General features: G+C 33.8%; 15 protein-coding genes, 1 long non-coding RNA gene, 1 other non-coding gene and 1 pseudogene across 29 annotated transcripts in view; 11 read left to right on the forward strand and 7 right to left on the reverse strand.

Annotated features, from left to right (window-relative positions):
• The first annotated feature begins 1,669 nt into the window (after positions 1 to 1,669).
• LOC118062627 (transcription factor HEC2) lies at positions 1,670 to 3,054 on the forward strand. The gene has a single exon (XM_035076461.2). The coding sequence runs from the start codon at positions 2,063 to 2,065 to the stop codon at positions 2,849 to 2,851; it is 789 nt and encodes a 262-aa protein (XP_034932352.1). The 5' UTR covers positions 1,670 to 2,062; the 3' UTR covers positions 2,852 to 3,054.
• A 6,287-nt stretch (positions 3,055 to 9,341) lies between these two features.
• On the reverse strand, positions 9,342 to 13,574 carry LOC118062628 (uncharacterized). Of its 3 annotated transcripts, none has more exons than XM_073407340.1 (8): positions 13,205 to 13,574; positions 12,962 to 13,097; positions 12,746 to 12,814; positions 11,983 to 12,684; positions 11,153 to 11,516; positions 10,963 to 11,044; positions 10,081 to 10,335; positions 9,342 to 9,611 (listed from the first exon to the last, which is right to left on the reverse strand). In XM_073407340.1, the coding sequence occupies exons 1-7, from the start codon at positions 13,400 to 13,402 to the stop codon at positions 10,129 to 10,131; spliced, it is 1,758 nt and encodes a 585-aa protein (XP_073263441.1). In that variant the 5' UTR covers positions 13,403 to 13,574; the 3' UTR covers positions 9,342 to 9,611; positions 10,081 to 10,128. The 3 variants fall into 3 exon arrangements, with proteins under 3 accessions (XP_073263441.1, XP_073263440.1, XP_034932355.1); XM_073407339.1 differs by having other exon boundaries at positions 9,342 to 9,590; positions 12,962 to 13,109; XM_035076464.2 differs by having other exon boundaries at positions 12,962 to 13,109.
• On the forward strand, positions 13,531 to 18,638 carry LOC118062630 (THO complex subunit 5B-like; annotated as a pseudogene).
• Positions 18,639 to 18,759: 121 nt separating this feature from the next.
• Positions 18,760 to 23,301, reverse strand: LOC118062629 (ABSCISIC ACID-INSENSITIVE 5-like protein 5). Of its 2 annotated transcripts, XR_004689806.2 has the most exons (6): positions 23,085 to 23,301; positions 21,523 to 22,718; positions 20,700 to 20,805; positions 20,417 to 20,488; positions 20,255 to 20,284; positions 19,037 to 19,073 (listed from the first exon to the last, which is right to left on the reverse strand). XR_004689806.2 is itself a non-coding variant. In XM_035076466.2 (5 exons), the coding sequence occupies exons 2-5, from the start codon at positions 22,705 to 22,707 to the stop codon at positions 18,999 to 19,001; spliced, it is 1,362 nt and encodes a 453-aa protein (XP_034932357.1). In that variant the 5' UTR covers positions 22,708 to 22,718; positions 23,085 to 23,296; the 3' UTR covers positions 18,760 to 18,998. The 2 variants fall into 2 exon arrangements, 1 of the variants encoding a protein (XP_034932357.1); XM_035076466.2 differs by lacking the exon at positions 20,700 to 20,805 and having other exon boundaries at positions 18,760 to 19,073; positions 23,085 to 23,296.
• Positions 23,302 to 32,200: 8,899 nt separating this feature from the next.
• LOC118062632 (protein DCL, chloroplastic) lies at positions 32,201 to 34,537 on the reverse strand. The gene is made up of 3 exons (XM_035076467.2): positions 34,041 to 34,537; positions 33,828 to 33,942; positions 32,201 to 32,602 (listed from the first exon to the last, which is right to left on the reverse strand). Exons 1-3 carry the CDS (start codon positions 34,403 to 34,405, stop codon positions 32,441 to 32,443), a joined length of 642 nt encoding a protein of 213 aa, XP_034932358.1. The 5' UTR covers positions 34,406 to 34,537; the 3' UTR covers positions 32,201 to 32,440.
• Positions 34,538 to 39,588: 5,051 nt separating this feature from the next.
• LOC118062633 (uncharacterized) lies at positions 39,589 to 45,773 on the forward strand. 2 transcript variants are annotated; one of them, XM_073407724.1, is made up of 12 exons: positions 39,589 to 40,105; positions 40,386 to 40,572; positions 40,889 to 40,972; positions 41,250 to 41,491; positions 42,001 to 42,229; positions 42,447 to 42,611; positions 42,694 to 42,825; positions 43,141 to 43,254; positions 43,822 to 43,869; positions 44,220 to 44,298; positions 44,819 to 44,875; positions 45,221 to 45,773. In XM_073407724.1, exons 1-12 carry the CDS (start codon positions 39,918 to 39,920, stop codon positions 45,277 to 45,279), a joined length of 1,584 nt encoding a protein of 527 aa, XP_073263825.1. In that variant the 5' UTR covers positions 39,589 to 39,917; the 3' UTR covers positions 45,280 to 45,773. The 2 variants fall into 2 exon arrangements, with proteins under 2 accessions (XP_073263825.1, XP_034932360.1); XM_035076469.2 differs by having other exon boundaries at positions 40,398 to 40,572.
• A 2,722-nt stretch (positions 45,774 to 48,495) lies between these two features.
• Positions 48,496 to 51,477, forward strand: LOC118062634 (cold-regulated protein 27). Its single transcript, XM_035076471.2, has 5 exons — positions 48,496 to 48,691; positions 49,378 to 49,575; positions 49,711 to 50,008; positions 50,761 to 50,873; positions 50,983 to 51,477. The coding sequence occupies exons 1-5, from the start codon at positions 48,596 to 48,598 to the stop codon at positions 51,046 to 51,048; spliced, it is 771 nt and encodes a 256-aa protein (XP_034932362.1). The 5' UTR covers positions 48,496 to 48,595; the 3' UTR covers positions 51,049 to 51,477.
• A 5,445-nt stretch (positions 51,478 to 56,922) lies between these two features.
• Positions 56,923 to 60,828, forward strand: LOC118062635 (uncharacterized). The gene is made up of 5 exons (XM_035076472.2): positions 56,923 to 57,020; positions 57,112 to 57,452; positions 57,561 to 57,756; positions 58,326 to 58,457; positions 60,461 to 60,828. Exons 2-5 carry the CDS (start codon positions 57,154 to 57,156, stop codon positions 60,581 to 60,583), a joined length of 750 nt encoding a protein of 249 aa, XP_034932363.1. The 5' UTR covers positions 56,923 to 57,020; positions 57,112 to 57,153; the 3' UTR covers positions 60,584 to 60,828.
• A 16,919-nt stretch (positions 60,829 to 77,747) lies between these two features.
• Positions 77,748 to 81,775, forward strand: LOC118062636 (abscisic acid 8'-hydroxylase CYP707A1). The gene is made up of 9 exons (XM_035076473.2): positions 77,748 to 78,645; positions 78,784 to 79,105; positions 79,376 to 79,525; positions 79,649 to 79,897; positions 80,046 to 80,135; positions 80,280 to 80,358; positions 80,745 to 80,851; positions 80,976 to 81,094; positions 81,446 to 81,775. Exons 1-9 carry the CDS (start codon positions 78,452 to 78,454, stop codon positions 81,543 to 81,545), a joined length of 1,410 nt encoding a protein of 469 aa, XP_034932364.1. The 5' UTR covers positions 77,748 to 78,451; the 3' UTR covers positions 81,546 to 81,775.
• Positions 81,776 to 84,824: 3,049 nt separating this feature from the next.
• On the forward strand, positions 84,825 to 86,309 carry LOC118062637 (sterol carrier protein 2). The gene is made up of 4 exons (XM_035076474.2): positions 84,825 to 85,181; positions 85,275 to 85,335; positions 85,858 to 85,960; positions 86,048 to 86,309. The coding sequence occupies exons 1-4, from the start codon at positions 85,056 to 85,058 to the stop codon at positions 86,127 to 86,129; spliced, it is 372 nt and encodes a 123-aa protein (XP_034932365.1). The 5' UTR covers positions 84,825 to 85,055; the 3' UTR covers positions 86,130 to 86,309.
• A 4,074-nt stretch (positions 86,310 to 90,383) lies between these two features.
• Positions 90,384 to 92,607, forward strand: LOC118062639 (alpha-amylase). The gene is made up of 4 exons (XM_035076476.2): positions 90,384 to 90,745; positions 90,842 to 90,974; positions 91,292 to 92,097; positions 92,272 to 92,607. Exons 1-4 carry the CDS (start codon positions 90,665 to 90,667, stop codon positions 92,521 to 92,523), a joined length of 1,272 nt encoding a protein of 423 aa, XP_034932367.1. The 5' UTR covers positions 90,384 to 90,664; the 3' UTR covers positions 92,524 to 92,607.
• A 141-nt stretch (positions 92,608 to 92,748) lies between these two features.
• LOC118062638 (protein CYPRO4) lies at positions 92,749 to 98,499 on the forward strand. Of its 5 annotated transcripts, none has more exons than XR_004689807.2 (4): positions 92,749 to 95,839; positions 97,283 to 97,659; positions 97,797 to 98,257; positions 98,353 to 98,499. XR_004689807.2 is itself a non-coding variant. In XM_035076475.2 (2 exons), exons 1-2 carry the CDS (start codon positions 94,175 to 94,177, stop codon positions 97,562 to 97,564), a joined length of 1,947 nt encoding a protein of 648 aa, XP_034932366.1. In that variant the 5' UTR covers positions 92,749 to 94,174; the 3' UTR covers positions 97,565 to 97,790. The 5 variants fall into 5 exon arrangements, 1 of the variants encoding a protein (XP_034932366.1); XR_004689809.2 differs by having other exon boundaries at positions 98,359 to 98,497; XR_012169234.1 differs by having other exon boundaries at positions 97,797 to 98,498.
• A 912-nt stretch (positions 98,500 to 99,411) lies between these two features.
• LOC118062618 (protein WEAK CHLOROPLAST MOVEMENT UNDER BLUE LIGHT 1) lies at positions 99,412 to 103,998 on the reverse strand. 2 transcript variants are annotated; one of them, XM_035076452.2, is made up of 3 exons: positions 103,864 to 103,998; positions 102,482 to 103,231; positions 99,412 to 101,529 (listed from the first exon to the last, which is right to left on the reverse strand). In XM_035076452.2, the coding sequence occupies exons 2-3, from the start codon at positions 103,193 to 103,195 to the stop codon at positions 99,661 to 99,663; spliced, it is 2,583 nt and encodes an 860-aa protein (XP_034932343.1). In that variant the 5' UTR covers positions 103,196 to 103,231; positions 103,864 to 103,998; the 3' UTR covers positions 99,412 to 99,660. The 2 variants fall into 2 exon arrangements, with proteins under 2 accessions (XP_034932343.1, XP_034932344.1); XM_035076453.2 differs by lacking the exon at positions 103,864 to 103,998 and adding an exon at positions 103,698 to 103,824.
• A 1,081-nt stretch (positions 103,999 to 105,079) lies between these two features.
• On the forward strand, positions 105,080 to 105,152 carry TRNAR-CCU (transfer RNA arginine (anticodon CCU)). The gene has a single exon. It is a non-coding gene; the product is annotated as a tRNA-Arg (tRNA).
• Positions 105,153 to 106,394: 1,242 nt separating this feature from the next.
• On the reverse strand, positions 106,395 to 115,554 carry LOC118062620 (protein TIC 22, chloroplastic). 2 transcript variants are annotated; one of them, XM_073407311.1, is made up of 8 exons: positions 115,101 to 115,554; positions 114,935 to 114,997; positions 114,630 to 114,704; positions 108,545 to 108,612; positions 107,338 to 107,393; positions 107,149 to 107,220; positions 106,977 to 107,012; positions 106,395 to 106,900 (listed from the first exon to the last, which is right to left on the reverse strand). In XM_073407311.1, the coding sequence occupies exons 1-7, from the start codon at positions 115,470 to 115,472 to the stop codon at positions 106,987 to 106,989; spliced, it is 732 nt and encodes a 243-aa protein (XP_073263412.1). In that variant the 5' UTR covers positions 115,473 to 115,554; the 3' UTR covers positions 106,395 to 106,900; positions 106,977 to 106,986. The 2 variants fall into 2 exon arrangements, with proteins under 2 accessions (XP_073263412.1, XP_034932347.1); XM_035076456.2 differs by having other exon boundaries at positions 107,338 to 107,397; positions 108,545 to 108,595; positions 115,101 to 115,553.
• A 10,817-nt stretch (positions 115,555 to 126,371) lies between these two features.
• Positions 126,372 to 139,765, forward strand: part of LOC118062619 (uncharacterized) — a 74,418-nt gene continuing 61,024 nt past the window's right edge. The window contains exons 1-2 of the long non-coding RNA XR_012169087.1: positions 126,372 to 126,824; positions 126,905 to 127,230. This is a non-coding gene — a long non-coding RNA (uncharacterized lncRNA). The remainder of the gene's footprint in view (positions 126,825 to 126,904; positions 127,231 to 139,765) is intronic.
• LOC118062617 (BRI1 kinase inhibitor 1) lies at positions 131,887 to 133,352 on the reverse strand. The gene has a single exon (XM_035076450.2). The coding sequence runs from the start codon at positions 133,033 to 133,035 to the stop codon at positions 132,091 to 132,093; it is 945 nt and encodes a 314-aa protein (XP_034932341.1). The 5' UTR covers positions 133,036 to 133,352; the 3' UTR covers positions 131,887 to 132,090.
• LOC118062616 (probable protein phosphatase 2C 12) overlaps positions 137,102 to 139,765 on the reverse strand; it is a 4,703-nt gene continuing 2,039 nt past the window's right edge. For all 3 annotated transcript variants that reach the window (XM_035076449.2, XM_035076447.2, XM_035076448.2), the window contains exons 5-10: positions 139,694 to 139,757; positions 139,246 to 139,353; positions 138,596 to 138,721; positions 138,225 to 138,460; positions 137,793 to 137,995; positions 137,102 to 137,685 (exon numbers count right to left, since the gene is read on the reverse strand). In XM_035076449.2, the coding sequence (XP_034932340.1) occupies positions 137,660 to 137,685; positions 137,793 to 137,995; positions 138,225 to 138,460; positions 138,596 to 138,721; positions 139,246 to 139,353; positions 139,694 to 139,757 (763 nt within the window). In that variant the 3' untranslated portion in view covers positions 137,102 to 137,659. The remainder of the gene's footprint in view (positions 137,686 to 137,792; positions 137,996 to 138,224; positions 138,461 to 138,595; positions 138,722 to 139,245; positions 139,354 to 139,693; positions 139,758 to 139,765) is intronic.

The following is a 139,765-nucleotide window of genomic DNA, read 5'->3' on the forward strand; positions in this document are numbered from 1 at the left end:
CTAGACAAGGACAAGTAAGGGTCCATAAAAGTTAGCCACGATTTGGGATCGAAATTTTGAGAAATTCTTTTCCTTAAAAATATAATATTATAATTTTAAAAAATAGGACGTTAAATATTTGAAAGGAAATTGTCCTGAACAGCAAATTTGTTGTCTCCGTTTTATTATTGTCGATTGTTAGAAACCGTAAAAGTGAAAAAGGAGAGGTTTCATCTACTTCGATCTCCAGGCTTGTCTACATGAATTGACATTTCATCTATAATTTGCTTTTTCGAAGGAAAATATTTTTCATGTGATAAAATTTGTTTAATTGGGAATATGATTGAAATTGTGTATTTTTAAAAAATATTATTAAAAATTATTTTTTATATTTTTAAATTATTTTAATATATTGATTTCAAAAATATTTTTTTAAAATAAAAAATATTATTTTGATATATTTTTAAATAAAAAAAACTTTTAATTATAACTACTGCTATAATTTTAAATACGTCATAATAAAAAAAATATAATTAAACCTTGAAAATTGAATGTATGTGTCGGCATGGTGCTGCCTCTCTATAGTTAATTTCACAGGCTGTTTTCCTAAATCACCGAGACCTTAGCTATCTTTCAACAACAAGACGAGGGATGACAAAAATAAATGTTTGCTTTTTTTTTTTTTTTTCTATCTCTATGCAGTAATTCTCGCTAATTATTTAGGAATTGATATTTTTTTTAGGGTTGAGAAAAAAACTGATAAATTAATTAAATTAAAAAAATAAAAAAAATAACTGAAACTAAATCATAAAAAAACTGATTAAAACAATTAGATTATTGAAAAAATATATTCAGTTTAGTTCGGTTTCATAAACCTAAAACCAAAAAATCTCAACCAAACCCAACCATTTTAGTTAAAAATAAAATGAACCGAATTAAAAAAATCAAACCAAAATAAAAAAACATAACCAAACTGAAACTAAAACCCATTAGAAAGCCCAAAAAACAATATAATTTTTTTTTTTAATATAAAATAACCAAACCAAATCAAAATAATCGAACCGAATCAAATTCGATCGTTTGTATTTTGATTTTTAATATAAAATAATCGAATTGAACTGAATTGGTCGGTTGAAATCAGTTTTGATTCGGTTTTGATTTATTTTTTATACTTAATAAAATTTTAATGTAATTATTTTTATAAATAAAAACCTGATCAAACAAAAAATAATTACATAAATTTTTTTTTAATCAATAACTGTTGATTACAAAAAAATATAACCAGCCCATATTCTATTTTTGACGTTATATTTTACATAGCAGATTCTACATCACAGTACTGTGATTCATTTATTTCATAACATGATCAATTCACCAAAGAGAAAAGGAAACATATTTAACTAAGCATCCTTTTTCCATCTATCTAAAGCAGCTAAGGTAGTGATGAAAGGGCGGCCATTAAAGTCGCACTTCTCTCTTTGGAAAGCTGTTTAGGCAATGCCAGCACATGTTCAGCAGAACCTGATCCGTCTCGAAGAGCGTTCCGTTTCTATGAGAGGAGGAGGTTAATTTAGGGGGTAGATGCTGTCATGATCAGGATTATGCAACACGTTGAATAATAATACAGGAGGTCTCTCCCGGCGCTTACGTTTGCATTACCAATACATCCAGCGGCACCGGATTCTCACCGCCATCCAGGAAGAGTATCTCATTTAAAGGAGACTGGTGATACTTCTGACACCTGTCATGTGAGTGGGGTTTAGGGTTTCTGCAGAGAAGGTGAATTTTGAGGCAAAGTTTTAACAATTGAGAACGGAGACCCCAACAGTTCTTCTCTGTCGGGGATATTATTATTTATTCATTTTTCACTTTCATTTCCTCTCCATGCTCTTTTACTTTTCTTCTTTCTTCGCTGCAAATTCTGATACAACTCTTAGTCTGTCTACACGCTCTTCTCCTCTATCTTTCCCATCCCTCTGTCTCTCTCAGTTACGTTTCTCACTTATCTTCTCACCCTTCTTTTCTCTCTCCCTCAAACACTCTTTCTTTTGTAAGAAAGAGGGTGCTGAAAAATATATAAGCCATGGAAATTGACCAGTTAAGGTCTGCAACAGAAGATCAGATGGAAATGATGATGCTGATGGACAAGCTTCCCGAGTTCTACGATTCCTATAACGATGTTGCTGATCATTTATCCCCAACAGAGTTTCTTGCTGCAAGTGCAGGTAATATCTCCATCTCGCATTTCAACACTGATAACCCACACAATGCTAGCTCACCTGCATTTACGAACCTACAACAATCCACTCTATCTTCTAATAGTAACGGCACCCCGACTCAAGACCAATCCCCGCAAGATTTCTTTCCCAGTCCATCTTCGTCAAGATGGAGAGGTCTAGGTGAATTACCGGAGGCAAATGATGATGCTACACCATCACAAAAGAAGAATTCAATGGCAACAATGAGGGAGATGATATTTCGAATTGCAGCCATGCAGCCAATTCAAATAGACCCAGAATCAGTGAAGCCACCAAAACGTAGGAACGTGAAGATATCAAAAGATCCGCAAAGTGTTGCTGCACGCCATAGAAGAGAACGGATAAGTGAGAGAATAAGGATACTTCAAAGACTAGTCCCTGGGGGGACTAAAATGGACACTGCCTCTATGTTAGATGAGGCAATTCATTATGTTAAGTTCTTGAAGACTCAAGTGCAGTCACTTGAGAGAGCTCAGGCTAATAGGCCAACAACAACAACTGGGATTGGATTTCCCGTGGCAATGACTAGTGGGAGTTACCTTCCAATGGGAAAAGGATATCACCAACCGCCTGCTCGTCGTCGTCAAAATGTTCAGAATTATGGTGATGCTTAGCTCTTGAAGGGAGTGGTGAGCTGGATGCTTAAATGCATTTTTCTAGTGAGTAGTGATGTTATTAGCTAGTGGGGCTGTAAAGAGCTGTCTTTTATGCATGGCTATTTGTTCGATCTTCAAATCTTGAGGCCCTGTGATCCTTGTTGTATTGACATCAATAATTACAATCTCTGAATACAATGTACAAATGCTCAAAATCTTAGGTGAACATGTCAATTATTGCCTTAGTTAATTTCCTCTCTTTTTTTCCATTTAAAAATCTCCCCTTACATATGTCTAGTTGTGATGATTTCATCGCACTCAAAACCGCGTAATTCAAACCAAAGAAAATGAAGAATCTTGTCTTTGGTATTAATACTGACACAAGTGCAATGATAGTATTATTGCATCTGGCAAACGAAGAGAGTATCTCGCCGCTATACATGCTGCTCTCTGCGGGAAATCAGCCAGGAAAAGAAAATAATAAATGCTAGTGGGTTGATCATAGACTATGCACAAAAAATCTTAATATCTCTGCCGAGAAAAATCTAGAATGGCTTCTTTACAGATAGACCAGTTGTTCACCCACTTCGTCGTGCCAAGGAATTACCAGCTTTTACCGTCATGTTGGGACACTTGGCCGCTGAAAGTCTTTGTAATCCACGTTCTACGGCAGTACAAGCCACAAGGAGACAATCCTGAAAAACTAATGATCGAGCATATATAATAAATAAATTCAAATCTTGTACAAATCTAGTATATCATTAAGGGAAGGGATGGGTTTGTGAATTTTGAGTTGTAATGCTGGGGATTGGGAAATAGATATATACTCCAACTAGTCAAAATAACAAGATAATCTTAATAACTAATAAAATATTACTGATTATTTTATAAGCATCGATCATATCATATAATTTATCGTTTCTCATGTGTTTGCTTATTAATTTCCTCGTCTAATTTTAATACGAAAGGTTTACTCTGTACTTAGTTGATAAGGGGTTCAAAAGTTCTGTTAATCCAGCCATAATACTTATAGATCTGTAATAGCACATCAAGGATCTATTTGATAATGGTTTATGAAGTAGATTAAAATTCAACTATTTTTGTTTCGTCGATAATTGTTCCTGGCCGGATGAACGAGAGCATAGTTTTGGGATAAGAAAGCACCCTGGTTTTCCTCGGAAATGATTGCGCGAAGATTTGATGAGATGGGAGGTGATGGCATCGCCATTGTCGAGGGAGCATGAGAAATCCACGTGAAAATCTGACAAAGAGGTGGGCTTTATGATGTCGTCGTTGGCCGCCTTGACACGTGAAACTCAATCTACATGGTCAACGTATTTGGACTTTTTCTCCAACTTCGATCTCCTAGTCTGCGTTCCGCACGTGATTTGGTAATAGCTATCTGGAAAATAGTTCAAAGTTTCCACTTGATAAAAGATTTTAAAAAATAAAAAATATATTTATTAATTATATTTTATAAAATAAAAATTACCTCTATTTAATAATCTTAACCAAGTAATCGGCATATTGATTGCCTTTCAAAATACAAGATGTCCTTTGTATAGAGATTAGAAAGGATGTAAACGTACCTTAAAATAACATCCAGAAGCTCACAATAAAAAAAAAAAATTGAAAGGAAATTAGGATTTAAAGAGTTCTTATTGAATATTTGCGTGTTTATGTACTTTTTAAACACTAAAATTTGTGTTTGCTTAGCTTTTGTTGTGAATGTCTACCGAAAAAGGAAATTAAGATCATTTACCGAATTTGTTTTGTTGCAATCTTTTGGTGAATATTTTTTCAAGGCTGTTGAAGGCCAGGAAATAAATGATAGAAATAGATGTGAACAGATGCAAGATATAGTTTTTTTTGGGTTTTGTCCTTTGATTTCTAAGGAAATTTAGGTTGAAGATGAAAACCTTGTAAAGTAATTTGTATATAGTTCGAAGCAGTATTTAGACTAGTTATCTAGCTTTGAATCCACAAAGAAGTGTCCATGTAAATATTGAGTGGTAAATATGCTTGATATCTATAATTTTAGATTATTTAAGGATAAAGGCCAAATAATTACAATAGATCACTGCAAAAGTTATTTTCATTTTGAGTTATATGATTTGCATATAATATATATAAGAATGTCAATGAATACTTATAAATTGAGTTTTGATATTATCCATACCCGAACTCAAACTTAAAACTACTACTCATACTTGACTTATTATTTGGTAGATATGTAATTGAATATTCAAAACCAATTTGATTGAGTTTAATGTATGTATTTAGATACCTATTACCAAAACATAGATAATTAATTATGACATTAACTATATAATAAGCAAGAAATACATAGATGAAATGCATAGAGAAGTATGTATTAACCATATTGGAGCCTAGCCTATTCTATAATGGAGAAATCCTAGTTCCATAAAACGGTTATGTTAGTTGTCTGTTGTGACCCTCCGCACAATCTTTCATAACTATCTAAACCATTTTTAATAATATGAAAAATCAACCAAATAAAAATATAATTGAGATTTTATTCCATAGATTCACACCCACTAAAATAATATTAAAAAAAACTAGAAAATTAAAAGAAAAAATAAAGAGGTTGGGCTCTCTTCTATTTAGGATCTTTCTATAAAACTACAATTCCTAAGCTATTTGATATTCCTAAACTCTATCTAATACCAAAATTTAAAGAGAAATAAACAACAACATTTTAACATTATATTGCAACCAAACTTTAAACAAACCAAGACTCATCATTGAAAAATACATATCTCAATTGAACTAAAAATAGATTTAAGAGAAATGAGATAAACATAAATCATTAATACCTTTAAAGATTTGAAAAGAAGGCATGAAGTAGAGGCCATGATGAATAACACTTTAAAACTAAGAGTGAAAAAAATGATTTATGCATGATTAGATGTTGAATATATCAACAATGATAGCTCAAACTAGGTGGAAGTGGTAATCAAGAAAGGAGGTTGTTATTGCTACTGATTTCAACTGCTAATGATCCCAGCTTTGGTTCATTTTCCATTACTCACCTACACCCAAAAATTATTGTTATTATTTACACTTCAACCTAAATCAGACCCGAAATATTTATAAAACATCATACTTATTCAGGTAAATTTAGATTGGTATCCATTGATGATGAAATTGCCATCTTTAAATAGATGAAGAGAGTTGGACCAATCTTTAGAGTGACACAGGTCTAATGGTGATGTTTATATTTAATACATGCATATTTTATTCCCTTGGTTGGTGGTGAATAAACCAGATTTAACCAAAGAGTTGTGTGTTTAGATGCACCCGGACACTTTCGAGGAATATATAGATTAGGGATGAATTTTAGGCAATATCTCATCTAGTTTGGAGATTGATATTGTCTTGGATGAATTAGACCACCAATAATGCTCTAAGCTCAAAATATTGGTGCATGCCTTAACAGGTATTCAGCCACCAAGGCACCTCAAGCTTAAATTAGGGTTAGTTGTCATATAGGTCTAGTTTAGGCTGTTTGCATCGAGGTAAGCTTAGGAAACCATATCGGTATTAGGCTTGCGTCCATAACAGATCCAAACATGTAAAAGTATTCATAAGCCTGGTCTAAGATGCATAAAACCCTAGGCCCATCAATTGCCCCCAATTAGTCTTTATGATGTGAATTGCATAAAGATTGATATTTTTTCATGTATTGAACAATCCATTATGATACACCATGTAACCAGGGTGGTACACATATCCTTCAAATGCACTCTCTAGTCCCATAATATGTCTTGTCATTTCCATTTCCTATAAGTGTTGTTATGGTGGATGGTTCAGGGAATCGTGATTAGCTAACTAAGAGCCTGTTTATTTCTGTTTATTTTTATGGTGGAAAAATATTTATGAAAAAAATTAAATTTGTTTTTATTTTAAATTAATTTTTTGTGTTTTTAATCATTAAAATGTGTAGATGTCAAAAATAAATTTTAAAAAATAAAATAAAAATTATTTTGATGCATTTCCAAGCAATTTTTTTTTTAAAAAAAAAAAAAACAATTGATACCACAATACCAAGTCACCAAACCAACTCTAAATATATAAGGGAAACTAATGTTTTGGTGAGAAGATACATGAGAGAACACTAATAGCATGTGCCATTTAAAATTCTAATTGTCTACCATTATGGATACTACGCCATTAGGTTTGAGACTTGTTAAAATCTTGTTTTTTAGGCTGGTTTGGGGAGTGTTTAGGATAATGGTAAAAAAATTTTCTTAAAAGTACTTTCTATTTAAAAATTTATCAAAATAATATTTTTTTAACTTATTTTTTACATTACCACATTAAAATGATATAAAGATATAAAAAAATAATTTAAAGTAAAAAAAATATTTTTTTTTTTAAACTAGTTCAAATACAGGGCCAAACACCCCTTTCATCAACGAGACATTATTAAAAAAGGCTAGCAATGTTGGACAACCTATATAAGGTCAAGAGTTAGCCTTTTTATTTATATTTTACCATTTGATTTGCCTTATCAGTTTATTTCTCTGAGGTTAATTTCTAGTAAAGTTAAACCACTAACAACCACTACTAAAACCATAAAAAAAAAAAAAAAATTATCTCATATACAATTTCTCTTACCTACACATTTAATAAACCTAAATATCATAAAATTTGAACCAATTTTCCCTTCTCCCCAATATTTCTCTTATGGATGGCCTTCGATGATACTAGTTACCTATTGATTTATTTCAATTTCTTTCATGATTTCATCCTGCATATATCAATTAACCGTCCTTAACTCAAATAACACAAGTTTTTTCGCATAACAATATAAGTTTCTCTAAATCTCCTAATTTTAATAATTATTATTTTCCAACACATACATCATCACAACATGCCAAATATCTATTCCATCAAACATTCTACTTCATTTACAAATTCTAAGACTTCCACATTAAACCATAAGCATTTCAATATCTTATAATCACATAAAATTTCACATTTACCACTTCCCCTAAAAATATTAATTTCCTACACACAATTACTCACACCAAGAAATCTAATAAACATATAATACCATGGAATAAAAACAAATTTTTATTTCCCTAATTTTCCCCCCTGGCTAGCCACAAGAGCACAATTATTTATGATTTTTGTCCAAGTTTTTCCTTCAATTGTGGTTGTTATTCTCATCATTAACATCCTCATCAACTAACAATTCAACAAAACAACATTTTCACTGAAAAATCACATAAACCCTATAATTGAAAATTTGAAAATCTCTCCCTTCTCACATCAAAACTGCTACCCCTTTTTTTAGACGGAGGGTTTACATTGAATATCCAAAGGGTTGATTCTTTGATTAAAAAAATGAAAATAATCCTATAGGTTGTGGTGGTCTGGTAGCTTTTAGAGGGACCGAACCATCATTGGATGGGCCACAGATGTGTATATCTCGTGGTACATGCTTAAAGGAATTGGTCAGGTCCACCGTAGCTTTATGAGAGCCCTGGGCCTGCAAAACATTAACTGGCCCAAGGAAATTATTGAAACAAGATCATGACCAATTGTATGCGTTCTATGAAATTAGACAAATGCCGAGGGACAATGAGAGAACAAAATGTATAGAGACAGGGCACAGTTCGGGTGGGGCATTGGCCATATAGTTAACTATACACGAGGAGACTAGGTTGTTGGAGAGATTGGAATGGGTCTACACGTTTGGGCAACCTAAGGTTGGGGACGATCAATTTGGGGAATATATGATAGATATTGAGCTGAAAAGGTATAAAATAAAGTGAGAGATACGTACGTCTATTGCAATGACACGGTTCCTAGATCGCCTTTCGATGACAAAGTTTTCTCTTACAAGTGTTCTTGGGAATGCAGGTACAGAAGAGCCGGACAAGAACTACTTCTCTTTGCTTTTCGCCATACCCAAATTCTTGAATGCTGTCTGGGAGCTGATTAGAAGTTTTATGATCCCCTGCATAAAGGGTCCAGATTATAGAGAAGGCTGGTTTACACTCTGCTAAGGGTGGTAGGGCTGGTAATTCCAGGATTGTCAGTAAATATCGCTCCCTTGCAAGTGCAGCCTCTGAAACAGTATGGCTGTCATCGTTATTTAATGAACTTATTTAGACTTTTTATCAATGCTTCACCAGCACTCTTGTGTGATAATTTGGGCGCCACAAATCTTGGCTTTAATCCCATTCAGCACTCAAGAATGAAACACATTCAGATTGATCTCCATGAAGATCCTCAATGTGCACCGTGTTAACACTGCATATCAAACCTCTCAATGGCTCCTCCATCTTACGGGGGCATGTAAGGTAAGTAATCTAAAGTGATCAGCGATCAAACATCAAACTCCAAGAATCAAGCGCATGATTAAAGACTATTATTCTCACGCTGAAGTCTTGGCCAAAATAGCAACGTAATCATGGTCTTAACAGGAGAATCATGCCTCCTTGAATGTGTTGTAAATGCCATGCTTAATTTAAGCTTTCCTTCCTAGAAAAGTTTATGCTCTTGTATATATCTTGTATCTACAACAATTATAGGGTGTGTGCTGAAATCTGAAACAAATACGTCTTTCAGAAAAACTGTGTATTCTCTGAAAATTCATCATTATAAGTCAAATTTCATGGAAATTCTGATACCAGGACTGTCACATCCAGGGTCTTGCGTCCCATCTGAAAACTTAATCCTAGTAATTGTTCTTCATGCGCCAACAGTTTTCCTCCACTTTGACCTGGACAGGGATATAAGAAACCTTCAACAAATTACAAGATAGTTGTTAGGATCACATACAGACTTAGTATTCTATAAATACAGATTCACCTTTTAGGAACGGCAAAACGTTTTATGCCAGCCCTAACTTTTCCGCCAGGTAGTTTTAAGGAAAAACATATACCTTAAAAGCTACAACGAAAACAAATCATGGGATGTCCAAATGCGTTCTGTATGAGACTAGAAGCATTTTAAACTCAAGAGCACCCTACCTCCCTGGCTCTATTTACGTGTACAATTTATATGGACAAATTAAATAATGGAAACAAACTAATTGTCAACAGATTTTTTCAATATTTGACCAAAAGTAGCAAAGCTCTTCAGACTCTAGACAGAGCCAGCAGGTATGCCAGGGGTTTTCGGTAAAACCTTTCACAAGAAACCAAATCTTGCACAAGTGAGAATTTTAAAAAAAAAAAAACTGAAACAAAAGGCAGTTTCCAAGTAATTACCAGGTATTATGTCGATCAAAGCGTAGGAACATATAGCTGGATGAGATATTAGAAAGCATGGCACGTGAAACAACCACTCAGGGAACCCTTTTGACAGGTTCTACGGAACGATATAGCTTTACGAGAGTTTGTGGAAACTTGATGTGCTTGGTTTGCTAGTACCGAGCTCCGCATTTCTTGGGCTCTCTTTTGAGCTGATCTCAGTTTATTCATAATCCTATCCATAGACGATGATCTCTTTTTCTCAAGTTTCATCTGAAATTGAGTCAGTTAAGGCCACAAAATGCACAAGCCTCTAAATTTACAAAACATAGAAACAAATATGAGTGGTTAAAGCTGGAACCTATTAATCTTGAATCTCAGTGACCAAACAATATAGATTTCTTTTTGTATTTTTCATGATACAATATTATATTAACTGAATAGTTTTGAGGAAGAAAAAGTTAGAATCCAGGTAAAAAGTTCATTGCTCAGTTAATCAAATACTCAGGCACGGCTAAAAGGCTATCAATTCTACATGGAAGTTTTGTTCATCAAAACCCCAAAACTTAGAAAACATATGTTTCATATCATGTGATGTATCCCCTTCCTAGTTATCAAACTGCAAGGATGTACAATTAATGTAGCCAAGTTTATCATTTTAGACATCTGAGCGCAATATTCTCAGTGCTGATATATGTCCTGCAACTAATAAAGGTTGTGACTTTCTGATATTCTATCTAACACCAATATCTTATTACGTAGAGACAAAGCTTTCAAAAGATCATAAAGGAAATAGTAGAAAAAATATCTTCTCTCCTGCACCCAGGCTGATCATTAAGTGAATTAATCCTTTAACTTTAATCAAAATTAGAGGACAAAACACGTGGGGAAGAAAAGAACCTCAAGTTTCCTTATTTCTGCCTCAGCTTTTGCCTTCTGCAGGTTCTCCCATGCTGTGATTTTGGCTTCCTCTCTTTTGACCCTAAAAAAAATATAAAAGCTCTATTTATCCATCAATCATGGTTTCTGTTCAAAGCCCTAATATCCTAGTAAGTCTAAAGGATTGCGAAAATTCAATAGAAAGACTTACTTTGAAATGCTCTCTCCAGCCTCCGAAACATCCAAACCTGATGACAGAGCATCAGCAGCTTCCTTTCTCCAGTCATCAACAATTTCTGAACTTTTTCCATGGTTGCGGGCTCTGTGTTTCTTAGACCACCTTGTGATCGTAACCCTTTCATCCACCTGTACATCCCTGACCTCAGATTTAGAGGAATTGAAACCCTGCAGTTCCACAATAGGTAGGGAAGAGGGAGTGGAGACGGAGAATGATGGCTGCCTGGTGGGAGATGAATGATTGCTACCTTCAGGGCTCATTTGGGTGGCCATGTCCCTTCTTGAAACAGCGCAAGATATATCAGTTGCTGCATCCTTGAGACCATCAAGCTTTTCATCTGATTTTTAGTTAACGGTGACATGGAAAGTTAGATACTGCAAGATAAGAATGGATCAACAGTTGGAGGGAAAAAAATTATATATATATATATATATATATAGAGCATTGTTCCCATAATTATATAATATTGTCATATTGAGTTATTCATCGAAACCATTTCAGCTACCTTTCAAGCAACAAGAACAAAATAATTAAATCGCATGCCAAAGGATGCTTGCCATTAAAATTGGATTCTTTGAAGAGATTCAGAAAACGATTTTAGTGAGATGAACATATCAGGCATTTTGAATCAAACCACCCATGCGATTTGCACTGTCTAATTCTTTGTTTAAAGTGTTATAGTTTCAACAACCTGACTAACTTCTATAGATACAGCATAATTCAGCCCTCCAAAACAGAAATTAAAAATTGAAAAAAAAAATAAGCAGATCCAAGAAACCAGGCTGAAGTTTACAAACTCGTACCTTGGGATGGCAAAGAAGACTGAGCTAGCATCTCAGAGCAACCATGCACGCTAACCGAACGAGCCATGCAAGGCTCTGTCCGCAAAGGAAATGCAACACCATGGCTCCCGTTTGATTTAACAGCCAACCCATCGGCAGCTATAACACTGGCGGAAAACGGAGAACCAGCAATGAAATTCCCCATATTCCTGCCATCAAACACCTGAATCGCAGGCGAATACAAGGAATAATACGCAACCCCCGGTGGTCCAAGTGGTCCGCTCTTTGACTTAGGCTTCCTCTGAGCAGGCTGAATCGAACTCCTAACAAACCCATCTCCCGAAACAGGACTAAATATCCACCTCTCAGCATCCTCCCATTTGGACGGCAATGTTCTCCCGTTGTTATTATTATTAGTATTGTTATTAAAAGGGGAAACAGCAGCCGCAGTAGCATTCATGACTTGGCGCCTATTACTATTATTTGGCAATGGTACTCGCTCTGAGCTCCAACCTTTCTGCATCCCAGCACTAGAATGATAATTTGGAGTTCCAGGACTAGGAAATGTTCCGGATTTTCGAGATGAATAAACTATACTCTTTTTCATGTTACCCAATCGCGGCGAAGGAGATGTAACGACATAATTAAGATCTAGTGATGCAGGTCTCCGCCTATCCGGTTTTTTTGTAATTGCATCAGATCTGGATCTGCTCTCCTGACACTCTACATTAAATTAATTGAGAAAAATGAAAAGGTTGGACTTATAATTTGATTTGGTTGTTACCTTTGAGAGCGAGAGAGAAGGAGCTTCTTGCTGAATCAAGGAGATTATTATCGTCTTCTTCTTTTTGAACTGCTTTTTAATTGAATGAAACAAAGGAAACAGTTAATTTTAAATTTTAAATTTTAAATTTTGTATTTCTGTTTTTACTTGTTAGCTTTTGCACTGGAAAATTATAATAACAACAACAATAATAATGGTTGGCTTAGCTGGACGTACCTTTCGCTTTTTCTGCTTTTCTGGAGGGACGAGTGTGAGTGTGAGTGTGCTGGTTGTTGTTATTCCCTACTGTACTCGGTTTGTTTGGATCTGGACCCCTCCAGTAGCTCTCATGTTGATCATGTGCAGCCAAATGCTGCATTGCACACTCCAAAAAACAAAAAAAGAACAAACCTCATTATATCGCCGCTAAATCTCAAAAACCGCCGCTCTAGTGAGAAAAACAGCATGCTAGGAGTTTACCAGAGAGATTTCAGAGGCGAGATATTCATGATCATAAGCATCGGAAGCAAAAGAGCAGCGATCGCCGCTAGCAGAAGTAGAAGTGAAGAGACTGAAGTTGGATTCTAAAGTGAAAATTACAGAGTCAGGACTTGCATCCCGAGCTCTGAATCCTGATCTCGACGAAATCTGGTCGCGGTGGCACAACAGCTCCGGCATTCTGGAAGTTTCGCAATGTATTGCTTGTGGCAACTCTCTGCCTCTCCACGTTATAGTGAGTCGAGAGAGAGAGAGATTCGCGCTTTTCAATGGCAATGGCAGTGGCGTGTGTGTTGTGTGCTCGCTCAATGGCGGGTATTAAAAAAGGAGGAGTTTTTCTAATTTTAATGTCATGATCAGTTTGTTTGTTTCTGGGGGAGAAGGCCTATGGGTATTCTTTTTAACTAACAAAAACCTAAGCTGTGCGGTAAAATTATAGTATCAACTGCGTGATTCGATGTCGATTAGAATAATAAATTTATGTCTTTGTTGTTTATAAAAAAACAAATATTGGATGAACGATGTCTTGGACGGTAAAATAAACTTTTTACTACTTCATTTTTCATTCTATAGTTATTAAAGGGTATTTTTCAACCATAAAAAAAATTAAAAAGTAAAATTACTTAAATACTCTTTAAAAAATATTTCATTATGGTTGAGGGGGTTTTTTATTTTTAACTTTTTTAAACACGGTATAATGACTTAATTACTCATAAAATTAAAATTCTCAAAGCAATACTTGAAAGGCTTTTATATAATTTCATAAATATCTTTTTGTAGTAATTATTTGATCATAAAGGTAATGTAATAATTTGACAAGTAGATAAAAAGTTGGTGACATATGAGTTATATGCGTCAATTGCTCTGTCATCTTTAAGCGGTGCATATAACTGACTTTAGCAATAAAAAACTTTCTTTATTTGTATCATTGAATTCCTCGCGGCATCCTTTTTTTTTAGTTGAGGTGCATGTTGGTTGATTCTCGACGGATTATCATCGGCAATGTTTTTTCTTTTCTTTTTCTATCCTTAGAATTTGTGCTCAACATTTAAAATTTTAAGGTAGTCCTCTTAGTTGCATATATTTTAGTATTCATACTTATTCTTTTGATTTGTAATTTGTATCCCTAACCCTTTTGTAGGTTTTTAATTTTTTAGTTGAAAATTATCCTTTAATATATTAATTAGTGGAAAATTGAGATTTGAGGTTTTTTTTAAAAAAATTTAGTGCTTCAGGTCAAATGACTCGAGTCACGAGCATAATAGGTTAAAAAAAGGTTGACATTGTTTTTTATAGTTTTTTTTTTTTATTTCATTATCCGATATTATTTTTTCTTATTTGACATTGATTTTTTTTTCTTTTTTAAAATGTATTTATGTCTAATAAACTTTTTTTATTTAAAATAATTATTCGACAAACAACGAAATGAAGCATGAGTCAATCAACTAAGATTTTTCTAGGAGGCAATAAAAAAAAAAGTAAGAAAGAGACAATAATTTGAGCTAATTTTAGGTTTGGAGTTTTTTTTATTGTGATTTTTGTTTTTGTTAATGTAGTTATAAGGGTTAGATTGTGTTTATTTTTTAGGTCTAGCCACGTTTTTAAATTCTTTTAGCTTTAAATCATATTTTATATATATATTTGGATTATTTTAATATTATAATATAAAAAATAAAAAATATATTATTTTAATATATTTTAAAATAAAAAATAATTTTCACCGCGCATTCGTGAGCAAGCTATTAATGCGGTTTCTTCTTTTTCTCGATGTTGTGGTTGAAGGGTCTTCGTCGTATCCTTCATTGCCTTTTACTGGAAATTTGAAATTTGACTAGGAGTGAAATGACAGTGGGGGCCATCTCATTGTCTTATTCGATACGATCTGGGCAACGATGACTTTCGATCACATGTTTGTTTTTTCTTCATGACAGCATGTATCGACCGTATATCTTCGAGCTGAGGACAAAATGCAAGGGATAAGATTCTCTGCTTGAGAAATGATTCGCTGCGATGCAAAATTTTTACCGTCAAGAGATGCAAGATCTGGAAAGCAGGAGAGAGTGAAAAGTATTGTAAGGAAAAAAAAACGGTTTAGAGAAGAAGAAGAATACATCTACCATTCATATAAGACCAAAAAAAACATAGCAGTCAGTTTTGCGGTTATAGATTATAATTTAAAAAAAAATTTTGAAAAAGTATTTTTAATTATTGCTAGTTGAATTAAAATATATATTTAATTAAAACTATTATTCAAATTGACATTAAAATCTATGAGTTTTGTGTACTTGTTTTTCTTTCTTTTTGGTCAATAGGTCGATTCAAATTATTTTTTCTACTATTTTTTAATTTTTTTAAAATAGTTAAAAATAAAAAAAGTTATAAAAATATTGTTTTAATATATTTTAAAATAAAAGATTTTACCAAACTGTTTACAAAGCTGTAAATGGAAGCAGTAGTTATAAAGGCGGTTTAAACTGTTTTTTTTTTTAAATAAATATTTTTTATATATTTTTAAACTGTTTTAATATATTAATATAAAAAAAAAAATAGACAGAAAAGGCAAAAGCTCCAGTGTATTTTACGACAGCTGTATAATTTGATGTACGAGAGGAGTTGAGTTTTTGCATGCTTCGCAGCACATTAAAAGGTCCGAATTTGTCTACTCATGCTTCCCATAATTTGATGCTTCATTATTAGCTTCACCGGGTAACTTGATATTTTGAAAAATAATTTGTGTTGGTGTTTACTCTTTTTTTTTTTTTTTAATGTTTTTGGAATTTAGAGAAAAGAGCTGTGTAAGTTGTGTGACAAACTGGACAAGCAAAAGTCCAGCTCTGTTTGGAGAGTACTATTGCGAACAGGAAGTTCTTGCCTGAGTTTGCCGTCACATCTTAAATCGCTTAAGAATTTTATTGTGGCTGTAAAATAATATAAATTTTATTTTAAAATTTTATTTATTAATTTAAATTATTGAGTTAAAATAATTTTTTGATACAGTATTAAAATTTTAGTAACCAAATGGTTATAAGTTTGAAATTTACTATTTTTATTTATTTGATAAAATTTAAGTATAAGATAAAATAGATTTGTATAAATTTTAAATTTAAAGGGTTTTCTTTGAAAAAATATATTAAAAAATAATATAAATTATATTCTAAAATTTTATTTAATAATTTTAATTAGAGATAGTTTTTTTTTAATAAATGTATAAAATCAATTAGGTGTTCTGGATACGAAGAAATTAAAGGAGCACAACTCAGCGGAGCTGCTTCCGCCTCCACTTTATGTGATTTACTCGCAGTTGTTGGCGCAAAAGGAAGCTTTTGGAGAATGCATTGATTTGGAGCTGGTGGGAAATGTTAAAGGAGCTCAAGCTTCAACTCGCCAGCAAGGAAATAAGGACAGCGGTATGTGCTTTGCAAAACCTGCGTTTGTGATTTAACATGGTCGGAGAGTACTAAAGTGATGTTTGTTGAAGAGACCAGGTATATCCACCAATGAAGAGACTTCCGGGTTGGTGGATGATGCACCTGACGAGGAAGATGATGGTCAAAGGAAGAGAAAGAGGGTTCAAAGCAAAGAGGGCGTTGATCAAGCAGGATTGTATCAAGCTCATCCACTCAAGATTATTCTCCATATATTTGACGATGAGGTTTCTAATCACAAAATCTGCAAAGCTCCTCACTTTGAAGTTTGAATACTTGCTAAAGTTGAATGTTGTATGTGCTAGGGTTGAAGGATCGCTTGAAGGACCAGAAAATAACATCTTGTGCAACTTGTTTCCCAGTGACACTGGCACTGAGCTGCCTCACCAGGTATGGACGTTTGTTCTCCCTTGCATTTGATGAAAGGAGAACTTCACGTCCGTATAAGTGGGCCCAGCATTTGGCAGGGATTGGTCTCTCACTAGAGACAGCCCCATTACTCAGTGACCTTGAACCTGCAAGCAGTGAAACAGCTATAAATGAGATTGTTTTATCTGGATTGTCTCTGTATGCTTTGGGTTGCAAAGTCGGAATTCTTTGATTGGCTTACAGGGAACAGCTTGAATCACTCACAAAGCTTGAATGGCCTGCTCTGAATTGTGAAAGTTTTCTGTGGGTTTACACCTTTATGCGATTTACATGGCCGGTCACCTACAGGCCCCCCACCTAATCAGGCTTCAACTTTGCCTGTCATTGATACAAATCAACTTCAGGAACCAATACATTTCAATATGGACGGAAGATCAGAGAGTGTTGGGGAAGATGGGGTCTCTAATCGCAGCTGCGTCTGCTGTGAATGATGTTAAGCTTAGTCCTTCAAAATAAATAGTTAGCTTTTTTATCTTGGAGACAGATCGAGACAAAATAAACTAAGACATCAGAATTATAATACAGAATATTACCTCTGGTAGATTATTGTTGCAGACAGTGGTTGTCCAGCATTGTTTAAAGAGCACCTTCATATGGTGCATCTACCTTACGAGCTGTTAGGGTATTTGAATGCTAATCTACTTGGAAAGTCAACTGCAACCAATTCACTATTAATGTAAGAAAGAGTTGCCTCCTGGTGATTTATCATGTTCATGTTAAGCCTCCCAATTGTCTTTATTTACAGTGTTCTTATTGTGTTGTTTGTCTCAAATGTGGTGTTAGTTTCCTTGCTGAAGGACTACAAATTCATGTTTCCCGTTGGTGTTCTGCAGGTCAATCTTTATATATTAAAGCTGCTACCTTTGGATCAAGAAAATCATGTCTTAGCTCATCAAGTGCACTGTCTTGCAGTGCTGTTCGAGTATTTCATCGATGAGGCATCTCCAAGTGCAAAGTGTTCTTCTGCTGTTGATGTTGGTTTGTGTAAACCTGTTAGTGGTAATCTTCTTGCTAGATCATTTAGAGGGAGGGATCGCAGGAAGATGATATCCTGGAAGGGCATGGCATGCACCTCTGGCGACCCATACTAGCAATAGAATCTCAGGGCATACAGACGAAATGATTACCAGAAACTATTGCTGCTACCTCTCTGCTCGGGGTAGGATTAGGTATTTGAGGGAGGTGTCTTTGAGTGGCATGGCGAGGCTTGAGGATTATTGGTTTACTCATGCATCTCGTGAAACACGAGATCAGCCGAACTTCCATGGGACTGGGATTATGATAATTGTCACCAAGGCCATCTGAGGCATGCTTCCCAGATCGATTACTTCCCAGTTGGCTTTGCATTTCCAGTTCTAACCCTAGAATCAGGGCTCAGATGGTACAGAGCTTTGCCTAGAACGCAAAAGGCAATCAGACTGACAGGCCCCATCATGCTACTCTAATTTTCATTTGTTTGCCATGTACAATTCTGCTCGCTGACTTGACCTTGATGATGTAAATACTTGCTAATATCTCAGAAGTCCATTGCTATCCACATCGATGACGAAAACAAGTGACTGAGTGAGGCTTTATATATACTTCTCCTCCTCAATGATTCAAAATCAATACAAAGAAAAATAAGAAGGGATCATTATGAGAGGAGAAAACAAAGTTACAACACTGCGGGAGACATAGATAAAATGGTCACCAACACAAAATGCATTTGCCAATCTAATTACTTATCAAAGAAGTTCAGAAGAGATGCAAACACAGTTAGTACATATTGGAAGGTTTGATTTACATCACAGTAAACCTCCGGATCTAATCACTGTAATATTCGTATCTTCTCCATTTACAGAAGAAAACACAATTCCATTAAATATGTACAGTCACCTACCATACATGATTTTCAACGGGGATAATCACAAAACACTTTCAATTCACCATGGACCTGTCTGAGTTCGTCTCAAGCACCGTTTCTTACCCCCCTGCTGCATATTCATCATCTCCGCGACCTGTAACACCACCAAATGGAGAAAAATCAAGAAGACCTCAGTGTCTGTGTGGTTACTGTCAAAAAGTACATTAAGCCACAATTATAAATGTCAATTGGAGAGACACACTGCTGAACAGAAACACAAGAAGCGCTAAATGCTATCGCAATAGGAAGCAATGATTTCCACAACTGAAATGCCCAGCAATGTACATTGTCCAGCTTATGTAGGAAACGTATAAGGCAAATCAGATGGTGCATGCTTGATCATAGTTATTTCATTGATAAGCTGCAGCGCTGGTTTGTCATATTCATATGAATATAGCATTATAAACACTAGAGATTTCTTAAAACCACAACGTTCTATATCAGTATTGCATCAAGATTTGTGGCACACAGAAAGAAGTTGACAATTGACGTAGTTACAGAAAATTAGCAAGTAGAAAGCACAGTCAAAAGTGATACTCCTGATCATCGCTCCTATTTGGAAAAAAGAAGGTAAGAAGCACTTGCATCAATGATCCTTATTTAACGCATTCCACTTCTCCCATTTTTTTCAAGCAAGGAGAAAATATCTCAGGAGACCATCATTTACGAATATGCTTGCTATTGTTATCTAAAGGAACTTTAATTATAGTCTTAAAATTTACGAAGTACTAAGATAAGATTTACAATACATTAAATACAAGTACTCATTAATTTATAATCACTTGAAAATAACCTTTTAGGAAATAAATAGTATTATTTTCTTCTCTAAGAACAAGGATACTCTTTTTGTCAAGATTATAATTGATCATTTGTAATCATCACAATCACGGTGAAATTAGTTAAATTACAAAATGATAAAACAAATTATTACGATATAATAAGTAAATATATTTAACAGTTTGTAATATAATAAATTAAATAATATTTATTGAATTGCCATGGAACTATAATTAGTCAACTTACAAAGTCAATATTTGCAATGCTTTCAAGTAACCATAGAACAAGCAAATATAGAGTTTGTACACAGACGCACACAAGATGTACCTCCTTTTATTGACATTAAGCATGGACATTTTTTGTAATAAAGAAAAAGGTGGGAAAATACATGCAGACTTTATAGGAGCATTGAATAGTCATTAGACATGCTATGAGCAAACAGGCAAGATTATTCATTATTTTCCGCTCAATGGAAAGAGCACTAGATAGATTTAGCACCTGATTTTTCTGTATTTCCATCATTTCCGCCTGCAGTAACCAACCCACAATCAATGAGTGGTAAATACAAAGATTTTGAATTTGTAACAGACACTGATACCTTGAGTGGGTGGGTGTGATATGGCAGGAACAAATAATTGTGAGTGACAAAAGCTAAAATACCTGTTTCTTCCGCAATTCTTCGTTTTCCTCTTTTAACTTTGCCACTTCTGCTTCCAATTCCATGGTATAAGCCTGATAAAAACCAAAATGAGAAATATATTGAGCAAATGCTAAAAAGTAATAATCCAACACACTCTGTTTTAAAAATATCTACTTATGTTCCTGTATAATATTTTGATTCAAAATAAGTCAAAAGTGTTCAGCTCTTAATTAACGTTTGTTGAATTTGGCCCAATATAAGTTCAAATTCATGTTGTGATCCTTAAAACAAATGTTCCATTACCTTGTAACAAACTGGATCTTTATAACTTCTCATGACCTTGACTTCTCAAAAACTTTCATCTCTTGTCATGTCAGATCGCTATCACATTACCATTCTGCCCCATAATCTTTCATGGTGTTTTGGCAAGCGCAGAGGCCATAGATGATAAAAGTAGAAGGTTAATGGCCAGCAAAATTCATGAACCACAAGAAGAAGAAACTTGTGATTGTTTTTTCTTTCTTAATTTTTGTTGGCATACAACAAGTGTCAAGATGGAATATTTCAAAACAACTTACTGATATGAAAACCTAAATATCACAGTCATTCTTCTTTTTTCTCTTTCGCACAGAAAGCTTGTCTATATCGATACTTATCAAGTGTCTAGGAACTTCAGTCAATAAAACATGGCCACTAACCTATTACTGGCTTTCCTCTAGTTTGGTTCATTGTAAATGAACCGTTGTTCTTTCTCCTCTTTTGCACAGCAAGTTTGTCTATATGGGCACTTATCAAGTGTCTAAGAACTCCAGTCAATAAAAACATGGCTAATAACCTATTATCGGCTTTCCTCTAGTTTGGTGCAGTGTAAAAGAACCATTGTGCAATTGTACGGAAAATAGCAAATAAACCATGGGATTGGTTACATCTAATGCACGGATAGCACATGCTTCCACACATTCTTTTTATCTTAAAGATATCAAACTTGCTTCTAAATTAATGCAAAGTTTCAATTCAAGAACAGATTTCAAACCAGTATGAATTTGCAGCAAACTGACCTAATTAAATCAAGAACTAAATGTTTAAATCAATAGATGATATATAAAATATCAAACAAGATAATCACCTGCTTGCGAGCACGAGACCTTGCAGCTGACTCTCTGTTCTTAATCATTCTCCTTTGCCTCCTCTCAACCACCTTCTCAACAGCACCACCCGCTCTCCTTCCCCTTACACTTTCTCTGAAAACATAAGGCACTGGAGATACAGAAGATGTATCCCCATTACTCTTTCCAATCCCATCTGATGACAGCTGGTTCGCAGGTGACCCCGTTGCAATACCTCCCAATCCAACCACTCCCATCCCTCCACCCTGCATCAAACCACTATCGATTCCTTGATCTCCAATCCCCAACATTCCACCTCTAATTCCAGGACCACTTTGTAAAGGCATCTGCGTCACATATCCCATTTTAGGCTGCTTGGGAAATATTTGCTGCTGCTGCTGCACCTGTGCCTGATTTGATCTAACCCCATTAGCATTCAAAGGCAAATTAGACGATTGCAAAGAGATCTGATTAGTACTATCGTTATTAGGCTGCGTCACATATCCCATATTAGGCTGATTGGCAAATATTTGCTGCTGCTGTGCCTGTGCCTGATTTGATCTAACCCCGTTAACATTCAAAGGCAAATTAGACGATTGCAAAGAGATCTGATTAGTATTATCGTTATTCAATCCTACACCCCTATTCTGCTGAAAACTAATCGCTAAACTATTATTGGCCGACCGGGATAAATCACCAAAAAATCCACCATTAGTATTAACTTTTGGAGCCACTTGAATATCCTCTCTCGCCACCCCAGCTCTCAACAAAAACTCCTCCAAAGTCATCTCTCCTAAAGTGGGCTGCCTCTGGGGCACATTATTAGCAGCTCCAGCACTAGTCCCATTAATAACATATTCCTTTGACATGTCTTTCCAGACCTCATCCACCGTCCTCTGACTCAGCGTCCGCGGCAGCGTCAGCGAGCCCTGACGCTGGAGACCACCACCCTCTTGGACCCCAGTAGAGGTGGCTGTTGCTATGGTCTGTGTCTCCTCTGCACTCCATATATTCTTCAACAGCTCATCCATGTTCATTGACCCAAAGTCCTTACCTAATGATCCTCCCATTGTGTTTTGAAGTTCGTCAAAAGTTAACGAATAGATCGATGACTGTCTGGTCAGCGGAGAATTCCCCGGTGGCCTGCCACCAACGGCATCTGACGGGTCATTTGAGAAGTTCTTGAAGTTGAAATTCGTCCCCATTCTCTAAATTTCTGGATAAAACAGTGTCAAAATAGCTAAAGAATTTGATAACTAAATCCGAAAAAAAAAAATTCAGAACCCTAACTTCATTGCATTTCCAATCCCATGATGACATTTATGAACCAAAAAAAAAACTTCAAGAATTTTTTATTTTTCTAAAAATAATGATACAAAAGTAGCAAAAAGAAAACAAAAAAACTCTAACCCATGCAAAATGAAAGCTGCTTCATAAAAATAAAATAACAAATGTTAAAGCAGAAGAAATTGATACTGCCTTGCCTTGTTAATTATATCTGTAATTAACACAAAATAAATACAACTGAAGTATTAAGAGAGAGAGGAGGGGGAGGAGAGCAAATGAATAATAAATAATATACCTCTGTTTTGCGCTTGTATTTCTATCTGTTATGCTCTGTTTTTTTTTGGAATTCACCCTCTACTCTTGTTTTGGTGTCTCGCGTTTCCAATTTTTTCTGTTCTTTCCTTCTTCTTCGCTTTTTTAGGGCTTCATGGATGCGCCAAGTGTCGACAGTCTTTTCTCACTGTTTTTTTCTTTTTCTCGCTCTTAAGAGTTAAGACTCGGATGAGTTTAATATATTTTCTTAAAGGGTACTCCCCACATAGAAACTAATTAACAAAAATGTAAGTAAACTATTTATAGACCAGTGCATTTATTAAAAAGATAAAAAAAAAACAATTATCTAAATTTGGAGGTGATTCATCTCTATTTTAAAATCATTTTTTCTCCTTACATCAAACTAATTTCTTCTATATTTAAAATTGAGCTTATTATTTATAATCAATTTTATAATTTTGAATTTTTCAAACATATAACAATAATGGAATCAACACCATTGTCAAAATCTCTAGTTTATTGATAAAATTATATAATTTTACAAATAAATTATATCTAATATGTAAAATCAAATTAAAAAAAAATTAAAAATTAGATTTGATTCTTGCAAAATCATTAAAATTAATAAAATTAGATGAAATTTATAAAAATTATAAAATAAATATTATTTTTTAATTTTATATAAATAATTGGTTGACTGATTACCTTATTATTTTTAGTTTTGAATATATTTTAAGGTGTTTAAAATTTTGTATTATTTATCTTATTTTTTTTAATTCTATTATATTATTATTTACTATTTAATTAAAAATTTTAATATATAATTAATAAAAAAAATTTCCTTATAATTTTATAATATTTTAGCTTATATTTTATTTTTGGTGATATGTTAAAAAAAAATATTTTTAACGAGCTTTGTACCTGTAGCCAATTTACTGTTATTTTCGATCTATCCGAATATAAACTAAAATAAAAGGAGCTGAAGAGCTGGACAAAACCAGGATTTAATAATCGGGTTCGAAAAAATATTTGGGTAAAGAAAACGTAATAATTGTTAAGTGGGCCAGCTGTCTACGGATACGTGGACCAACATGATTGGGTAGGAGTCTGTGATGTGATGTGCATCCAATCGGAGAAAGTAATATGGGTTCTCGAGAGCCGTCCACGTAGAGACACTGATGCAGTAAGAGGGTGCGGGTAAAAGTGATTTTTATAATGCGCTATGCACATGGGGGCATAGGGGTATTTTCGTCAAGCAATTTCACGTTTATCCTTTTCGTGCACGTGAAACCAAGGAGTACGTCCTTTCTTTTTCTCAGTTTCAGAGAGAGCCACAGCCACTCCTTACGGTGACTTTTATTTGGTTGACGTTGCCTTCTTGTTAGTTCAGGGTAGTCCTTTATTTTTCTCAGCTTCAGAGAGAGCCACAGCCACTCCTTACGGTGACTTTTATTTGGTTGACGTTGCCTTCTTGTTAGTTCATGGTAGTGTTTGAAACTGGAGTTTTTTAAAAAAAAAATCAAAGAAAGTATTTTTTGTTTTAAATAAAAAAAATATTTTTTAAAAAAATCAAGCTAGATTTTTATTTGATTGAAAAATATTTTTTATTAATTAATTTTTGTAATGGTAAATAAACACAAAAAAAAAAAAAAAAAAAATAATTTCCAAAAAATCACCTTCCATAAAACAAACATTGTCTAAATCTAACACAGTTTCAAAAAAATTAAGAGGAAATGGCATATTTTTAAAATTTTTGAGAAATAGTATAATTTCTTTATATAACTGCTATTTTGAATCCCAATTGTTATTTTAAAAAACAATTTAAATAAAAACTGTCATTTTGAATTGCAGTTATTAAATAACCTCTATTTACAAAAATGGTTCTTTAACAACCACAATTCAAAATAATAGTTTCATAAGATAACAACGATTCAGAATCATGATTACAATGTATATATAAGCACAACTTTGTTTCTCAATGATCATTGCTCTCTCTCAAGAAAAAAAAAAACCCTAGAATCTAGAAAGAAAAAAAAACCAAGACAAAACAGCCTTTAAATCACTCAAAACATTATTAAATCCTCCATCAAAACACCATAATCATCTTCCACTTGTGTCTACAAGTGATTCTACCATTCTTTAGTTGCAAACCGCTGCTACCAACACCACAACTACACTACTAGCCACCCATGCATCATAAAAGTAAGGTAAGACATTTGTATTGTTTGTTAGTTTGATGGGTTTAATTATTGAATTAATAAATTCTATGTTTTGATTTAATTTTATATTTATGTTGTATTTGATAATTAAGAATTTATGTTGTGTTTGATAATTATATTATTTTAGATTTTAAATGTTGCAATTATATGTTATTAATACAATTGATGTTATTCATGGTATCAATTAGACTTGAATTAGAGAAATTAGAGTTTAAATTGATTATTGGGTTAGTTGTCATAATTAATTATATTATTTTAATTGATATAATTGATGCAATTAGATAGACTTTTAATTAGCTGATTTTATTAATAAAGTTATGGTCGAGATCGTAGAAACTAGAGCTTGCTTTGAATTTTTATATAAATTATTATAATTGTAAATTGTGTTCAATTGAGATCATTTGCTTTTTAATTAATATTCATTTTTTAATTGCAAAAATTGTTCAATTGATAAGTTGTAAAAAATCTTGTAATTGAATTTTTGCAATTAATTATGATTTTATTGTTGTTATCATGGTCCATGTAATAACAATTTATCTTATATCAAATTGTGAGATAATTTGCTTTTGATGAAATGAGTATTTTTATTTTACAAAATATCTTTAAACTTCTTTATGTTGTATCACTATGATGGTATTATTGTTCATAATACAGATAATAATATCATTTATATTGGTGAAAGTATTGTATTCATGAATGGTACTAGAGGTATGTCATTTGAAGATACTAAAAAAGTCATATGTGATTGACTTGAGTTGAATTATAATAATGTTGAAATATATATTACTTTGAGGTGTCTTGTTGGGGAACATCAATATTTTTCAATACCGATTACTTGTGATGTTGATTTTAGAAACGTGATGTAAATGTTTGTCCAAATTGGTACAAACATGACAGAATTGTATGTAAGTAGTCAACCTAAACTTAGTAGCTCATATAATGTGAAGCATGGATATACTAATATATTTATGCTCACATATGTTCGACCATTTAGACAATTATCACATTCAACTGGTGGTGGTACATCTAGGACATAAGAAGATAGAATTATGAGATTTTTTGATGAAAATAGAATTAAAATTGCATATTATGATCAGCGTAAGTATGCCTCCTCCAATCTTAGTAATAATGAAAATGAGCGTGTAAGGAGTTTAGTTGAAACATCAAATGGTGATGGTGATATGATGAGGCCTCCGATTTCAAAATTTGGTTGTGATACTGGAGTTAATGACATGATTTGTAATAATTGGTTTGTTTATCGTAAAAAATCATTATATTTTATTTATGGATTAATAATTTCTATTTACTTCATATTAAGTTAGACAATTGCCATATGATGGTTAATATTTTGCGACTAATCTTCATGATCTTTATGATGATGATGATGGACTTAATCGTTATTATTCATCTTATTGGTTCGAGACATGCCATACTACTTGACCTATTAGGAGAGACATTGAGCTTAGATGATGTTGTCTTAGAGGATGAAACCACAAAAATAGGTGGAAGTCATGCTATTGATAAAGCTGGTCCATCCACTCGTTGTTGTATAAGATATAGATAACCTCGAATGTATTATTATATTTGTATAATTATGTTGTGTTATTTTTCTAATCAAGAGTTATTTTTATTATTACTATTTTTGTAATATTATTATTTTTTAATTATCATGTTGATTTTAAAATTGTCTTACATGTTATGCATTTCCATACTGGATTTGTATAAGCATGATTTAATATCATCAAAAAAACAAATAAACATGTGAATACGTTGTTTAAAGTTTCAACATATTCATTAACAACTTAAAAAATGCACAAATAAAAACAATGTTTAAAAACTACACATATTAATGTGGGATCATAATTAACAAATAAAAATAATGTTAAAATATCACACTTTGAATTATAGGTTTGAAGTTTGATAATTTATGGTCTTGTTTGGCTTTTGATTGTAGTGATTTAAACTTAATTTTATGTGGAAATTGAGTTTGAGACACGACCGCAATTCTCATTAGTTTTTATTTAGCAATCCTAAACGAAAAACCACTATTACTATTAGTAATTATCAATAAAATCATGTTTTTTAAGTTGAGTCAAAACTATGTTATTTCTCAAATATTTGTTTCTCTTATAATATTTTCCAAAAACTTTTATCAAACTATGCTAGTTTGATAAAAGACCCTTGAAACTGTGTTAGTTGTTGGTTTTTAGACTATTTTTTATTTAAAATATATATTTTAAAATTTATTTTTAATATCAGTATATCAAAATAACTAATAAAATAAACAATTATTTTAAAAAATATCTATTTAAAAAAAATCATGTCCTTGTAAACAAACACAACCTAGATTTTGTTTGGAATGACCATTTTACCATCTTAGTTTGGAATTGGTTAATGTTTATTGATGTACGCATGTGTAGTAAAATGTTTTTTTATTTTTATGAAAGTCCATGGATGAAGATAAAAATAAATTTATTTTTGAGAACATTTTATAATGGATTTTTATATTTTTAAAATAATAAAGTACATTAGAAAACATTTCTCCTCTATTATAACTATCTATTTTTTGTGGCATTATATCAACCTAAGTAAATTGTTTTTAGTTATCTAATTAAGTTTGAATCAAGTTCAGTCAAATCAATAGAGTTATTAAAATTTTAAGTAAGTCAATTAAAAACTTGACTTAAATTAGTGCTTAGATTCCATATTTTATAGGTCAGTCAGTGGAACCAAGTCAAATTTAACAATGATGATAATAAGTTTTTGGTTAACCAGCCAATCAGCACCCTGGCTCTTTCTTCTTCTTCTTCTTATATATATGTGTGTGTGTGTGTGTGTGTGTGTGTGTGTGTGTGTGTGTGTGGCATGCATGATGCCATTCTCAACACACTACTTGGTTAGCTTTAGCATATTAATAAAAACACATTAAAATATTTGGGGTTTTGAACACTATTCAATTTAATTGCCAACCAATTTTATTTTTTTTCATTTGTTTTTTTACTTGATTTTTTTTATATTAGATTGATTTAGGGTTAGGCTTGATAATTCATTTTGGTTGGCTTCGTATGGAGTTCTTGCAATGTCAAAAAACAAATTTGATGCTCGGTTTGACAAAATCAAAATTAATTTTATTGTTTTTTTGTTGAATCTTTTAGGGGTTTTTTTGTCATATGATTTTTTTTTTCAATCTTATTATTTTATATTTGGTCGATTTATATTTGAGCTTGGTGATTTGTTCCGGTAAATTTAGTATGGGGTCCTTGTGGTGTTGGCAAACAAATATGATGCTTGATTTGAGAAAATTAAATTCAATTTTGTTGATTTTGTTTTTCCAATTGAATCATTTTGTGGCCAATTTAATGAGTTATTGGTGAAACTTGTAAAATAAAAATAAAATTCAAAGAAAGAGGATCAAAATAAAAAACAAAAAATAAAAAATCACGTGGCCAATTTTCTATTCTTGGTGTTGATGATTTATAAAATACACGCAAAAGGTCATTTTAGTCAAAAAAATATTTTGCTTATTTTCTATTCTTGGACTGAAAGAGAGAAAAAATATCACCAGAAAAATTATGAAGAAAAAAAAAAGTTGTTGGTTAGTCACATTTCGACAAACCAAAACAAATAATCTTGGTGTTGACGATTTATATTTATTCTAATTCTTTTTGTTTTTTTTTTTATTAAATTAAGAGCCCGTGACAATATAAGATATGTTTCTTTTTAAAATATATATTAATAAGAAAATAAGGAATTATGGTAAAAAAAATTTAATGGATTTTAAATTATTTATTTTTCTAACAAAAAAAATAATTTTATTTTTGTATAATTAAAAAAAAATTGAAAATCTCCTCAACATAAAATTAGATAGCTTAATTAATATGTATCTTTATCTTAATATCTCGACTCAATCTTTGGTTAAGCTTAATATATTTTTTTTATCAATTATTGATTTATATAATTATTAATTTATTTTATTGAACGGAAATATAACTTTTTAGATTACATATAATATTTTTTTAATATAAAAAAAATTTAAAAATACCCGCACCTTTTTTATATTGAAAAAAAAAAAAAAAACTCAATTCTGCAATGCGGGGGAATCAGCTAGTTACTTGAATATTGAGTTAGGGAATTCTTTAATTAAATAGTGATGCATTAAAAAGAATTCTTTATTTATAGAACACATCATTTTTTTTTTCAAAAACTCAGAATAAATAAATGACGATACAATTGCATAGAAAAAAACTAATTGTTTTGCTGATGGAATAGTTTTTGTCTTTAGCGTTAGTCTTGAATTGGTTGGCTTTATAACCGAGCAAAAAAATATCACTCTAATTAAAAAAAAATTATAGCCACTTTTCTTGTTATAATTGCTTGTCTTTAATGGAAGGCCATGATTGTTTGTTTAAAGGTATAAAGTCATGTTTAATGTAGGATATTTCTCGTCCTAAATAGTTTTTTTTTTTTTAAATTAGTGCAGTATAAGTACAAATTAGATAGAATAATGTTTAATTTTTTTTTAGAAAAATAAAATATTTTAACCATGTCATATTTTAGAAGTGTAACATTTATTAAATGTCATTATTTCTAAGCGCAATAAGATAGTTATCGTGCTTCTGAAATGCTACATAGTCAAATTGGGCTATTTTTTTTTCTGAATTGGTCAACCGATTGCATCCAATTGTATTAATCAGTCAATTAATTTACATAAAATTTATAATTTTATTAAGTTTTTCTTTCAAATATGATTTATGCGTCTATACACACACACACTTGTTGAGTAGAAATAAATTCCAATTAAAATTTTAAAAAGTTATTGTTCACACAATAATAAATAATTTAAAGTAATCAAGTGTGAGTTTATCGTAACTAAATAAAAATATGTTTTAATTAAATTATACAAATAACCTATTAAATACATTTATATACTACTAGATGAGGAAAGTCAAATCATGCCATTTCATGCCAAAATAACAATTTAAAAAAAGAAAAAGTTCACACACTCACGTACCCTTATATCTTCCATTCTCTATCTCGTGTGGGACTGACTTTTCAAAATTGAGGATATGAATGATGTGAAGTCTTGCCTAGTAGAGTGGGGATTGTTTATTTTCGTTATTGAATCTATTATTAAAAGTTTTTTTAAAATTATTTTTATTAAAAAAATATTTTTTAAGTGTTTTTTTTTTTTAACATGCTAATATAAAAAATAAAAAAATATTTTAATATATTTTTAATTAAAAATTACTTTTAAAAAATACTACACCAGCGATCATTACCGAATAAACAAAAGCCATTTTGCAAAAGAGAAATGTCATCATCTCTATTTCCGCGTGATAAAACCACTACAAATTATTTTGGAACGTATCATAACGATCAACGCTCACAAAGAGAGAGACCCAAAATGGAAGAAAAGCAAGCCTGCCATCTGTTCTCTATCTTGCTGTACGATTCAGCATAGACCATGATGGCACTTTTGGCACCCTGTTCTGAGAAATGAGCCCGAGGAGATTTATCTTATCAAGCCAAAAAAAATAAAATTAAAACCTTAATTTTTAACTAATTAAATTTTAAATTTATTTTTAATAATTAATTTTATAAATCTTATAACCACTAAAATTTTATATAATTATTAACTTTAAATCCAATAAAATTAATTAAAATATACACAAATTGGCTCAAATATCTCCATTAAAAATAATAAAAAAACCTTTTCAAGAATTTGGATAAAAAAAAACCTTGCATAGCTACAAACTTGCATTTCGCATGCAATTGTCATGCTGTACATCATGGTTGTATTTACTTTCAGAGCTTATTTATTTATTTATTTATTTTAATTTTAAATTAATTTTTTGATATTTATAAATATTTTAATATATTTTTAAATAAAAAAAAATATTTTTAAAAGAAACAAGCATCCAAGCAAGCAATGACAGAATCCCAGATAAATGGCAACAGTGAGCACGACCAACCAAAACAATCTAGACACCTGTTGAGAGGTCGATAAACGTGGCAAGAGATTGTTTTTCGAAGATATTAACGTCACGATCGTGTTTGATTTGTTTCGTTTTTTTAAAAAGAAGAGGATATGCTGATGGTGATTGAGAAAACTGAAATGGAAGATTTGGTGGACAACTCAATAGAGTCAGGTCCAGCCTCTGATAAAGATCCTTAATGTCCATTTGACATTTTCGAAGGGGCGGAATATATTTTACCCGAGGGGAGTCTATATAGGATGAAAAGTCTTCAGAATCCCACATTGCAATTCTTCATTAAGAATCGAAAAATGATACAGGCTACAGCCAAAATGACTGTCTTATGATGGAAAATAATGCAAATTGAACCAGAAAGAATCTCTATCCAAGGTCCTGGAAAGTTTAAAGCTACGAAATTTGGAGATTAGGGAATCGTAGAGGAGCTTCCTAAATCACATATAAAAAGACACCAGTCTTCAATTTCCAAAACGCGCAATATCAAATTTTTAAAAGGAGCGAAAAATATTTCATGAAAATCCCGATAAGTGCCACATTCAAGGCCAACTTTTGTTGAAAAATGAAATATGAACACAAGGAAGGTCTCCGGCAACTCCGTCTGCATGGCATTTTTCTGATGAAAATCCCGATAGGGGACAAATTCAAGTCCAACTTTTTTTGAAAAATGAAATATGAACACAAGGGCATTGAACAAGACTCAACCATAGTTAAGGCGACATATCATATGGCCAAGTGCTTGTGAACATGACATTAACTTTAAGGCATGTACTACCAGGTCAGATTCAAACATCATTTGGGAGGAGCGAAAAAGACCGAGTTAGCTCTTGTCTCTTCCGACTGAGGATCCTGCGAGGAAGCTGTGGCCAGAGTGTAACTTACCCAAAATCACAATACATCGACAGTTTAAAAAATGGACGAAGTAGGTGTAAACAAAAAATAGAGCAGATTGAAGTTGAAGAGTGCTCCAAACTTTCAGATTTATCCTTCTGGAAACTTTACCAAACATTTCATTTTAAACTTGAGGATTTCAATCATTGCTTCTACTTGCTACATATGTTGCTTCAAGACGTACAAAGACTTTTTAGACAACAAAAGGAAGGGAGGAAAAACCCTCAGCTTTAATTATACAGGTGGTTCAGAGGTTGAGGAGGCTACCTTCAACTCCTCTACCGTCGGAAATGTCTGAGAATGAAACTGTCTGCATATAGTGGATAGTTCTTCTTGATCAAGCCCTTTAGGCATTTCCAATAAGAAAAGTCAACCGATTGCCCATCTTTTCGAACTATGAACAAACACCGCGAGTCCGCAAAATCAGGATGATACCCGACCTGGCAGAACAAAGACAAAACCCACAGAATTAGCAATCAAATGTGGCTGGAAAACATGTATCAGAATTAGCCCCAATGAAGACAGCCAACTCACTTCTGAAGTTTGAAAGGTTAACAACGCAAACAATCACGTTTTATATTAAGAAAAAAATCTGAACCTGTCTTAAATGGTATTAGATAATGCCAACCAAGTCTAACCATGACCTTTTTCAACACCAAAACTTTAGAGTGCCACTCTATCAGCAGCATTCTTCAGCTGCATGTGTGAATTTTGCTTTACCGTCGAAAAGATGAAAAGAGATCACCCCCAGCTATTTGAAGAAACAGCTATTCATGTTTTTCACAACTTAACCAATGAATTTTACAAGAATCACGCTTTGCAGATAGTTTGGTTATTAGCAGACCATAGACAACATAAGTCCCGTTGTCCATGTCTCCAAGATGCAAAAACATGCAATACAAACTATTAAATATTTCCCCCTTCATTCTAGAAAATGCCCTTATGTAATTAGCACTAAATTACCTGGGAGCTACATATGCATAAACACCTACGAAATAACAGCACTATGTATGATTCTCAAGTACCCGCCTCGTTTGATGAGAAACGAGAATCCAGGACAAAATATAGAGGTATTAAAGCATCGATTCAATTGACGAAACAATGGTGTCTGACTGAAGTAACTTCTTGTACGCATATATATATATATATATATATATATATATATATATATATCGATTTGATCCAGATCATTTTCATATAATACAATTGTATTGTTCATATGTCTAGAAATTCTCACATTCCTTAGTTGAAATTTAAAACATCTTCTTCGAGAACAATCTAAGATATTACAAGTGTTAGATTGTAATTTTGATGCATCTTTGCCACTTTTATTCTGGTGGGCCAAGGAAACAGAGAGAAAAGGATCCGATTTTTGTTTTCATATAATACAATTGTATTGTTCATATGTCTAGAAATTCTCACATTCCTGAGTTGAAATTTAAAACATCTTCTTCGAGAACAATGTAAGATATTACAAGTGTTAGAATGTAATTTTGATGCATCTTTGCCACTTTTATTCTGGTGGGCCAAGGAAACAGAGAGAAAAGGATCCGATTTTTGTTTTCCCTCAATCAAGAATGTGTTGCTGCAAATATATATATATATATATATATATATATATATATATATATATAGAGAGAGAGAGAGAGAGAGAGCAGGCATTACTGTAATATAATCAATTCCACATCCAATCTTGTTATCAAAATCTGGATGATGAGCAAGCAATCTATCCACAATAGTTCTCTCATGCTCTTGACTCAATCTGTCTCCACTTTCATATCTGCCACAGCAAAACTCAATAAAAAACTACATTAAAAAATCATATAAAAATTTAATTACTGTCAGATTATTATTCAAAAAAAAAAAAAAAAAACTTACTTGTCAGAATGAAGAATCATTCTAACAAACCCAACAAGTGGGACGGTATCCTCCAAAATCCTATCCTCCCAATCCACAAATCCTTCCTCTTCTTCTTCCTCCCTTTCCCCTTCACTGTCCTCCTCCTCTTCTTCTTCAGAAATTCCAAACAAGTCCTTCTCTGACGGTGCAATCGGTTTCCTCAACAAATCTGAACTGTCCGATCCTGTCTTAATTGCGCGCGCACTTGGACTCGCGAACGCTGCCCGATTAAACGGAAAAGATAACACCACCGCCGGCGAAGAAAATAGAGAGATAGGGTTTGACAAAGCGTGAAGGGATAGTGGTGGCCGTGGTTTAGTTAACGAAGCCATGGCCAAGGCCATGCCCTGTTTTTTTTTTTTTTTCTTGCTGCTAGTTACTTGCTAGTGCTGCAATTTGCTGTTAGGAAAGCAGATATTGGAGCATTGTAACGATCAAGTTATCAGTGCTCACTCATTCAGTGAAGTTGTAAGGGGAAACCTACCTATCTGCCTTACTCGACAACACGTGAAGGTCACAGGCCCAGCCAAATGTTCTGTGTTGGGTTAGGAACTGGGCCTTCTCAGTTATGGGCTTAGCAATAACTTGCTGCTAAACTATATTCCAGCCCTTTAGATTCTCAGAAATTCCAATTCGGTTCTTAAAAAAAGTGTTTTGTACTGTGGTTTTTTTCTTTATTATGGTTTGAAAAAAATAATTTTATAAAAAACATTTTTATTGAGATTTGTTTTAAAAAAATAAAGTGTTTAATTAAAATTAAGATTGAACAAAAAATAATTTCAATTGTTTGGTTAACCTGTCTTTATATATTAGGTTTGATTATGAAATTACTTAAAAAACATATATATATATATATATATATATATGTATGTATGTATGTATGTATGTATGTATGTGTGTGTGTACACGCAATGTTTTCTAAATATGATTATATAACAAAATAAATAATCCTTGTACACTAAGTTTTCTTTTCATTGTCCCATCAAGGAGTTGTTTTGGAAAAATTTTAGAATAATTTTCTTCTTTGTATAATTGGCGGTGAAGATAAGAGAAGAACACGCTCAAAAATTAAATGAAAACTGCTTTTCAAAAACTGAGGTTCAGCTTCAATTTCGAGTGGGACTCACAATAATAAAAATATAATTGATATCTAACCAAATATTTATGAAACCGTATTTTCATGTAACCCCAGTCATAGAACCAAACACAAACTAAACTTACCCTGATGGCCGTGATCTTACTTCTACGTAATCTAAGAGCCCGTTTGGCTTTGTGGCTGCGGCTGCGTTTTATTGAAAACGCAGTAAGCAGCCGTTTGGTAACAAAAAAGCGTGATTTACTGTGTATGGGGTCCACATAAATTTTGCGTCAAAAACGCAAGAAATGAAAAGCTAAAATTTCATGCTTTTCATGCACTGTGCAGCTAATTGCACTGTTCATTGAACAGTGCAATTAGCGTGAACAGTGTACATGGTACACTGTTCACATTAAAATATAATGCAGAACAGTGCAATTCACTTGCACTGTTCGTCCAGTTTTTTTTTTTTTTTTTTTTTTGCAGTGTGTTAATTTTATTAAATTTTTTTTTAAAAAAAAAAACTAGTTTAGAGTGAATTAAATTCATTCGCACTGTGATGTGAACAATATTTTTTTTCTCGAAAAAGTAGTATAGAGTGAATTAAATTCACTCGCACTATAATATCAATTTTATATCTGATAATATTTTATCTAATTTTATTACACGCTCAAAAAATTATGAAAACTGTAGTTTTTATCGGATGAATTTTGTACGTAATGAAATTATATATAGTTTAATGGAATAATAAAAAATATTTTATATAAAATATTATTTATTCCATGATGTAATAGGAGTAATTAAATTTACAATATTTAAATTTAAAACCATCAATATTAATATATATTTCTTAAAATTATTTTATAACCTCAATTTTAACCACAGTTTTAACCAAACACCTATTTTTTCAAACCAACCTCAATTAAAAGTACTTTTTATAAAACAACTTTTTTCAAAACACAACCACAACAACTACCGCAATGCCAAATACACTCTAAATATTAACATGCAAGAATTACAAATGCAAGGTGTGATTGGTTTTAAAACCGGGTTTGTACGCATTAGCAAGCCTCTTAAACGGATTAGATCTAGATTTCGCAGCAAGTATCTATCGGAGTATACCCAGAAGAAGAAGAAGAATATTGCGATCCAAGTATCCATGCTCTTCGTGCTTATGATGCAACTTGGGCTATTGCTGAAGCTATAAAGAAATCAGCAGGAGAAATGAGCCCAGCAGAATTATTCAAAGGATTCTTATCCAGAAGATTTAAAGGTTTGAGTGGGGCAATAAGGTTTAAGAGCAATGTGGTGTGGCAATCACCTTCATTCCACGTCATTGACGTTGCAGGTAACAGCTATAGAGAGATGGCAGTGTGGTCAACACTCACCAGAATTCGGTTTCTTAAAGATCCACGAGAAAGATGATGGGGGTAACTGACAACCGTTCTTTGGACGAATGGTGACCGGTTTATTAGCCCGGTGGAAAGGGCAGTGTTTCTCACCTTTCAGCTAGGCGGTTTTGGCTTTGTTAAGTTCTCTCCTTTTCGTTTGCTTCCTCGTTTCATTGCCCCGTTAATTTGCACCAAGGAAATTCTTATACTTCATGTTACTGGCATGACTTTCATTTCCAGGTTTTTCCAAAGGGTTCTCCTCTGGTTTCTGACATGTCGGTGGCAATCCTGAAAGTTACAGAGTGGAGAAACTCGGCAATTGGAAGAGACGCTCTCTTCTTCCTCTGATGTATTAAGGACCACTCAAGTTTAGATCTCAAACCTCTCGCTGGGCTTTTCATATTATCCGGTAGTGTTTCAGCCTTTGGATTCCTAGTTGCCGTTTGGTGTATCAGAAGGAATCTGCAGCTCTTGAGCAGCTACATTCAAACAGTATTGGCGAAAAGGAGAATTTGGAGATGGGCAATCATTATAGTTTTGAAACCCGACCCAATCATCGACCAGGTCAAGTGATCGGGTCACAGGTTAGATAGATTGACCCGGAACAACCAAAAAAAAAAACTTCACATAACATGTATTGAATTTTTTTGAGGTTTTCTTTTATATAAAAATAGCTAAAAATAGCTAGTAATATACTAAATCATGTGAGCTAAAAACCGTGGACAAAAACTAATCTATAAAGATCAAGATTCAAGCTTTAACCACGCAATTAATTGCTTTTGATCAAATGAGCAAAATCCAAATTGTGTTTTCAATTTAACAATCCTTATGTCCATGAAATACAGCACATGCCTTTGACTAGATATGGGTTAGTTCATAGCATAGATATTAAACCCGACTCGGGTGTTGACCCGGTTAAGGAGCCGGATCTCGGGTTTTATAGGTCAACCCGAGTCAACTCGGGTCAACCCGGAAAATTTTAAAAAAATATATTTAAAATTTTAATATTTTATAAAAAAATATTAAAATAGGAAAGAGATTTTCTTAATGATATTTAACTAGAAAATATATTTCTTCCTAATAGTAAATTTAAGAAGAATAAAAGGAACATGGTTTTTTTTATATATTTAAGAGCGAGAGAAAAATATATGGAACGAAATAATATCAGTTAAGGTCAGTAGAGTAATAGTTCAAGATTTATATTTAATAAAAAAATCTTAAAAATAAATAAAATATACTTATTAATTAATTTTTATAAAATAAAATTTATCTCCGCTTGACAAAAACTCTAAGTGCCAAATAAAGTTTTAAAAATATTTTACTATGTTTATTTAAAAAAAAAAAAATTAAGTTAAAAGTATAATATTTTCAGTTAACTCGTTTTCAACAATGAAGGGTTGAAAATATTTGATGCTGAGAAGAGAGCGTAAAGTATTTTCCAAATCACTGTTAACGTAAAACAAAAAATATATACATTGATGTCTGCACCCTTCTTCTTCACTACCTCTCCTCTTTTACGCCTTGGGCTCAAATTCTAACAGTGAAGAGAGATCAACAAGTTTTCAATCTCCAGGTAAATCTTTCCCCTCTCTTCCTCATTCTCTTTCTTTTGATTTTTTGTTGTTTGAGATTTTTCCCCTTTTTTGATTCATGATAGATCTGCGCTCCAAAACCCTCTCTTTCTTCTCGAAGATACGGATCTGAAGCTTAAGACATCGCTCACAACCAAACCATTGTTAATTTTTCAACCTCCACGGATCTAGACAGAGATAAAATCTTAAATGTACCATGGAGAGTTACCCGGGTCTCGCCCGGGTCTGCCCGGGTCACCCGGGTCATGGTTTGACCTGCCGGGTCGACTGGGTTTTTACCGGGTTGTTGCTCCGGCCGGTCTTTTGATAAACTCAAACCGGTCCAGCCACCGGGTCAACCGAGTTCCAGATCAACCTGTCGGGCCGGGCCGGGTTTAATAACTATGGTTCATAGTCCTTGCACTCACACACACTCTTTTATGCTTCAAAATTCCCAAGTCTAACAGTGATATGAGACAAAAAAAAATGAAAGAAAGAGTAGTTGCAATACTAATCAGAAGAGGCAGTAGGTGCAATAGGCCGGCACGCAGAGGTCGAAGGAAGAGAAGCGGTAGGAAGCGGCAGGAAGCGGCAAGAAGTCCTCTGCTCCTCTGTCAAGACGTCCTCCGCGATCAGCTGGGTTTCAATTAAGTTTGCAAATTGTAACTGATATTGCTTTGTTCTTCTTCAATCTTTAGTTTTTAGCGTTTTGGCCTTTTAAAAGACTAAAATGACGTCGTTTAATGACTGACAATATAAAAAGAAAATTGACCAGGTCTTGCTCGGGTTGGACCGGGTCCCGGATCGACCTGTCAGGCCAATCCAGGTTTAAAACACTGGTAAGCATTCAACTTTCTAGAAAATTCTCACCATCAAAAAAATTAATGTACAAGTTCTGGCTTCTACATGTGTTCACATAGCAAATTTCACCCTCTAGAAAAATTACATTACAGTGTTAAGGCTAGCTATAAAACTAAAAAAGGCCCCTCGACTCAACATAAATGTTTTTTTTTTTTAATATGTATCTGTGTATTTAAAGGTGAATCAGATCACAAAGAGAATAATCAGGGATTTTTTTTTTTTGTCGAATTTGATTTTGAACGGGAAAAAAAACCCGAACGGGACCCAAAGGCCTGGACCAAATTAAATGGACCCTAAAAATCCAGATCTTAAACCTCCCGTTTGATTATGTGATGTCACCCAAGGGCCCACGTAAATTCTCTGACACCACCCGTCATTAAAGACAATGGAATGAAATCTGACCCAGCACGCACCACCATGCGACTCACATCATGCAACCGTTGAAATCACAAAACCCCACTCTCGTCAACAGCACGTAACCAACACTTGCCAATCATAATCAAGTGAAAGGCCAGCACAACAACCAACCATGTGAACACACGTGATCCCACACGCCAATCAGAATAATTAGTGTTTCTATCTATATATATATCTCCGCCGACATTTTGGAGTCTCCAAAAAGGCAAGAACGAAGCTGGCCTGCTGTAATGCTTCTTCTATATATTCTCTCTCTACACATTTTATTCGTGCTCTCTCTCTAAGAGCTGGAAATAAGTAATTAAAATAAATAAAGAAATAAAAGGATGTGCTTCACAGATTCCAGTTGGTGCGAATGCGAGCTAAACAAAACCTGATGATGATGGCGTTGATCACACTCCATTCCCCAACCAATACTTCTTACTTGTTGCTATAATAATTTTCATTTTCTCAAACACCCCCTACATCTCTTCCCCATACTGTTACTCTCAATCAGTTCGATTATGAGTCTCTGACTCATTCTTCAATATCGTTCCATAGAATGGACGGTGGTGATGGGACGGTGAGGTTGGGGGCTTTGAACTTGAAGCCGGATCACAGCGGCTTCGATTCAGGTCCTGATGTGTCCGTTTCATCGCCGGTTACGAGACAAAAAGCTGCGGCTGCAAAACAGTTCATAGAGAATCATTATAAGAACCATCTGCAAGGACTGCAAGATCGTAAAGAGAGGTATGCGGTGTGGATTTGATACTTTTTTTATATAAATTTCTTTTCTGCTTGAATTTCTGGTATTTTATTGTTGCTTCGATTGAAGTCAAAAGTGGTCAAATTTAATGCATTTATAGTTGCATTTATTTATGAGTATTTTAGGTTAAAAGTTGAGCAATATTTGGTTCACAATTCGTATAATTATCTTATAGCTATGCTTACCCGTTTGATTAATTGCCAAGTAAATGTACGCATAATTTTGTTCTTTCTTTTTGAAGATGTGTAATGAGTCACATTTAAGTCTGTTTATTAGGCGACGAGCGCTTCAAATGAGAGCACAAGAAGCTCAGGTTTCAAATGAAGAACAAGAGGAGATGCTTAGGAATTTGGAGCGCAGAGAAACAGAGTATATGAGGCTGCAAAGGCGTAAAATTGGAATTGATGATTTTGAACAGTTAACTGTGATTGGAAAAGGTGCATTTGGGGAGGTAATTATTGATTTCAAGCTCTGCATACTTAAATTCCTCTGGAATTGCTGTTGTGTTCCAATTTTTTTAATACTGATGAATAGATATCAATCCAGAGAGATCGTTGAAATCTCAGCTACTAATGTATGGTATATTAATAAAAAGGTTTGCCTGATAGGGGAAAATCCGATTGTTGCCATGTAAAGTACGTTGTTGTTGAGCTAATATGACCTTGACTTCTCCGTAGATTTTTATTTGTGTGCTGGATGAGAAGTAATTTAATTTGCAATTGCAGACTGTAAGAAGCTTTTCTATTATTTATTTTATAAAAATCCAGGTTAGGTTATGCAGATGCAAGGACACCGGAGAGATTTTTGCTATGAAGAAATTGAAGAAGTCAGAGATGCTTAGCCGTGGACAGGTGAGACCAAATTAATTGAGATAGTTTTGATACTTAAGATAAATCTCTCTTGGCTGCTGACAAACGTACATTTCAGCTTAACCAGACATCAATCCATTCTAATAGGGTTATAGGTATTCGATAAAGATAATTTTAAGTACAAGGTACTGTGTAGTAATTAATAACGCATGCTTGACTTGTCTTAATTCGGAGATCAATCATACACAGTCCGTACTCAACTAAACTCAGTGTGCGTATGTGACTTGTATTGATCTTTTCCTTTTCCCTCTGTTTTAAGGTTGAGCACGTCCGATCAGAGAGGAACTTACTGGCGGAGGTTGATAGTCGGTGCATAGTAAAACTTTTCTACTCTTTTCAAGATTCTGATTTCTTGTATCTGATTATGGAGTATTTACCTGGTGGAGACATAATGACATTATTGATGAGAGAAGATATTCTTTCTGAAGATGTTGCACGTTTTTACATAGCGGAGAGCATTCTAGCCATACAATCAATTCACCAACACAATTATGTTCACAGGTATGTCAATATTGTGATTATAGAGCTTAGAAGCTTACATAATTTACCTGTGGGATCGGTGTGTCTCTAGTTATTAATGGCATGGACCGAGTTTTAGGATATTAAATGTGTGGATCCTTGTATATGTCCAGATTGGAATGCCAATTTTTGCCCCAGTCTCCGTGACCTGTCAAATTGGCACATCTGAGCTCAATCTTCGACTTCATGGGTTTTTATGGGCCTAATTTCTTAATTCATCTTTTGGGGAGCCAAACGGTTCAGTCCTGCAAAGAGCATGGCATTTATACTCATAGATTTGTCCATGCTTATCGTAAGCTTCATTTGAAGCCAGGACACTGGTTGAGGAGTCACAGCGGGCCATAAGTCTGTCATAAATTGTTTTTGTGCCAGGCCAGGACCACCTTAGAAGATTTTTAGATTGATAGCAGACTACCACTAGAATTTTCTCAGAGAATTAACATACTGTTCAGTTTTCCTTTTTCTTTACTCAGAGAATGCTCTCCATGCAGGGACATAAAACCAGATAACCTGATACTGGACAAAAATGGCCATTTAAAGCTTTCAGATTTTGGCTTGTGCAAACCTTTGAATGATAAGTATTCAAATTTACTGGAAAATGAAAGTTTTTCTACCCAGGAAGGAAGAAATGAATCTGAAGGGCATTCTACCAGTGACAGACCCCCCTGGTTGATGCCGAAAGAAAAATTGCAACAATGGAAACGCAATCGACGTGCATTGGTATGATCTTTATCCATTTTTTCTGAAGCCACATTTTGGCATATTCTGATTTTTTAGCATTGCTAGGTATGTGTAATTTATGCAAGGTGTGTTTTGGCAGCAAGTCGGGTTTTGACTTTTTATGAAAATCAAATGCTGTTCAAGATTTTTCTATCCGCCTTCTTCTGGAACAGTAATTTTTGCATGTGGCCAATTATCATTTGACATTTATCTTCAGGCTTATTCAACAGTTGGAACTCTTGATTATATGGCTCCTGAAGTGCTACTAAAGAAGGGATATGGAGTGGAGTGTGATTGGTGGTCCCTTGGTGCTATCATGTATGAGATGCTTATAGGCTATCCTCCCTTCTGCTCTGATGAACCAAGGATCACATGCCGCAAGGTTGTGCCTAAGTTGTGGTTCTCCATTATTTTCTCAGAATTCTTCATGGTTGCTAAATCGTCAATGTATCTGTTTCTATCAGATAATCAATTGGAAAACATGCCTTAAATTCCCTGAGGAACCAAAGATATCAAGCGAGGCCAAAGATCTTATTTGCCACTTGCTCTGTGATGTTGAAACAAGGCTGGGGACCAGAGGAGTTGAAGAATTGAAGGTAATTGTTTTCCTAATAATAACAACATTCATCATACACATCAGACAAAGCTGCAGATATTTCTGCTCTTGTTAAACTCTTTCAATTTCCAGGATAGGTTAAGCATTGATACATTATCAAATAGGTGAATCTGCCACCTTGAAGTTATCAAGATGTAAAATATGCATACCTCAATTTTATTCTCAATTTTGCAAATTGTTATGTGTTATTGCTGGCTGCTTTTGGAGCATTGTGAAATTGCCATCAATACCTTTATACTGCAACGGAGGGGTTTGAGATTGTTAGTAATCTGTTCTGAATTCTCCATTGTTTCAGGTGCATCCATGGTTCAGGAGCACTCAGTGGGATTTTCTGTATGAATTGGAAGCTGCATATAAGCCTACAGTCAATGGAGACTTGGATACTCAGAACTTTGAGAAGTTTCCTGATGTGAGTGCATTGTAAAAGATTGCAACATGTAATTCATGGTCTCACTTAGGATAAAATTTGACTCTGATAAGATGTATGATTTCCTCACAATTTTCAAGCTCATTCAACTTACCTAGGAACTCCTGCAACTATCAGTTCTACAAACAGAGATCCCATATCAACTGTTTCTCCATTCAAAGCAATGCCTTTTTTTTAGGTTAAACAGTCACCATTTCAGCCAGCTTCTACATGTCTTCTTTGGTCTCGTCTTACTGCTTCTTGCACCTCCAGTTTTGACTGATGGTGTGGCTTCCATTGAACAGAGCTTGACCGTGTAACCATTTTCTCCTTACCCCTGACCATTTATCTTGTGTCTGTTCAATTCTGGAGGCTATTTAATAATTATTTAAATGCTTCCTAGAATTTGATGGATGTTTAAGCTCTTTAAAAATAAGTAATTTTCGCACTATGCCTCGTCTGAAGTTTGACAGGTTGGCTTGTGACACACATTTATTCTCGCGTTCTTGTTTATATGTGGATGTGTTTTCCTCTTAAAATAACTTTTGCTAAGCTTTTTCTTTTTGGCAGTTGGAAGGCCCACCATCCACAATAGCAAGTGTAGGGCCTTGGAGGAAGGTAACAACATTATCTGAAGTTTAACTTTTTATTTACGCGGAGAAGTCCTTAAAAATCCAAGTTTCTATCCATGAGCTTTAGAGAAATGGTCCAAAGGATTCTTTTCAGTCACGATAACATGGCTATATTGTTGTAAAAATTGTAAGAGAAATTGTTTCATTATTTCCCTGGGTTTGTCTTGGCAGCTCAGTTATATAATTACCCTGATAGATTATGGTTCTATGATTTTTCCATACATGTGCACAATTTTCTTCTTAAAACATGCATCCCTATATCCCATTTTCCCCCCTAAGGTTTATGTTAGCTGTGATGCTAATTTTTCAGTTTGTTTTTCTTGGTCCATGGTGCAGATGTTGACATCAAAAGATACCAATTTTATTGGATTTACTTATAAGAAATCAGACGTCCTTAAATCAATGCAAAGTTCAGGTAAGCTGCTTTAGAGTTTGGCAGCTTTCCTTTGGTATCTTCATTTTCTTGTCCTCTCTTTTGCTTAACCATTTTAGCACATTATCTAAAATTTTGAGTCAGCGACAAGGGACTCTGGCCCAGCTGAAATCTGAACACTTGGAATTTAATCTGCATTACCTTACAAAACTGCGGAAGAAAAACTGAAGACAGTGGTCATTCTGCAACACCCTTAGGAGTCAATAAGTACATATACATGATGAGTTTCTTATGTGACTTCGCCTGGTCAGAAATTTATGTTATATAAACGCAAACGAAATGTAGAGAGCTTTTCTTTATTTTCTATTTTCATTGTCATAGTTTTCACAATACTTCACTTCAGCCTATGCCTTGTTTTTCTAAATGGTGCTCATTATATTTGACTATGCTCAAACTGCAAATTAGCAATGCTGTAAGCATACATATATATATTAAACCGAATTGGCCATAAATCGCATGAATAGCTGGCTAGTGTCATATTGACTCTGGATGCTGATTTCAGGTACAGACATGAAAATAAATGACTCTTCGAAGGCTCCATCTCTAATTTCCTTGTTAGGTATGATTACTTTTCCTTCAATTAAATTTCAATATGGTAATCGTGTGGAGTTGTTGCGCCACTGGTGGTGGCGGTAAAATACTGGAGGTGCTGCTATTTCGATGACGGATTCAGTAATTGCTTGTTTCCTCATGACAACTGCCTAGCCTGGCATCAACAATGCATCATATCATCGAGCCATGTTTGCATGATTATATTGTAACATCACAAGACTACTTTAACCTGTTTTGTTCTTGGATGAGCCAGCGTGGGTGAAAAAATTAAGGATTAAGCTAGTACCTGATTTTACAAGTGCTTGTAATCGTTGGCTTAATTTAATGTTTATTTCTCTTTCGGCCAATTCAGGTCAGATTGACCTGCAAGAGACTGCAACATCAGAAGGTGAGCAGAAGCCGGAAACATGAGATCCAAGTGTCATGCTTTGCTGCAAGTGCTGTCGATATTCCTAGTTTTGCAATCTACAAAAGGAGAATTATTCGAGGCTGAAATCTGAATCGGAAGACATGAACAAGGATACCATGATTTTACAAGTGCTTGTAAGCTGAATTTCTGGACCACAATGATTTTTGCTGAATTTTGCATACACGAATCTGTCTTGGTACTTCATAGCAACTAAATAGTTCAGTTCAATTCGAAAACAATTTGTTAGGAGCTTGTTTTCCTCTCACACGTGTCAGAGCCAGGTACGAAAAAGCAACTTTTGAGTACTTCACGTGTTTGTGCGCGCGCGTCAATGTTTACGGGGGATTGGCTGATCTACTTGTGTATATTTTTCGTGTAGCTCGATACAATTTTTTTTTAAAATATAATTTTTTGAGGCTACGATTGTTTTCAATACTGTAATCTTAAAGAAAAGAAATAAAAAATTTGTGAATGCGTATTGTTGAGAATAACACAATTTTTATATATTTTTTATATATTTACAAAATAATGTTAAGATTGAGCTTAATGACTGGAGATCCAATCTAAATTAAATCAGTCAAGATTGTTTTTATTGTTATGATTTTCTTTCATTTCAGTTTTTTAGGAATCAAGTAGAGGTTTTAAAAAAAATAAAGATAAAAAAAGAAAAGAGTACAACCATCACCAATGAAGAGAAATGCATAACCAATGTTGTCTCCATTTTGAAACTTGAGCTTCATAGTATTGTTTGAAGAAGATAAGTTAAACAAATGAGCTAATTTAGAGATTTTTATGAGAGATGAGAAAGATAAAGATTACAAGTTGGGTCAACAAGCGAGTGAAAAACAAAAAGAGATCATGATACTTTGATAATAAAAGAATAGTTTGGTACATAATTTTGAAGTAGAACAATAGGCCAGAATATAGTGGACTAAAATGACAGTGATCTTGATTATATATATATAAACAGTTGACTTAGTTTGAGCTAAGTTAATTAGATCAACTAAGTTTTAGTTAAATCTAATTAAGTCAATTATTTGATTTGTTTAATCTCAAATCCAATCTAAATTGGATCTCAGGTCGTCATCAGTCATCAGGTATACTTTAAAATATTGTTTGTGCTGTGTTTTTTTTTCTATTGGGAACAACGCAACCTCAGGAAATTAAAGAAAAAACATTTTGTGTTATGTGACCGGGAATAGCACAATCTAACGGGCCGGTGCAATTTTTTTTTTTAAAAAAAAAAAAAAACTATGAACTCAAACATAGGGTTTTCACTATTTGATAATTTGTTGACCTTTTCATGTTCCTCTATTCACGTGATTTTGTTTATAGTCCAAAAAAATTTTTGATCTGTGAAATTTTTATTTTTGTTATTTTAATCATTAAATTTTTATTTTTTTCAATTTCATCATCCCAAATTATATCAATATTGTTTCATGATCTAGAATTTATTGATTTGCATGTTATAACATGTCAAAGAATATTTTAACATTAAATTAAAGATTGATATTATGAAATAATTTTTTAGATATAGTTAAAAAAATTAAAACAATAATGACCAAAACTAGCATGAAAAACAAGACTATTTTCATTTACTGTTTAAATGGCATGAAAAAAAATGCAGCTTGGTCCCTGAAAGTTTTATGTTTCAGTCCCTATTGTTTTAGCTTTTTGTATTATAGTTCTAAACTTAATTATTATTTTTAATTTTTAATTTTTTAGATGTTGAGAGAGAAAAAAAAAGTGTATAATTGATCACAATATTTTAATTATAGAAAAAGCTGATATTAGTATGAATAGATTAATTTTAAAAATAAGAGGTTCAATTGAGATAGTTTTCTCTTTAACCAGATTTAAGAAAAGTATATCAATATTGCATATAAAAATACTTTTATTTGATTTAATTTTTATTTTTTTAATGATTTTCTCGGGTGTTTTAGGACTTAGACATGGAATTATTAATGTTACTAGGAATCTTCCTTTGCAAGTTTCAGCCAAAAAAACAAAAATCATCCGAGACGTTTTGCTAGTTTGGATTTCTTTAATCTGCCCTTGCTGTCAGAGGAGAAAAATGAAATCATGGCCATTCTCACTTCCATTATATATATATAGACATAGGATTGAATAACCATAACAGAGAGAAAAACAAAATAAGTTAGTTGAATTCTAAGCGGTATAATTTAACTTATTAGATTTTAGATTTATTTTGTAAAGATTATTAGTTTGAGTTTTATGAATTTTTTTAGGGTCACTGAAAATTTATAAGATTATTAATTTTAAGGCTCGTAAAATTAGTTAAGATATGCGCAAACTGACTCGGACACCTACATTAATATATATATATATATATAAAATAAGTTTAGTTATGGTAGATATTGTGATTGCTAGCACATAAAATGGAATAAATTAAAAATAACATAATTATGAAGTAATTAAATCAAGGTGAGAGTAAATTGAAACCTTTTACTTAAAAAAAAAAAAGAATTGAAATCATATATGTTATCATAATTTTATAATATAATGATGATTAACTAATATCATTGTAATATAACGAGGATGACTAGGCTAAAATATATTCACATTGTATTAGAGATATAATAACTTAATCATTTTTTATTTTAGTTTTATGAACATGCATTGCTCATAGAAAAAGGAGAAACTTTCATACAGCAACTTACTTCAACCATATATCACATATATAATATATCAGGAAAAAAAAAAACCTGAAATCTCATGCAGGTAAATAGAAAAACGAGCATAAAAACATCAACGTGTGCATTGAATATGCAAAAATCCCGATAAGAGAGGCAAAACGATACCGTAAAGTAAGAACATGCGCGGGAAGCGGGAGTTAAGGATTAGAGAGAGAAAGAGAGAGAGAGAGAGAGAGAGAGAGAGAGAGAGAGAGACATCGCTGATAAAAAACTGCAACCGCCAGAGTTTAAAAATAATAAATAAAAAAAACGATGGCTGATAATATCATAGGTCACAATCGCGAGCGCCACGTAATAATCTTAACGCATCTGAAAGGTCAAGACAGACAGACAGATTCGAGAGAAGAAGATATTTTCGACACCGGAACAAAAAAATAAATATCTGCCTCTGCCTTCGCGCTAACTAGTCTGCATTACTGACGTGGCAAGTTATGGCTCCATGACACGTGTAAAAGCGGTGACAACTGTAACGTTCTTTTGTCCCAACTCCCACTTCTCATTCTTCACGTTTCCCTTTCTCTCTCCCTCCCTCAATTTTTTTCCCCTTAAGTTTCTCTGAATCTGAAAATCTAATCCTTTAATATTGTGAAGTTATTATTTTATGCTGTATATGGATGGTTATAGAGAAAGTGAAAGTCGAACGAGATCAGAAACGTCTGGGTTAACTGGTCACGAGTCAGTCGAGTTGGCTCAACAGGTACTGTCTTCTTGGATTTGCTGTTGCAGATTTATTTGTTTTTGCCTGCTTTTTTTGTTGATTCTAATCGCAGTTTTGATACCTTTTTTATTTACTTTTTTCTTCTTTGGAAGAGCCAATATAGTAGTGTGTGTATGATTTCTTTTTCTTTTTCTAGCTTATAAACTGTAAAGCAACATTAATTTTTTTTCTTTCAATACTTAAAATAGCAAGAATATATATATATATATATATACATGTTTGTTTGTTTTTTAACACTCTTTTCATTATGTTTGTGATTCACCGATATATGGTTCTGATGTCCTTAATTCTTATAATCATGAATGTTGAGTTAAAAAATCATTTGATTATTACGACGTAAGATCTCTGCTTTTTATCCTTGAAAAAATAAAATATAAAAGTTGTGATTGTTTTTAAGGAAATTGTGCTAAGAAAGTAGGTTTCATGATCTGTTGATTTGTGTGAAAGTTATTATTACTTGTTTTGCTCCTTCAACCTAAGAAGGAAGATGGTTCAATTGTTTAAATAATAATCTGTTGGCAGCTCGTGAGGATATTTTCTTACCACAAGATTAAATGAAGAACATCATACATGGGAATTAAACGATCCTGTCTTTTCTTTTTCTTTTTCTTTTTTTACTTTTCAAGGATTCTAATTCTAATTATAATGTTAACTATACATGTCAGGATTCACCGATGATAGAATCCATGTCTTCAGAATGGACAGATGAGAAGCACAGTCTTTATCTTAAATCCATGGAGGCTTCATTTGTTAATCAATTATACAATTCGATAGATCTTCTTGGTTGGCGTTCCCAGAAGGGGAGGTCAGTTCCAAACTTGTCTGGGGAAGTCAATTGTAGCACCTGTAGACCTTCTGGCCAGGTTCGAAACTAATCTCTTCTGTTAGCTTTGGTGCTCTTCCCTTTTGCTATTGTTTCTGTGTGTTTGCGATTACCTATGTTATGTCTTGGTAAGTGTTTCTTCTTCTGTTTTGTCCTCATTTCAAATTTATTCCAGTTTAAGGTTCTTCGACGTGGCGGCTGGAAGAAAATCAATTTTCGAAGACCTGAATCTCAACTAAGCTCAGCGAAGGACTCCCGTGGGTTTTTAACAAACCCGTGGATTCAACAATTTACGCCTGCAAGAAAACCAGAAGGTGCAACATCTCCTGCTCTTCAAGAATGTGCTATCCAAAGTCGAGGAATCAATTTAAATTGGAAGAAAGCAGTGCTCTGCTGTCCAGCAACTAATTCAAAACTCTCTCATTTTGGCAACTCTTTTTCATGTCATCGTGATTTCGTTGAAAGCAACACAGGTGCTCTTAATTATGTTTGCTGTGTTTCCTTAAAGATTCTCCTTTTCTGCTCTGTATTGCAATGCTTCTCCTTCTTTCCTCCATATCTACAACTACTGCAACAATAAAAGATTAGGGAAGGCTGAGAATTCATACATGTTTTCTATGAATTCTGTTAGTTGATTCCTTGATCATTTACTGTTGGATATTTAAATTAAATCGGCAGGATCATCACGCTCCTTCTTCCAAGTCACTCTTTCAAGTACGGTGATATATGATTTGTAGGGCTGGGATAATTTATTGTTCTATCTGTAGACTTGAAGGATACTCTCACGCATGCCGATATGTAGAGATGAAGGCTGGCAGAACAAATTTTTTCCTGGAATCCAAGTGTTTCCGAAAATACTACTACAGTAGTGTATTACAAAGAATTTGAACAAAAGAACTTTGTATGGGTAAAAATAGGGGAGTCTGGGGTTTGAAAGTCGAGAAAGTAGTTTCTATTGTGCATTAAATTAGTGAATTAAAAGAAGAAGAACTAAAATGTGGAGAGTAATTTCCGTACTGCATTTGTTCTAACTATGGAAAAAGTGAACGGATTTGTTTAGTTATATAAACATGGTAGTCCTAGTTCCTTGTGGCTATCCATGCTTAGGCGTCCTGAAAAATGTTTCAAGTGCTAATGCTTCAGGAGAAAGAATACAAAACGATTGGATGCTTTAAAACATCTTCTTCTGCTATCAAACTTAGCGGCATCTTCATTATTCTTGTAGAGATGTCAGGCCAGAACTTTGTCGACGAAGACATCGAAGGTGAAAGGGCAAGCAGTTCTTTCAGCTCAAAAGGGTTGAAAACTCTGAAAACTGATCCTTCGAGTAGTGACCAGGTAATCTCTAAATTTGGTTGAGCAGCACCCTTTCATTCGGACTCTAGGTCACAGCATAATTTCAGCATTGTAGTCTCAGTTTAGCCCCTCTCATTAACTGCTTTTACAGGTTGTTCCCCACAGCAAGACTCCTGTGGAAGAAGACGTTACTGAGTGTATTTCTGCAGCTAAATAAAGGACTTGCAATACTGATCTGAAAGTCGCTGGCTTGTGTGACTAATTTTCTAACCCTTGAAATGACTGGATAAGCATTATTTTTTTTTCCTTTTCTTTTGAATGGAGGAGGGGGGAGGAGATGCGGCGTGGCATTTCTTAACATGGTTACAGCAACGAATAGCTGGCATTATTTGATGCTACAAGGACAGGGAGGAGGTGGGGGGATGCTCTGTTACGGAGGGCTACTAATCCTTTATCTGCTTATAACCTTTTACATGGTTGTGGCAACTGTATATGTTGCATGTCGGTTGCTTCATATGCTGACATAAGTCCACAGATTTTGTAGTACGATTAAGGTTTGTGTGTAAGCTATGATGATAATTATTGAAGCACTGCTATTCAGTTGGTATTGAGTTTGGGTAACTAAGAACGTTATCTCATTAGAAAAGATTTCTCTCCATGCAACCGATGCCTGAGCTGATTTAAGACAGTTCTTTTCTTTTCTTTTTTATATATGGCGGATTGATGCTGTGCACACCTCGAAAGTTTTATACAGCTACATTGAACATTAACAAAATGAAGTCTTTTATGCCTCATTTGTTTTTAGGAAAACCAATTTTTGGAATTCATTTTCCCTAGTTTTCCATGTTTGGCACCAATATAGAAAATTAGTCAACGAAAACTTAATTTCGGTCAAAACTGAAAACATTACTTTAGCGGAGGAAAATATTTTCCTTTTGATAAACAAAGAAAAACACTTTCTTTTCTTTCTCATTACACATATTTTTCTTGATAACTATGATAACTGTTATATTTTTCCAGTAACATAACACAGTTTTCTTCTTCAAAACAACCGAAATTCATAAATCAAGCCAAGTACATTTTTTTCCATTCTTTTTTCAACACAGCCTGCAGAATCGTAACTAAACAATCCACAAATCAAAGCAAAATCAAAGAGAATGCCCAAACAATCCCTACCTTGAAGATTACTGTGAATCAATCAAAGAAAATGACCAAACTTCCCCATCAAAAAGCAGTCCCTACTCCCCAGATCCAGCCACTATATCCTGGGTGGAAGCATAAAGAGAGAGGCAGTGTGTATAACTGCAATTAGCCACCATATCAAGGAATTATTGAACATCTTTTTTTTTTTCAATTCCCAGTAGAAATAGTCGGGGGAGAGAGGGAGGAGATCTGGGAATTAAAAGCGGGTCTTTGAGTTATAGCCGAGAATTTGAGAGGGAACAGGGGAAGGGAAAGGGGCAGGGGAATGAGAGAAACTGATACAAACCGAGAGAAACCGAGAGCAACCGTATAGGGGAAAGGGATGACAGAAACCGAACAGGAGAAGGGGAAGGGGATGAGAGAGACTGAAACTTGAATGAAACTGAACAGGGGACTGAAACCGGTGTTTTGCTATATGTATAAACAAGGGGAAGTTTAACAAGGAACCCACCGAGATTCTGTTAATAAGGGGAATTAATATAAAAACATTAATAAGTGATAACACTTAAAACACATGATTTTGCTGCCGCTTTACTTTGCTATATGTCTTGTTTTATTTTACCTCCGGTAACTTAAAGACCTTAATATATATTCACAAGCCCAATAAACATTTTCATGATCAGGGGGGCTCGCTATGAACGAGGACTTCTCTTTTTTTCCTTCCATTTAGCTGGTTTTGAAGTCCAGATCTTTGGTCCGTATATAATCGCTGCTGCGAGTTGGTTAAAAAACAATTATTGTAAAGAAAAAGAATGTGTGCATGTTATAAATAGTCTCTCACATTATGAAAAAATTTTAGTTTGTTACTAGATAGGTGATAATTTAACTGGGTTTAATAAATTTAGTTAATTTAATAATATAGTTTTAAAAAGTATCGACAATAAATAACATAATAAAAAAACTAGCTATAATTAATTATAAAAAAAATGAACTTTTAATATCATACTTGAAATTTGAAGTGAGGAGACATTAAAAAGAGTTAATAAATAAGATTTTAACGTCACTGTTATAATGACACTGAAAGAGATTACATATGCCATCAAAGCCACGACTAGGAAAGAAAACAAAGGAAGATATCATGGAGTGAGTGAGAAATTTTATGGTGTTCGTGGAGCAACTAATGACCCTCTATATTACTTACTCCTTAGGCTCATTATAAAGAAAAAAATAAATACAAATAGAAGATAAAAATCCTAGTTTGATATATTTTATCACTTTCGAACGGGTATGAGTTTTATTTTCTCTTTTCTATTTTTATTTGTCTCTTTCTTTGAAGTAGTCTCACAAAGTACTACTAAGATGTTACTAGCTATCCCTTAACATTATAAATTTTCCATGAAGTGAGCATTTCATATTTATATTTAATCAATTAATTTGATTTAATTCAAAAAAAATATTTCTTATAAAAAAACTAAATTTAACAAAGAATAACAAATAAAAAGACTCGAGAGAACTCAAATCATTTTTAAAATAGTAAAAAATTATATAGAAAGCAAATAAAAATAATAACGGAGCCAATCTCCAACTACATAAACATCGAAATGATAAAACTAAAAAAATATAAGCTTAAAAAAAAAATAAAGAAAAACATGCAAATCCGAGTGAATCTTCTAAATACGGGTTAATCTTTCATACTCACAACATGTAAAATTCTAGACTCAGGCTAAATCAAGTTTAATCTTTGACCAATTTAATATTGATGGAATAAAATTGAAAAAAAAATATCAATTAAAATTTTTTTTCCAATGTAAAAAAATAGCAATTAAAAAAAATTAAAATTATAAAATTATATAAAAAAATAATTTTTAAAAATTATATATCAAATAAAACAAATAAAAACAAAAAAATATGTACTGGATTTGACAGATAAAAAAAAATTTGAAAGAATGATGAACTTGAAAAAAAAATCTAGCTTCAAAGATTTTTTTAAAAAAAACAAATTGCAATAAAAAAAAGATAGACTAAACATGACGAAAAAACAAATTAAAGAACTTGCTTTAAAGAAATTATCACACACACACAAATTATTTTTGAAGCTTCTTTTTTTTTTATTTTTTAAAAATAATTAATAATTCAGTTCCTCTTTCTTTTTATTTTCCTTCATTTTTTAATTTAAATTTCTTTTTTTTTTCTCAATCACATTTTTAGAATTTTTTTGAAATAGTTATTTGGTTGTTTTTAGACCAGTTAAATCGACTATGGTCATGTTATGATTATTCTTATATAATTTAATTTTAAATCCGAGCAACGTAATGAGTCAAGCTAAGGGGTTTTTTTTTATTAATTTTGTTCTTAGTTTTTTCTTATCAATCGACTAGGTTGTCTTTGTACCAACCACATCGATCGGTCAAGTCAAAACGACTTCAACACATTTTAATTTTAAACCCATGCTATATAATAAGTTTAATCATAAAGGTTTTTTATGTTAATTTTATTATTTCATCTAAAATTCATTTTTATTTTTTTTGCCAGTCGATTGAAATATCATTAGATCAAGCAAGTTGACGAATAATTCAAGTTGGGACAACCTATATATGATTTAATTTTAAATTTAGTTTAAATAAAAAAACAAATAAAAAAATTTTAAAATTGATCTACTAAGTTAGGTTAAAAAAAAAAACCCAAATAATTCTCAACAAACCATTTTTTTTTTTGTTAAGGTCAATTTTTTTTATTACTTGATCCACCATTTTACTGACAAATGACAACTTAAATTGATTAAAAAAAAAAAAAATAAAGCATCCAGCCGTGAAAAAAAGAGAGTCTAGATTTGTCACATTTTTATCTCGTAAATTTATAATCCCCCCCCCCACACACACCACACGCGCACGCGCGCCTGTTATCAAAAGAAACTAAAAGGGTTACTTATTTTAATTATGATTGTGAACATAAACTCGTTATTATTGTAGGTTATAATAGTTAAATAATGATTTTATCCCTATAAACATGTTATAGCGGGGGGTATAATAATTTTTTTGTTGTTACCTGCATAATAAAATTACTGACATACCATTGGAGGCAAAAACTTAAACGATGACAAGTAAATTATAATAGTTAAATGATGATTTTATCCCTGTAAACATACCATGTGATCTTGAAAGCAGGGGCATAATAACTTCCTTGCTGTTATCTGCATAGTGAAATTACTGACATGCCATTGGAGGCAAAAACTTAAGCGCTGGCGGGGAGGGGTACTTTCAACTTGTTTTAGTTGCACAGTAAAATTATTAAAATACTCTTGGATTATAATTGTCTTTACTTTCGGTCAACCGGTGTTCTTGTCTTTTTTTTTTTTTTTATATATATAATTATCAAGTTTCAACGAGAACAAATTAGTATTTGACTTATATAAAATATTATTTTATGTTAAAAAAGCGGTTGTGTTTAGATGCTATGATATTTGTAGAACTCTAGTGGCTAAACCCTAGCTTTCATGATAATATTTTAAGAGTATTTAGTATTGTAATAGTTGTTGTGAATTTTATGATTATGGTTTGAAAAAAATTATTTTATAAAAAATATTTTTAGTTAAGATTGATTTGAAAAAATAGGTGTTTGATTAAAATTGTTGGTTGAAATCGAGATTGAAGAAAAAAATAGTTTTAATGTGTTTGGTTAAGAATACTTTTTGAAATCGAGGTTATAAAATAATAATTTTAAAAAATATATATTAATATTGATGGTTTTTAATTTAAATATTGTGGATTTAACTATTGTTATTACATCATGAAATAAATCACACTTCATATAAAAAAAATTACTTTAACAAAAAACTATCTACAATTCCATTACGTACAAAATTATCTGACAATAACTACAAAATTAGATAAAATATTATCAAGAGGAAAATTAAGATTGCAGTACGGGTAAATTTAATTAACCTTAAACTAATTTTTTTTTTTAAAAAAAAATTTATTGTTCACGTTCATGTGAACAGTGCAATGAAATCAATTAACTGCACTGTTTTTTTTTTTAAAAAAATTTGTTTGGCCACCGTTTTTTTTTTTTATAAAAAAAAATTATTTAGTGAACAATGGAAGGTATGCTCCACTGTTCACTAAACAGTAGCATGAAATCGCAGGAAACGTGGATATAACCACGTTGCCAAACGGTAGTTTATAAATTCTCACGGCAACACCTCTATTACTGGGTGATACATGTGGTAAAAATACATTAAGTTTTGTGTGAGTGGTCATTTTTTTTCCTCTTCATTCTTTCATCTTCTTCTTGGTTTTAGAGCCTTTCCCTATTCATTTTTAAAGCAGCTATTTGATTTTTTTTTTTTAGAAATGATCTTTATGTGTTTTTATTGTTATTTTTTTTATTTTAAATAACCCATGGAATTAATTTTTTTTCTTTAATTTAACCCTCATTTGTTCTATTCAAATTTTAGATTTGGTTCAATTGATAGATTTTTAAATAATTTTTTTAATTAAATTATTTTTTCAATTGCATCTCTCAATATCTTATATAATTTTTTTAATTAATTTTTTTTTAATTGCACCCCTCTATATTTTAGTTCATTTTATTCTATGTCAAATTTAATTTTTAGTTTTTTTTATTTTTTTTATTTCATCTCTCAATATTTAATTAATCAGGATTTTATTAACCTTTCAAATCATATGCTACAAATATCGGACCTGGTTGATTTAATTTTTTCTTGATATCTTTTTTTACAATTGATTTTCATGATTTCATTTTTTTAGATGGGGCTATTTTTAATTTTATTTTTCAGATAATAAAATTTGTATGTTAATCCAATTTTATATGGGAAAATATTCTTTTAATTTATCTTTATTATTATTGCTTTAATTTTTATTATATTATCAAATTAATCACGTTTAACATGAATATACAAATATAGTGTGATTATAAAAACCAACTTATACGCACATCCAATCCTCCATCCGTCCATCGGTCTCGCGTTGCTGTCCAAATTGGCGCCCTTCGCTGTGGAAATAAATTATTTTGTGGTCTTTTAATAATGTACGCTCCCTGTCCTTTCTTCTTCTTCACCCCAAAATTCTAGGGTTTCAAATCTTCCCTACCTCATTCAATTTTCTCCAATTTTTTGCAGTGATTTTCATTCATCCAAAATCAACATTCACCTATATTTACAATGTCAACCTCGAAAGCAATCCGTTCCTTAATAACCCGTGAAAATGTATGGAAACATCTCTTCAGGTCCGCAATAAATCATAATAGCCACAAATTCGATCAAACTCGATGTTTGAGTAGTCTTGCCGGTATCCTGAATCCATCAATTAGTAGAGTAACTTACAATAACCGGAAAGATTTTGATCTCGCTTCTGGAAATTTGTACAATAACACTACTATAAAACGAGGGTTTCTTGGCTGCGGTGACGGTGAAGAAGGCGGTGTTTTATCGAAGGTTTACGAAGAGAGGCGCGTGTTAGGGTAATTTAGTTATTTCATTTTACTAACTCCTATTTTATTACCTTGAGGATTTTAATACTGCAATGCAAATTCAGAGCTGTTTTGTTGTGTTATTTTTGTGGAATTTAGGTATTCTCCGGAGCAGTTATTTGATGTGGTTGCTGCCGTTGATCTGTATCATGGGTTTGTACCGTGGTGTCAGCGGTCGGAGATACTGAAACGGTACCCAGATGGATCATTTGATGCGGAGTTGGAGATTGGTTTTAAGTTTCTCGTCGAGAGTTATGTTTCTCATGTAGAATTAAATAGACCGAAGTTTCTCAAGGTAAACACATCTGCTTCTTGGTGTGAGATTTGCATCTATTAAATGTCTCCGAATGAGAATGCTAATTGTGGATTCCATCAAGGAGTGTGGCTGAAATTTTAGTGGCTCTTTTTGGCATTGAAGTTCAGACTTGCAGGTAAAAGGAGGTATAAAAAATAAAAATAAAAACAGAAATTTGCCCCTATGAAGGAGAAAAAGCAAGTTGAAAATCAGTGTTCAAAATTAGGCAGCAATGTTATCATCAAATAAATATGATTGAACAAATGTCTCTAATACATGTATTGATTATAAGCAAACTTGCTGTAGTTTTTACGCTGCTTGCTTTTTGAGACACTTGAATTAAAATCTCGAGGGCAATTCTCATGCCACTCACTTATTTAGTAAGAAGTTGCTGCCAGTTCAGGAAGTCTTTAGTGCGGAAAAGTTTCTGTACTAAATAGCTGAGTTACTTGCAATTGAATATTTTGTTTTTTTTTTTTCTTATTCTCAGACTAAAGTTGCAGCTATCATTTGTTTTCAAGTCTTTTTTTTTGTTGATAATGTTACTTTTGACTGTCCTTTACTTCCAGACAACTTCATCAGAGAGTAACCTCTTTGACCATTTGATAAATATTTGGGAATTCAATCCGGGGCCAGTTCCAGGATCTTGTGAGCTTTATTTTTTAGTGGACTTCAAATTCCAGTCACCACTTTACAGACAGGTAAAGATCTTATTTTCTTGAATTTCTTAGTTTTAATTTGAAATTATGAAGTTGAATACATGCTTCTATTGCATGTTTCATTCACCACTCATTGTGCAAATGATTATATACATACTTTTTATGACGTATTTGTTTTTTGCTAGCAGAAAATTACTAAATAAATGAAAAATGCAGAATTGCTCTATTTGAAATTTAGAAGAGGCACACGACATCTTGCAGTTTGGCTTTACACTTTTACTAGACATTTTATCAAGGCATAAACTTGTTTGGCACTTTTGAAAGATATTGAAAATGGATTAGAAACTAATTACTGATAGAAAAGTTACAATTTGAAGTGGGATAAGGTGGCATGCTATCAAAAAACAATCAAACTACACATGCATGCTGAATGCAAAAATAACTCCATGCCCCTTGTCAACACCAATATTCTCACTTGTAATTTGACTGATATCTAACTTCATGATGCATGTTTTATGCTTATAAGTGATGTTTAAATTAAAATCTCAAAAAGAATAATGTAGAATAACATTTTGAATATCTTTTGAGGGCATTATTCTGAAGTGAAACTCGAAAGTGGACACAAAATTGGATGAAAACAGTGTCCACTTTCCTGCAAGAGCTTTACTCTGTGATTTTGTAGCTGTCAGTTGCGTGAATGAGTTATCAATCTTTTCAGAAGCATATATTTCTTTGCACAAAGTTAAATGCCCCAATTAAAAATAAAGTAATTTAGTTCACATGAAGCTCCAATCTGTTGTGCTTCTATGATGTGTATATATAGAAATTCCAAAAGCATTAGCATACCTGCTCTTCAAAGAGGGGCCAAACATTTCAGAAGTCCCAATGAGCCTATTGTTTTAGTTTGCAATGATGATAATATTTTAGTTTGTAAACTGTAGTTGCTGATTAGACTTGCAATTTGATAAATGAAGACACAGTTTGATATGAAAAAGTATTTATTGCATCATTCTGTCTTTAGTAATTTCTCATACGGGTCTCAAACAGTTGAATAGGAAATTTAGTCTCCCTGGTTAATATACCTGGTACAGTTAGTCACAGTCACTTAAGAAGCCTAATTTTTCCAATTGAAAATATTAAATTGGTTGGCATGAAAAATATGAGAAGGGGGGCGATTTGTTGTGCTAGTTTTGAGGAAAAAATTGTAAATTTGTAGATTGACAATAGCACTTTCATAATGGTTTGAAGAACATTTCTAACCTGAAATTGAAAAGTGGAAATGTAGCTGGATGAGAAAAAAAAACTGTTCACTCTCCTATGAACGTTACACTTGGCTCTTGTCCATGTTTGTAGTTTGGACACAATTGATTACAATGATCAAAGGATGAATGTAGCCTGCAAAATTGACTCTCTCTGTTTTTTATACGGCCTTTTTTTCAAAAAAAAAGAGAAAAGGTCTTTTCTTTTATGAAATAAAGCACAAACTACATATATAGCTCAACACAAACAAAGCAGATGGAGGGAAGGAGCTGCTTTTATCATCGTCGTTCTCTAGCCTCCTCCTAGTTCTAGTTACACTACATCAGAATGGGATGATGGAGTTGTTATATGAATGGATTTATGGTATGATGGGCTGGGTGTGATTCTCACCAGGATTGTGTTGCCTTGAAAAAGACAGGTGAAAAGATTGGAGGAAAATTCTGGACTGCCAAAACCTTCTGTTTTGGAATGACTATTCAAAGTCTCAGCCTATAAGTTGTAGATTGGGATCTCTGTGGTAGTAGTGATGGGCCATTTCAGATTTACAAGTTTTAAATGTCATTGAAAAAGGCCAACCTAAATTGGGATAGGTGGGTTAAGTAGTGACTTGCTGCAACTCTGGTCTAGTCATCTTCCCATAGCTCAAAATTCAGTCACCAGCATACTTTTACCATGTCAGCACTCATATATTTCTCATGGAAAGAATATCTGTAGTGTGCTTGAGGCTTCAAGATTGTTTTACAAAATCTGGTATATCTTCATTTAGTGAGGGCTTTGTTTGACAGGTGGCATCCATGTTTTTCAAGGAGGTAGTCTCCCGACTGGTTGGTTCGTTCAATGAGCGCTGCCGATTGATCTATGGACCAGGGGTCTCAGTCCTTGAGAAATCCTACGGAGAGAAGGCATAAAAGTTTCTTATAAAGCAATGGTCTAATGCTGGACGTGGAGCTCATATGAAAATACTCTCGAGGATCAAATTAGCATTCCCGTCATGCGCTCTGCCCTCTACGGAACACTGATCTCTTTATTGATCGTCATTCAAAGCTTTTTGTCAACCTGAGCCCCATTAGGCTTTCCCTTGTTTACTTCACTCACATTTTAATTAGGCCTTTTTTAGTTTCGAATACCCATAAATGCATGTTTTATTTATTTATTTAATTGCCAAATTAAAATACCACCTATACTAAGACGAGTTCTGTATCAATATCTAGATATGGAATCTCGTTGTTTAGGTAAACTTGAGCAATAACTGTAACTGGATTCTTACTTGATTGGGCCTCAATTACGCAAGTATACTTCCCACCCCTCTGGCAGACAGCAACCTCCGCCCTGCTCACGACCTCATGCTTGCCCTAGCAACTCAAATCAGCCTTTGATCATACGTGCATTGTTTCAAGGCTACTAGCTTTTGTTATATCTTCATATGCAAGTTTATATGTCCGGGTAAACAAGGGTCATTAATGTCGATTAATTGTTGGGTTTAACATTGACAGTGATGGATTTTAAACCGATTCTGAAGCTGGAAAGTTGGCAAGTATGAAGCCATTGAACGTCCGAATGGTTACTGCTCGCACGTTGGCCCAAGGTTTTTGGGAAGTTTTTCTGGGCTTGATCCAAGGAACGGAAAGAGATGGGACATAACCATCAGCACTCTGGCGGGTAATGTAATGCAACTTGTTTATGTGAAAACTTGCAGTTTTTCACGAAATATATCATGACGAAATCGACGATTTAGTTTTGCTCTGTTCGGCATGTTTGATGTGAAGAAGAGAAAAGGATTTTGATGCAAGAAATAATCATCGAAATGATACTAAAACATTAATATGTTTGGAACCAAAATTAAATTCAATTCATAATCTATTACAATTCTCATACCACATAATTAAATTCAATTCAAGTGTTTGGAATACTGTACCAACCATTCAAAACATAGTTATATTTCAATAAGATTACGATAATCTACAAGCCAAGCCATTTGTTGTATACTGAATGGTTGCTTACGTGATAGAGACAATGAAATCATACAATTTTTGTTTTTGTAATAAAATGTAAGGAACTTTTTACAATTTACAATTTGGTCAAACGAACCCAGCTCAAAAAGGTTTAGACACTAGCCTTTATATTTTCTACAGTAATCCCACTATACGAAAGGAAGTGTTAGAAAATGAAGGAAAGAGGTAGTGAAGAGTTTTGTAAGAAAATGAAGTTTGCATTAAGGGTATTTTGAAATAATATTTTTAATGTCAATTCCAAAAGGGTAGGAAAGAAGAGGGTGTCTCTTCTCTGATTTGTTTTTGGTTATTTTTTAGCAATTAAATTTTATTTGGAATTCAAATAAATACACTTAAAAAGATTTTAAACTGAAAAACATGTTTATGAAATGAAATTAAATTGAATTATAAGAGTTCCATAGAGCTTACAAGGAACAAATTTCTTTTGCTCGGAAGGTAGCTACCCTCTCCCCAAAATCTGTGATGAGAGGATTGGAATAGAACTGAGAAAGAGCGGCTGCGGGGGAGAGCTGCAGTAATGGATGACAGGCTAAATATAAATATCAAATAATGAAAATGACGTGTCACGATTGGGAGTGGAGGATCATGGAAAAGGAGTGCATGGTGGCCAAATATCTTGACGGGTTCCACACTCGGAAAACACTCCCTCATCAAATGATGGCTTCACCATTTCCTTGTGTCATCAATCACGGCCTCCGACTGGAACCAGACGACCATGCTCTTGCCCCATCATTCATAATGGTGTCGAGCTTTAGCTAGCACCCTCACCCCCGTGTGTTCACCCTCACCAGCCAGTACTGCCTCATTTCCATTAAAACGCGAGCAATGTTCTCGTTTTATAGAGTAGGGCAATCTAATTCATACACCGAGAAAGCAATCATTCGATGATGATGATGATGATGAGCCCACCTTCACCATGCATATGATGGAGGTCTTAGTGGAAGCAGTAAGAGCTGTCATGATCTCGAGACCATGCCCATATGGTGATGATTAATGTCGTTAGATTCCCTTCTACCTTGTGATATCCACATTCCAATAATTCATCTACTTTCCGGGATCCTCCAGCTGGAAATTGTGACGTGGCATACTGAAAGCTCATGGTAGGTCATCCCTATCTGGGTGACTGCTGATGATTATATACCCCGATATTAATCAGAGTTTCATCTCGACCACAATTTTGTTTTTCCTACCATTGATTATGATGAACAGCTATAGAATATCTCCATTTTTTTTCTGCCATCGATCAAATCCATTCATTATCTGCCGCATGTTACACAAATTAATTAAAGAAGCCATTTATTATAACTCAACTTTTTTTTTTTTTGAATCAACAACGAAAATCTATTTTTAATTTAATTAAATGATTATTAAAATAGATATCTAATGAAAAGACAATGAATAAAACTATCAAGGATATATAAATTTTTTAAAATCAAAATTACCTTTTTTTGGTTCATGTAGTTTTTTTTTTTCATTTTGAAAATAAAAATTATTTTTTATTAGTAGCATGGTTCTTTGAATAAAAAGCAACAACAAATAAAAAAATTTTATATAAAAAAACTATATTGATTTGAAATAAAAAGGAAATAATATATATATATATATATATATATTATATATATAATTGTTAACATTTCCATTAAAATTTAGAAACATAGAAAAATTGAATAATAATTAAAAATCATGTTAAGGATTTTTTTTATAGTGCATTTCAATAAAAACTACAAAAATAAAAAAAACATAAAAAAAGGATTGAGCCAAAGAGATGGGGTTCACATGTCTGGCCTTCTTCTTCGTCTTTTTTTTTTTTTGTTTAAATAACATATTATCCATTCTTTTATTTATTTATTTTTAAAATAAATCAAACAATGCGTCATTTATCATAAACAGATGATACATTGTTTGCTTGCTAGGATTATAGTCACCAAAGCGTTAGTTGAAAAATTGGGTTGAAGTTTTTTTGGATTAAAAAAAACATTTATCAACCTATTTTCATCTAAAAATATTTAATAAACATCTTTAGAATATCAATAAACTAATTTTTCAATCCAAAAACACCTCTAATTCAGTATAGGAACACATAATTAAAATTTATTTTTACTCAACCCTGATTTATTTTTTTCCTGTAAGATAGAGGGTCAAAAAACACTTCATTTAAACTTCTCTCATCAAATAAAAGTTAAAAATTTGAGCAAATTCAAAATCGACTATGTGATTTTTCTTATGTTTTTTTTTTTAAGTTGATTCTTTTTTTTTTCATTTGTGTTTTTCCACTACAAATTCAAACGAAGTCTTATTAAATCGATCTCCAATCAAGTTTTACAATATGATAAAAACCTTTCAATCTCTATAATACATAAAGATAAGAGACTATCAACTTACAAAAATAGCTCACAATAGAGTGCAATAAAAAAGATAATTTGACGACAAAAAAAACATACTATTGTAATTAGCAATAAAATTAAGGTGTAGTTTGGAACTGCGTTCTAAATGGTATTTCATTAAAACTTTATTGTTTACTTAAAATTAATTTTTTTATGTTCTTGAATCATTTTATTGTGTTGATGTCAAAATTGATTTTTTTTAATATATTTTTAAACAAAAAACGCTTTAAAAAAAAATTATTGTCATATTTATAAACACAAGTGTTAACAATAAACATTAGTGCAACAAAACCACTAAGCACTTTTAAGTTTATTATGTAATTGTAAAGCAATTGCAACCTAACGGATTTTTCCTTATCAACACAACATGCAATGATCATGGCCACACATACAATTTTTCATTATAATCAAAGTTAGCGCACATGATTTTTCAATGGATGAAATTTGGCTTGTATATTCATGTTTTCGTCCTTCATGTTGCTAATAGTATCACTTTTAGTCCTTGGTAATAACAAATTTCATAATTTGATTCAATTCACTAATAATTAATTAAAAAGATATTCTTTTGGATGTAAATAGAGGTGTAGCCATATATAGACCGGACCATTGATTAATTGAAAAGAAATAACTCTATTACTCTTGGATTCAAATTTTTGAAAGCTTTACTAGAGGGGATAATTCATAATTTCAAAATAATTTTTTATAATAATGTTTGGGTTATATAAAAAAAAATAGTATTTAAAAAAACACAAAAAGATACAGATGTGTGCAATAAGACATGACTGCATCAAGAAAATAATGTCCTCCACTTATAAAGAAGTAGATGATATATATAATTTTCATAAAAAAATCATCGAATTCAAAGATATTAAGAATTAGGAAAGTTACACTAAAGATTACTCTTAGAAAAATTCTCACACTTAGCAATGTGCTTTATATTATTGACAATAAGAAGAACATTGTTTGTCTTATTGTTAAGCAAAAATAGGTTCAAAATAGTCTTTAAAAGTGATAAGGTTATACTTATAAATAGTGATATATTTGTTGAAAAGGATACCTATATGGTAGCCTTTTAAAAATGAATATAATGACCATTATAACAAAAAAAAAAAACAACAATAACAACAATGCATCTTTTTCATTCTTACTTAAGTTTTGTGATGTATGACATAGCAGGTTAGGTTACATGAATTATAATTTTATACAAATATTAATGAATTTTAAATTATTATCAACTATGATTTTTGAGAAAAAAACTGTAAGTGTGAAGTTTATATAGAATAAAAATTTATAATTTTTTTTTAAAAAACAATTGAAACAAGTAATGAATCTATATATCTAATTCAAAATTCATAAAAATACCAAGTCTAAATTCATAAAAACCAAGTTAAGTGTAGCATGATATTTTTAATGATAGATTACCTATATGAATTATAAATATGATTGTTTGTTTGAATTGTAAAACACTGAAAACACTCGTAAAATTAAGTTGTTTAAGGTTAAAATGAACATAACAATGAGAACTAAAGAAAAATTTATGAAGAAAACAATGTGAGCACATTGATTTATAATAAAAAGCTAAAAAAGTTGAAGACTTCATGTTTACTAATGAGCTGATTAAATTCAATAATATGTTAATAGAAAGGTTCAAAATAAAAAAACTTTCAATCTTGATATAGTGATTTATCTATTTAATTTCTCTTTATGAATTCTTTAGTCTTTATATACTGGTCAAACAATTTTTATTCATTTGAGGAATTATTAGAAATTGGTTTAGACATGACTGGTAGGCACATTTAAGTTTAATTTTTTAAAAAAAGAGGTTTACTCATGTTTAGGGTTAAGATTTGTTGATTTTTTTTCTTTACTATAATTATTTTAATATGAAACATTAACATGTCTAAAACTAATTATGGATAAATGAAAAATTAATCTAAAAATACTTTTAATTGATAAATTTTCAAACCTAAAAACCTTGTATCCTATGTTAAAATATTACAAGACTTTCACGTGATTTTGATTTATACAGTGATACCTTAGAAATTAATAATGAGGTCATAGGGCATCAAAACTTTAAGAGAGAAAATACCTTAGATAAAGTGAGCTTTGAGTTAAGATAGTGCAAACTCAATTAGAGTCTGAGCATGAGTTAATTGTAAAATAATACTTTTGATCTGAAAAATTATTTTTTACTAGTTTATAAACTATTTGATTAGTTACTTTTAATTATTATTTTTATAGAGTCACACTCGTTAGACTTCATCCAATAATTAACATAAATATACATGTTATTTGATGACTTGAAGTTAATTTTTTTATTTTATTAAAATAATAGTTTTTTTATATAAAAAAAATATTTATCGTTAATTTTATCAGATTTAGACTAGGTCAATCAAATAATTAAAAACCCACTTGAGTCAACTAGGACTTATATAACATGGTTTAACTAGAAATTCAATCGGGTAAAGTTTTGAATCTCTGATTTTTTTAGTTCCTTTGTTAAACCAGGTTTAATAGCTATGGTAAAAGGGTGGCCTAACCCAATTATTTTTTGCTTATTACTTTTACTGGACCATGCCTATCGTGTTTACTACTTTTTCAGAGTATTTCTAATGCAAAATGCTATTTTGAAAAGCTAAATTAATAAAATAATATTTTGAATAGTATAAATATAACTTTTTTTATTATATTTATTCCAATGAAAAAAAACCATTTATATTGGAGTGGAAGAAACAAGTGTTTTATTATTTTTTTAATAAGTTTGATGTTATTTTTTTTTTCCACATGGTTATATTTAATTGGTTTATTTTTTTAATGGCCCCACTTTGTTGGTTTTGGCTCTTTGAAAAAATACGTAGAAATAATATTTATAGAAAAAAAAAATATTTTAGTATTTTGTTTGATTTTTTTCTTGAGGTGTGCAAAAAAAAAAAAAAAAAACCTAAAATATTTTCCATTTAACTTTTCTAAAGATGCTATCAGAGTGACCATGTGACTAAAAACATAATGGATGGCCACATCGATGCCATGGGACCCACCCGTACATACCCTATCGAATTATTGGTTTGTTTTCTTCTTACACACACGTGCTCAACTTCCATTTGCAGAGAGCTCAGCGACGACAAACAATATGACAACATGACAACTATGAATTTAACTCCGTTATCGATGCAGCGTGTTTGAAAATATAATTTTAGTTATTTTTTAAAAAATTATTTTTAATATTAATATCTAAAAATAATTTAAAAATATTAATTTAAAATAAAAATAAAATAATTTAAAGCAAAAGTAAACAGGATGGTTGCCCAACAGAGGCGGAGTTGGTACTCGCAAGCAAAGAGGACAGAGAGAAAGCAAGTGCTGCCGAGTAGCGCTGTCCAAACTAATTATATCACCATGTGAAACCTGTGTTATATTTAAACAGAATTATTTTTTTTTTTTTTGGTAACCCGGGGTGTCCGGGCCAGCTTACGCGCACCACGACTATTCCCCGGGCCCACTGAACAGCAAAGCTTGAGGGTCTAGCCCATTGGTCAATAGCAAAGCTTGTCTTTGCGAAGGTCCTGGGTTCGATCCTCAAGAGTACCAGCCTGTCATCCCCGTGGTGCCTTACCTGCCTACTGGGCTTGCAGAATTATTAAATCATAGATTGAATTGACAGAATATATATTTATTTGAATTGTAACTTCATACATAATTATTCCAACAAAAACGAAAAACCACAATCTAGCATATATGACAAGGATACGAGTTTGAAGAAATATTGGAGGAGATAATTAATAAGCTGTGTTACAGCTAAATATAGTTTGCTCCTTAAAATAAATCATTATTCTATACTCTTTTTTTTCTCTTATAAATTTCTTCAAAATATCTGAACATATTCTCTTTTTAATAGAATAGTAAATTACTAAAATTCTTTTTAAGGCGCCCTTTTCAAGGCAATGGTGCTTGTGCATACCCAATAGCAGGGTCAATGGGGGCCGCTCCCACTTCCCAGCCGACCTGAAATCCAAATGGTCCCTAAAGTTGAATGGATTTTTTCAAAAGGTTTCCGCTATCATACAAAAGGCTCCTTCTAGACCAAAAATGTTACTTATTGGCCCTAATGTGCAATTTTAAACTACATACTTTGAATATATGAATACCATTTTATCTTACCGTGGAAGAAAAAATTCTTGACTTTTCTACGTAGATTAAAAAAACAGAGAAACTAATTAGTTTTTTTTTTTTAAAATTAGAAGAACTGAATTTAAATAATTAATTTAAATTTAAAAATAATTTATCGACGATGCAGACGAGACTGAACACGGATAGTGTGTGTGTGTGTGTAATAGAAACAAAGAAAAGAAAGGAATAGCCCCACGCTGAAGTTTAACAAATAAGTAGGCTTGATAATATAGTGAAGGAAGTAGGGGTGTTCAAAAAAACCGACCAACCGATTAAACCGAGAAAACCGAGAAAAAATTAATCGAAAAAACCGAACCGATAAAAAAACCGAATAAACCGATTAAAAATTTTAAAAAAATCATCCGGTCCGGTTCGGTTCCGGTTTTAAAAAGCTTAAACCGATTGAACCGGACTAAACCGAACCTCCCTCCCCTTTGAAACGCATTTCAACAATTTAATTAACTTATTTCAATAATTTAATCTGTCGGCCCCCCCTCCAATACATTTCACCCCACTCACCCTCTCCCTTCCCTTTTTCCCAAAACATTTCACCCCACTCACCCTCCCCCTTCCCTTTTCCCCAAAACATTTCACCCCACTCACCATCACTCACCCTCCCCCTTCCCTTTTCCCCAAAACATTTCACCCCACTCACCCTCCCCCTTCCCTCTTCCCCAAAAGTTTTCTTTTATTTTATTAATTTCGGTTTTTCTGGTTTCTAAGGCTAAAAAACCGATCCGAACCGAACAAAACCGGTTCGGTTTGAACCGGTTTTCGGTTCGGTTCGGGTTATATTAACAAGAAATGATATTTTCCGGTTCGGTTGAATTTTTATATTAAAACCGGACCGAACCGGACCGTGAACACCCCTAGAAGGAAGCAATATCGTATCTGAAGTTTCTCGAAATGGGCCATCGGGATTGTGACAAGTGTCAAAGTCCAGCTAGCCACGCTGGTGACAATGGAACCGTGAGTCTGTGAAGGTGGAAGGGGGGGTACTCCTACGAGAGATTGAGAACTCCCAAGTGGATCGAGTCCATGATCCAGAGACTTCCACGTATGCAGTTTCTGTTTTCGTACAGCATGAGATGGTGGGGACAATCGAGAAATCAGACCTGATCTGACAGGTCGGATACCTTAAGAATTCCGACAGCTGGATGCCATTTTGACAAAATGCAAAATGTTTCCTTTCAAATTTCCACGAACAATAAAAATATTTTACAAATTAATACAATCAGAAAAAAATTACACATTTTATTTAGTTGTGTCATTGACAATGACGCATGTAACTTTTTTTTTGGCTAGTTATGGTATTATTGGTGACATAACTTGTGCTTGTCAGGAGTGGAGGTAGGGATCGTAGGCCCTAGTCCCTGCCAAGATTTTTTTCCCTTTATCCATTGGGTAATTTTAAGTAAATTTTAACTTCTAGTTTCTTCTAGATTTTTTCTTAATTTAACCTCTCCACACGAAATTTCTTGGCTATGCTACTGGTGTTTACGAAAGTAGCCCAACTAGCCAAGAAAGTGATCTTATCTTGTGCGCAATTAGCCAAAAATTTCCAATAGTAGAATGCTGTAAGAAAAAACAAGAAATTGGTCTTATCTTGGTGCGTGGAATAATAATGACATGTCAAATACTACTAGCATGCACCAAGCCTAAACAAAAAACAATTAATCTTATGTTGATATTCGTATGGAATAATAATCACATATACTTGCTTATTATTATATATATTAAAAAGGGGTCATTAGTAAAATACCGTTTCGTAAGACTAGGGGCAAGGGTTTTTTTCCTTCATGGTATAATTAATCAACTACACTTCAAATATTATTTTCTTGAAACTGTGTTCAAGAGTATTTTAGTTATTTTATTATAGTTTTTTCATAATTACTAAATAGACACCCATATAATTACATAATTTAACATACATAAAATGTATTTTTTTAAAAAAATAGTTGGAGAGTGGGAGTAACCAATATATTTTGGATAGTACGTGTAAACTCTTCTAATAATCAAACATTATCTTTAACGATGATGTAATAAGCGGTGTATTGAGATCTTATTAGTGATAAAGTGTAAATTCTTCTAGCAGTCAACTTAATGTTAATTAATAAGAGTGTTGACATAATTTTTTATTTTTATTTTTTATTTTTACATTCATGCAACTTAAGTAAGAGATTTGTTTTTTAAAAAAGGAATTTACATTTTTACTTCTTTTCTTTTTTCTATTAAGTCTTTTACATATTTTCCTTCTTACTTGTCTATAGTTATTTGTACACAGCGTAAAGCTCTAATTTTGCCACGCATTCAATAGCTTAAAGCTTTTATTGATCAATTATTTCATTAATGTTATACAAAAAAACTAATATACGTAAAAGAAATATCTAAACAAACAGAAAATTTATATAAAAAAATGTTTATTATTTGATGCAATGATGTCATAAAACCATTTACATAGAATTTATAATATTTTATCTTAATTGCCATATCAGTTTGCGGCTTCATATAGAATTTTAATCCTCGAGGAGGAAGTAAACCTATTTACTAACAAATAAAATATTGATGACCAAGTTTGCTTGTCACATTATGTAGAAAAGAAGGAACAGAGAATATGATAACAGAGTTGCTGCTGTGGAATTTGCAGTGTAATCTTTATTATGTAATGTGTCATATATATATACAACGCAGCAGCAGAGGCGTGAGTAGAAGTGGAATAGAAGTCTATGATTACAAAGGAAACTAACAATCTAACTGTCAATATTTATCTTATAAGGACTGTTTATCTTTTTCCTAAAAGCATTGGTATAATTAATCCTTTACGTATCAGATAACTGTTGCTAACTAATCGGCTAATATTCAGCCTTCTTCCAATACTCCCCCTCAAGCTGGATCAAGGGGATTAATTGATCCAAGCTTGGACAACAGTCGGTGAAAATGAGCAGAGGTCAAGGATTTTGTGAACACATCAGCAAGTTGATCATGGCTGCGGACGTAATGAGTTTGGATAATCTGAGACTGAACTTGTTGACGAATAAAATGGCAATCAACTTCAATGTGTTTTGTTCTTTCGTGAAACACAGGATTGGCTGCAATATGCATGGCAGCTTGGTTGTCACAAAACAAGGTCATAGGGATGCTACTTGGAAAACCCAGTTCAGATAGGAGACCTTTAAGCCAAATTAACTCACAAGCAGCTGATGCCATGGCACGGTATTCAGCTTCGGCACTAGAACGTGCAATGACATGTTGTTTCTTGCTACGCCAAGAGACAAGATTACCACCAACAAACATACAATAGCCAGTGGTTGACTTGCGATCAATAGCATTGCCAGCCCAATCTGAATCACTGTATCCGGTTATCTGAGTGTGATCGTTTTTGGCCATGACAATTCCACGTCCAATAGAACCCTTCAGATAGCGTAGGATGCGCTTGACAATACTCAGATGGAAAGTAGTAGGTGCATGCATGAATTGGCTAACAAGGCTAACTGCGTAGGCTATATCAGGTCGCGTAATGGTAAGGTAAATGAGCTTACCCACAAGATGCTGGTAGTGATTAATGGATTGAAGGGGTTCACTATTTTTGGCAAGCTGCAATTTACTGTCCAATGGAGTAGGGGCAGGCTTGGCATCCATCATCTCAGCATCTTTGAGTAAATCAAGAACATACTTGCGTTGATTAAGAAATAATCCTTTATGAGAAGCTGCCATTTCTATTCCAAGAAAATACTTCAATCTGCCAAGATCTGTAATTGAAAAGTGATGTTGTAAGGTGGCTTTGAGGCGTGATATAGCCTCACTGTTATTTCCTGAAATAATAAGATCATCAACGTAGATAAGAACCACCAATGTTTCCTTAGGTCCAAGATGAACAAATAAGGATGAATCCGCATTACTTCTTTTGAAATTAAGCTCTTCAAGAACAGCACTTAATTGAGCATGCCAAGCACGTGAAGACTGCTTCAAACCATAAAGTGATTTGTGAAGTCGGCACGCTAAGGTAGGATCTGAAGCTTGAGGGTGGCCAGGAGGCAATTTCATGTAGACTTCTTCCTCAAGGTTCCCATGCAAGAAGGCATTTTTTACGTCCATCTGACACATTAACCATCCTTTGTTTACGGCAACTGATAATAAAACACGAACAGTGTTCATCTTTGCAACAAGAGCAAAGGTTTCCTTGTAATCCACTCCAAAGGTTTGAGTAAATCCCTGAGCTACAAGACGTGCCTTATGTCTGTCAATGGTGCCATCAGATTTAAACTTTGTTTTATACACCCATCGGCTGCCAACAACATGTTTTCCTTTGGGAAGTTTGACAATACTCCAGGTTTGATTCTGAGCAAGAGCTAGGAGTTCATCATTCATGGCATGTTTCCATTCATCTTGAGTATTAGCTTCCTGAAAATTTCGTGGCTCTTGAACATTAGATATAGCAGAAAGATATGCAGTATGATCAGGGGAGAGTTGTTCATATGTAAGGGAATTTGAAATAGGATGTCTTGCTGCAAATGTGACAAAATCTTGCATTTTAATTGGCGGAGCACGATTACGAACTGGATTTTTACGAGTCTGTGGCAAAGGAATAACATGAGTCTCCAATTCAGATTGCTTATTTAGGGAATCACCCTCAAGATTAGCCATAATAGGATTAGCAACCCTTGTGCTAGAAGAAGGTCCTGTAGTAGACACAGGGATACTGCTATCGGGATTTGCATTGGGTTCAGAGTCTTCATGATCTTTTTCAGATTCTGAAATAATTTGACCGAAGCTCTCTGTACCTGAGGGCTCATCAATGGTTGATGATGGGGTGTTGCTAGTCGCGGGAGGTAAGATTGAGGGAGATACCGTGTCTGCAGGAGCTGGATATGGAAGAGGAAAAATATCTTTTGAAGATGTCTCCTGATTTTTCTCATCATAGTATGGAATAGTTTCTTCAAATTGAACATCTCTTGATATGAATAGTTTCCGGGAATGAGGGTGATAGCATTTATATCCCTTCTTGGTTGAAGAATATCCCAGGAAAATACACTTAGCGGCCCTTGCGTCAAGTTTATCACGATTTGAAGCCTGAATATGCACAAAACATGTGCAACCGAACACCTTTAAATGTGATATATCAGGTGATTGTTTCTGCAAAACTTCAAGTGGTGATTTAAAAAACAACACTCGGCTAGGTAGCCGATTAATAATATATGCAGCAGATAATACTCCTTGAGACCAAAAAGTTTTGGGAACATGCATTTGTATCATCAAGGCTCGAGTTTTTTCTAGCAGATCTCTATTTTTGCGTTCAGCTACCCCATTTTGTTGGGGTGTACCAACACAGCTAGACTGATGTAAAATGCCATGAGAAGCTAGATACTGTGTCATTTTTTGAGACATGTATTCGGTGCCATTATCAGATCTAAGAATTTTAAGTTTCTTAGAAAATTGAGTTATGACTAGCATATGAAAATCCTTAAAAACATCAATAACCTCACTTTTGAATTTTAAAAGATATATCCATGTTACACGAGAAAAATCATCAACGAAAGTAACAAAATACTTGTAGCCATCAAAGGATTCAATAGTTGGTCCCCAAACATCAGAGTGTACAAGTTCAAACATCTCATTTGCTCTAGACATAGAGGGTGAAAAGGGCAGTCTGGTGGATTTTGATAGATGACATGTATCACAAGTGATGTTTCTAGCATCTAGACTGGGCATTAATTTTGTAAGAACATTCTCGGAAGGATGGGCTAAACGTTGATGCCATAAAACTTGATCCTGACTAAGGGAAGAAAGAGCAGAAATTTGAGGACGTTTAGAATCATTTGAAAAATAATAAAGCCCTTGAAAAAAGAAACCTTCACCAATCATCCTCTCGGTGGCGCGGTCCTGAAAAAGAACTCGGTGAGAATCAAATATAACACGACAATTTAGTGTTTTGGTGACCTTGCCAATGGAAAGCAATTGGAATGGAAAAGATGGAACATATAAAACCAAAGACTCAATATTTTCAGAGAGCAACTTAATTTTCCCTTTACCTTCGACAGGGACATGTTTTCCATTTGCAACAGAAATATGCGTTGGAGTAGTGATTTTTTCGAAATGGTGTAAGCTAGTCATTTTATTTGTTATGTGATCAGAGGCACCCGAATCAATGACCCAAAAATTATGTACAGTACTAGCAACTAAAGCAGTTTTAAAAGCAGTCAAAATACCTTCTAAATTCTCTTGGGATAGATGATCAGAGTTTGCCAGGAAACCAGCAAACTTACCAAGAATAGCTGTAGAATCAGAATTGCTTGAGGCTGTCAAGCTAGCATCACCCTTTTCCTTAAGATAATTGGCAAAATCATTAAGAAGAGCAGACGGGTTGGTAGAAAAGTTCACTACATTACTTGGAGAAGAATCATCAGTAGAGCGAGCAGCAATGTGAGCTTTATATCCATAACCCTTTTGAAGCCCCTTTTCCTTTTCAAAGTCAGGTTTTAATTCTGGATGAAGAATCCAACACCGCCCGATTGTGTGTCCAAGATTATGACAATGAGTGCACTTCAAATCTGGTCGTTTTCCTTTGTAAGATTTATTACTTTTCATCTGTCTGGTAACTGCGTATGCACGGGTTTCTGGCAAGGTGATTCTTGGCTCTGGATTCATGATTTTTCTGCGAGCTTCCTCTCGCTGTATTGTAGCACATACATTTGCAAGGGATGGAAGATCAGAGTTCATTAGAATTCGACTTCGAAGGTCTTCATAATCTGGACCAAGACTGGATAGTAATTGGAATATCTTGTCTTCCTCATCTCGTTTTTTCAATACTGCAATATCAACAGTAAGAGGTCGATATAATGCAAGTTCACTCCACATACCTTTTAGAATTCCAAGTAGTTGCACATAAGTCTTGCCATCTTGCTGCAGATTAGCAAGATCTCTTTTGATTTGAAAAACACGAGCTGCATTGTTTTGATTTCCATACATCTCCTTCACAGCCTCCCATAGGTCCATTGAAGATTCTGAATAACTAAAAATTTCAGCAATATTATTCTCCATAGAATTAAGTAACCAAGACATGACAAGTTGATCCTTGCATTGCCATGCTTCATAGTTCTGCGAGGAAGGGTCAGGGGTCTTGATATGGCCATTAACATAGCCAAGTTTGGACCTTCCACCAAGAGCAATTGTTACAGCTCTTGACCAAGGAAGATAGTTGAGTTCATTCAACAAAACTGAACCAAGACGTTGGTTTGTATTACTTTGTTCTCCTTCTGATGTGTTAGAATATATGTTGATGTCATCAGCACCAATATATTTAGAAGAGTCTTCCATAGAAAACTTTAAGTGAAATGCAGGTCAATCGAAACCTGCTCTGATACCATGTAGAAAAGAAGGAACAGAGAATATGATAACAGAGTTGCTGCTGTGGAATTTGCAGTGTAATCTTTATTATGTAATGTGTCATATATATATACAACGCAGCAGCAGAGGCGTGAGTAGAAGTGGAATAGAAGTCTATGATTACAAAGGAAACTAACAATCTAACTGTCAATATTTATCTTATAAGGACTGTTTATCTTTTTCCTAAAAGCATTGGTATAATTAATCCTTTACGTATCAGATAACTGTTGCTAACTAATCGGCTAATATTCAGCCTTCTTCCAATACATTATTATTAAAATCCTAAGAAATGACATTTATAACAATTTTATGCATCATGTATCGCATAAAATACATTGTTCAAAATTGAAAAGAAATAATGAAAACATTGAAAAAATTTATTCTATTATTATTTATTGATGAAAATTATGATATAAAATGTTTATTTGTAATTTCAACGAAAATGACAATTAAATAAAAAAAATTAAAAGATAAATTTCATAGAATTTTAGTTAGCGATTTTAAAAAGAATTAAAACATTATCTTCTTCTTCTTTGATTTCAATTCAAACCCTAAACTTAGACACAACATTCCTTTTTTGGTTTTGTTTCTTGTCAAACTTTACTCCACCAAATAAAAAAACATGTTCTTTTTTGTTGTAACACTCATTTATATTTAAAGTTAATTTCTTGAAATTTGTTTGTCTACTTTTATAGTTTACATGTATATTTAAGTATCTTACTTGTTTTATAATGATAATTTTATTGTATTAATATATAATCTGTACTTTAAATTTATTTGGGATTTGAGAGAAATAAACTTAATTTATTACTTTAAAACTGAGTGTGATTTTATAACTCAAGTATATTAGAATAGAAGAAGTAATGAGTAATTTAATAGGTATTAATGTTTTTAATCAATTTTATGTTTAAGTTGCAGATTTGGAGAAATTTTTTTTGTGTGGAATTAATAATAATTAAAAGGTATTAATTTTGGTTAAACAAGTTTGAATTGAAGAAATGATGAATAATTAGTTGAGTTTCAATTAATTCTAGTTAATTATGAATTTTGCTGAAAACTTAGGAAAAATTAAATTAATTTGTAATTTATAACAATTAGAGTATTATTTATTAATGATAGTATGATATAAAAATTAATGATGTTTATGATATAGCAAAAGATGAAATGATTAAGCAATATCTAGGAGTTAAGTTATTACTTTTATGAACCATAAAAACAAAATTAAGAAGTCTAGGTTTTGCGCGCTCAGTCCAAGTTAAATCATTTGCTAGGAAATAAGCATTTGACAGCTCAGTCAAATCCACTGCTGCCGAAGCAAAACGAATGCACTTATCCCTTGTCTAGTTCTTATCAAAACCAGCAGTAAAACGAAGACTTGTTGAAGCAGTGCTTCATTCTCGGAAAATTAAGGGACTGGTGCGGCCAGTTCTCAGCCATATTGAAGAACCAATCGTGGTGGTCGGAATTAGGGGATTGTGTGTCGTTTTGTAGTCGAAGGTAACACAACTAATGTAAAGGATAGATCAAACAGAGTTATGATTAATGTAGGACTGTGAGTTGTTCAATGCTATTGTAAGAATATTAGGCTCTCTCTCTCTCTCTCTCTCTCAATAAATTGCGTTTTCTTCCAGCTTCTCATGAAGGGGAAGTTATATGGAAGTCAAGAAGGAAGACACTAGTTGTTTCTTGTAATGATTATGTAGGACGGTGGCATTACATTATGTCAGATTACCTGCCCAAACTACCATAAAATAAGTTGATCACCCAATCATTTTTTTTTGTCTTGAATTTCTAGAAAAATCTATTTTCGAAGCTGTATCGAATCTTCATTGATCTGTTTGATTTGAGTTTCACAGTATGGAATAACATTTCGCAATCCGTGATCAGGATTTTGTCTGTTTGTCTGTCTATCTGCTTCTAGTAAAATCATGAACGCATAAAACAGGGTTGCTCCTCCACACAAAAACACAATAAACAGGGTTTTTTGGAAATTTTAAGCACAGATAATTTTCTTTTCACATTGCACATCCATATTACTGTTTTGAGAACCAAGATAGGCTGCAAATTGAAATATGATCATCAATGCCTCTTTTTTTTTTTTCTTTCTTCTGTGATACAGAGCTTTCATTCTCCCATGAATGCAGGATTTCTACCAACCCTTGCCGCCACCAACACCGAAAAGCTACGTTTTCTTACCACAAAAGCCTAATTCAATCTGTTACGTGCAGTCCATATATATATGGGAGACAAATAGCGATAACAAAGAATCTAAGATTCTAAACTGTAGCGATTAAAACAAACCAGGACGTAAAACTGTCAAATGACCCCTGCCCCCACACCACTATCCAGATGAGAAAAATGCCCTAGTCAGGGAATGTTCTAGTCAGCTATTCGTTTAGCAATTCTTCAGGCTGGACTTGGGGGCTAGGAACAACAAAGTAAAAAGATTTGTGATTCTGTTTGTTCCCTTTGAAGATCATATAAACAAATTAAGTAGGAGTGATCGATGGCTAACAAATGGTGAATCCTGGTGATAGTAAGCCTTAACAAGAAAATTGTAAAACATCTGGATAGGCTTGAACGTGAATATTCTCCATGGTAAAAATTGCCTGTGTGATAAAAAGTTGTCTGAATTTGTTCGAATTAAATTACTACCATAAATAAAATGAGACACCAGATTAGTGTTTTTGTCTTTTATATATCCTCTGCACATCTATAAATCGGCTCTCTCCTGCTCTCTCAATGACTAGAATAGCTATTTCCATTACCTTGTATTGTATTGTAGCTAACACCTACTCACGAGGGGAGAGAGACAGAGACTGGGACAGAGATGGGAGGGATTCTGGCTTACGTTCTCATCTTTCTCATAAGTGTAGTGTCTTGTATAATTAAGATAAGAAAAAAGAAAAAACCCAATAAAGGAATTAAGCTCCCACCAGGATCAATGGGTTGGCCTTACATTGGAGAGACCCTTCAACTCTACTCTCAAGACCCAAATGTCTTCTTTGCATCCAAACAAAAAAGGTTGTTTTTGTGTGTGTGTGTGTGTGTTTATCATTTTAAGTATTTCCCATGATGATCATCTGATCAATATGTAGTTTTCTTCAGTCTTTATGAGCATTCTTGTGCATGCAATTGAATTTGGTGTCCTTGGTGATATAGGTATGGAGAAATATTCAAGACCCACATTCTTGGTTGCCCTTGTATTATACTGGCTAGCCCAGAGGCAGCTCGGTTTGTGCTTGTGACTCAAGCTCATTTGTTCAAGCCAACATATCCCAAAAGTAAGGAACATTTGATTGGTCCATCAGCTCTTTTTTTCCATCAAGGAGATTACCATATTCGTCTAAGGAAGTTGGTTCAGAGCTCCTTGTCTCTGGATTCAATCAGAAATTTGGTTGCTGATATTTCATCCGCAGCAGCCTCTACCTTAGATTCATGGGATGGTGGGCATGTCCTTAACACCTTTCAAGAAATGAAAAAGGTCAGTTGGTGTGGTTCAATATGTAGTCAATATTTTACACGAATGATTGGATCAATTTTTTAACGGTACTTTTCTACCTTTGATATCTTGCTACACCCAGACTATATCCTATATGGCTTTCTTTAAGTATTTATTCTCAGTGAATACTTGTATAGTTTAATATTCCTTGCTCATACAACTGAGCACTTTTTAAGGTTATGTTTGTATTATTTTTATACTTTTACTCGAGAATCATTAAAGTTCTCATGGATTTGTCCTTTACCTTCGCAGTTTTCTTTTGAAGTAGGAATACTAGCAATTTTTGGCAATTTGGAAGCCCAATATAGAGAAGAAATGAAAAGGAACTACAGAATAGTGGATAAAGGCTATAATTCCTTTCCAACAAGCCTCCCAGGAACTCCTTACAGGAAGGCAGTGCTGGTAAGCAAAACAAACAAGAGTACATTTGACATCAGATTTTGTTCAATTCTATCTCACTAATTGCACGTCCTTTGACAAACATCGAGTCCTCAAAATAATTTCTCAAAAATCGATGTTCTTCAGGCAAGAAAGAGATTAAGCAAGATTCTTGGTGATATTATTCGTGAAAGGAAAGAGAAGAGATTGCTTGTGAAGGATCTCCTCGGTTGTCTATTGAATTCGAAAAATGAGAAAGGAGAACTCCTTACCGATGATCAAATTGCGGATAACATTATTGGCGTGTTTTTTGCTGCTCAAGACACCACAGCTAGTGCCATGACATGGATTGCCAAGTATCTCCATGACAACCAGAAAGTTCTAGAGGCTGTAAAGGTACGATTAAGAACAAGCCAAATCATCAGCAGAGTCTAGAACAAGTCTTTCTCCCATCTGTTTCGTCTCTGTTTATGAATTCTATCCTTATAGAGATACAGTAAATGTATTAGTTGCTGATAATTACTGGTAATGCTGTCTCCTATAGGCCGAACAGAACGCAATTCGCAAATTGAATGATGAAAGTAATCAGCCATTGAGTTGGAGTCAAACGAGAAACATGCCATTTACTCAAAAGGTATGTTACAGAACTGTGTTCATAACTCTTTCAAGCACAAGGCATGGATTTCGAAACTGTAGATTTGTATTTTTACTTATTTGACAAGTGGGATGCCATTTTGGTGTTACAAACGGCTAATAGCGAGAAACTACGTACTGCCAGGTTGTGTTGGAGAGCTTGAGAATGGCAAGCATTATATCCTTCACGTTTAGAGAAGCAGTGGCTGATGTCGAGTACAAGGGTAAGAGGAAGAATAACTCATATCTGTGTTTTCATTGGAAGCCAAACTGGCTTAAGACTACACTGAGGGTATTCCTAAATCCATCCTCTCTTTCCAACGATTCGAACCTATGACTCCCAGTAGAAATCCCAAAGTCCTAACGCTGGGTTATCCCTGCAGACCTACACACATGTATTTAGTAAATAACAAGGCACCCTGTTCAGATGGGCTGGTCAAATTCAACAATGTTTTCCACGTTTGGAGAACAAATGCAAGATTAAAATCATAAATAATCCTACTTAGACGTAGTGGTCAATTGAACTTATATTGGATTTGGCAATGATTCTTTCAATTTATCATAGAAATTGACATTTGAGGAAAGTGACTGACCCTGAACTTTGTGACAGGGTACCTGATTCCCAAAGGTTGGAAGGTGATGCCTTTGTTCAGGAATACTCATCACAATCCAGAATATTTTAGAGATCCTCAAAAATTTGATCCAACAAGGTTTGAGGTATGAATAGCCATTCACGTTTTCAACCCCCCTTAGCCAAAACAACAGGGTAGTCGGTTTGTGGCCAAGGGAATTTCTGTTTTTTCTAATCCTCATTCTATTTCCCCCCCTTTTATTGGTGTAGGTTGCACCAAGACCCAATACATTTATGCCATATGGAAGTGGACAGCATGCTTGTCCAGGAAATGAACTTGCCAAGTTGGAGATGCTTATCATGATCCACCATTTGCTCACCAAGTTCAGGTGTTGTTGAAAATCACGACAACTATTTATCGAATGTATTGTCTGTCTGCTGTTTGGTTATCGAAAATGAGATATCCTCCTGTCGGCCCCTCCATTGGGATTTTCCTAAAAAAAACTACATCATGGTATTGATGTCCAAACACTAACCACTGAATTTGCAGGAACTCCTTTTCCTGTAACAATACGTTGGATCTTAGATTCAATGTTTTTATCACCTCAGTAAGATCAACATATGTAAAAGATACTACAGAGGACGTCGGAGATCTGTAACAATTCGCAGGAACTCTTTTTCCTGTAAAAATACTGCCCAATCTCTGTATTGACGAGAGCTTTTTGTATTTTGGTTCGCAGGTGGGAAGTGGTGGGATCTCAAAGTGGGATTCATTATGGCCCGTTCCCCGTGCCATTGCATGGACTTCCAGCCAGATTTTGGAAAGAACATACCACCTAGGATATTGGTGCTCTAGATAAACAAGCTGAGATGCTATTTGTCTCCTAATTCACTTTTCATTTTAACAAATAATAAATACCGTATTCCTTTTTAGCCGAGTATTTATTATTTTTGCTCCTAATTAGCAAAAGTCCTATGTTTCTCTTCAATTCTATCTCTTGCGATTCTCATTGTGACTTGGCCATTTTTATATCAAATCGAGGGGGTATATAACAAATATTTGTTTATTCTGTACAAGTGCATCTTCCATATCACTCCAAAATTTCATAGCTTTTACATGGAGATATTATGAAAAAACTATGCATAAAGAGATAATTAAATATTTTTCTTCTGTGTTGAGATAAAAATCTAACACACGATCTGCTCGAGATAGCATTGAAAATGGATAGGGATGCTAATTATTTGGGCCTAGCCCAATTAGAAAGTCTTGCCATTTGGGCTATGCATTGTTGATGGGAAGACTATTAAAAGTCGTGCACCCTGGTTGCACGTGCCTCCCAATGACCAGTGCACTTTTATTTTTAAAACTTTACATTTTCTCTCTCCCTCTCTCATTTATTTTGCCCGGTACTGATAGTTTTAATGCAGCGCGCAATTTTGGCCATAATAATGACATTGTTTCAGAACTACTTGTTTTCCAACTCCAACAAATAACAATGCAAAACAAATGAGTGATTCTATTAAGAAAATGTAGACAGATGACAGAAAAAGTAAAGCAAGCACAAGAAACCTGAATAAGAATTTTGATAGTAACAAGCTTTTTATTTTATTTTATTTATTAATATTGATGTTCGGGTTAGCTTACACATATTTTAATTAATTCTATGGACTTTAAAATTAACGATCATATAAAACTCCAGTGGTTCTAAGAGAATTCAAACTCGTGACTATTAGAGATCAAACATAAACCCTAACCAGTTAAGCTACTCTTCAAGATTAAGTACCAAGCATACTTGTCATGCTAAGTCATTTAATCAATCTTCAAATTGTTGAATCAATTTAGCTCAATTATTTTTAAAAGTATTTGGTATAGACCAAGTTAAATTTAAACCAAGTTTGTTCGTTCAACCTGCTAATCAATTAGGTTTAATTGAAGTAATAACTATTTTTAATTAAAATTAAAATTTAATCCAAATTAAATTTTAAAATTATAAATTTTGATATATTAACTTATCAAATCAATTCAAGATATTAAATGGTTAAGCAATCATGAACAAGGACTATTGTTACTGATCTTACTAATGGAATCGTATGGCAAAAGAATAATTGGTAATTTTAAGAGGTGTAATTCAACCGATTAAATTATAGATTTACTCTCTAGAAATCACTAGTTCGAGTCTCATAAATTTCAAAGTTACTAAGAGCTTACATTATCGTTAAATTTAGGAGTTGTGAGATTAGTCGAGGTACGTGCAAACTAGTTCGAACACTCACATTTATAAAAAAAAAAAAATTGGTTCTCCAACAACTCACCCATTTTATTTTACTGATATAGCTCGCTCCTTCAATATGTTTTTTTTTTTGGTGGGAGTGGTAATGCACAAGGCTTGTTTAATGAAATGGACGAACCAGAAATTATTCTTTCTGTAGCAATGTTAAATGTCAAATTATATCTCATATTGGATATGCTAGAGCATGCAGATAAAAACAAATTTTAAATCCTAAAAACATTCCAATGTAAAGTGGGAGGACAAAATTGAAAAGAAATAAAGTTTAAAATCCATGCTGTAGTAATGAAAAAAAAAGAAGGATCCCTATGGATTACACTATAACAACCCATACGATTGAAATCGAAAGAAATAAAGTTAAATTTCTGTATTATAAAATATTTTTCAAGGACAAAATGGGGAAAAATAAATCCATGTGGATTGCTCATAGAACCCTCAGGGAATTAAAAATAACTGATAATTTATTTTATAATTGTAATGTAACTGTAACGGCAATGAACATCGTAATATTGAAATAAAGGTTTACTGTTTCTTTTCTTTTTCTTTTTTTAAATATATTTTTAAAATATACTTGGTTTAAAAAATATTAAATTAATATTTGCAATATTTTTTTATGATTTTAATATTCTAATATTGAAAATAAAAAATAAAAAAAATAATGTAAATATATTTAAATAAAAAAACACTTTTTTTAAAAAAAATTATTTAACCAGAGATGATTTAACCAGTTAACTTTAGATCAAGATTGGTTCTTAAAAAATATTTATTTTAGTTTTCATGGTTAAGTATAATTTAATTATATACAAAACTTAACTATAAAAACTATTTTTATTTTTGTTTTTATAACTTTTTTTGGTTGAATCTTACACGCAAAAACTCAACCTACATCTCTAAGATAAACACTTCCATCGATATCAATCAAGGGCTGAGACCACTGCAGCTAGAAGCAGGCTCTATAATGCATAAAACCCAGAGCCCAACAGTGGCTCTAGCGGCACAACAATGGATTCTCCTTCTGTTTTGGCATGGATAAAAAATGAGGTTTTGGATCCAGCGAGAGACTCTATTGGTCAAGTAAATGCGTACCAGTTCTCACTGGTACTAACCTTAAAAAAATTAAAAGAAAAAGATTCTGCTTACTTTCCTGATCCTAGACTCACTGAAAATATTTGTTTAAGATTCTTGTAATGTGAATGTTTAGGATTGTGGTAATTTTTTTTAAAAAATATATATTAAAATAATATTTTTTATTTTTTAAATTTATTTTTAATATCAGCATTTTAAAATGATTAAAAAATATATACATAAAAAATAAATTTAAAAATACAATTAAACTACAATATTAATCAACACCTAGACCTCAATTACAAAACCATACTAGTTAGTGTCGGTAAGACAAATGAAGAAACCGACCTTGTAAGGTAAGGTAAACCTTATTTTAATTCCTCAATTGTATATATATTTTCAATTAGGTCCTAAACTTACAAGCATTATCAATTAGGTTCCAAATATTATCTACATTTCTCAATGTAGTCTTGTCGTCAATTTTTATTAATATTATTTGAATAATGCGCATACTTCATGCAATAAAAAGATATCAACCCGAAGAAAGTGTGGTGGAAGTTAATGAAAAATGACAATTTAGAATTTCCTAAAATATTTAAAGTCATATTGATAAAATTTATAAGATCAGGATCCCATAGAAAAATGAATATCTTGATTAGGGATTAAATTGAGGTCGACCTAAATTAGAAGGAAGGAAAATCAACCAACCAAGTAGAGGAAAGAGGTTCCCAAAAGTGAAGGATAGGAAACACGTCGTTACGGGAAATAAATTAATAAAATAACAAGCCTAAGAAAAAACAAACAGGGTATTGGGATGCGTGTTCCACCGTGACCTCCTCCTCCACCTCATCATCCCATCATCTACCTCGATCAGACTACCATAAACAAAATCCGTCGACCCCAACCCCATCTAATTCGTTGAAACAAGATAATAACCCACAAAACTAAATTCTATATATTTACCAATCTATCAAAGCAGCAACATAACATATTGGCAATGGCTACTACAGAGCTAAAGTCAGACGCCATTTTTGAGCTTTTGAAGAGGTTCCTTGGGACCGAAGAAGGTGTTGCTGTCAAAAATAAGGTTAACCTTGTCTATCAATTCAATATCTCCCCCAAGGTAACCCCCCCTTTTTTTTCTATGATTGTTTGTGTATGTTTAGATTGTTTTCTTTTCTTTTTTTGGTGGTTTTCTTATGGGTTTGGGTTGCAGAAAATTGGGATTGATGAGGTGATTTACACTATTGATCTCAAGAAAGGCGAGGTCATCAAAGGTATTGGTTTTTCCATTAAGTTTGCTTATCTTCTGCTATCCGATTGGAATTTTGATACACACACAAAGCTACATCTTGCAAATCAATAAAATGGGAGGTTTCAATATGTTTCTGGCCCTATTTCTTATTTCATGACCTGTGCAACAAGAGATCAACTAAAAAAGACGGTTTTTTTTAAAAAAAATTGGATGATGAAAGGAGAGGATCTTTAGTATGTTGAATTAGTATACTGGTCCCTCTACTGCAACCAGGACTGATAGTAGATGGTGTATGAACAAGAACAACTGCTGTATAAAAGCATAGTGATGGAAGCATTTTCGCTTTCTAGTATTACGAGGTTTCTGCTAGGTGAGAGCTACAAGATCTTGACTTTCTTCTGATACGCTTTGTTTTTGGGTGAGATCAATTAGACAATGGATTAGATACTAGAATTTTTCTCTCTTGCTCACGCTCGCGCACACACAATTGTCCTTTTTGTTAAACAAGTGTAGTTGTTGATTGTGCAAGATTTTTGAAATTTAGGGCAATATGAAGGAGGGAAACCTGATGCCACATTTTCCTTGAAGGACGAAGATTTTATAAAGCTTGCTAATGGAAAGTTGAATCCCCAGATGGCTTTCATGAGGTGGGAACTTTAGCTGTTCTATTCTATCCTGCCTTAATTCAATTTGCTGCTTGTTTTTTATTTGCCTACTTTATTTGATGCAAGCAGGGGTGCTTTGAAGATCAAGGGCAGTTTGAGTGCTGCGCAGAAATTCACTCCCGATATCTTCCCAAAGCCTGCTAAGCTGTGAGCTAGTACCAGGAGTGTAGAACTGTTTGAAAGCTGTCCATCAACATCTGTTATTGTTGATGAATTCATAAATTGTTTTTTCTTTTTCTTCTGTCATGTAATATGGGGACTAGATTGGAGGCAGTAAGTCTATAGCAATCTTTGAATTATGAAAAGCTCCACAATCCTCTCTGTTGATCAATTTGCATGTTCTTCTAGTCTCTCGGACTAAACCATTAGATTGTGCAGTCATTAATTTGTTCGTATCACGTCTGTGTCTTGAAGTTCACTCCTAAGTTGCATAATTTATTATCTAATCATATGCATATTCCTGTGAACCAAATTTGAAATGTTTGTCACCTTGAACTTTTGTTACTGTTCTCCTTAGTAGGAGCTAGGAGCTACTACCTTGAACTTTTGGACCTGGGACAGGGACCAGGGGAGAGTTGAATCAATGCTTGCCTAGTTGCTTCTGGTGTGCTCCAATAAACGTTATTGAGTGAGTTTCAGATGGACAACGCTATGTTTGAGAGAAAATATAAAGAAATGCAGGGATGGATGTGCTGATCATAGTTGTCTCTGTCTCATCTGTGGGGCATGCAAGTCGGAGCCTGTGCTCCAGACAAGGGGCCAATATTGGTCTTAAATGGTAGGAGCTGGAAAATTTAGCGAGTGCTTCGTTTTTGCTACTTGAAAGCACCTAGTACGAGCTTCCTGGCTGCCTCAGTTTTGCTGTTTGGTAATTGCTGGTTCTATTCTACGTATTGAAAAAGGAAAATCTCTCGACTGGCTGAACTAATTTAGAATCCGAGGGGGGAGGATTGCCAAACTTTGAAGGGCCAGGTAGGGCTTTGATACGCTTCTCATCAGCTACTGGATAGTCGTCCTTAACTCCCCCTCCGAGCGTACAGGCTGACCGCATTCTTTATCGGTCTGATTAGTTGTCTTTGGAAGAGCAAATCAACAAATTCTGAAGTCTGAATTCTCAAAAGCCACAACCCAACCAACAGTTGCCAATTTCCCATGAGTACACGCTCGGAGGATCTTGCTCTTCAGCAAATTTTGGGTCTCTTACGTGGCTTGTTTGGTTTAACCAACAAGGTAACCCATGCTATATTATGAGTTGAATTTTAACCGATTGATAGTGGTAACGGTTATTTTTTAAAATATTTTTTATTTATTTATAATTGTATTAAAATAATATGTTTTTAAAATTTATTTTTGATATTAACATATCAAAACGATTAAAAATCATTAAAAATTTTAATTAAAAAAATAATTTTTTTTTTAAAAAAACACGACATGATCACACAAACATACACATCCTTCAAATTGATTTTTCACACAAAAAAAGGTTCTGATTTAAAATAAATACATGTTTTGATATAATTGAGCGATGAAAAGATAATACCCCCGTTTATGAATTAAAAAATAAAAAAATATATGAATAAATAACAAGAAAAGTTGTTATTGTCAATTCAAAACTAAAATAAAAAATTGATCTTTTTTTAAAATGCAAAATAGATGCCCGTGCAATCGCGATTGTTCCTTTCATTTTATCCACGATGACACTAGGTAATTTTTTAAATATATTCTCCTTCCGCTGCTCCTGAGTTCGAGTCCTCATGTGCACGCCTATCACCCCCGCGGTGCCTTACATGCCCACTGGGTTTGTAGGGTGTTCAGTGGGCCGTGAGATTAGTCGTGGTGCGCGCAAGCTGGCCCGGACACCCACGTAAATAAAAAAAAAATAATAAATATTTTTAAGGCTACTATTTAAATTATTTAAGAATATATATTTTATTAAACGAACTATTCTTTTTTTATTCATGTAATTCTTTTACTAAAATATTTTTTTAATCAGTAGCATGTTTTTTCTAATTAAGAGTAAAAGCAATTAAAATTATTTTTTGTAACAATTTTAATAACTTAACATAAGTAAGAAATTATCTCTTCAACCTAAACAACATTTCCTTATCAATGTATTGTTTTTTTTTTTTAACAAAAATATGATTTATTTATCAAAAGCATTGTTTTTAAAATAAAAAACCTATAATGATCTGAAATGCAAGTTCTAATTACAAAATATTAGAAATCATGTCTTGAAATTTTGTATACAATTGAAGAAAAAAAATAATTTGAGGAAATTTTGTAACAAATTTATAATAAAAAAAAAATATCTTGATAAATTTTTTATTTTTATTGAATATTCAATATCATAAATTGAAAAAGAATTTACATATTATATTTATATATAATAATTAACAAAATAAGTAGTGATATTATAAAAAAAATTGCTATAATCTTATTTGAAAACAAAAAAAAAAAATTGAATGGTATTTAATGAAAAGTATTTTAACCATAATTTTAATTATTTTATTTATAATGGATTCTAATTAAAATTTAATAAAAAAAATAAAAAAATAAATGGTTGAATTAAAAAAAGGCCAAGCACATGGGCCTACAAAACTAGAGTTGCTTGCCTAACTTTTTTATTTTCTTTTAAAAAAAATAAGGTGGATGTCATGTTATTAGTCCTATTTTTTTTTAAAAAATAATAATAAATTGATGACGCGTCATTTTCTATGACAAATAACGTGTTGTTAATAAGTAAAGATTTCAACCATTAGAGATAGTCGAGAAATTAGGTTTCGAGTTTTAAAACCCAAAAAGTTCTTTTTTTAATAGTATTTTCCACTTGAAAATACCTATACACATTCTAAGCATATAAATAAGCCAATTTTAACATTTAATTGTATTTTCTCTTCTTGTCACGAGAAACAGATTAAAATTTTTTGTTGATGGATCATGACTAATTGACAACTTTCTCTCTCTCTCTCTCTCTCTCTCTTATAATTTTTTGATGGCTTTTTTTCTCTTCTCTCAAAACTTAGGGATTAAAATGAATGAAAAAAGAAATTAAGGACCTAAACACACTAAACTAAAAGGATAGGGACACCTTATGACAACATTCAAATTTTAAGGACCAAATCACAAATTTTGTGTGCCTTTTGTGTTAGAGGGCTCTTTTTCTTCCTGGATATCAACTCTGGTCCTTCATGTTTCAATTGTTTTTGAGTGCATAAAAGCATTGAAAACAGAACCTAGAAGGACTTAATTGAAAGGGAAAGAAGTTTTAATGACTAAAGTTGACAACTGTAAGATTTTCAGGGACTTGAAGTGAGAAAAAAAAAGAAGCTCAGACAATTAGTGTTTTGGGTGTGAAAAGCCCGTCTTTGTACATTTATCTTCGCTAGCACTTCGTGCTTTGTACGCCTCCCGGTTCTTTTCCTGTCCTCCTGTCTTCCATCGACAACGATGGCGTGTTGCCGGCTTTAAGCGAAATGCTAGCAACTCCTTTTACACTTGAAATCCGCCGTTTCTCTTACGTCAAAGGAACATTTAACAGAATCAATCGCATCCACATACATCCCATCCCAATTTGTTCACATTTCGAGTCTGTTTGCTACTGTATTTTAAAAAATATTTAATTTTATTTTTAAATTAATATATTTTTTATATTTTAAATCATATATTAATTTTAAAAATAATATTTTTTTAAATAAAAAATATTATTAACATGCTTTTTTAAGCAACCACTATCGTATTTTATTTTCCATAATTGGCATTATCATTTCAAATTATAAAAATCGTCAAACCGTATTTTATAATTAATTTTTTTTATATTTTTAAGTTATTTTGACATGTTATTGTTAAAATTTAATTTTAAAAAACAAAAAAAAAAAAACGATCGGTTTAAACCACTCATTTACGTTCCTCTTACTAACAGTAAATTCATATATCGTGTAAAAGATACAGAAACAATATCAAATGCATATGATCCACAAAACACTGATTCGAACAAATCACGTGTTAAACTATCTAAACCATGATTAATACCTTCTCTAAAGACTACCACAGGTAGCTAGCTAATTTAAGAGAGAGAGAAGAATACGGGGTTGGAAAAATTGAAACCAGCAATGAATACATATGAACTCTCATTCATCTGTGAACGCGCTCGAGCACAAGCCGGCTAGTGCAGTGATGATACCTATAAAAAAGAAGAGCTTTTTCTGTCTTTTCAGCTCTCTCGCCCCTTCCTCTCTTCTTCTACGTTACTATTTCAGTTATGGCCTACGCTGTTTTTAGTTTCCATATGCGCAAACACCTTAGAATTCATGTCTTTGCCCTTCAACAACTCATGATCCCTCCTTCGTTAAATCTATCGCATCAATTAACTCAGCTGTTTCGTGGATTATCCAACGTTGCTTCTGTTATGCGGACGCTGGGCTGGCTAGTTTAGGAGTCCGAGTGCCTAACATCAACAACGTTCGAATCCAACAAAGAAAAATTCTGTCATCTCTAGAGTCGTCCACTTAGTCAACATCAATTAGGCCATCAATTAGCAACGACTTCTAGTATTGCTTGTCTATGACTTTCACGAGTGATCATGGACAACTTGGTTTCCCTTTTGGATTCTTACAGCACCAACACGCCAATGAGACCTATTAAAAGAGACAGCATCACAATCCATCACCCTAGAACATAACAAAGAGAATGAGGTTTCTCACTTTCTGCTTCTTCTCTCTCTTCCTCTCAGTTTTCCCTTTGCTCACTTCTTCTGCTTTGTTGTTTCAGGTAAGGCATGAACCACCCAATCGTATCCCTCTCAAAACCTAATCGATTTTGTACATGTAAATTTAATTGTTCATGGGTTTGGTGATCGTGTGACAGGGGTTCAACTGGGAGTCATGTAATCAGGCAGGAGGATGGTACAACTCACTAAAGAACTTAGTTCCTGATTTGGCTAATGCTGGAATTACTCATGTCTGGCTTCCTCCAGCCTCTCAGTCAGTTGCACCGCAAGGTACTTTATGAATAATTGTTCATTTTAAGTATCATTTCTTTATTAATTGGTTCTCATGTGTTCCCTGTTACAAGGTAGAAATTTTGTCTCTGATGCTATTTACTTACCTGAGTAGTAACGTCGATGGCAAGAGGAATATTTTAGTTATTGCATTTAATTTGAAGAAGCATATGATTTACAATTAATAACGAAGAACATCCGAGTTATGTTTAAAAACAAAAAAAACCTGACAGAAAGTGACCATTTGGTAATCTTTATTTGATCTTAGAATTCCTTTTCAGAAGACATAATATACCCTCTACTTAAATTTCTTGTAGGATATATGCCAGGCAGGCTATATGATCTGAGTGCATCAAAATATGGATCTCAGGATGAATTGAAATCACTAATTGGGGCTTTCCATCAGAAGGGAATTAAATGCCTGGCAGACATTGTCATAAACCATAGAACTGCTGAGAAGCAAGATGGGAGAGGAATATGGTGCCTTTTTGAAGGTGGAACTTCTGATGATCGCCTTGACTGGGGGCCGTCCCTCATTTGCAGTGATGACACGGCCTATTCTGATGGCAAAGGAAATCCCGATACAGGAGGTGACTTCGGAGGTGCCCCTGATATTGACCACCTCAATCCTAGAGTTCAGAAGGAGTTATCAGATTGGATGAACTGGTTAAAGTCTGAAATAGGATTTGATGGATGGCGATTCGACTTTGTTAAGGGCTATGCTCCTAGTATTACCAAAATATATATGGAAAATACTTCACCAGATTTTGCAGTTGGTGAAAAATGGGACTCTCTTGCTTATGGCCAGGATGGAAAGCCTGACCATAACCAGGATGCGCACCGTGGTGGACTAAAAGATTGGATTCAAGCAGCTGGTGGTGCTGTCACAGCTTTTGATTTTACAACAAAAGGGATACTTCAAGCCGCCGTGCAAGGAGAGTTATGGAGGTTGAAGGACTCAAATGGAAAGCCACCAGGATTGATTGGCCTGTTGCCACAAAATGCTGTGACTTTCATTGACAATCATGACACCGGGTCCACTCAAAAGATCTGGCCATTTCCATCAGATAAAGTCATGCAGGGATATGCCTACATTCTCACTCATCCTGGGACCCCATCCATTGTAACTTCATCTCCCTTTTTTCAATTTGTTTGTCCGTGCAATAATACAACTATCATGCTCTTTAGCAACGCCATCTGCCATTTGTTGTGAACTCTTCTTCTCTTTTCGCTGTTTAATATAGTAGGAAACTCACATATAATATTCCTAACTACAGAAGCTTTCTATGTTTTGCAGTTTTATGATCACTTTTTTGACTGGGGCCTGAAGGAACAAATTGGCAAATTGGCAACAATTAGGAAAACTTCTGGGATTGGTTCTACAAGCACTGTGAATATTTTAGCCTCCGATGCTGATCTTTACGTGGCAGCAATCGATGGTAACGTGATGATGAAGATTGGACCTAAGATGGATCTTGGAAACCTTATTCCCTCAAACTTCCAGGTTGCTGCATCTGGAACAGATTATTGTGTGTGGGTAAAAAAGTAAATACCAGGATACCGTAGCTACATATGTATCAGACTACTTAAAGAATAATTCGTTGAGGACAACGAAGAATTAATTTTTGCATGATCTTAAGGTGTCTCTGCTTCATTTCTTCTGTTTTCACAGTTATACAAGGCAGGAGTAGTATATAGACGTGCATGCAATGCTTCAGCATTCACTTGTGATTCATCCATCAAATCACAGGCAGAAGAACAAGATGAGCTTAGATAACACAAACATCCATAAACTGTCATCCTTAAATTATAAATTTGAATGAAAAAATAAATTTACTCTTATATTTTTTTTTAAAAAATTATATAATATAACACAAACATCCATAAACTGCCATCCTTAATTTATAAATCCTAACGCTAATCCTAAATTCCCAAATTACCTTCTCGGATTCCCCCACCCGACCATTCCATTCTGTTCCCCGGCAAGATCAGCATGTTGATAACTTAAGATAGAAGGGCCATTAAAACCAATGTCAATATCCCCATTGGCCAAGTCATTTCCTAAACACGCAGCCCACCAGAATCAACTGAACAAAAGTTTCTAATGTAAGATTCCTCTCTTTCACAAGGTTTCCGAAATTCGTTTAACAACTCTGACTAAAAATAGACAATTGTTGTCACACACAGTTAATGCACTAGGAGAATTTTGGTTAACTCTCTGCTGCTTGTTTTTCCAGATGAAATAGAGTTTTGTGATTTTTTAATTTTTTTTATTTGAATTTTTTTTTTTAGTGTTTTTGGATGATGATTTGATTTTTTCTTTTTTCTTGCAAATATTCAGAGCTTTCATAATGTGAACAAGGTGTCATCATTAAGTTCATCAATATCTATATCAATTTCCTCCTCTCCACTATCCCTCCCGCTTAAACAATGTTCTCTCTAGAAATCAATTATATTTACATGCATTTCTCCCAACAAAAACTCTAATTCTCTACCAGTTTTCCAGGCTTTGGCATAATGTCATGCATTTCTCCCAACGCAGACTTCAAATATCTACCTAAATTGAGCCTCTTTTCATATGCAATTCACTCATTCCTAGCTTTCCAAGCTCTGACGTGATGTCATGTTGGAAAGAAGTTACTTTCCTCTTTTTTGCCGGAGACATTTCAGCAGTTTTAAAGTCTTCATGAGGGCCAAAATTTGATGATTTTAGGGTTTGTGAAATTGGAAAGGTGGTTTTTTTTAGGGGGTTCCGGACAGGAAAAGGAAAGCGAGATCTGTCATTTGTTTACTGAATTTCATCTCATTTAGTTTTTGTAAGATCTGACTTTGGGAAAATTATTCTGAAAGGAGATTTATTGGGATTGGGTTATGAATTTCGAGTTGTTTTTTTAACACAGTTTTGTAATTTTGATACTGTGAGAGTATTTTAATCATTAATTAAAATATAATGATAATTTTATTAAAAAAAAATAGATTTTTTTTTTAATTTTTCTTGCATTTATAAAGTTCCTGTAATTTTTAAATCAACGAAGCATCATGAAAAAATGACTAAACGTAAAATATCCCTATAAGAAGCCATACCTGAAACAGCTCCAATTTCAAATTTAGAGCTTGGCGCTCTAACCAATCCCTCTCTGGTGCTCTTTCAAAAAAACCTAAACTCTCATTCCTCTGTCTCAAGAGAAAAAGAAGCGAAAATGGGGGGCTCTCAAAGCCGTGAAGATCTGGAGCTCTCAGACTCGGACACAGAGGGCCAAGAAGAAGAAGAAACGGAAGAAGAAGAAAACTACCAAGATGTCAGCAATGAAACCCCAGAAAAATCATCTTCCACAGGAAGAAACAGACCCAAAACCCCATCTTCTCTTGATGAAGTCGAATCCAAGCTTAAAGCCCTAAAACTCAAATACCCCTCAACAACAACCCGAACCCAGCAGAGTCCTAACTCTAATTTTAAAAATGGTGTCAAACTTTACCTTCATATCGGCGGTAACACCCCAAAAGCCAAATGGGTTTCTTCAGAGAAGTTGACTTCTTATTCTTTCATCAAGACCTCAAAAATTAATGGTCAAGATGAAGAGGAGGACTCGGAGTCAGAATCTGAAGGAGTTTGTTGGTGGGTTTTGAAGGTTAGTACAAAAATTAGAGCGAAAGTCGCTGTTGAGATGCAATTGAAAACACTTAAGGAACAGCGCCGCGTTGATTTTGTTGCTGACGGTGTTTGGGCTATAAAGTTTTTTAGCGATGAAGATTATAAGGTTTTTAATAGCAAGTACCAGGAATGTTTGTTTGAGAATACTTTTGGGTACGAGTCCAATGAAGCAAACAAGGTTAAGGTTTACGGGAAGGATTTTGTTGGGTGGGCGAACCCGGAAAAGGCAGATGATTCTATGTGGGAGGATGCAGAGGATGATTTCTTGAAAAGCCCTGGATCTGTGACCCCTGTGAGGGGAAATCAAGATCTGCAAGAGGAATTTGAGGAGGCAGCCAATGGAGGGATACAGAGCTTGGCATTGGGCGCGCTGGATAACAGTTTCTTGGTGGGTAATTCAGGGATTCAGGTCGTTAAGAACTTTAGCCACGGGATTCATGGAAAAGGTGCTTATGTCAATTTTGGAAGTGGGAATCATAGGAGTGCTTCGAATTCGGTGCATTCGACTCCTAAAAAGGCACTTCTTATGCGGGCTGAGACTAATATGTTGCTTATGAGTCCGATGAATGAAGGGAAATTGCATTCTACTGGTTTGCATCAACTTGACATTGAGACTGGGAAGATTATTACTGAGTGGAGGTTTGAAAAGGATGGAACTGATATTACCATGAGGGATATTGCAAATGATAGCAAGGGAGCACAGTTGGATCCGTCAGGATCTACATTTTTGGGATTGGATGACAATAGGCTTTGCAGGTGGGATATGCGTGATCGGCATGGGATTGTTCAAAATCTTGCTACAGCTAATACTCCTGTTCTGAATTGGACTCAAGGACATCAGTTTTCAAGAGGGACTAACTTCCAGTGCTTTGCGAGCACAGGTGATGGATCAATTGTTGTTGGGTCTCGTGATGGGAAGATTCGATTGTATTCAGGCAATTCGATGCGGCAGGCAAAAACAGCTTTTCCTGGCCTGGGATCACCTATTACTCATGTTGATGTTACCTTTGATGGGAAGTGGATATTGGGCACCACCGATACATATTTGATCCTTATCTGCACTCTTTTCACAGACAAGGATGGTAAGATGAAGACTGGTTTTAATGGCCGTATGGGTAACAGGATTGCAGCTCCGAGATTGTTGAAGCTGACTCCTCTGGATTCACATCTAGCTGGAGTTAATAACAAGTTCCAAAAGGCTCAGTTCTCTTGGGTAAGTAGACTTGTATCCCTTTTCATATTGAGTTGTCAATTCTTGTGGTACATCTTCTGTTTAATGCATATGATATGTATGCAATCCTACCATGACCATGAGATGCATAAGTTATTGGTGATAATTGGACATAATTGAATTCTTTCTTTTTTTCCTTGACCATTTTATCAATGCCTAGACAATTCAACATGTGAATTCATTTGCTTTAAATGCCAAGCCTTGTAGGTTCCTGGGGCAGAATTTTCTGGATAAGCAAAATGAAAATGGATGTTAATTTTATTTGCCTTATTTTGGTTTGTTCTCCATTTTACTAATTGTTTTCCTTCTCCGCATAATATGTTATGGATTTGTTGCATTAGTGACAAATGTGAGATTTAGCAAAAACTTTAATGGAGTTGTTGCTTTGATGTTTATTTGCTTCTTCAGAAAGTTTTAGGGAGGTGGAAAATGGTTTTAGTTAGCATGTATTTCAGGTGGTTTTCTAACCCAGGCTCCTCCTACACACGATTTCTTACTAACTATTTTTTTTTATCTATAACATAGAAAAACAGTGTCTAGCAGGACCATTTTTAAGGAATTATACAATACCCGTTGCATTTAAGAATGTCTATAACCATGTATATTTTTAGATTCTAGAAATAAGAAGTGTCCGGCAGTGTGTGGCTTCACCCTTGTTTGTAGATGAAATATTGTTCTATGTGATCTCTCTGTTAAAAGGGTATAGGAATAATGCTTGTAGGCTTAAGTATTGCACACTTGTTTCAAGTCAATTAATTCATGAGGATTTGAATATGTTCTGGGATTAGTTGGTTTTCTGCGATGAATTTTTCTTGTTGCATTAGCTTTGGATTCATGACATTTATTTCCTGATTGTTTAGCTAAGGTCATCTCTTTAATATATCCTTGATAGTGTCGAATCCTTCCAGCAATGCTCTGTGCCCAACTTGCATGTTTCCCATTACAAAATATAAAAGTTTCACCCAGTTTTGGGTGCTTGATGAACTTCACCAAAAACAAAATTTAGAAATTTATTTTTTCCTAGAACTTGACGCTGAAGCCATAGTTGGAAGCTAAGTATTGTGGAGTGGAAAAAAGCTGTTCATCAATCAAGTTTCACCCTACGCCAGTGAAAGACCATGGTCATATTTCAGCAACCACAATGATGATGCATGGCACTGAAACTTGTTCAGTTGAACCTTACACGTCTAAAATTGCATGTTAAGCATTAGCAACATATACTTAGTTGTGAAACAATATACTTAGTGACAATCCATTTTAATATTTGTCAATAGACGCTCTTGCTTTAGTCAAACGAAATAGTGGGGCTGGGATTTCTATGCGTAGTTCCTTTTCCCCCACTGTACTTGCATATCACCTAAAGTGTCTGCTGTGATGGTCTATGCATGATAATTTTAACATTATGTTAGTAAAAAACTTTGGCAGGTCACAGAGAATGGGAAGCAGGAGCGCCATTTGGTTGCAACAGCTGGCAAGTTTAGTGCGATATGGAACTTCCAGCAGGTAAAGAATGGTTCTCATGAGTGCTATCGTAATCAAGAGGGTTTGAAGAGCTGTTACTGCTACAAGGTAGTCCTTAAGGATGACTCCATTGTTGATAGCCGTTTCATGCATGACAAGTTTGCAGTCAGCGATTCTCCTGAGGCTCCACTGGTGATTGCAACCCCCATGAAAGTCAGCTCCTTCAGCATATCCAGCAGGCGCTGATTGCTGAATATTGCTCCCCAGTTGATCACTCTCTCGGTGTCGGAAATGCTTCTCTAAAATTTCTGAATTGTAGTTTTTAATTTTTGATTAGCTAGGTATGTTTGGATTTATCTTCCAGGAAGAATGATATTTAATTACACTGTATTTGGAGTTTTACGTCAAATTGCTAGTATTTTGATGTTTCCTATCTTGTTGTATTGCTTCTCATTGAATCGGAAATTCCTGTCTTCAGCAGGTTGAAGTGCTGTCGTTGTGATTTCTTGTTCTTTCCCCACCTTCTGCTTGCTGTTGTGAAGTTAGGCTGCCCGGCTTCCTCCCTGGCTGATTGATTGGCCATCATAAATTTAGTGGGAGTTTGTGGGACCATGTTGTCTTCGTATGGATGAGTTCTTATTTTGGATGGTAGTTGTATACGTAGCTATGATGGATGCCTTCGGTTACCACCCGCGTGTATAGAGAGAGGGAGAGAAGAAAAAATGGCTGTTGCAACGGGTGGAGCTTTCCTTATTCAGCCATGTTTTTCTTCTTCGTTATGCTCCTTGCCTAAGAACATAAATAAGTCATTATATGGTGCAGCAGATGTGTTTTGCCTGCCAAACCAGGAAGCACTCCTTGCAAACCAATTGTGGTTCATGCCCTACAGCGACCCACATGGCTTCCTGGGCTTGATCCTCCACCATATCTTGATGGAACGTGAGCCGCTCACCGTGCTCTGTCTAATTCTCGACCTGAACTTGAAAATTTCTGTTTGTTGTTTATGTTTTGCTTATCTTGCTGTGTTTCTCTAGGTTTAGTTTGGCTGGAGATTTTGGGTTTGACTTTGACCCACTTGGCCTTGGAGATGATGATCCGGAAAGTGGTGTGTGCAGGCAGAGTGGGTCCCTGCTCACTCGCTTTGCTATGGCTGGAGTTGCGGGGAATTCTTTTCACAGATTTGTGTTACACAAAACCCGTCTCGGGTTAAAAACTAGTGCTGAAATAAGTCATTGAGTGATTGTAAATATAAACAATCAAAATGTATAAATTATATTACCTATAATATTAGAATTTTGTCATGTTATTTACTAGTTTTGTTATAAGTATAAATATTATATATGAGATGTTGTAATCTTTTGTTTTTTTTGTTTAAGTTTTGATGTAAAAACTCCAAAAAGTATTATTTTAACTATTGGTTAGAGTTTATTATTTCAAAAGAAACGGTATAAAATAACAGTTAAATTAAATTTATCAAATGAACTTAAGCCGATAAAAAATAACACACACACACATATATTCATTAATATTCATTAATACCAATTACTTGATTATCTCCATGTATTTTTATTTGACTTTTATCCACAAAATTATATCTTTTTTTTTATTATAAAAAAAAGATTTAAGAAAATGTTTTTTTAAAAGGAGGATATTAATATTAGTTAAATTACGGTTCATTAATTTTATCCACACAATTATTGTCAATATGCAGTGTATCTTACCATTTAGATGTGCAAGAACTCAAATGCAAAAATTTAAAAATCTAGGAACTCAATTTGTTTTTATTTTTTTCCCTACCGAAAGTACAGGTACTGAATTTGGCGATTGATGTCGTCAACTAATACAGATATGGAAAAGAAAAACCAGAACATTTCCGACCCCGCCGGGATTCGAACAGCAAACGTAAGGATTTTCGTCAATGCACCACCGTCCTCCGCTTTACCCACTGAGCTAATGTCGTCAAGCAGAAGAGCCTGTTTTGTTTTTAACATATTAATAAGAAATTGAAAGATGCTGCTGCTAATGTCCGGCAGCGATAACCAGCATGCAATTTGATACCACAGGGGGAAATTACATCTTGTTTATCACCAAACTTACAAATTGACAAAATTCTTTGATTAAACCAATCTCACACCTTTACAATGATTCGATTCGATGGTCGAAAGTCCAAAAGCCTACATGTATATCATGAATCAATGAGACAAAAATATAAACCAATGAACTTGTAATGCAAGATTCACAAACATTTACATTTTACCAAGAACTCTCATCTTTTCCTATCAATGTGAAAAAAAATACCCAGTAAAGAGGTAAATCATGACAAGAAGGACAGTGCATCGAAGTTATCCTGTCTTGGAAGGATGTGACTTTTTCCTCGCAAAAAACAGTAAAAATCGCGGGAACAGCGATTTCTTCTTCTTCCTTGGAGCCTTTACTTCTGGAGAGGAATCGGTTCCAGCGTTACTTCCAGGTACATTTGATTTTGGATTTGAAACATAATCCACGGCGGCATCCAGTACACGATCAACACTCTTTGATTCTTTCCTGACCTCGAAGCTTTCCCTTGGGCTTTTATTGGGGTTTGCAGCTCCCAGACCAGAATTACTAGCCCTACGTCGTTCCTCATTCTCAGCCCTCCACTTTCTCAACTCCTGTTCTACACCCAACTTCCTTTCCTTCGCCTGCTCAGCCTTATCCAATGCGATTTTCAGAGCTTCCTTTCTTGCAGTCATCTCTTGATTCACTCGTTCCAATTTCTCGGCGGTTCTTGACTCTGATTCCTTGGCTACTTCGATCTGAGAAATAGCAGTTGCTACCCTCAGGTTGGCCTGCTCCTCTGCTTCATGGGAACGCTTGCTGAGCTCATAGTACTCTTCTAGAGAGAGTGTTACACTGGTAGGTAAATCCACATTATTGGTGCTTTGAGCTGATTCACTCTCTTCCAAAGCTTTGATCGCTGCTAAAGCCAATTTTTCAGAGGCTCTGGCAGCTTCTATTTCCTTTTGAGCTGCAAGTAATCTACTCTCCATCGTACTTGCACCAGCTTTTGCTTGTTCTGCTTTTTCCTTCGCTTTGCATAGCTCTTCATGAGCCATTTGAGCGATTGACTTGGCCTCATCGGCTGCTTCCGCTGCTAGTTGCAGTTGCTTGGGAATCTCAACTGTCTTTTCTCTGGCTTCTTTCTCTTCCATCTGAACCAGGGCTATTTCTGACCTAGTCTTGTCCAGCTCAGCCTGAAGAGCAGCAACTGTTACTGCGGCCATTCCTTCTCTCTGCTTAATTGCAGAAAACAATGATTTTTCTTTTTCCAGCTCTGTTTGTAACGATATGGCAGCCACCTTCAAGCTATTTACTTCTGCAGTTGCTTTCTCAATGTTGAGTTTTACTTCTTCCAGTTCCTTCTTTGCTGAAGCAACTGCTGCTTGTATGTCGGTGTGAGTTGTTTTCTCTGGTTCCTGTTGCTCAGCTTTTGGTTTTCCTTCAGTTCCCTCCTTTGTTTTAGATTCCATATAAGCTGCTAGTTCAGCTTTCAAATCAACTAGCAAAGCTGAAGCAGTGTTTAGTTTTGATTTGAGATCCTTTGCTGAAAGAATTTGTTGGTTAAGTCTTTGGAGCTCCTCTTCTGCTTGCTTTAACTCCTTCTCCCAATGAAGAGAATCTTGCTCCTTGGCCATGGTTGCTCCTATTCTTTGCTCCTCTGCTTCCATATGAGCAGCATGCGCAGACTCTAAGGATTCCTTGGTAGCAATCAGCTCGATTGTAAGTTCCTCTACAGTCTTCTCAACTTCCTTGGATGAAGAAACAGCATCTTCAGCTTTTTTAACAGCTTCATCTTTCTCACTGACCAAAGAAGCATATTCCTTGTGCAGTGCTTCCAACTCATCATTAACAGTCTTTAGTTCTGACACCGCAGCTGAATACCTGGCTTTAGCAACCTCAAGCTGTGCCTTGGCTGCAACACTAGCTTCATCAGCAATCCCCTGTTCCATTTCTTCCACCCTGAGCTTGGCAAGCTCAGAATCTTGTTTTGCCTGATGCTCTTCAGTCTGTGCCCTCTCCAGATTGAGCTTTAGCTCTTCAACAAGTCTCTTAGCGCTGTCCAGCTCCTTAAGAACTTGTATTTTTTCCTCTTCAGCAGCCTCTGACCGTTTCTTGTACTCAGGCATCTCCACCTGTACCGTCTCTAGTTCTTGGTCTACAAGTTTGCGTCTCTACAAAGTTAGAGAGAAGGCCTACAAGTTAATAATTATCCAGATGGAAAACATGTTTTCTGGCGGAGCACAGTCATCAAACGGATGCAATGATTGGAAGCAAATAAAAAAGAACTCAAATCACTAGGCCAGCACTTAATCCAAGAAGAGAAGCTTCCAATTCTTACATAAGCAAAAAATGCACAGTTAGATAAGATTCCCTTTTGCATAAATATCTTCATTTCCACTTTCATTTCCAAGAAACAGTCAAATATGAAAATATTTTTGAAAATAAAATGAGCAAAGAAGCAGTTTGCAGCAGCAACTCTTGACATCATTTTTTGGAAGCAAAAGGGTAGTCTTTGCTGAAGTGATGATGCATTCACTACTTTGATAAGAAAACATTTTGGATTTTCCTTGTGGAGCGTCACCAAAAGCAGCGTAAGTGATCGATCATACATTAGAATATGCTGATGTTTTTAGTCAAAACTAACAACATTGAATGTCTAAACCCAAATCCTCTACTCTCTTCTATTGCTGTATCAAAATGATGCGAAGTGGCTTCCTACATCATACTAAAGCTTTCATCACAGACTCAAGGGTACATTCATCTCAAGCCTCCTCAAATGACAACCTCTTATGAAAATAAATAAATAAACCATCGAATAGATATCCAACCTTTCCTAAACTACTGGTGCAACCGGAATTCCCATAGGCTTCAACACACACCAATTCAACAGCACATTCTTGTTTCCGATATGCCATTTACAACGTAGATTTCTATTAAACACAGACACAGAGATTTTCTTTGCTGCAAAATCCACAAGAAGATAGGGAAACAAGAAATATTGTTTGCCCGTCTCTTTATCAAAAGTATTGGCAAGTGCTTGATCGAATAGTGCTGAAAAGTAATTATCATCAAGAAAATGCAACAGGGTGTGTGACATCAATGACAATGGCAGATTGATTGTACCTCTACAGTCTGGATTCTATGGGCTTTCCAATCAACAATTCCTCCAAACTTGGAAACAACTTCTTTAACAGATTCAAAAGGTGCTGCCGTATCAATTAGACCTCCGTTCATGTCACTCTGCTTAAAAAGTCGAGGAGAATCAGAAGAGTTCGGTGTCCTGAAATCAGGACTGGCAACCTTTGCATGAGGAGAAGCAAGCTCATCTTGCTGCACTCTAACCTTTACATCGGGCAAAGCATGCTCCTCGGATTGTGCTCGTTCAATATGAGAGGAAGTAGCAGGTATACCATCATCAACATGGACATGAGGACTGCTGATAGGATCTTGAGGTTGCCGTACACCAGAAGAATTAGGTACGGGTTCAGTTTTTCTTTGAGATTTCTGTCCATCTGAGGAATTATGTATGTCTTCGGTTTTCTCTTGATCTTGTGGACCATTCGAGGAAATTTTGACGCCTGCAGTTTTCTCTCGAGATTCATCCTGTACATTCAGCACATTTTGTGTTGCTTCTGATTTGGAATCATCCTTCAATGCACCTTGGTGGTTTATCTCTGTTTTATCAACTGAATCGTCTTCCATGGCAACTTGATCAAGTTCTACATTTGCATTTGTCGCATGGCTTGATGAAGCTTCACCATGAGAAGGACCATTATCTTGGGATGATGAAGAAGATTCCAGAGGAGATATAACTTCAGTAATTTTCACATCCTCCATCAGAGAAAAAATTAGCAATCAGAGCCAGAACGGTACCTGAAATGAAAAAAAGAAGAAATTAATTAGCCAAACACCAGCACCAAATATCTCCAACAAATTCAGCAGCAAAAATACATACCATTTTAGAATTGAAAACAAAATGCAAGACCAGATTCAAAATGCAAAAAGCTCTATGATTTTTTTTTCTCCTAGCAGAGATATAATCTTCTAGCCAGAAATCAGGCTAATATCCTCAAGCAAGGATTTAATTAATCTCCGAGTTTCAAGTAAACAATTTAGACCAATAATTCTGCGAATTCTTCATTTGGTTGCTGAAAATTGCTCTGAAGAGAGTAAAATAATTAATAGAACTGTAACAGCAACCTTAAAACTAACTAAACTACTGGTTAAGATTATGCAATATCATTGAAAGCTCAGTTAGATTCGAGAAATTTAATGTGAAATCATCAAACCGAGCTTCATTAAATGATTTCCAAAAACAAAACAAGAACAAAAAACTTACTCAACGAAGTCAACATAGGAAAAGAAACTAAATAAAAATGAGAAACTGAGATAGCAATCGAATAATAAAATTTCAAGCCGATTTTGGATTTGGTAACTGGTTCAATATAAAAAAGAAAAGAAAAAAAGTAGACAAGAAAAAGAAAACAGAGGAAGAAAAAACATACCTGGTCATAACCATCCGTGGGTCGAGTAATAATTGAAAAGAGTTTGTTACTCACGTGAGCGAAAAATAGAAATGGAACCAAAAATAGAAATAAAAGAGAGAAAAACGGAGAGGATACACGTGCGTGAACTGGAGCTCCTTCGTTTCCCAGACTAGATCCATCTGTCTCCCCTCAAGTCAGGTCAAGATTAGATTGTTTTTTTTTTTTCTTTTTTTAGTCTTTTTTTTTCGTTTTATTTATTTATGGAGCTAGTGGTGGCTTTTTATTTGAACATTTTTTTTCTTCTTCTATAGTGAGAGAGACTCTGAGAAAATAGTTTTTTCTTAAAAAATAGAAATCAAAAGTTGTTTTTAACTAATAGAGTGTTTGAATATTTGATAAAAAAGTTTATTTTTTAAAGTATTTTTTATTTAAAAATAAATAATATTTTTTTATTTTTTATAATTTATTCTTTACAGCATGTCAAAATAATTAAAATTTTTAATTTAAAACAGAAAATTAAAAAGTTTTAAAAACATGTACAAAACTAAAACGGCTTATAAGTTATAACAACGCAACTCAACTCAACTCAGTTTTTGGTTCAGGCCGCAATTTCCCCCTCCTATTTATTTTGTGTACTTGATTTTATGTAATAAATCATTGGTTCAACAAATAATGTTATTAAATATAATTTGAGCTTATAATCCATGTTTCATAAGATATTTACAACCATATTTATCTTTTAATTTTTCAATTAGATTTTTTGGTTAAATATCATTTATTTTTTTATTTAATTCATATAAAATTATAATATATTTTTTAATATATGCAACTTTAGATAATATATTTTTTTTCTTTGATTTTATTTAATTTTTTTCATGCGTGTACGTGTTTTTATTACTATTTGATTAAATAAAAATTATATTCTAAAAAATAAAGTTATGCATGACTTGTATAACAAAATCAAATATTTTAAATCTATATTTATCTCTTAATTTTTTAAAAAAATATTGTTCAACAACATCTAATTTTATCAATTACAATAATAATTTATAATGTTTTTATTTTGATCTTTTAATCTTTTTTTTTTTTTTCCTGTGGAGTTATTTATGTGCAGCGAGAGCGTTACGTTTGGGTTCGGAGATGGAATTGTCTAGGAGAAGAATATAAGGTCACGCTTGGTAGCTATTTTCGTGTTACTGTAATTTGTAATCAAAAAACAAAGAGGGATGTCGTAGCGTCTGTAGCTCAGTGGATAGAGCGTCTGTTTCCTAAGCAGAAAGTCGTAGGTTCGACCCCTACCTGACGCGTTTTGTAACCATTAAATTTATATAATTTTTCTTGTACGAAGTGAAAAGAAGATCACTTGATTCTATGATTATTTTTGGAACCAACCATACCTTCTGTCCACAAAGGCGAAGCGAGTTTGCAAGACCCAGTAGGCAATGAGACTTTCTGTTCCGTCTTTGCCATCTCCGGCCCACAGAACCACCAATCACCTCCCTGTTTCACCAAATCATCTCACCTGACACACCTCCAACAGTGGCCTGCATTTGCTCCAAAAGACAGCCTTGGTCCTCCAAATCCAATCCTTCCCTTTGCCTACCTTTTGTTTTAAAAATCAGGTTACACCACTAATTCAGGGAGTCTACAATGTTCATCTATATCTGTCTAACAATATGTGAATCCTACCTTTTTACTTCTTAACTTTAAACCTAAAAATACCCACTGTCTTAATATTGACTCTCTAAGCCATGTTAATTTCCGGGTTTTCTCTTGTTGAGAATATAATCGTAAAACTACTGCGGCATTCCCCCCTGAAAATAATAATCCTCCAATCGAGAGAGATTGCTGTCATATGCACAAATCACAGGCAGGCGACCACCCGTAACTCTTTGGTTGCCCTGTCTACTTCCTATTTGCAATATAATGTCGCTTGTTTCTTGTCCCATATCAATTTTATTTCTGTATTAAGATGTCGTCCGTCTGTTCAAATCCAAATGATTATGGGAGAAAAGGCTTACGTCAGATATCGGCATTCCACAACTCATTAAAATGTTTTCATATTATGTTTAACCATCACGATTTCGCCATGTCAGCCATTTTAGACAATTAGACCATCTGGAAGTGTGGACCTAAAAATATTAGGTCCACAACAAATTAGATTTGTTCAAAATTATTATTGAGAAACAGTAAAAAATTATTAAAAATAGTATGGTTAAATTCATTTTTAAAAACGAATTTAACGGGAGGGTATGTAATAAAATCGTTCACAATTTCGCCACGTCAACAATTTTAAACTATTAGACCATCTCTGTCTTATACTACAGTTGTCTTAAGCACCATACGATTTTCCACGTATACAACAACTAACACCTCGTCACCAAAATACATTGTCAATCTGGAAATACTGCCTTCTGTCTCATCTGTGAGTTCTTAAGAGTGTAATAAAATGGCATAAAGAGGCATCAAGATCCTGCAGGTTTGCTAATAAAATTCCATACAGTAATCAAAACGAAACAGCTGAAGAGATATTTGGAACCATCGCCATCTCATAAAAAAAAATTAAATAATAGTCTACTGATAATTTTCAAACCATTGAGCTATACAGGCACCTCGGTGAGTTCCTCCAAGTTGAGAATCCAGTGTCAACATTTTACTCACCTCTTTTACTGAATTGAACGTCACTTTGTCCATTCGTTCATTTTTTTCTTTTATCAAAGTGAAATGTATCCCTTCTTTCATCTCAAGCTACTCTAGACCAAATCTATGAAAAACAATTTTACATGGTGAAACTTCATATCTACTTGTCTCATGCAAAAATAAAACGGACAGTGAGGGAAAAGAAATGAATAGTCATAATTGCCAACCCGCTTCATAAATATAATCATGAGATAGAAGACGCAAAATCCCTGCTGCTAGCTCATCCCTTCTTACAGTCAGCCAGAACAATGAATGCAATGCATCATACCTTAGTTATCTCATGAATGTGTTGAGAATGGCTTTTACCAGGTGGGATGAAAATCAGATCTTCCCAGCCAGATTTTTTCTCACTAATCTGTATCAGATCAAAGAGAACAACATTGAATTCCTATTTCTTGCCGTCATACTTCATGCAAAATTTAAATGCATACCTCCATTTTTTTAAGAACATCCTCTAAACTTCCCACCTGTTCAAACAGCAAACCAGACCGTGGTAAATGTGCCAAGTGAATATCAGCTACAATACTTCTTTGGTATGAATATATGCTTTAGAAAATTTTATGTCTACAAAAAGAAAAGCACAAGGTAAAAAATTTGTCATACCATAATATGTTGAGAAAGACTGGGGCCCCTTGATGCCTTTGAGACCTTCGACAATTCTTTTTCTATATCTTCCTGCATAGCAAGAGGTAGATAGCCGGTCATCCATGTACTCGCACCTCAATTTTACAAAAGTTGTACGATCAAAATCCTATAATGACATCCCTAGGGAGTTCGACGGATCAAACATACCTTTTGAAAATATATTGGGCAATATCTCTTGTTTTTCTTCTTCACAACCAGAAGGTCTGACTGAAGACACAGAGTTCATGAGAAAACAGTTGGCACAATATTCCTTTGCAAGTTTATTCTCTTAGTTGTGGTCCCTGTACTCAAATCAAGGCAGATGATATGCTACAACATTTTTTTGCTTGGGCACCATTTGATGATTTATGTATCTTTACTTCCCAACTAAATAACAATCTATAGTAAATGTTTGAACCAGATGACTAACATATTTGAAATTGTTTGCATATATTTCACTAAATGAATTACATGGAAGGTTAAATACAGAAACATCAGGGAAAGAATGATCTCCATAATTATGTTGGCAGTAAATAACATAGTGTAGAAAGTCAATTCATGTAAGATACAAGTTACAAAATTATTTATTTATTTGATAGTTATCCAAGAGGTAACTTTTCTGACATCTCGAAAAGATTCTATAATCAATGTAGAAAAAAAACAATTGAGCAAATGGAACCAATCAAAACACTCAATAAAATCAAACTACTGTTCCCTAAAAGAGGTCCCGACACTTCATGTCTTCCACTTAAATGGCAAGGATTACTGAACTAATTGTACCTGTCTTCATGGAGGTCTTCCCAGCATTTACCCGAATGGAGGTGGGTACGGAGGTACTTTTGCCTCTATGAAGGTGGAGGCGGAGGTGGAGATGGGTAAAATGCCAACTTATTTGGGTACAGATTTTTCAATGCAAACACACGATAAATTTGTTTATTTTTTTTCCCCCTAAAATTACCTTGATTAACTTGTGTTTTTTAAATGCAACATTGTTTATTTTTTTTTCATGGCTATGTAGTATGTAATTAATGGAAATTGGCCACAAAAATATCACGTGGACCTCCATTGGAGTCCGCCTCCAATGGAGGCAGGTATGGAAGTTAGGAAGCCTCCATGGAGATGGAGGTGGAGGGTGCATCCTCCGTCTCCATGGTCCCCCATAGCCATCCCTTCTAACTAATTTCACAGAGCAAAGGTTAAGTCAAACCTAGTATTGTATCCATTTGCAAACATGTGAACATATTAGCCAACCATCTGATGCATTGAAAGTCATAGGTATTTGACAAATTGATCACATCGATAGGCCAGCTTAGACATGCTTCTAATTTCAGAGAAACAAAGATAGCCTATACGTACAACTAATCACATAGCATACCTGGAAAACAGGAACTCCATCAAAGCCACTCCTGATATCAACAGCTTTGAGCTAATAAACATGAAAGACTATCATTGAATATTAGTCTAAAGCAGTTCAGCTTGTACAATCATATCAATATGCAGCTTTCCATGTTAAGACAATGTGATTGAAATTTTGAATTGCTACCCTGCTGATTAAAGCTTGGTGTAATTGCTCTCTGCTGCAACCTCTCGTTGCTTACAATGAAAACAATAAACTAATGCAGAATCTCTCTGTAGAGGAATCACTCCTGAATTTGTAATTTAAAGAATAGCAAATTGCTTTGATTACAAAAACTGTCGTTTCTTATGTTATGTTCCCCTCTTAAATACCCTCTATTTAATGAATTATAATCTAATACGTAATTGAACTCTAATCCTAGTCTAACTAGGAAACTGCCAGCTAACTAAAATAATAACTACAGCTAGACTAAGAAATAATAACTACAGCTAGTAAGCTTTCACGGTTCCTTGGTTTCCCATGTTTCTGTCTTCCAGTAGTCTTTGTGTGTTACAAGGTTCCTTCCTCTGTCTCCTCCTGATTTGCATCAATTGCTAACTCCTCTGAAGAACTTGCCTCTGGCAAGTTATGGTGAACATAGGCAGTAAACAATTCTGGGTGCAGACGCTGAAGCTCAGTACCTTTGACCCATGTAGAGTCGGATAGGGGTCGATGTCGCCAGTGGACCAAAAATTTGTAATATCCCCCGCGACGCGTAGAAACGAACTGGTGATCCATGATTGAGGCAATGTCTTCTTGTGGTGTGGTGGTTGTAGAGACTTTAGGGAGGTACGCTGGCATTTCCTCTGTTCTGGAAGTATGACTTGAAACATCTTCATCACTTTTAAAGGCAGTAATGTCTTCAATGTTGAAAACTGGACTAATGCCAAATTCAGAAGGTAGGTCTATGACATAGGCATTGTTGCCTAATTTCTTAATAATACGAAAAGGACCCGCACGACGTGCGTGTAGTTTAGAGAAACTTCCTGAAGGAAATCTTTCTGGTTTGAGACGAACCAGCACCATGTCACCACTGTGAAATTGTCTGTCCTTGCGCCTAACATTGGCAGAGGTGGCGTATGCTTCAGTATTAAGTGACAGACGTCTTTTGACCTCTGTATGAACATCTCTTATGTATTCTGAAAAATCCAAGCCAGCTTCACTTGGTCTTGGAGGCAAGGGTAGTGGTTTGAGATCCATGGGGGTGTAGGGTCGTCTCCCATATACTGCTTCAAATGGTGTGTGTCCTGTAGATCTATTAACAGAATTATTAATAGCAAACTCTGCTTGTGGGAGCACAAGGTCCCAGCTGGTTGCATGATCTGCAATGAGGCAACGTAGCAGGTTTCCCAAACTTCTGTTGAGGACTTCAGTCTGGCCATCTGTCTGCGGGTGGAATGCGCTGGAAAACTTTAACTTTGTCCCCATTTTGGACCATAAAGTCTTCCAAAAATAGCTAACAAATTTGACATCTCTGTCAGACACAATGGAGAGGGGTACACCATGTAGTCTGATCACCTCTTGTAAGAATAAACTGCTACTTTGGATGCATCAAAGGTCTTTGTTGCAGGGGATGAAATGAGCCATTTTTGAGAATCTATCAACTACTACCATAACTGAATCATTTTGTCGCACAGTCCTGGGCAATCCGAGAACAAAATCCATGCTAATATGCTGCCATGGGTGGTCTGGGATTGGGAGGGGTGTGTAGAGTCCGGCTTGGTTTTTGGTTCCTTTGTTTAGTTGACAAATCCGGCACCTATCAACCACTTTGTGCACATCTTTACGCATTCGAGGCCAGTAGAACCGATCAGCAACTATGGCAAATGTCTTGTCATAGCCAAAATGTCCGGCCAATCCACCACTATGGAGTTCGGTTATGATGAAGTCACGTAGTGAGCCTTTGGGGATGCAGAGCTTAGTACCACAAAATAAGTAATCATCCTTCAGTGAATAGTCTCCTCCAGTGATCGTGATTTTGGCTTGTAAATTGCTCCATATTGTGCCAAAATCATCGTCATCAGTGTATTGAGTCTTAATTTCTTCGAAGCCAGTAGTATGAGCTGAGAACATTTGTAGCAGGTGGGGTCGTCGACTTAGTGCATCTGCCACTTTGTTTTCTGTCCCTGCTTTGTGTTTGATGATGAAATCAAATTGTTGCAGATATGTTGTCCAACGAGAATGCCTTGGGTTGAGTTTGCTTTGAGAGCCAAGGTGTTTCAAAGAGTCATGATCTGTGTAAAGGATAAATTCTCTATGGATCAGGTAAGGACGCCAATGTTTAATTGTCTGAATCAAGGCATAAAATTCCATGTCGTATGTTGAATATCTCTGACGAGTATCATTGAGCTTTTCGCTGTAAAAAGCGATTGGATGTCCTTCTTGACTTAGAACCCCCCGATTCCTATATGTGAAGGCATCACAGGCGACTTCAAAAAGTTTGGAGAAATCAGGGAGTCTTAGTACTGGTGCATTCCCTAGCTTATCCTTGATGTCAGCAAAGGCTTTGTTTGCTGCTGTTGTCCATTTGAAATTGGTACCTTTAGGCATTCAGTTATTGGGGCCATGATAGTGCTGAAATTACGGATAAAACGTCGATAAAATGTAGCTAGGCATGAAAGCTACGGACCTCAGAGACATTTTGAGGTGTTGGCCAATTCTGAATGGCTTGTATTTTTGCGGGATCCACTTCAACACCTTTGCTGGAAATGATAAAGCTAGAAAATAGACTTTCTTCTTCAGGAATGAACATTTGGCATGATTAATATAGAGTTGCTCTGCTTGTAATGTTGTTAAGACTTGCTCCACATGTGCTAAGTGATCCTGCAAACAGTTGCTGAAAATTAAGATATCATCAAAGTATACCACAACACATTTTCCCAGGAATGGTTTGAGAATTTGTGTCATAACACGCATGAAGGTGCTTGGTGCATTGGTTAATCCGAAGGGCATGACTAGCCATTCAAATAGCCCCTCTTTTGTTTTGAATGCTGTCTTCCATTCGTCTCCAGGACGAATGCGAATTTGATGATATCCGCTACGTAGATCAATTTTGGTAAAAATAGAGGCGCCGTTTAGTAAGTCCAACATGTCATCCAGCCGGGGGATTGGGAATCGGTATTTGACTGTTATTTTATTAATTGCTCGACTGTCAACACACATCCTCCAGCTTCCATCTTTTTTTTGGTGTGAGCAGTACTGGAACTGCGCAGGGACTAAGGCTCTCTCGGATGAATCCTCTGTCCATTAGCTGCTGGACCTGTCGGTTGAGCTCCTCATTCTCCGCAGGGCTCATCCTGTAATGGGGTAAATTGGGTAAAGATGACCCTGGGATGAGATCAATTGCGTGCTGTACATCCCGCATTGGTGGCAGTTGGTGGGGCATCTCATCTGGCATGATGTCTTGGAATTTTTTCAGTATGGATGCTAGCTCCTTGGGCACTAGGCCATCAGTTTTGTTTCACTTCACGCCTTACTACAAACAACAACATTTGTTCGCCATTGACAGCTTGAGAGAACTGCCTCATATTTAATACTGGCAACCTGTTTTTGTGTTGTTTCAAATTCTGCAATTGGTAGTGGGACTAGGACTAGCTCTTGCCTTTAAACTGGAAAGAGTAGGTATTGGTGTAACCATTATAAGAGACTCTTCTGTCGTAAAGCCATGGGCGTCCCAATAACATGTGGCAGACGGTCATTGGAATGATATCACACCATGCTTCATCTACATACTCTCTTCCTAATGAGAACTGTACTAGGCAACGGTGTTTGACTAAGACTGAGTTGTGTTCATTAACCCAACTTATTCGGTAGGGAGATGGGTGTGTCTCGGTCTTCAAATGTAGTCGTTCTACTGCGGTTTCAGAGATTACATTCATACCACTGCCGTTATCGATTATCACATTGAGTGCTCTGCCCCCATGTTCTAGTCGCGTATGGAAGATGTTGGTGCGCAACCAGTCCTGATTTGTTCTGAGTTCAGTTTTATTTCCTGTTAATATTCGATGAATAACACAGCTTGGAAGATCAGAAGCGTCCAGGTGTTCCTCCTTCTCAGTTGCAAGGTCTTCAATTTTCTCTCTTCCGCCTCCCATTACTGTTAGTTCTTTTTCACATATAAAGGCAAGCTTCTTATCTCTGGTGGGGCACACCACAGCATAGTGTCCGAATCCTTTGCATTTGTAGCACTGTGGACCATCACTTGTACCTTTGCTTTTCCTCTTTGTTCTCCCAGTATTGAGCCACTTGATCTGTCATATGGTAAGTGTGGTTTTTGGATGGAAAAGTTTGTCGAATGTCCTGGTTTTCCCTCCATTGGCATGACTTTCTTTCCGGTTGTGGTCCCTAATTGTTTCTCAATACGCCAGTGCCAGTTGGTATGCTTCTTCCACCGTGATGAGTCTTGCGATTAGCATTTCTTTGTATAGTTCCCCACGTAGGCCATTGCGATATCGGGCTAGTGTCTGTTGATCGGTCTCTGTAATCCTGCTACGAACCGTCAATTCATGGAACCTATCTGTATATTGATCTACTGTTAAGGCCCCTTGCTTTAGTTGCAGCATTTCTTCAAACATCATTTGTTCATAATCAATTGGTAAATATTTCTCTTTCAATCGTTCCTTCATCTCCTCCCAGTTTGAGATTGGTGGGCGTTGAGTTCGTCGCAGTTGTTCTTCTACGCTTCCCCACCAGACACGAGCATGTCCCTTTAATTTCATCCTGATATACCGGACTTTTCGGTCTTCCGATACATCAAACCAATCAAAGTAGTCTTCAATGGTAATTAGCCAATCTTCGAAAGCATGTGATTCCAGTTTGCCATAGAAGTCAGGCACATCCACCTTCATTCGCTTGGTGAGTTCATCGATTGGTTGAGTCTCCAGTCCTCGCCTGTTACGGTGTCGTGGAAGTTCTTCTCTGTTATGGTGCAGGTGCTGTGGAACCTCTTCTCTGTGATGTTGTAGTCGGTGGTGTTGGGGTTCAACATCTCTATATTCAGCGTCCAGATTTTCCCCTGGTGCCTCTTCACGAAATTGTCCACGCCCCCTTCTATTGGGAGACCTTGCTCTACGTTCATCCACAGCATCCATTCGGTTAGCAAGTTGTTCTAACATAGTGGTGATATGGATGATTTGTTGCTGTAAGTCTGTATGTTCGCATGGGGAATTAGTAGGGGCTGAGCTGTTTGACATTGGATAGGAATTACCACTCCGGGTTACAGTCATGAACCGCTCTGATACCAATTTGGTGTAATTGCTCTCTGCTGCAACCTCTCGTTGCTTACAATGAAAACAATAAACTAATGCAGAATCTCTCTGTAGAGGAATCACTCCTGAATTTGTATTTAAGAATAGCAAATTGCTTGATTACAAAAACTGTTGTTTCTTATGTTATGTTCCCCTCTTAAATACCCTCTATTTAATGAATTATAATCTAATACGTAATTGAACTCTAATCCTAGTCTAACTAGGAAACTGCCAGCTAACTAAAATAATAACTACAGCTAGACTAAGAAATAATAACTACAGCTAGTAAGCTTTCACGGTTCCTTGGTTTCCCATGTTTCTGTCTTCCAGTAGTCTTTGTGTGTTACAAGGTTCCTTCCTCTGTCTCCTCCTGATTTGCATCAAAGCTTCCCCCTCCTAAAAGCCCAAAACCCACATGAAAAGTAAACACCATCCATACTTATTCTAAATGACAAACAACACTTCCTCTTCTCTTTGACTTAAGAAACCCATAAGATTAAGAACACAAAAGGACATTAACATTATCATCCAAGACCCATCAGAACTTACAAGATTTATCAAAGGATAATGAACTCAAATATCACTTGAACATGCAACTTCAACAATGTTATATTATGACACCAAAAACTGAAAGTTCATATGAAATGATTACTCATTCTGTACAAATAGAGATACCCCGTCAATGCTTTCATTCCAAAAGAAGAAGAAAATGGCCTTTGCAGCATTACATGGCTAAAAGCCATTTTAACTTTCCATTTTGTTATTGTTTTTTATTCCATGTCAAAAAGCAATATGTTTAATGACTCAGCAGAACTGACCTCTAGTGCATTCTTTATTTGAACCGGATCAGGTAAAAAACGAAATGCAATTCCTTCAACCTTCAGCATGTACACCTACAAGATTTAGAAAGGAAAATACAAATACAGTATCAACCAAATTATCTGATTTAGCACTCTAGAGTAAGCCTGAACAAACTCAATATCCAAGACCATGCAATAGCTTCTACTTAACTAACTGCAGGAAGAATTTGAATTTGAATTAATTAGTCAATTTTCCCCAGTTTTACAAGAGTTAAAAATTATACACAAATCAAAATCCATTGATTAAAGGTAGACATTATTACCTGGTCGAGTGTGATGGGCACAACCTTAGCTTGGCTTCGCAACTCCCTTCTCCGAAGCCTAACCTGAACTTCAAAATCAGGGGGGGGGGGGTGGGGGACTCTCACCACAGAACATAGACAATATAAGCATATGTATGTAACGTGTAACTGAATTGAAATACTGTACCTGAGCAAGAAATGCTTCAGCGTCTTCTTGCCGAAAGCAAAGCAAACCAATGGACTTAGCTCCATTAGGATCCGAGATGAGCACGAACTCGTTGTTGGAATTGCTCACTGTGTACAGGGCCGTGCCCGCCAGAGTTTTCGCGACGTGGTCCGAGCTGAGATTGGCGGTTGCAGCTGTCTGTTTTGGCTGCGATACAGAAGCGAAAGGTGGCGATGGCGCCAGGCGGAGCCGCCTAGGTGGAGGGAGGTTGCCGGATAGAAATCGAGTGGTATCGCTGATACGAGAGGAGAATTCGGCACCGAGACGGAGGCAGTGATGGTGGATGAACGTTGAGAGAGATAAGAGAGGGTTTGAGGGTCCAGAGGGTTCCATTTTCCCCCCCTGAAAATGAATAGACAGCAGTGAATCGAAGAGAGTTTGATTTTTGGGTCTCCTGAGAAATCGCGGAATGTTATTGTAGATTGCGGCCTAGAGAGTGAGCGAGTCACACTATACGAAATGGTAATATTTTTGGGCCTAGCCCAAAACGATACTGCCCATAACTTTTTTAGAAGCCGAGCCCGGCCTTTTTCCTTTTTGCCACAAGGAAGTCCAATACAATTTTGAATCACAATTTTTTTACCTTTCAGCCTTTTCTAAGTAACTTGAAGGACTTATGATTTTCAATTTACAGACTATTAAGAATATTTATTTATTATGTTGTAAAAACACTCCATCATTATGCTATCAAATATTTAACAGCTTTGAAATTATATCTATATGTCGTATTCAATTCTTCATCAAAATATGCTATCAAATAAAGAATAAGAAATCTGAAAAAATCAGAACAAATTTCAGAAGGCATTTGGCTAGAAATTGGAAGGGCACCTCGGGAACAATACAAGCTCAACATCACCTAGAATGTGAGTTTTCGTTAAATTTCAAATTCTACTAATCAATTAGATGATTCGCTAGTGCTATGCTACGGGTTTAATGATTTTATTTTTAAATTTTTTAAAAAAATATTTATGAATTGTATTGTGTTTTCTAGTAAGAAAAAAAAAACTGTGTGAAAATGATTTAATGTGATCTAATTAACTTGGTGTATTTAAAAATAATATGGATGATTGTTAAAAATATATTTTAACTCAATTTTTTAAAAAAAAATATTAAAACAACAATATATTTATTCGACTTACATCAATTCAGGTTAACCTGTTAAATCCATGATTAAGGTCGCAAGATTATAATATTCTCATGAAAAGTAAATTAAAATAAATTATAAAGCTCAATTCTCAATCAATCTAATATTAAATGATAAAATTAAAAAAAAATTAATTAAAAAAATAAAATAAAAATTAAATGAACTCGTGAAAACTCATGAAACCTGGATAAAATCATTAAATTACCTAAGATCAAGGTTGTTAAAATCGCGATTTTAACACGACACGGAAAGCCGTTCACAAACTCGGATCGTAAAAAACGGATCGTAAAATCGTAAAATCGTAAGGAATTTTAAAATACATTAAAAAAAAATTTATGCTTCAAATAAAAATTCATGCTCTTATATATATATAATTTCATATATTTTTAATTTATTTTAATAAAAAAAATATAATATAGAAAAAATCTATTTAAAAGCATTAGAGGATTTTGAGCAGTTTAAGAGCATTAGAGGAGGAAATAGCAAGGCAAGTTAAGAGTGGATTTAAGATCATGATGGCAGGACCCCCGAAACGGAGCTCTCTCTCTCTGGCAAGACATTGTTACTATTTTAAATAGATTTTTTCTACATTAAATCTTGGGTAGAGACAACGAAGCATTGAATCTTGGGTAGAGACAGAGAAGACGGCAGGACAGGAGGAGTGAAAATCAATGGCTGCAGACTTCCGCACGTGATTCTCGCCTGAAGACTGAAGAAAAATCCAATACGTGTTTGACAGCTGGACATGAGGGGGGAATTTTGTTTCAGCGCCTCATTTTGTTGAAATCACAAAATCGGTCCTGAAATCGTGATTTTGCACGATTTCATCCGATTTTTGCGATTTCACCCAATTTCAACCCGATTTTACCCGTTTTTGATTTTTTCAAACGATTCAACCCGTAATGCATATATTAACTCGTAAAATCGTACGATTTTACGAGTCAAAACGCGATTTTAACAACCTTGCCTAAGATGGCTATTAACCGCATTGCATCAGGGCCCGTCAGCTGGACCCCATCTGCCACCTCCCCAAGATGCTCCCAAGTTGCCATTTTCACTACTCAAGCTACCTAAATCCGACCCTATCTTTAAAAAAAGTCATTATCATAATTCCAAATATTTTTTTTTAAACCTTAAGCTACACATTACTCAGAACTGTTACATGAGTGAAGTTACTTGACCACAATTTTTTCAATGCCACTATTACCAAATTGAAGCTGCTTGTTTCTTTCAGTTCCCCTTTTTTTTCAAAAGAAAAAACTAAACTTCTCATGAAAATTTCAGTGAGAAAATGTAATCACTCTCCGCGAAATGCTTCTCCAAATTCATTTTCACCACCCGGCCTAACCATGCTTGTACAAAAAAGTCACATCAATAACTTTTTATTCAATCTCAAGTTTTTACCAAATTGAAGCTCTTTGACTGACATGCTAAAATTACAAAGCCAATGCAACAATAGGTATGATCGATGAACTTTCAAACGAAAGATTTCGAAGAATAATGTAGTCATTGTCACTTAAGTGAAGAGAAGAGAGAGAAAGAACGGGATGTTGTATTTTTTTACATAAGAAAAAGAAGAAAAGAATGAAAAAGAGACGTGCTTATTATAAAATGAGGGATTTTAAATTTTTTTATTGAGGCATTTTACCTATAATTTTACTTATAAATAATTAATTATTAATATTTTTAACAATTCTTTTGGTGATTCTTTCTATAATATTTAATTTAAATTTTTAATTTAATAATTTTTTTTCAGAAACTCCTCAAATATCATCGCCGACTTTTCAATTGGTCGATGATTTTGTCTGTAAATAACAATAATTAACAGTGCATTTGACAAGTGAATAATTCTAGAGCTCTCTAGAAAACATTGAAGAAATTAATTTGTCGATGATATCATTTGTAATTGACATAATAAATAGTGTCGAGGAGAAGTGAACAGTTTACTAACAAATTTACGGATGAATTTTACCGACAATATTAATACCATCAATAATTCTATCGATATAAATGACACGTCATCGTATTTTTTGGTGTTGTTTTAATTCCTTTCTTTTCCACTGTAATTCTTTCGGTATATACCGATGAAATATTTTTATTAGTATTTACTGATGGATATAGCGAGGGAATATAATGGTAAAATTCACTGCAATTTACCAAATGAAACATTCGGTCAATGTTTCCGTTTGTATTTGCTAATTTTCTAACAGTGACATTTGTGTTGGGTTTTGCAAAATACATATATGCAGTGAAAATGATAAATTTGAAAAAAGTAAATGGGAGTCTCAAGATCCCGTTAGACAGATCTAAGATTTGTGTATGATTTATATGAAGATTACTTGAAGATCGTATGATCTTTTTGGCTTTGAATAATTGTTTCAAAGCTGGGTTGTCGCAAATCACAGGCTGTCCAAATGTTTGGCTTCTAACGATAATTCACATGAACCACCAGTGAGAAATTTCTTAAACCCTTTTAGGAGAGAGAGATTACTATACCTTTGAGTGCTAACTCTTTTCTTTTGTATTTTTCAAGTGTTCTGTAACATAGATAGTTTTTGTATTGTGTACTACTTGTTGTACAAAAACAAGAGGCATAACATTTTATTTATAGAGAAACTTGAAAATTCTATAAATGATAAAATATCAATTTGCACCGCACCCTAAATAATATTACATATATTATTTGAGGATAATTTTAGAAATTTATTCAATCAAGTCCCTACTTGATTTTTCTAGGTCTAAAATTATAATTCCCTATGCAAATTATAGTTTAATCCTTAATTTCTAAAATTTATTTATAATTAAGTCACATTTGATTAATCATCTCATTTTAATTATGATCAATAGTTTTTTTTTTGTGTGACCCATTAAATTTTCTAATAAATTGGCCCAAATAAAAATAATAATTCTAAATTAAAAATGATTAAATATATTAATATATTATCAATTCAACAATTGATTGATTTATATTTGAAGATTAAGTACAATATTTAACAACTTGTCATGATTCCCTAAAATATTATGAAAGTCATAAGTGGTTTGACTTAACATTTTAATAACTAATTTCTCAGTGTAATTATTATCCATTCATGAACACTATCTTGATTTTGATATTATGACATAAAATATTTTTTACTCTATCAAATCATGTTTGTTCACAACACCATAGTCATTGATTTTTTTTAATAAAATTTGAAACTCTTTTAAAATCTTATTCCATTTTGTGTAAAGATTTACAATCAATACTATTTAAAAATAAATGAAATAATTTTTGTAATTCACTTAGGGTGATGAATAATCTCTTAATTACTTAAATACTTTCATATAGTTCATGTTATACCCAATATATGCCCATTTGTTACCTTTGATTAGGACAACATGTAGTAAGATTAAAACATAACACTATCTATTTAAGATAACTTTGTGATCTCAAGTCTAAAGATCACTTATACAATCGACACATGAGTTTTTCTATAAACACAAGTGATATTTTCATATGAAATTCTTATGCAAATCAATTTAGTGTACATGTCATCTAACAAACACTCACATATTAATTATAAGTATTTATCATGCCTCATCTGATGAGAATAACTGTTTTTTCATAAATAAAAAAAAGAACATAATATGTATCAGTCTTAACAGCTTTAATTAATTTTCAGTTTTAATAGAGTATTGACGAGGAACATTTTAGGAAAAAACGCTTTGATGCAACAAGAATCTCATAATTATAATAATTTTTTATTTTTTAAAAGCAATTTAGCCTAAAAAACTGTATGTTCATTCTAGATTTATTAATTGAATATCTAATAAATATTAAAAATGAATGATTTTTATTAATAAATAAAACCAATCAAATGTGTGAGGAGCTGATTGATTGACCACAGGGAATATATGCTAACTAGCTTTGATACCCGCCCGATGCCGCAGGTCATTTTTTTTATATAAAAAATATTAAAAAAAATAAAAATTTAAAAATCTTGGGTTTTTCTGCAAAGTTATACCCAAGAATCTTGTGTTTGGCTGTAACACCTGACCTAAGAGTAATATTTATAATATTAATAATAAAATTAAACTTGCATGAACCAAGTTTAAGTAAGTCTGACTGTAACACTGGACCCAAGAATATTGGATGTGGGTCTGGCTATAAGGTCGTGTCATAAAAGTGTGATAATTAAATAGATTAATTAAAAACACAAAGAAAAAAATCAACAAAAAGAAAAAACCAATGAAGAAAAAGAAAAGAAAAAGAAATTGAATTAATGAAGAAAAAAACCCATGGGAAATATGAAAAAAAAGGAAAACAAAAACGAAAAAAAAGAGTCAAGTGTTTCACTGTGTGCACAGTGATACGTTATATGTAAAAAACAGAAGAAACAAAAGTGAGGAACAAAAAAAAAACAAAGCTACTACAGTGGAAAAACCCACGCGTTAAAAAAAAACATGTAAAAAAAACAAAAACAAAAAAAGGAAAAAATGCTACAGAAAAAAAAACCAAAAACAAAAAAAAATGCGACAGAAGAAAAAAAAAAAAAAACTATGGACTGCATTGTGCAGTCCACAATAAAAGTCTTAAAAAGGAAAAGGAAAAATAAGAAAACAAAACAAAGGCATACGCCACGGGTTATTTTTTTTTTCTTACATAAAAAATATCAAAAAAATGCTAAGATCTAAGAGTGTTATGTCTTTCTGCAAATATATACTCAAGAGCCTTTGGTCTAACTGCAACGCTTGACTCAAGAGTAATATTTATAATAATATTAAATTTATATGACTTAAGTTTAAGTGAGTTTGGTTGTAACACCAGACCTAAGAGCCTTGAATGTGGGTCTGGTTGTAAGGTCGTGTCATAAAAGTGTGATAATTAAAAAGCAAAAAAAAAACAAAGAAAAAAAAACCACATGAAGAAAAAAACTAATGAAGAAAAAGAAAAAAAAAATTGAATTAACTGGGTTAACCTTTCAAACCAAGATAACCCGTTAAACCTTAGATTCGCGTCATGAAAGTTTAATAACTAAATAGAAAAAAAAATTAAAGGGTCAACCCATAATTAACTGGGTTAACCTGTCAAGCTTGAAATACGTGTCATGAAAGTCTGATAATTAAAATAGAAAAAAAATTAACATTAACAAACTAAACTAAATGAAAAAAATTATTAAAAAGAAAAAAGCAAAAAAAAAAAATATCTAGTTAACTCGTCAAACAGGTTAACCCGTCAAACTCGGGATCAATTAACAAACTAAATTAAACAAAAAAAATTAAAAAAAAAAACTAAGAAAGAAGTAAAAAAAACCCATAAAGGTATAAGAAACCAAAATAAATACAGAAAAAAAAAATAATATATATATATATAATAAATAATAATAATAATTATTATTATTATTATATATTAAGTATAATTAGAAGGCGTGGGGACAGTGATTTCCCCGCACCTTTTAGAGTTCTTTAATAATATGATGTGACTGTGACAGTAAACCGACCGAATCTATGGATATAATCCACGAAAGATGAAAGGAGATAAGTTGGGATAAGAATATTATAGATGCGAACGGAGACTGTTAGGAGGAGATGTATATAAACCCTCCTTCTACGCTTCTGAAAAGCAGCAGGGAAACAATATCTCATAAACACCAACTAAAATTAATCCGCTACCTGATCCCTTTCAAGAACATGGGCTTTGCAGTCACAACAAACAGCAAGGAAGGTAATCTTTGCCTGACCAAAGAGCAGTTAAAGAGTCTTTTCTTGAAACATGACAGCAATCACGACAATCATCTCAGCAGGAAAGAGCTCAGGCAAGCCTTCGACGAACTGGGGGCATTTTCCGCTCGTTACAGAGCTGCCCGTGGGCTCAGCCATGCCGATGCTGACAAAGATGGACAAATCGACATGGTTGAGCTCGATGATCTTGTCAACTACGCTTATAAACTTGGGTATACTGGTCAACCTCAAGATTCAAAGCACCTAAAATGAAGGTTATACCACTGTACTGCATGCCATCGCTCGTATAGTTTGCCTGCATCATCTTAATTCCAGGTTAATTACAGGAAATTAAGAAGAGATGACCTCCTTCTTTGTAATGTTCAAATTCCAATGGAAAGTTGCTTGTGCTAATATATTAGGTTATGAATATATATGCCTCGTCGAATCTGTGTTTTTGTTTTCATCTTGTGTTTCTAAGCATGAATGCTTAATGAGTAAATTTCCAGGTTTAAAACCATCTTGCACTTCAGTTTCAAGTAAACAATTTTTTTCCATATCTATTCTTATATTTTAGATCATTCTTTAATACATCGATCTTTCCAACACCAATTTCCATACAAAATTAATCAAATACCTTGGGAAATCATACCCACCTACTTCATTAAAAAAATATTTTTGCTAATGAAACAACAATTTATTTTATTATGTTAAATTTATTTTATCTCTTAACAAATTCAGTCTTTAATGATGCCTTGGTCACCTCGGATAGAATGAAACATAATAATTTATCATAATTAAACTTAAACTTATTTAAACATATTCAAACTAGATATACAATATAAAAACAAATTAAACTAATTTTTCAATAAATAGATCATAGAGATCAATCTAGTTAATAACATTTTATAAACTAATGCTGACATAATAAAAATATGATATTGCCCACCAAAAGTTAAAATTATTGGAGGGTGGAAAAAATTGCCTCATAAAAAATGAAAAAAAAAATATTGCCCACCAAAAGTTAAAAATAATCTATAGATGTATCAAACCCCAAAGACCATAGTCGAGTTTCCTCCAGCCACTTGCAAATATTAAATGTTTGGTGTCATCATCATCAACGTAAATAAAAAAAAAAAACCAGTCGTCGTGTTAATAATTAATATTACTCGTCCATATTCATAAAAATCACATGTTATTCTTAGAAAAATCTTAGGGCACGAAAAATTTATATAATCATTAATTTTAAAATTTATAAAATTAATTATAATATATGCAAGTAATTTAAATTTTTATATTAATAAAAAAAATAATACTCATCCATAATTTCACTACTATCTTTTTATATATTATCAATTCAATAGTCTTGTGGTAAACCAAAACTAAATAATTTTTAATTAAAAATATATAAAAATATTTTTTTATTTTTAATATTAGTATATCAAAATCATTTAAAAACATATAAAAAAATCTAATCTAATACTTTTTCAAAAAAAAAAACAATTTAAAAATAAATTATAATACAAAAACAAACACTTACTCTGTCTCTACTTCTAGCACAGAAACTAAAAAGAAAGAAATTAAAAAATACATTTGAGAACCGAGTTGACTAAGGCATCATTAAAGGCTTAATTTGTTAAGAGATTATCAACTACACATGTCCTTGTTTTTGTTGGATTAACTATTTGACTTGATTTCTTTCCTAGTATGTATAACCAATAGAATGAGAGTTATATTCTTATACATTGTTTGACTAAATCAAGATCAAACTTCAAAAGATATCTAGGCTTTTCCATGGCATATTGATGAGCTTTGGGAGTTGGTGAAGAGAAGCTTGGTTGAAAATCCGTGAATTCCTATAAAACAAGTCCTCTGTGTTGGGTAAAACACCCTCCAATACTTAAGTTAGGAAAGATATAAAAGGAGTGTTGCCTTAAAGATTGTGTGTAATATGTAATGAATAAAGATGATAGAGTGTTCACAAAGTTTTTCTTCTTTTACCAAGATTCCTTGTTTCTCTTACTAACTCCGAACTTTCCCTCTTCTTAAACCCTTCCAAATCTTGTATCAAAGTGTTTATCTCTTACTAATCACCCTTATAATATCCCCTCGAAACCCTTATTTTAGAGAAGCTTTGAGTAGAAATGCAAGAAAATGAGAGGAATACAACTTAATCCTTCTCCCATGGCAGTCGGCCTCATTAAATACAGAGGGAGATGAAATCTTTGTGTTTATTTTTAGTTTTTCCATTAGGCATAGTTTTTTGGGTATTTTAAACAGACTTTTTGGTTACCAATACAACTTATACCGTAAATTCACTAAATTTGCTTATATTTCACAAATATCTTTTAATGAAACTTCTCCCCCATGTGTGTGTATATATAATCTTATTTTTTTTTATCAAGTTTTACCACTATTTAAACTAGAGGTCAATTAAATTAAATAAATAACCTATAAACTTCTCCCCATCTTTGTGTTTATCAAATATCTTTTTTATGAGCCCTTTTTGTATGTAAATTAAATTATAATTATAATTATTACTTGTTAATAACCTTTTTAAAATTCATCATTACCCAAATATTTTAAATAAACTTATTAAATATATCTTTAAGTTTTTTTATCCTTGATCGTGGTAACTGATTTATCTAAAATTTCGAACGAATTAATTGATATAGTACGGTAAATTTTCGTATATACTTTTGGCTCGTGTTTCACATACTTCTAAAGGCAAGATGGCATCCTATATAGTTAAAGATTTTTAATTAATAGAATCAGAATCTCAAGTTTCTTTACATATATAATGGTCCTATTTTCCTCGACACTTCAATCCACAGGTGTAGTGCCAGATACTAGGACCAGATTGTGATGCCCTTCCTATCAATTTGTGTTCGTGACCAGTCCATGCAAAGCACGGGATTCTTCATCATCAAGGCTTCGATTCCAAGACGTACTGCAGCATGTTCTAAAAATATTCGACTCTATCCACATGTTGAGGAAGAGACCTGGGAGGAATGTGTAATTTACGAGTCCCCCAAGACTGTAGCTCTTTTGGAATTAGTAATTCCAACGATTCTGAAAGTGAAAATACCCAGGCACATAATTTATTCAACTAAGGTCTCCTTTACTCAAAAAACGAATACGAATAACAGATATGTAACATTTCTCCCACCATTGATAAAAAAAAAAAAAAAAACAACCTGTTGCTCGAAGTCGCCTGTTATTGTTTTTTAATTAGAACATTTTTTTTTTTGAAAGAAATTGGTATATTAAAAAGACTAACCAGAAGATAGTAAAAAACAAAATATATAAAAGAAAAGAAAAAAAATCATAAAAACAAAAAATAAACACAAAAAAAAGCCAACAGATCCATAATTAAAAAAAATATCAGGATTAAAAGAACTACTATGTCATGTTTATAGCTTTGTTTTAGTGTTAGACTACTCAATAATACCTTTATGAAAAGTTTCATAATTAAAGCAGTGCCAATATATAGCCATGAAAAACATGTTGGCCTGAAGAGATGAGCACTGCACATGCGTGTTCTGCGACAGACAGGGGAACGGTGACCGAATACTATTACGCAAAATATTTAATTATGTAATCAAGCCAATCAATAAAGTAAGATGTCTAGCGAGTCATGAATCACTTCCGACAATTATTCCCAACAGGATAAACATCTCTTGTTCTTGAAGTATAAAATTAAGGATGGGAAAGAATACCAGGTTATAATCTCGAAGTGATTAAGAAGAGAGTAGGGAATTGGAGGAGATATTTATTTCGCAACTTAATTAAGTATGTCAAGTTTACAATGGACTAAATAATCCCTTCTTCTTCTTCTTTTTCTAAATTACCGCATAAAATTAATTAATCAACAGTATTATTCCCGTCATGTCATGAAAAAAAAAAAGTGCTCAATTTTTGATTCTTTATAAAGCTTATATCATTTCAATAAAATATTTTTATTCTGTAAAAAAGCATAATTAAACTATTTAAAAAATAATATAAATTATATCTTAACATATATTTAAAAAACTTAAGAGTTTAAACTTTTAATATAAATTAATTTTTTAATATAGTATCAAAATCTTGATAATTAAGCGATTACAAATTTGAATTTCATTATTTTTATTTAATTATTTAATAAAAATTTAAGCACAGGGTAATATGAATCTGTGCAAGTTTCAAGCCTAAAAAGTTTTTATTTGAGAGATGCATTAAAAATATTAATATAAATTATATTTTAAAATTCACATGGAAATTTAAGCTTTTAGATTAAATTGATTTTTTTGATATAACACACACACACACACACACATATATATATATATATATATATATATGCGCCAAAAAAAAAAAGTGCGGAGGGAGGGAGATCAGGTACTATAAAAATGGGAAGCCTTCATAGACCTGTATGCAACAAACGTTTGTGATCTCTAAAAGATAAGCACACTACTTATACATCAGTTGTCATTATCTCTAAAATGGCAATTGGAATAGCAATCAAGAGTCGTGGTGGTATTCATGTCGATGGCAAACGTGAAATGACCATGGCGCAGTTCAGGATTTGGGTCAAAACACTTGATGCTGATAAAGATGGCAAGATAAGCAAGGATGAACTCGCTGACGCCGTCCGAGGTAATGGAGGATGGTTTGCAGGTTGGAAGGGAAAGAGGGGGGTAAAGGCAGCAGACGCCAATGGCAACGGTGTTATTGATGACAGTGAAATCGATATGCTGGCTGCTTTTGCTCAAAAGCACTTGGGTATCATAATTATATAATCATATAACATGATTTCATAGGCCTCCCCATATGTTGTCCCTCTGTGTCATTGTGCCTGACTGGTATGTAATAATAATCAAGAAGAAAATTCTGATAATATACATATGTAAGCTTTCTTTATCAATGCTATATATTGCTTCAGATTAAGGAGAATATTGGATGCAGCATATCGAAGCAAGATCGTATCATCGCCCTAAATCATGGGAGGAGCATCGAAGCATTTTTTACGATAATCTGTTTTCAAAAAAAGTGATATATATAGTGCGCTCTACCGAATACTTCAAGTCCAAGACATGCTTGGTGTTGATTAGTGACGGCTATTTCGAACTCTGAAGCTTTTTTTTTTTTTTTTTCTCACGAAATTATCCTAGAAAGAATCACACAGGCTGTGATCGGATTAACTATCCTCTCTTGCATCCGTTCTCCTCTTCTGAATTACTAAATCGCATGCTGGCTGCCGCTGGCTAGGTCTCTATAACTACAGCCAGCAGCAAGCCCTCACTCTGTCTTTCTGGCTCATTTATTTTAATTTTGTCTATCTTTTCTTTAGATATATTCTTAGTGAACAATTTCATCCTTTTCGAAGTGAGACTTCTGTCTTTTGTAAATGGAAGAATCTTCCTCTCATATATTTTTGTCAAGATTTTTAAACCTTAGCTTTGGTTAAGATGTGCTCCGCCACATACAGCCACCAGGTTGCGAACAGTGTTGCAGTTTTGATTCATTTTGCTTTGGTATTCAAGCCACTTTTACACGTTCCACAACTATTTTGGATCTTAGAGTGGAACGATTATGGCCTGCGTCGTCAGTTCTCTGTTCAATTTGAGATCCTCCGGCCCATCCTTTGTTATTGGTGGATTCCGATCCACACTATTGCATTTTTATCTTCTCTCCATTGTAGTGTGGTTTACATATTTAATTCAAGAGTCCTTGTATTGGGTTTATATTGACTCATTGAGACTCCAATGTAATAGCTCTATCGATGTGTTTTCCATCCTTGTATTTATCAATGTTTTCATATTGTTAAAATAAAAAACAATAAAATTAACCACCCCCACAAATTGCTAATTGTGTATTATCATGGGGGGAGGGGGGGGGGGGCGAAAGAAAGTAGTTCTAAGTTTAAGTTATTAATGGACACATTTGATCAGTTCTAATTAAAAGTGAGATCCATTTTTTTTTTTTAGTTAACACTTTGAAAAGGTAAGAATTGTTCTGAATATTAAAAACCTTGTTAGAATTATCCTTTTATATACACGATTTTTTCAATTAATTTCAACATTCATTTTATTTAAAATTAAATTTTTTTTATTTAACAGAAACATCTCTCTAGGTTTTAAAAACAGCTTTATTTTTAAGTAGAATTTTATGACACAATATTTCATTCAATCTAACACCTTCTATCTATATATATGAGAAGCAATTGCTTCCCCGCTATTATCAAGATACATAGGAAAATATGCTTCAACTCTATCCATACTAACTGAGATGACTGTATTCCTGCTTTCGATGCACCGGGCTCTCTCCTTGCCTTCGTCCCGCCGGGGCACATCCTTCTATGTTTGTTTTCCGGCTGACTCTGGTATGACTGTTTGCGAACTCCCAGCTCTTTTATTTACTGGCCGAAGCTAAGAGGACCCAATCCACGCTAACTAGTATGAGTTCATACCCGCTTTGAGCCTGAATGTGGCACTAAAGCTGAGCTCATGAAAGAGACTTCCGGTTATAAAAATCTTTCCTTTAGCTCATTTCCTGATTCGAGGACTTATTAGTTATTACTACTTCATTCTTGCAAGCCCAAGAATTGATGCAGGAAAGAGGACTAAAATGAATTTTTTATATAAAATTCAAAGTTGTCACCTATTCCCCCCTCCTTTTTTTTTTCTTCAATTTGGTTATTTATCTTTCAATTCAAAAAAAAATTTCATTTTAGTTATTAATTGGGGCTATTGAGAAAAAAAATTTCAATGTTTCAATTCACTATGATTTTTTAGACAATACATACTACAAAGTGCACAATTAAAATGCCTCACGACTTTTTTTTTACTAGATAGATAATTCATATTACACTGCAAGCCTAGTTATTTTTTCTACTAATATAAAAGGGAATGTTCAGGCTATTCTAGTGATTTTAAAGAAGTAAGAAAGATCTGAAATATGGATTATTGACTTAATTTGATTCAATATGTAAGCCGGATTAATTCAACAGTAATGTTAAAAAAGAAATTGATAGTAAATAAAGTGGGAAAAAAAGCAATAATTAACCATAAAAAACCAAGTTGTAGGAATGTGGATGGCTTTGAATTTTAAAGTAATATTTGTTTGTTGGAATTTTTTTTTTTTTTAAAAATGATTTTTAGAAAATAAATTTCTGAAAAGTGAATTATTTTTTTATGTTTGGCAATATCATGAAAAATAAGTCAAAAAACACTTTCTAGTGTTTGGTTATTTCATGAAAAATAAACTGGAAAATAAATTATTAATATTTTTTTTTAAGTTTATTAAAATAAAAGAACAAATTTTACAAGTTAAAAACTTGAATGAGAATAAAATTGAAAAAAAAAATTTGAAAACAAAATATATAGCAATCAAAAGTTTGAGGATCAAAATTTGATATAATCAATAAATAACATGATATTTTTAAAAATTTATAATTTCTAAAAAAAAAATATTTTCTTAAAAACTGAACTAAATTTTATTTTATTGAAAAATATTTTTTTTTGTTATACAACTTTTCATGAAAGAAACTTACAAAGACCAGTTATACTTTATACAAGGTTAAGTTTTCGATTTGAAAATCTTAAGAGAGATTTTTTAATCTGGAGACTTCTGAAGGCGTCTGTGATACGGACTTCTGAAGGCGTCTGTGATACGGTGCTCATTGCTATCTCTTCTTTTTCTGGACTTGTATTTTAAGGTAAGAGCTGATCTTCTATTGCAAGCTGTAACACTTTCGAGTCAAATCAATCATGTGGCTACCTTCGTTGCTCATTAGCTTTCTCCTTGAGCCCAGCAGTCATTGCCCTTTTCGTGGGATTTCCATGGTGGGGTAAAAAAAAAAAATATGTGGTGCTCAAATTTTTATGGTCTTGATCTATGGCTTCGTCTTTCACTATTTAAATTTATGAATGCATCCAGTAAAAACACGGTATATGCATTTGAGTCTTGACCCAGTAATTGAAGGAACTTGTTCCTTTCCTCTGCATCCTGGGTTCAAACCTTACCGTGCACGTCTGTCACACCTGTGGTGCCTTACATGCTCACTGGATTTGCAGGATGTTCAGTGAGCTGTGGGATTAGTCGTGGTGCGCGCAAGCTTGCCCGGACACCCACGTAAATAAAAAAAAAACACGGTAAATATAATTACGAGGAGTGTAATTTAATAGATTAAGTTTTAGATTTGTTTTTTAAAAATAATAAGTTTGAATTTTATTAATTTTAGGATTATTGAAAGTTTATATGATTGTTAATTTTAAGGTCCATGAAATTAATCAAGATGCATACAAGCTGGCTCGAATATCCATGTTAATAATAATAATAAAAATACAATACACATAATTTTTAAAAAAATATAATTTAACTGATCAGATTCTAGATTTACTACTAAATAATTACCGTTAAATATCAAAAAAATTTAAAATCATTATAAATTTATATAGCGAATTCCAAGGAATTAATTAAGGAAGTAACCCATAATTTTTTTTTTTAAAGTCAACAACTCTTTTAACTGGATACATCATTGCCACGTATCATCAATGTCATATTTTATGGTGTCTAAATTGGATTTTTATTTGAAGATTTATATGGTTGTTAATTTTAAAATCCATGAAATTAATTAAAATATATACAAACTGGTTTGAATATCCATGTTAATAATAATAAAAAAAAAACACAATACATATAACTTTAAGAGAATATAATTTAACTGATCAGATTTAATTTGTTATTTAAAAATCACAATTTAAATATCACAAATTTTAAAATTATTATAAATTTATATAGTGAATTCCAAGGAATTAATTAAGGTGTGTAAGCTACCCATAATTTTTTTTTTTTTAAAGTCAACAACTCTTTTAACTGCATACATCATTGCCACGTATCATCAACGTCATAGTTTGTGGTGTCTAAATTGGACTCCTATTTGACATGTCAATCTTGGCCAAAAGTACCTTCCACGTTATCGTTAAGGTATCGATTGTTGTACTTGATACATGCATTTTCATGAATTATGAAGCTGTGGACTCAGCCTCAGCATCTGACCTCCTGACACCGTCTCGTGTAACAACACCTCCCTGAATTATGACAAATTTTTGGATTTTTTTTTTAAATTAGCAAAGTAAATTAATTTTTTTTCTCAGAATAACATAATTTAAAAGGAATTTAGTAAAGTCATACGCTTTTAAAGCTTGATATCTACCAACTGATCCATGGATTGGACACTGTAATGAGACATTAAACCTGAATGTGATATACACAGCCTAGTGGAGGGTGTAGTCTACGTACATAAATTGCTACATAGCCTACACCAAATATTTGAAATAAAAACTTAGTTGAGTTGCATTAAGTTATGTTCGGAGGATTAATATTACTATGTGGATTGATTAATGATGCAAGCCATGGACATCATACTAATTATAAAACAAGTTAGAATACAATACATCAGTGTTTTTAAGCCCAGTCCAAGCTTGGGTCATGGATTTCACCCGGATCTAATCCTAATTTTTTTTATAAATTAAAATGATATCGTTTTAGTAAAAAAAAAAAAAAAATAGTTAGTAGGTTATAACTGAATTTTTAACCATGTCTTATCGGTCAACCAGGTTAACTGAGTTTTTAATTATCTTTATTTTTTTATAAATTCAGTTCAATTCTAATTTCAGATAAGTCAGATCTCAGAATATCCTCTTAAGTTGGGGCTGAATTTCAAACCTATATGATGAATTAGTCGGTAATGAAATGATATGATGGGCACATAAAAAATAATAATGTGAAAAGGAAACCAATAGATAGCATGATTATGAATATCTTTTAAAGCAGGAGCATGCATAATGAAAAAGTTCAGTTCTTGTTGTTGGAAATTTGAGGACCTCATCAAACAATTAATGGCAATACTTAATAGCTAGCTGAAAGACAAGAAAGCACGAAACTTTATTCTTAAATGCTGTAATCTTTTGATACCATCTTGAGATTGTCAAGCTCATTTCATAACTCTCTCTCTCTCTCTCTCTCTCTCTATATATATATATATATATATATAGTACTTTAATTTATGCACAGGTATAAGAAACAGAAATTCAACAGGAGAAAATCGGAAGTCCAGTCTAACATTTAGCATTTCATCTTTTCTTCTGCAGCAATGGAGTTCTTGCAATGAGCAATTGCTGCTTGAATAGCAGCATGAAACTCTTCCATTGTACTATTACTAGTAGAAGAAGGAAGAGATGCAGTTGCAAGAAGAAGGCCACTATTTGTTGGAGATGTCCTCATCGATGCCGGTGCTGAGCATTCTCCTCCCCTCCCTCGCAACTCCTGTTTATTTCCCAAACTTAAATTACCTGAAAATGAATAAGGTTGCCTGTGGGATTGGAGATTTTCTCTCCTTCCTTTGAAGAACATTAATGGCCTAACCATTCTGGCGTACCTCTTCAGAACCTGACTTGCGTCGAACCTCAGCTTTTTCTTGTGCTCACCCTTGTCCTCCTCCTTTTCTTTAACTTCACACCCTTTTCGCCAACCGAATAAAGAGAAAGACTTGGGCTTGCTTCTCCCCCTTGCCTCACTATAGTTTTTGCTTCGATGGCGACTGCAGTTATTGCTGTTGTTGCTACTGCTAATGCTATTTCCATTGCTGGTGCCGCAGCTATTGCTACTTTTGTTGGGTCTTTGATCATCTAATAATTCCTTGATAGGAGGGGTAAAGCTGTCAAAGGAATTTGTGGACGAGCGAGGAGACACAGGAAGGTGTGAGAGGAGATGGAGAGGAAGCAAGTGCCCATGGAAGAAAATGTCATCTGCTGGAGACAAATCAATAGCAAATGAATTAGGAGGGTTTTTGGCCTTATCAGGGACTGGTGCTGAGGCAGAGTGGAGAGAGATTGTGAAGGAGAATTCATGAGAAGGAGAGGAGGATGCTGAAGATGGGGAGGCAGGGGATGTTGGCAGCGCCGCCTGTTGCTTTGCTTCTGTGCCCTCTTTTCCGTCTTGTTTTAAATTTCCTTCTTGAGGCTTGTCCGCATCTTTTTCTCTGGATTTCGTTTGCGTTTGGGTGTCCATAATTCACAGAATCATACAGAAAGACCAATAAGATCGGATTCAGTATGTGGAGCGCTAACACTTTCTTATTTTTGGGCCAATAACGTAGGAATATTGTCAAACCTTGGAGGATGGATGGAGGATAAGGGCACCAGAAAGCGGTGGAGAGAGGGCGGGGGATTGTTGTCAATCTGTAGCTGGGCTTAAAATGTCTTTAGTGCAGAGTTTACAACCCATAACTAGCCTTTTCTCTTTTTACATCATTCTTCGTATGGAGAAGCTGTGGTTGCCATGGAACTGTAAGCTAACGTTTAGCATTATGTGGTGAAGGGTGGTGGGTCCTTGTCAAAATCAAACAGCTATTGCCATAGCTGATTTTGGAATTGGGAATCACTATGATGCAAAATACAAAATTGCCCACAAAACCTTTCTTGGAATATTGGTGTGGCGAGGCAGTGCAAGGGCAAAATAAATCTTCAATAACGTTTTAAAAAAAATTAAAATTTTTTTATTTTGTTAATTTAAATTAATTATTTTTTATTTTAAATTATTTTGATGTAATATATCAAAAATAAATTAAAAATAAAAAAATATATTATTTCAATACAAATACAATTAAAAAACATTTTAAAAATACATCTCCTATATATGACAATAACAAATGGATTTATAGTAATTTAAGTTAGATTTAGATATAGAAAAATTTTGTTGTTGGATTTTCATGAAAGAACTGAGAATGAATGTTAGAATTTTATGTTGTAATTATAAAATATAATATTTAATAAATATCGTGTTTCTCAGTCACAACTTCTATTTATTATGATTCTAAAACATTATATTAATTATATATCACATCTCAGAACCACAATATCAATTAATTATTCACGCTGTCTCTAATTGGGATTTCAGTCAAAGTTGTTTGTTTTCAAATTTCATGAAGTCACCGAACCTTTGTTTCTTTAGTTGTCATGAGAAATCAATAACATATTTCGTTATATAATCTGTGTGGATTTTCCTCTGTTTTCTTCTTACCCTGCTAGTTTGGTGAAAATCATGACCCACTTAGTGAAAACATAAACAAGTCAAAATTTCTACTCTAGCTTTTATGCTTAATTGGCCCTAACCTGTAACATTTCTTGCTCTAATATTGTCTGTTTATATTCAACTCGGGCCAATCTTTGAATATTGATGTCTAAAACCAACCCTGACTTCTTTCTCTCACTTGAGTTGATGATTAGGACAGCCTATATCTCTACATTTCTCAAAGTAGTAACTATTAAAGCAGTGCAGTACATGGATAGTTAAAGGGTATGGAATTTTGAGTTCAAATTTATAAAATATTATGGGAAATAAATGTTTTAACAAAGGCATTAATATTGTGTATTTGAAACGTAGATAATAAAGGGGGGGGGGGAGAGATTTAGTCACAGCACAAAAAAAACCTAGGACGAGATAACGAGAAATCTAGAGAGAGAGAGAGAAGGGTTACACGTCAATAATGTGCAATATCTCCATTTCTATTTCCATGGGAGAAGATCTTGATGAATTATTAATATTGACTGTCTTACCGGTTATGGAAAAGAAAAGTTGAAAATTAAGAAATGACAAGAAGGTATTAATTACTGTGGGATCGATGCGGGCTCCACATTCGCGACTTTCTACCGTATCAGTTCATGCAAACGGACTTATTTATACTTTACTCATCACCAATCAAATTTATTCACAGAGAAAGCGCGTAAGTTTGATGGTCTTTGACCGGATTTTTTTTATATAAAAAAAATTATTTAAAAATATGTTAAAATAATATTTTATTTATTTTTAAAAAAAATTTTTTTTCTAATAATTTAAAAAAATAACTTCAAATAAAAAAAAGAATTTTAACTAATATTCATGGGGCGAATAACAAAAAGATTACAGGAAATATTTTATAGATTAACTCATCTGTTTTAGATCGGACGGTGATAAAATGTATGCATTTCAAAGACAAAAATCAAAGTCTCACAGTGAGGTAAATATGATAGACAGCACACACACGTGTACAAAGCGGTCCAAATCCAGGAGGAGAATTTTGTTCGTTTATTTGAGGTCAACATCTCAATCATGGAGGCATTATTTTGTTGGACTGGCTAATTTTCAACACTTCCCGATAACCCTCTCGATATCATAGTCTTACATGGGATGGTATGCATTGGGATTAGTTTTTAAAATATATTTTTTTATTTAAAAATATATAAAATAATATTTTTTATTTTTAAATTTTTTTTTAAAATACTGTCCAATGGTACATACTTTTATTTTTTTTTCACTAAAGTCAAAAGAGGAATGAGAGTAAGAAAAAAAAGAAAACATGACAAAGCATAAAACAAAGATTTCACACTCAAAACTCCATAAGATCCTTAGGTGCAGAAAAACTTTTTCTTTCTTCTTGCTTTGCCTTCGGCTACCCAATATCTTATTCTTTCTTTCAGTGGAGAGCTAGCAAGTCATGGAAAAGAAGAAAAGGCAGCATTAGCCAAATCATGGTACCAGACAAAAAATCCTCTTTCAATCACTCATCCACACAAAATATATTACCATTAAACTAGCAATATTTGCAGCAATAGAGATCATTATTATAAAATATATCTAACTTAGAGTAGTAATTTCTCCACTAATCAAAATCATGTTAATAAAATATTGCAATTCTTATAAAAAAAAGAAGAAGATAATTCATTGCTAAGAGGATAATATAATTAGATTATAGTTTACTTAACCATTAAATAATTTCTCCAAATATATTTAATAATAAATAAATAATTCAATTAATTAATTATCAAATCAAATATTTGCACCAACACAAAATTAAAATCTAGCATAGTTGAAAATGCAAGATAATAATTTCATCACAAATACATATTTTTTTGCTCTCACTCGATCCTCACCTCTTCATCATTAAATCCAATTAATTTAAGAACATGATTAATTTTCATTTTTCTATATTATATTTTTTTTAATTATTGTATTAAATTTTTAATAATGATATTCATTTTCTTCCAAAATGATCAATACTCACTCAATTGGTTATATATATAAGAAACTCTTTATACTTTTTAATAAAATCACTCTTTTGTTAACTAATTTTCTAAGAATTAAAATGTGCGTGAGAGAGAAAATTAGTAAAAAAAAAAAAAGGAAATTATAAAATGCTCAAAGGAACATTTATGGAAAAAAAAAAAAAAATCTACGTTGTTTAGTCTCCATCTTCGTCCCTCCTTTTTCGAGGGTTGACAAATTAGCTAAAACTTACGTATAAAAGAGAGACAAACCATAAGATAATAACCAAGCAATGCCTTAATCAACAAAAAGAATTGGACCTTGGGATATTTATTTATCTGCTTTTTATTTGTTTATGAAAGTCATGGTGATAAGTTTTATTTTCGTGCATGATGAAGTACGCAAACCACTGCCTTTTAACATTATGGTCCCACAAACCAGAAGTGCAAAACAAATATGAGATGTCGATTGAAAAATAAAAAAACACGCTTGTTGCCTTATAAAAAATGAATACCTCACCACCACCAAGCCTCAAAATTCTTGCCTCTTAAGCCACTGAGAATCATCTCTAAGCAGACTTGGATTCTTCACTCAGGAAGATCAGTACATTTCACGGATCATGACAACTATATACCAGGATATGCTTCCAGCTTGAAAAGTCTCAAAGGAAGCATCAGCAGATGAAACAAAGAGAAGCATACAGAGATGTCCCCATTAGTAAAACAGAGTTCACATGTTATTTGACTCACCTCGGAAACCTCCAGCCAAGAAAATGTCCACATTTTGTCCTGCTGAAGCTGGTCCCCGAACACCACAGCGACATCGTAGAGCACCACCATCAAACCAAAACAAAATTTTAGAACAGGGATAGCACACAACAAGAGTTCGAGGAAGCTTGCTAATAGTACATGATTCGTTTGACACATTCAACTATTCGAGTGCCTTCATCAAGGAGGATCAGGTTGCGAACCCGAACAAATAAAATTATATGGTCTCCATGCTCGTATACAGCAACAAGAAGTGGATTCTGATTGACATTATAGAGACAATTGTTAAAAAAAAATAAAATTGATAGCCAAGTTTTCCGATCTCTGAAGTTCACCTTCCTACTTCACCAAGGAAGGTTCACCTTGATGTTACATGAACAAATTCATCCAGCAGGCCAATCACACAAGCTTGTACCTGACTTGTGATGGATCTGTATTCAGCACTCAGTCAAATTCTCTATATAACAACAAAATTACATCAGAAGGCCACTGTCATTTGGTGTTAGCTCTATGAACCGCACAGGAACAGATTCAGATAGAAAAACATAAGTTTATCAAAGCCTTCAATGGATCTTTAGGGTACCACGAGCACAACTGTTATTTTGAAGCCAGAAACAGATTTGTAAAAAGCAAACAGCTCTACTTTTGATCTTCCAACTTCGAGCTCAGAAGCAACTGAGAGCGAGCCAAGTGAATCCTTCAAGTTCACCACAAACAGGTCAAAATGCAGACACCCATGAGAAATTGGGGGAGCTAAATATTGTGAGAAAGTTCTTTCCATTTGTCTTGAACTCTGAAACAATTGTCAGTGCTTGCCAAAAGCAAATAAAATCAAGGACGGCTGGCTAATCACTATCACTGCTATGCCTATCTGTAAAATTGAAACCAAATGAAATGGAAAATCAGTCAGCATGAAAGTTGAGCGACACTTGAGTGAACAAAAAGAAAAAAAAACCCATAGAGAACTGCTGTTTGTACCTCCTGGTGGTCTTTTCCCTTCCATTGCTTCTTTTTTCTCTTGGCAACTTGAGCAAAGGAAAGGACCATCCCAGGGACGTAATTTTCCAAAATCAGATGAACCAACATGTATTGAAATACCCTCGTCAGGTTTTATCTCTACTTGACAGACTGCACATATAAACAGCTTAAACATTTTGCAAAGCGGGTATTTCGTATCTAACCTGCATTTCACACAAAAATGCATAGCGTCAAAACTCTAAAAACCAGAATAACTGTTTGTCAAAAGACAGGCAGCCAAACCACCCATAATGAATGGTGTCAAACACAACCACATAGGGAGCCAAAAAGCAACCAGAAAGGAGCACACAGCATACGAATCTGTCACCAATGCCTAACATAGAGATCAAACCATCAATTTTAGTCAACAATGATGATCTTCACAGCACAAACCTTTCTGAAAGCATGGCAGATCCTTCCTCAAATAGTTCCTCAACCACATCTGGTTCCAGATATTCCTTATCAATTTGAGAAGAAGATTCAGGGGACCTTTTGCGAAACATGGACTTGAATACTCCTCTTCCAAGCTTTTTTGGTTGTGGCAAAGGGGCAGCTGGTTTCTCTGGTGGTACTATATCAATCACAATGCAGGTTGTATCATCTCGAAGTCCTTTCACCTGCACTGCTTCCTGCAAATGGAATGCAGAGAGTAAGACAGACTACAGGTTATGGTATCACATAATGTGCCATAGTAGGGAAGCCATGGCATCTTAAACCAGAAGCAATTTCAGTTGGAGTTTTCATGAAAAAAAATAACACTCCACCTTAACAATTTGTGCAGCTGCAGCTTCCACTGGCATCCCACGGCAACAATCAAGAGCCACTTCATCAGATAAAGCATCCCAAACACCATCACTAGAGATAATAAGCCTACCACCCCCAGTAGACAACTGAAAATCACAAAGATTTGAAGCTTTCAAGGATGAAAAAAAGAAAATAACAGCACACTGTGCTTCAGTATGAATCAAGCTATGTGCAAAGAATGCACAATGAGATGATGTTACTTCAAAAAAAACAAACCATGCCAAGAGAAGCTACAAGCAGACCATAAATAATTTTTTAAGATGCTGCCAAAACAACCTCAGTCCATGTGACCTTTGTTCTCTGGGGTGACGAACATTGATATTATAATCAATCTCGATTTCACAGCAAATTATCAAACAAATCAATTTTGTAAGTGCCGTTACTTATTTCAGGAAAATAATCATCAAATTAATGGATAAACAGATTGTTAAAAATGATGAGAAAGAGAAAGGTAATTTATAGGACAAGCATGGTGTAAAGGTAATGTAGAGGACAAGCATGGAGTTTGCCAACAGTACTTAAAGCCCACAGTGGCATACGAGCAATAGAATTAAAACTACCAATAAAAAATCAAGCATAATTTACACATGACAAAATCTTAAGAACAAACCTTAATTTGCTTCACATAAGGAACAGGAACAATGTACTCGCCAACATCCACATCCCCGATAGATCGTGAAAGACATAAGCCACCAGGCCAACATCTCAAAGGGCCAATCTGAAACAGAACTACCACCCAAGTTAGACAATCTACTTCAATACATGAAACAAATTTTGATAGAAGTTCAATTAAATATGAGCACAGGAAGAATTCCATTCAAAATATCATACAGGCCATTTATTCCATAAAAGTGTTCCAGTTCTATTTCTAAAGACTTCAAAGATTCATAAGCTAAATAATGCCTTATTTTTATGTTCTGGTAGTTGTCCTGACTTTGACCAATTAACTTGAAGGAGAATATCATTGAGTTATTCCATTTCACATAAACAGAAAAGTGCAAGAAACGTACACAATTTGAGATTTGAAAAGAACAAAAAAGCTACACAAGGAAAGGTACCTCCGCACCACCACCAGTATTTAGTCGTCCCACCTCACCCCCACTTGCAGTAATGCGCTCCCTCCTGTTAAA

This window comes from Populus alba, chromosome 2, assembly GCF_005239225.2.
Source record: "Populus alba chromosome 2, ASM523922v2, whole genome shotgun sequence".
In the NCBI taxonomy this organism is placed as follows: domain Eukaryota; kingdom Viridiplantae; phylum Streptophyta; class Magnoliopsida; order Malpighiales; family Salicaceae; genus Populus; species Populus alba.

What these genes read in the sequence shown, in the direction of transcription:
- LOC118062627 (XM_035076461.2), top strand. Translation starts at nt 2,063, where the DNA reads ATGGAAATTGACCAGTTAAGGTCTGCAACAGAAGATCAGATGGAAATG.
- LOC118062628 (XM_073407339.1), bottom strand. Translation starts at nt 13,402, where the DNA reads ATGCCGGAGCTGTTGTGCCACCGCGACCAGATTTCGTCGAGATCAGGA. An exon ending in AAAAGCAGAAAAAGCGAAAG is followed by an intron (nt 12,815 to 12,961) that starts GTACGTCCAGCT and finishes ATTAAAAAGCAG; the next exon opens with TTCAAAAAGAAGAAGACGAT. An exon ending in CAGAAATAAGGAAACTTGAG is followed by an intron (nt 10,336 to 10,962) that starts GTTCTTTTCTTC and finishes ACTCAATTTCAG; the next exon opens with ATGAAACTTGAGAAAAAGAG.
- LOC118062629 (XM_035076466.2), bottom strand. Translation starts at nt 22,707, where the DNA reads ATGGGGACGAATTTCAACTTCAAGAACTTCTCAAATGACCCGTCAGAT. An exon ending in GGTCTCGTGCTCGCAAGCAG is followed by an intron (nt 20,489 to 21,522) that starts GTGATTATCTTG and finishes GGTTTTTATCAG; the next exon opens with GCTTATACCATGGAATTGGA. An exon ending in TGGAAATACAGAAAAATCAG is followed by an intron (nt 19,074 to 20,254) that starts GTGCTAAATCTA and finishes GTGGTGTTACAG; the next exon opens with GTCGCGGAGATGATGAATAT.
- LOC118062632 (XM_035076467.2), bottom strand. Translation starts at nt 34,405, where the DNA reads ATGGCCTTGGCCATGGCTTCGTTAACTAAACCACGGCCACCACTATCC. An exon ending in ATGATTCTTCATTCTGACAA is followed by an intron (nt 33,943 to 34,040) that starts GTAAGTTTTTTT and finishes TTGCTGTGGCAG; the next exon opens with ATATGAAAGTGGAGACAGAT. An exon ending in GTGGAATTGATTATATTACA is followed by an intron (nt 32,603 to 33,827) that starts GTAATGCCTGCT and finishes TTGTTCTGCCAG; the next exon opens with GTCGGGTATCATCCTGATTT.
- LOC118062633 (XM_073407724.1), top strand. Translation starts at nt 39,918, where the DNA reads ATGGACGGTGGTGATGGGACGGTGAGGTTGGGGGCTTTGAACTTGAAG. An exon ending in CAAGGATCACATGCCGCAAG is followed by an intron (nt 42,612 to 42,693) that starts GTTGTGCCTAAG and finishes TGTTTCTATCAG; the next exon opens with ATAATCAATTGGAAAACATG. An exon ending in ACTTTGAGAAGTTTCCTGAT is followed by an intron (nt 43,255 to 43,821) that starts GTGAGTGCATTG and finishes TCTTTTTGGCAG; the next exon opens with TTGGAAGGCCCACCATCCAC.
- LOC118062634 (XM_035076471.2), top strand. Translation starts at nt 48,596, where the DNA reads ATGCTGTATATGGATGGTTATAGAGAAAGTGAAAGTCGAACGAGATCA. An exon ending in CAGTCGAGTTGGCTCAACAG is followed by an intron (nt 48,692 to 49,377) that starts GTACTGTCTTCT and finishes TATACATGTCAG; the next exon opens with GATTCACCGATGATAGAATC. An exon ending in TTTCGTTGAAAGCAACACAG is followed by an intron (nt 50,009 to 50,760) that starts GTGCTCTTAATT and finishes TTATTCTTGTAG; the next exon opens with AGATGTCAGGCCAGAACTTT.
- LOC118062635 (XM_035076472.2), top strand. Translation starts at nt 57,154, where the DNA reads ATGTCAACCTCGAAAGCAATCCGTTCCTTAATAACCCGTGAAAATGTA. An exon ending in GAAGAGAGGCGCGTGTTAGG is followed by an intron (nt 57,453 to 57,560) that starts GTAATTTAGTTA and finishes TGTGGAATTTAG; the next exon opens with GTATTCTCCGGAGCAGTTAT. An exon ending in ATAGACCGAAGTTTCTCAAG is followed by an intron (nt 57,757 to 58,325) that starts GTAAACACATCT and finishes CTTTACTTCCAG; the next exon opens with ACAACTTCATCAGAGAGTAA.
- LOC118062636 (XM_035076473.2), top strand. Translation starts at nt 78,452, where the DNA reads ATGGGAGGGATTCTGGCTTACGTTCTCATCTTTCTCATAAGTGTAGTG. An exon ending in ACATGCCATTTACTCAAAAG is followed by an intron (nt 80,136 to 80,279) that starts GTATGTTACAGA and finishes ACGTACTGCCAG; the next exon opens with GTTGTGTTGGAGAGCTTGAG. An exon ending in CATTTGCTCACCAAGTTCAG is followed by an intron (nt 81,095 to 81,445) that starts GTGTTGTTGAAA and finishes TTTGGTTCGCAG; the next exon opens with GTGGGAAGTGGTGGGATCTC.
- LOC118062637 (XM_035076474.2), top strand. Translation starts at nt 85,056, where the DNA reads ATGGCTACTACAGAGCTAAAGTCAGACGCCATTTTTGAGCTTTTGAAG. An exon ending in GAAAGGCGAGGTCATCAAAG is followed by an intron (nt 85,336 to 85,857) that starts GTATTGGTTTTT and finishes TTTGAAATTTAG; the next exon opens with GGCAATATGAAGGAGGGAAA. An exon ending in CCCCAGATGGCTTTCATGAG is followed by an intron (nt 85,961 to 86,047) that starts GTGGGAACTTTA and finishes TGATGCAAGCAG; the next exon opens with GGGTGCTTTGAAGATCAAGG.
- LOC118062639 (XM_035076476.2), top strand. Translation starts at nt 90,665, where the DNA reads ATGAGGTTTCTCACTTTCTGCTTCTTCTCTCTCTTCCTCTCAGTTTTC. An exon ending in TCAGTCAGTTGCACCGCAAG is followed by an intron (nt 90,975 to 91,291) that starts GTACTTTATGAA and finishes AATTTCTTGTAG; the next exon opens with GATATATGCCAGGCAGGCTA. An exon ending in ATCCTGGGACCCCATCCATT is followed by an intron (nt 92,098 to 92,271) that starts GTAACTTCATCT and finishes TATGTTTTGCAG; the next exon opens with TTTTATGATCACTTTTTTGA.
- LOC118062638 (XM_035076475.2), top strand. Translation starts at nt 94,175, where the DNA reads ATGGGGGGCTCTCAAAGCCGTGAAGATCTGGAGCTCTCAGACTCGGAC. An exon ending in AAAAGGCTCAGTTCTCTTGG is followed by an intron (nt 95,840 to 97,282) that starts GTAAGTAGACTT and finishes AAACTTTGGCAG; the next exon opens with GTCACAGAGAATGGGAAGCA.
- LOC118062618 (XM_035076452.2), bottom strand. Translation starts at nt 103,195, where the DNA reads ATGGAGGATGTGAAAATTACTGAAGTTATATCTCCTCTGGAATCTTCT. An exon ending in ATAGAATCCAGACTGTAGAG is followed by an intron (nt 101,530 to 102,481) that starts GTACAATCAATC and finishes CTAACTTTGTAG; the next exon opens with AGACGCAAACTTGTAGACCA.
- LOC118062620 (XM_035076456.2), bottom strand. Translation starts at nt 115,472, where the DNA reads ATGGAACCCTCTGGACCCTCAAACCCTCTCTTATCTCTCTCAACGTTC. An exon ending in ATGGAGTTCCTGTTTTCCAG is followed by an intron (nt 107,398 to 108,544) that starts GTATGCTATGTG and finishes CTGTGTCTTCAG; the next exon opens with TCAGACCTTCTGGTTGTGAA. An exon ending in GTCTTTCTCAACATATTATG is followed by an intron (nt 107,013 to 107,148) that starts GTATGACAAATT and finishes CTGTTTGAACAG; the next exon opens with GTGGGAAGTTTAGAGGATGT.
- LOC118062617 (XM_035076450.2), bottom strand. Translation starts at nt 133,035, where the DNA reads ATGGACACCCAAACGCAAACGAAATCCAGAGAAAAAGATGCGGACAAG.